The sequence below is a fragment of the Mytilus californianus genome, unplaced genomic scaffold (assembly GCF_021869535.1).
Source record: "Mytilus californianus isolate M0D057914Y unplaced genomic scaffold, xbMytCali1.0.p SCAF_4, whole genome shotgun sequence".
NCBI lineage: Eukaryota > Metazoa > Mollusca > Bivalvia > Mytilida > Mytilidae > Mytilus > Mytilus californianus.
This window is the reverse complement of record NW_026262690.1, coordinates 90,516,890-90,632,991: the sequence shown is the minus strand read 5'-3', so window position 1 is coordinate 90,632,991 and position 116,102 is coordinate 90,516,890. Positions and strand designations below refer to the sequence as shown.

The 116,102-nt window shown below is 32.6% G+C and overlaps 3 protein-coding genes across 4 annotated transcripts; 2 read left to right on the top strand and 1 right to left on the bottom strand.

The window, feature by feature from the left end:
- Positions 1–8,410: 8,410 nt before the first annotated feature.
- Positions 8,411–55,310, top strand: LOC127698788 (bromodomain adjacent to zinc finger domain protein 1A-like). Its single transcript, XM_052202453.1, has 24 exons — positions 8,411–8,839; positions 22,139–22,414; positions 23,248–23,340; positions 24,477–24,584; positions 24,776–24,863; positions 26,534–26,735; positions 27,450–27,604; positions 28,784–28,879; positions 30,272–30,410; positions 31,372–31,521; positions 34,664–34,753; positions 35,134–35,358; positions 35,951–36,116; positions 36,613–36,720; positions 38,098–39,061; positions 41,389–41,495; positions 42,262–42,389; positions 43,525–43,632; positions 44,679–44,923; positions 46,562–46,683; positions 47,481–47,749; positions 48,147–48,326; positions 51,194–51,342; positions 52,626–55,310. The coding sequence occupies exons 1-24, from the start codon at positions 8,727–8,729 to the stop codon at positions 52,896–52,898; spliced, it is 4,554 nt and encodes a 1,517-aa protein (XP_052058413.1). The 5' UTR covers positions 8,411–8,726; the 3' UTR covers positions 52,899–55,310.
- A 6,064-nt stretch (positions 55,311–61,374) lies between these two features.
- On the bottom strand, positions 61,375–65,435 carry LOC127698826 (CD209 antigen-like protein C). Its single transcript, XM_052202519.1, has 4 exons — positions 65,010–65,435; positions 63,693–63,781; positions 62,938–63,028; positions 61,375–61,659 (listed from the first exon to the last, which is right to left on the bottom strand). The coding sequence occupies exons 1-4, from the start codon at positions 65,386–65,388 to the stop codon at positions 61,400–61,402; spliced, it is 819 nt and encodes a 272-aa protein (XP_052058479.1). The 5' UTR covers positions 65,389–65,435; the 3' UTR covers positions 61,375–61,399.
- An 8,267-nt stretch (positions 65,436–73,702) lies between these two features.
- LOC127698787 (uncharacterized) lies at positions 73,703–90,766 on the top strand. 2 transcript variants are annotated; one of them, XM_052202451.1, is made up of 6 exons: positions 73,703–73,995; positions 75,170–75,311; positions 76,286–76,710; positions 78,918–79,080; positions 79,486–83,614; positions 88,344–90,766. In XM_052202451.1, the coding sequence occupies exons 2-6, from the start codon at positions 75,215–75,217 to the stop codon at positions 88,348–88,350; spliced, it is 4,821 nt and encodes a 1,606-aa protein (XP_052058411.1). In that variant the 5' UTR covers positions 73,703–73,995; positions 75,170–75,214; the 3' UTR covers positions 88,351–90,766. The 2 variants fall into 2 exon arrangements, with proteins under 2 accessions (XP_052058411.1, XP_052058412.1); XM_052202452.1 differs by lacking the exon at positions 88,344–90,766 and having other exon boundaries at positions 79,486–84,896.
- Positions 90,767–116,102: the final 25,336 nt, after the last annotated feature.

Sequence of the window (116,102 nt, the reverse complement as noted above, 5' to 3'; positions counted from 1 at the left end):
CAGTATATAACGTGACAGTATTTTTTTTTTCTTACCTTCCTTATGTCCAGCAGTGTAAAAAAAAAAAAAAAAAAAAAAAAAAAAAAGTATTAGTAATAAAGTTTGAACAAACTTAAATTATTATACAAAGGGACACAACTCTCACGACTTAACTACAAAACACATATATAACAGAAGACAAACAACAATCTACAAAACACTACATCACATCCAACGACTTAGCAACATGAACCCCACCAAAACCAGGGGTGATCTCAGGTGCTCCGGACGGGTCAGCAGATCCTGCTCCAACATGTGACACCCGTCTAATGTTTAATGTTCTCACTGTAAGATGGAATCATTTTTATTGTCCATAATTGATTATCTGGTGCTTCAGGGAAATCGACCTCAATAGGATATCTGACATAGCTGGTGCTTCGGGGAAATCGACCTCAATAGTATATCTGACATAGCTGGTGCTTCGGGGAAATCGATCTCAATAGTATATCTGACATAGCTGGTGCTTCGGGGAAACGATCTCAATAGTATATCAGACATAGCTGGTGCTTCGGGGAAATCGATCTCAATAGTATATCTGACATAGCTGGTGCTTCGGGGAAATCGATCTCAATAGTATATCTGACATAGCTGGTGCTTCGGGGAAATCGATCTCGGTAGTATATCTGACATAGCTGGTGCTTCGGGGAAATCGATCTCAATAGTATATCTGACATAGCTGGTGCTTCGGGGAAATCGATCTAGGTAGTATATCTGACATAGCTGGTGCTTCGGGGAAATCGATCTAGGTAGTATATCTGACATAGCTGGTGCTTCGGGGAAATCGATCTCAATAGTATATCTGACATGGCTGGTGCTTCGAGGAAATCGATCTCGGTAGTATATCTGACATAGCTGGTGCTTCGGGGAAATCGATCTCAATAGTATATCTGACATAGCTGGTGCTTCGGGGAAATCGATTTCGGTAGTATATCTGACATAGCTGGTGCTTCGAGGAAGTCGATCTCAATAGTATATCTGACATAGCTGGTGCTTCGAGGAAATCGATCTCAATAGTATATCTGACATAGCTGGTGCTTCGGGGAAATTGATTTCAATAGTATATCTGACATAGCTGGTGCTTCAGGGAAATCGACCGCTTTAATTTTATGGAGTGTACATTTCTCTGTTGGTTCGAAATACGCGTGTTTGCAGTGACGTCTTAGATTTCAATCAATATACATGTACATGTAGATCTTCTTTTGTCATTACTAAAAGTCATTAAATGGTTAGAAATTTCCAAATTTTTTTCACAAACGTGAATATTTCAACTTTCCAATTGTCAACGTTCCATTTTGCAGCAGTAACATACGTTCTGTCAATTAATTCGTATGGTGTTTACATATCTCAATTAATTACGTTACACTCGGGCATATTCACACTATACGGATTAATTATATGTGTTCTCCTTATGTAAAAACTGCCCTAACATAGTTATGAGGAAGAACGACTGAAATCTTCATTACATTTTAAGTTTAACGGTCACCATCACAAAAGGGTTGACCGATGCGATGTGTCCATGTCCCATCCCACTAGCGACAGTGTATGTTTGGCCATGAATGATCATGAAGTATAGTTTATAATACGGGTCTCAACCTTTGCAGTTCACAGATATGCACTGAACTCCTCTAAAAGCACTCACCGTCCACACATGATATCCAATCTGAATAAATATCAACAAGCATATTTAGTCCACGTAAGACCTTGATTTATAACAAAAACTTCATCCAACAACAGCATCAACAATCATAATAATATAGTAATAGAACGCAAAGTAACAACACTTGAACTTACCAGAAGAATGTTATCTTTGAATATTTACGTTAACAAATTCAATAGAACATTTTAAAAACTTTTTTTAAAGTCAAATAACACAGAAACGGACAAGGGAACAAATACAGAAACTTTACCAAATGTACATGAAGAACTAGACATTCCATTTACAGAAACTGAATTAGAAAAATGCTTTAGACGATTGAAATATGATAAAGCTACTGGGTTCGATAATGTCATGAATGAATATTTAATTGCTGGAAAAACTGTACTTATTTCCAATATTGTGTAAACTTTTTAATAATATTCTTAATTCGGGAAATTTCCCTGAAATATGCGTGAAAAGTATTATCGTACCTGTTTTTAAAAAAGGACATGCGAATGACCCTAACAACTACCATGGAATTTCTTTAGTATCTCATGTTGGGAAATTCTTCACCTCGTTGCTGAATACAAGGTTTCTACAATGGAGTGAAAAGAACAATGTGTTGACAGATGCACAATTTGGTTTCCGTCCTGGATTTGGAACAGTCGATGTTGGAACAGTCGATACCGTCTTTGCCCTTTATTCCCTTACCACTAATTCTCTAAGTGAAAGTAAACGTTTATACTGTTGCTTTGTAGATTACACCAGAGCTTTTGATACTGTCACGCATTACAAATTATGGCAAAGGTTAGTACTCAGATGTGGAATACCTGGAAGGCTATTAAATGTCGTTAAATCTATGCTATGCATAGCAAATTAAAAACCTGTGTAAAACATGATGGAAAACTTCCTGAATTTTTTTAATGTTCTGTTGGCCTAATGCAAGGGAATCCTTATCCCCTCTCCTGTATTCATTATATGTCAATGATATGGAGATAGAACTTATTACACAAAATTGTAAATCATATGAACTTAAAATGTTAATTAAATCTGTATTTGTTAATGTACGCTGACGATATGATCTTATTTAGTGAAAGTATAACTGATCTACAAAAGATGATCGATACTGTAAATGTTTATTCGAATGAGTATGATTTATACATAGATTTGTCAAAAACAAAAATTGTAGTTTTTAGAAACAGAGGTCAAATTAGACCAGAAGAGCAATGGTATATAAATGGAAAAGCTATTGATATATGTAACGAGTTTCAGTATTTAGGCATTTTGTTTTATTATACTGTTAATTTTGCAAATACCCAATAGAAACTATCAGAACAGGGTAAAAAGGCTGTTTTAGCATATTTAATAAAATGCATGACGATTACTATAATCATGAAACTTTGTTGTCATTATTTGATACTTATGTAGCAAGCATATTGAATTATTGCTCTGAAAGATGGGGATTTCATATGGCACCAAATATCGAATAAGTTCATTTGTATTTTTTAAAACGTATTCTTAAAGTCAATATTAGTGCTGTAACTAATATGATTTATTGTGAATCAGGTAGATTGTCTATATCCATTGAAAGGCAATATAGAATGGCCAAAAATTTTCAAAACTCAATAGTCGAAGAAAAAATGCCAATGCCACGGCAAAAGACAAAAATAACAAAAATACAGAACAAGTCAACTAAATACTACTTAAAAAATTAAAGATTTCACTAGAAACTGGGGGTGAACTTAGGTGCCGGGAGGGTAGGTAGTTCCTGCTCCACAACTGGCACTCGTAGTGTTGCTGTTTGCGAAGTACATGCGGTCAACATAGTCGTCAAACTTAGAATTATCTAGTGGGAGGAAATCATCTCTCTATACATGTTACAGGCATTTTCTAAATTTAAGCATTTTGTAAAATGCCTGAAAACTTTAGACATTTTCTAGAATGCCTGTAAGATTTAATTAGGCAATTTATGTATTGACTATTTTTTTCAGGCATTTCACATAACATGCATAATGCCTAGAAAAATTGAAAGGCATTTTACAAAATACCCGAATTATTTTATAGAATAAAATGTTCACAAAAACTGAGCGATTGAAAGTATAAAACAACACAGACATTTTATCTATGAAATATATAACTGAATTTTGACGCTTGCATTTAACGAGATTTAAACTGAATTATTTATAATTCACACACGTACTGAACTCGATAGTTATTTGTTATTTCATAAAATATGTGGATGGCAGGTTATATTGTACATTTGTCCTGATTTTTTGGCAACTACGTCGTTTGGCGTTAAATCTGGTCTTGGCACTACAACTTCATTTGGTGAAACCCAGACCAGTGACACTTCCAGCACTGTCAACATTTAAACGTTTGAAAAACATGGGGTTTCGAAAACAGAACACACATGCATATCTTCTTTTCATGTGTTTCCAAATAATTTGAAGTGACTAGATTAACTTGCATCTCTTGGGTTATCAGAGCATTAGCAAGGTTGACTCAGATATTCGCATAGTGGGTTATGCATGCATATATAGCAGGAGACGCTTAGCCTTTGGACGACCTTGAGTTGTCTCTTCTTGGTTCATTGTTTTATCATAGCATCAATATGCTACTGTCGCTTTAATTGATCAGATTATAAAGACATAAGAATGTCATTCAAGCTTGAGGCAGTAACGATGAAGATACTCATATCTTTACTATACAACCAAACACGACCTTGTATGGTGAAACCAATGCTTTAGAAGGGAATTCGTTTTGCTTTACAACATGTGTATAAATTTTCATTTTTTCGGAATGGGGACATTGAATATCATGCCTTGTGTTTGAAAAGTGCCACGCTCTCTGAACGTTAAGAACTCTTCCTCTAAGGTGGCCTGTTGTATTAAAGGTAACATCTGTTCCTATCCAACATACCTTCATTTTAAAGTGGCAGTTAAAATTCTTGTCCTTTATCCGATCAATCCATTGCAGGAATTACTTTTTGATTTATTATCAATTTGTTCTCGCCCTAAATAAGCATAAAACATTTGCCACTGAACGCAAACAAACAACAATCAGTCCATCAAACAACGGCCTTTTTTTCTCTACTTCATATATCACACTTATGTTTTGAATCTAGATTTTCTAAAACAATGTTTGTAAATTTGTTTTATAGTAAGAACAATTTGTCCTTCTGTACCCATGACAATAAAGTCAAAATTACTATCTAAAATACAAAGAAGTACAAACGTAAAGTAGTTTCACTTTACAAATACCTATGACATACATACAAAAGTTCCCAGTTGGTATCATTGGAGAATAAAATTAATTTCTCTGTACCATAAGCTATTTTCTTTGTAAGATATTGTGTATTTTTTCATATATCTCAATGATACACGTTTTGTACAAATTACTTGAAAATGAATGTAGGCAATTTGTTAAATTTTGTTTAAAAATTCCACGACTAGGTATTTTTAGTCATTTTATAATATAATATGTAATGCCTGTCAAGGTTAGGCATTAATGACCTATAGTTGCTTACGTGTTTTGGTCTCTGGTTGATATTTGTATCATTGACAATCATACCACATCTCCATATGTAAAATTGAGAATGGAAATGGGGAATATGTCAAAGAGACAACAACCCGACCAAAGAGCACACAACAGCCGAAGGCCACCAATGGGTCTTCAACGCAGCGAGGAAATCCCGCACCCGGAGGTGGTCATCAGCTGGTCCCTCGATAAAATTGTGTACTAGTTCAGTGAAAATGGACGTCACCCTAAACTCACTACAGATATAAATGAACTAAAATTTAAAAACAGACAAGACTAACAAAAGCCAGAGGCTCCTGACTTGGGTCAGGCGCAAAAATACGACGGGGTTAAACATGTTTTGTGAGATCTCAACCCTCCCCCCATACCTCTAGCCAATGTAGAATAAAGAAACACATAGCAATACGCACAGTAAAACTCAGTTTAAAAGAGGTCCGAGTCCGATGTCAGAATAGGTAACAAAAGAAACTTAAGCAAAATGACAATGGTACATAAATGAACAAAGGACTACTAGCAGTTACTGACATGCCAGCTCCAGACCTCAATTAAACTGATTGAAAGATTATAACTTCATCATATGAAAATCAAGTCCAATCCCTCCCTTTAGGGGTTTAGTATCATACCATCATAAAATATATAAAAAGAACATAACCCGTATCATGCCAACAACTGGTTTTAGAATAAATGTGTTTATTTCCGATACAAAGACCCTATGAGTGAATCAATATTAATACCAAAATATGTAATCCTTAATGAATTGACAACAATATCGTAACTATATCCTTTCCGAATAAGTCTGTTTAAAGGTTTGGTTAGCTTTTGAGGTGAATGCCGACATTTTTGTGCTTTGTAAAGAAAATTACCGTAAAATATTGGATGTGAAATACCTGAACGTATAAGATGTCTGCATGTTGATTTATATTTACGAATGATGTCCTTGTACCGATTATAAAATTTAGTAAATGTTTTGACCCGTTTGTGATATCGAAAACCCTGATGTAATAATTTTTCAGTAATACAGAGATTTCTTTCGTTGAAATCAAATACGTTGTTACATACTCGAGCGAATCGAACAAGTTGGGATATATAAACACCAAAGATGGCGACAAGGGAACGTCACCATCTAAAAATGGATAATTAACAAAAGGAAATGAAAAATCATCTCTTTTATCATAAATTTTGGTATTAAGCTTCCCGTTAAAGATAAATATATCAAGATCCAGGAAAGGGCGGTGTTCATTGTTAGTATTAGCTTTATTTAAAGTTAGTTCGGCAGGATAAATCTCTTTAGTGTACATACTGAGGTCGTCATTATTGAGAGCCAATATATCATCTAAATATCTAAAAGTGTTATTAAATTTTTGAATCAGATGTTGTTTCGATGGGCCTTTGCTGATTTTAGTCATAAATTGTTACTCATAACAATACAGAAATAGATCCGCAATAAGTGGTGCACAGTTAGTCCCCATGGGAATTCCGATAACCTGACGATATACGGAATCTCCATAGCGAACAAAAATGTTATCTAGTAAAAATTCAAGGGCAGTTATAGTATCAAAGCAGGTCCAATTGACATAGGTCTTTTGTTTGTTGTTACTAAAAAATGACCTAAAAGAGTTTGAACATATATATTCGCATTCCGACTTTTTAAATGCCCATTTAATTAGGTGTGTGAATTTTTCCTTAATAAGATTACGAGGCAACGTGGTATATAGGGTAGAAAAATCAAAACTTTGAACAGATTCGAAATCACCAATATAAGCATGCAATTTATACCTTAGTAAATACATCAAAATCATCTGGGTTAGATGGTATACCTGATAGTTGTCTCTTTGACAATCATACCACATCTCCATATGTGTATACCTTAGTTAATACATCAAATTCATCTGGGTTAGATAGTATACCAACAGAAAACATACACATGTTAACTTTAATTGGCTGAAAGACGAATCATTCGATTCTGTTGTATATTTTCATTTCGCATGAAAGCTACCCATGGTCTGGAAACAAGATTATGGAACTATTAGCTCCGCCCCTTATTAAACACTTTGTGAACACTGTTTTCGCGTGGTTTGTGTACTTCGTGCAAACGATAATGGTTTTAAAAAGACAATATACATTGCATTATGAAAATATGGATACTTTATATAAATATTTTACAATATGCATTATCTACATGTACATATAAAATATCATTTTCGAGGTATCCAGGAATTTGTAAATTCCATCAACGGATTACATATACCGCCGAGCAAGTGAGACGAAAAAATTTTTGGACGATTTTATGCGAAAACACCAAATAAATCGTGAAAAAATTATGATATAAAATATTTTGGGAGCGATGAAAAGTGGGGCGCACGCACTCTATATGCCCCTGAATCGGCCACCACTGGTATCTACGTTGAAATCTTTATTATGTCAATTTCAGCTTATAAGAGTGACGTATAATTAACTGCTCTCGTCTTACGAAACAATTTCTACCTATTTTTTTAGTATTTTAAGTTTTACCGTTTCAGATTTGAAATGTTATAAAAACATAATATATATAACGACTAATATACGACTAAATTGATTCGTATCTAGAAACTATGTAAATACAAAAATAACACGTTGTGTTTAAAAAAACCCAACATTTTACATGATTTAAAGGAATTGAAAAAACTTTGCAATTTTAAAAATGAATTAAGTCATAAACAATCGCTTTTTACACTGGATTGACATGTACACGAAGTCATATTCATATATTAAGGACCATGCTTTTTTTTGTATCAGAAATTATATTTGAAGAGTTTTATAATTCATTTGTAACTATATTTTCGAAATTTTTTTTAATTCATTTGTAACTATACTTTCGAAAGAATTTCTCGCCCCACCCCACCCCAACCCTCAGTCACCACCCCCCTCTTTTTGTCAAAAAATCAAAATGTTCTGTTGTTACTTCCCCTTGTAAACTTTCTGGCTTTAGAGGTTGATTTAGTGTGCAAACGGGAAATTTACATACCATGCCAATCACCAAATTCGTGGCCAATCAGATAGTTTGTTTCATTTATTGTCACCGCCCAAATTGTACTTTTTCCCTTCGAAATTTTCGAAGACTCTACGGTATTATCCTTATTTTTTTGCCTTATGTTATGTTTGAAGACATATTTTCACCATCATCAGTTAAATTAATTACTTAATTTTCATTGTCAAACAGATTTTCGGATTAAAGAAGTGATGAAGTGGTAGAAAAACGATCGTTTTCTCCCCCTCTCTCGGTCGGCGCGAAGTTCACATTGTGCTGTTTCACGCTACAATCAAATGACCTCGTTGTCAGACGGAGATCGAAGACATAGCAGTCTTGAGCATAATAATTAGTTTTCGAAGTTTACATGTGTTAATTTTAGCTGACATTTTATGACACATCGACTTAAGATTCTGTCACAGCATGAAGAAAGCTATTTTATGTCTTATTTGACAGTTTCAACAAAAATTTCTTTGTGATTCCCTCCAAAAATTTCAACAGTTCATTATGCCGCTATTACGAAAACAGCCATTTCACCGACAACCAGTACCAACTGCCCTTCAGCCTGATGACGATGTATTCCATTGTAAACTGACAAATGAAATCTTCAAAGATTATGAGTAAGTTTATTTTCTTTGCCCTGATTCTGTGAACGTTATTAATCTAATGTATGAAAATGTTATTTAGCTTTCTGTCGGCCATTTTGTATCCTTCCTTTCTGAATTTACACCAAATAACAGAAATATGCTCCACTATAAATTTTTGTTTGTTTGTTATGTAACTTAGAACATGATGAAATGGGGGATTGTCTTATTTAGATTAGTATTTAACTGATAAATGTGTATTTGGTCAATCTACTCTTTGATATTATGCATATAAGTTATAAACAAACTTGCATGAACCTGGAGTTGTGTCTTTATACTTAAGCATGTGTGAAGGATTCGTAGAATATTTTTGTGTGAGTTACTCCGTCTGAATTTAAGGCGTCCAATACTGCCTTTCCAGGTAATTGGCACGTATGCTCAGCTGTATGCTCGGAAATATCTATGGATGGACAAGTGCTATTTTATTTTTCATGATTGCTTCGTATCACGGTGCGGAGCTATTAGTTTCAGTCGATATACACGCCATCTTGAAATAATTACTCATCACATAAAGATTCTGATTGGATGCTTTATGGTTCGGCTGAGATACAGCAACAGCTATTGGCTTAAATGAGATAAAGAATTACAGACTTTTCTCGTCTCAGGATAAGACATCAAATGCCGGAAAATTAACTATGTGTATTTCAGTTCCGATCATTATTAATTCATGTTCGTTATATTATGCAAATATTGCACACTGAAATTCAATATTGAAATATCAATTTATTTTAACACCTGTTTATTTGCTTTGTTAATCTGTAATATTCATGATTGGTTTAGCTAAACAATGTTCCTATACATGGTTTACAAAAATGCATTATCTGTATTATTTTATAACTTCTGCCAATCTGGGCACACCTCCAGAGAGGCACACCTCCAGAGAGGCACACCTCGAGAGTCTTGTTTTGTAAATGTTTAAAATTTCAACAAGTAAATCGAAATTTTTTTTTAAAAGCATGGGTGTTTAATGTACAACATTGAACAGCCAGTTTAAAATTTTAGAAAAGTTCATCTTAATATACATGATATATTTACAAAAATTGATATTCCAAGTCTAAGACACCCATTTTATATCAGTCAATATCTAAGAAATACCACATTTCCAATACTAAATCAACAACCACATGCACATGTATTACCTTAAATTAGGATAGAGCGAAGCAGTCCACAGCTTTTTAAAAAGCTCAAACTTGTTTTATTATTAGTTTTCACAGGGGAAAGATAAAGAAGTTCGTGAGCATATCTGCCTATTACAATATAATGGTCAAATAGAATAAAACTTGCAGTCCCATCGTTATCAGTATTGAGACTCAAATTGTGTATCCTATACATTATGTACATAGTACTTTGTTAAAAATCTTTACATCAAGGTTAAGATTTAAAGGTGCGTTTGATTAATAACTCTTTGGAATGCTTAAGGCAAGGGTTTTTTATTTTGTTGGTTAGGAACCTGCCTGTCTACATGAATTTATAAATGAAAGATTTTCAGAGAAAACTGTTGTACACTTTTTTGTCAACAGTTTTTTGAAATATTTCAACTAAATGATAAAGTTTTTCAGACAAAAAATCCATGAACTAAGAAATGAAAAAAATGGCTTAATAATTATTTGAGATAGATTTCTTCGAAGCTTCCAAAAATGTTTTTTAAGACTGTTGGACAAGTCCTACAGTTATGTTGTCTGGTAGGAATATTGTCAACTCAACTGTCCAAATGTCTGTAAAAAAATAAAATATTGATCCCATATTTTATAGCCGACATCAAATTAGAATATGTTTAAATATCTTTTTTCTTGTCACCAACATTGTTATTTCACCTAAAATATTGAGTTTGAATGTCCCTCTGGTACGTTTGGCCTCTCTTTGTCGTAGAAAAAATGTAAGACTTATCGTAGATTAAGGTATTATTGCTAATTACATGTATATATATATATATACATTCTATGCAGATAAACATTGTCATTTTTTTGGATGAAATATTTTTTGTTTTAGTTTCTCTAATAATTCTATATTGGCAGAATACAAATTTACTCATTTTTTGGATACCTTGATAATTTACAAGCTTAAGTTAGAATCATTCCAATGTTTGAAAAAATGCCATTTAGTGTACATTTTTTTTTGTAGTTTTCAGAAGGAATTGTAAAATTGAAAAGTCGAAATCTGGATATGGTGTACTAATTTTTGCACCTTTTGTTTGCGGTATACCATCTTTTCCGCAAGTTTATTGTTTTCTGTTTGGTATTAAATTAATAATTTTAAAAGATCCATTTTGTAACATCTTGTGATCCGTTTATTTGGCAACCGCCAATGGCAGTCAGCAGGGTTTAAGAACATCAGGTCTGTTGTTCGACCTGTTAGTCAAATGCGTTTTGTGAAAATATACTTTTTCACTTTTTTGGTCTTTTGGAAAATGTTGTTTGTGCTGTATTTAGATCCCTCTATCAAGAAAATTGTTTAGCATGCACACGTATAAAAATTGCGGTTTTTATCCAACGCAATCATAGGTTTGAACGTTGCTTTCAATTTAGACTTGTATATATATATATATATAAACACCCTAAAACAGTCCTCACGCTTAACCACAGGCCCAGCAGCCAAAGGCTTGTAAATTTGCTTGCGGGTCTGTCAAAATCATCTCTACAGGCCCACAGAATCTAAATAAAATTTTCCAAAAATTGAACTTTGGGCCTGTAGATTTAAAAGTTTATCGTGAAGACTGCTAAAGGGTTAAAATGAACAAAGTTTTTATATATATATTCTGAATAATTAATTGCCACTGGACGTTAAGCAACCAACAATCAATCAATCTGAATAATTACTTTATTAATTAGTGATATAAATGCTAGAATTGTTTAAACACTTTTTAGCAATGAACTACATGATGCCAGTAAAACTGCATTAGCAAACATCAATTGACCAAGGCAACTCTTCTGAATACAGTACTGCTATTGTTTAAATATATATCTTTTTAGCTCACCTGGTTCAAAAGGCCAAGTGAGCTTTTCTCGTCTCTTGGCGTCTGTCGTAGTTGTCTGTTTACTTTTACAAAAATCTGCTCTGAAACAGCTTGGCCAAATTTAACCAAACTTGGCCACAATCATCATTGGGGTATTTAGATTAAAAAAATATGTCAGATGACCCCCGCCTGCCAACCAAGATGGCCGACATGGCTAAAAAAAGAACATAGGGGTAAAATGCAAGTTTGTCTTTTATTTTGAAAACCCTTATAAATAAAGAATATCTGACAGGAGCAAACATGTTTAGAATGTTGAGATATTGCCTATCTTCTTCAAAACTGTCAGACGACTTCTTATAGGAGTTATTGCCCTTAAAAGTTCAATGATAAATTTTACCTTTTTTTTTTCATTGTTGCCTATTATCTTAAAAAGCTATAAAAGATACAGAGAAACTTTATATTGCAAAAATGATCAGCAAGACAAGTTTTACAAATAAGTCTAACAAGGTAGGAATCGTCAGTCGACTCTTATTAAGAGTTATGCCCTTTGATGACGATTTTTACCAATTTTTTGCCTTGTATCTTAAAAATTATAATAGATAGATAGATAGGTAGAAATTTAAATAAGCAAAACTGATCAGCAAGACAAGATCTACAATTTAAACAGTACAGAGGAAATGGTCCAATGACTCCTTATTGGAATTCTTGCCCTTTAATGACGATTTTTTCCATTTTATTTGTGTTTTGCCCCATATGATTAAAATTATAATAGATAAATAGACACTTTAAATCACAAATATGATCAGCAAGGCAAGATCTACTAACAAGTCAAAGTGTGCCGATATAGTTAGTAGAATGTCACTTTATATAGGAGTGATTGCCCTTAAAATAGGATTTTTTTTAACCTCCTTTGTGTTAAGCAATGATACGCTGCCGCAATACAAGCAATACAAGATCAACAAAACAGATATTTTTGTCCTGAATTCTATTTTTGTCTACAATGTTGGAGAGTATCCTTTGTTGAATATGCACAAAGACCAAGGTGAGCGACACAGGCCCTTTAGAGCCTCTAGTTTGTGCTGTGGATTCATTATTATTAGTGGGATACCAATTTACGAGGATTTCGTAGAAACAACAATGACAGCCTTCACGATTAACTTTTGAATCTACAGGCCCATAGCTCAGATTTTTGAAAATTTTACTTAGATTGATTCTGTTGGCCTGTAGAAAAGATTTTTACAGGCCCAAAGCTAAGGCAATTTTACAAGCCTGGGCTGCTGGGCCTGTGGTTAAGCATGAAGACTGGTCAATGTACAGGTGAACGACAAATATAATTGTTCACCAAAGTACAAATTTCTATTGGCTTGTAAGCTTTTCAATGATCAAATTTGTGTTTGTCAAACTGCTATATATCCATTGAATTTTTTCCGATAAAGTGTGTGGTTCTTGAAAGCTTTTTGAAATTTTTATATTTTGTCAAAGGGTCAAAAGTAAATATTTTGTCAAAATTTTATGAAAATCAAACAACCTAAATTAATTTTAGTCAAGGTGTTTGGTACCACCTTAAGCTACCAAAAATTGGTACTCACGAAAATAAATGAGTCCAATGTATTGCATTTGTAATTTAGCACTAATTCCATCATAAAATTTTATGGAACTTTGGAAACCTTATCATCATTAAGAGATACATGACAAATGTACATGTAATGTTGGAGTCCAAATTTTGAAAATATAATTTTCATTTTTCCATATTTTATTGATTAGTGAACTTCGAATTTCTTTGCAATTAAAATTTAGCCAGTCAGGGATAACATTTTTGAGACATCAATAAATTTGTTAGACCTTCATGGAATGTTTTGAAACTTGAAAATAAGCTTATTCAAGATCAAGAAATAGCATCTGGTGAATTTTAATTTTCTAAAATTTTCCATGTATTTTACTGATAAAATGACATACTTTTTTGGAGATCAACATTACACTTTTACACTGACAGACAGCTATGGAAAGCCTCAGCTGTCATATATTAGAGATTTACAAAACGTTATGCTGAAGCTTAAAATGTAAAGTTAAGACAGCGTGATGTTGAATTGAGTCATCAAAATGCTAACTCTAAATTACAATATGCTAAGTTGAATCTGCGCAATGTTGACTTGCAATGACAAGTGCTTTAGTCGTGATAGTATAATGATAAGTCACGGTGTTGTGATGATATGCCAAACACACGTAACGTTGGGTTTAAAGTACATGATGTGAAGTTGACGTTGCATGGTGTTAGCTTGCAGATGGATACTGCTCAGTCATCCACATCGACAGCTATGATAACAAATAAAATGAATAGCTAAAATGTATGGTGCTGACTTGTTATTAATAAATGTTGAGCTGAGATAGTACGATGTTATATCATTGTGATATTACGATTGGTCTATCATGCAATCTGTTGATTTAAAACACCATGATGCACAGTTGAAAGTACATGATGTTAAGTTAAGATAACACGATGCTACACCATTATATTGAAACGAAAGGCTAACCATACAATTTGTTGACTTAAAACAACACGATGCAACGTGTTAATCTAAGATGCTCACTTGAAACTACAGGACGTACAGTTGAAATTTTGTAATGTTAAGCTGCGATAGCACGATGTTTTATCATAATAATATCACGATAGGCTTATTATACAATTTGCTCATTTAAAACTACACAACGTACAGTTGAAAGTACGTGATGTTAAGCTAAAATGGCACGTTGTTATATCATTAGAATGTCACGATAGGCTTATTATACAATTTGCTCATTTAAAACTACACAACGTATAGTTGAAAGTACGTGATGTTAAGCTTAGATGGCACGTTGTTATATCATTAGAATGTCACGATGGCTTACCACACGATATGCTCATTTAAAACTACACGACGTACAGTTGAAAGTACGTGATGTTAAGCTAAGATAGCACGATGTTATATCATTATAATGTCACGATAGGCTTATTATACAATTTGCTCATTTAAAATTACACCACGTACAGCTGAAAGTACGTGATGTTAAGCTAAGATAGCACGTTGTTATATCATTATAATGTCACGATAGGCTTACCACACGATATGCTCATTTAAAACTACATGATTTTCAGTTGAAACTAGGTGATGTTAAGCTAAGATAGCATGTTGCTATATCATTTGAATGTCACGATAGGCTTACCATACAATATGCTCATTTAAAACTACACAACGTACAGTTGAAAGTATGTGATGTTGAGCTATGATAGCACGATGTTATATCAAAATAATATCACGATAGGCTTGCCATACAATATGCTCAGTCAAAACTACACGACGTACAGTTGAAAGTATGTGTTGTTGAGCACAGATAGCACGATGTTATATCATTATGACGTCACGAGAGGCTTATCATACAATGTGTTGACTTGAAACTACACGATGTAAATTTGAAGTAGTTTGGTCTTGACTTGAAACAGTAAAATGTTAAGTTGAAAAAACAGAACGTAAAGTCAAAATAAAACAATGATAGGATGACATATACTTGTGCAGAATTGAAGATTTTTGGTGTTGACTTCGAATATAGTACAAATATTAGATCGTTTTATGTTAAATTGAAAGACAATAATGATGCGTAAAACATTACAGAATTATGTGAATTGAAACTGCAATTCTATGGAAAAGAATGGGGGACAAATCCCCAGGATTTTTTCTTCTTCATTTGCAAGTTCGGAGGCAAAATGATATACAAAGAAAGTTTTCCATAAATTCATAAAGCAAAAGAATTACCCATCGCTATATATTATTTTTACATGTTTTGTTTGGATTTTTTTTTATGATTAAAAACCAGACCTTTTTTTATGAACTATATTTAAGAAAATATTTATCTATGTTGTGTGTTAATATATACAATTAACATAATATTGTGCTTATAAGACTTCGGTTATGACTGTGAGGATGTCAAATTTTACTCATATAAAATCACATCTATGTAAGAGTTAGCGGAGAATTTGTATTTACCACTCCCGTTTTCCACGAAATAAAACATAAGAATCTGGAGTCTTAATCTTAAAAACAAAGATCAACTGATATGACAAATAATACGATTAGCGTTGGACTGAGATGGTCAGAGCTATATCAGAATGTGACCAAAGCAGGGTTTATTCATATTCATATCACACTTACATGTTCTCGTCCTGATATGCATGTAATATTTGCCACTGTACGTAAAACGCACCCCTTTTCTCCGAAATAAAACCAAAAAATCTGGACGTCCTCCCCTGAACAGTATAATAGATATATAAATGAAAACAGAAACCCTTTTCAACAAAAGGAGATCTACAAGTAACTCGACGTGACCGAAATTGTAAATTTCTTCCTCATTAGATATATTGCACTTAGGGTAGATCGGGTGTCTTCCGCCATCTTAGGGAGCTACCATTTGATTTTTATTGGGGGCTAGAATGAAATTTGAGAAAAAGGCAGGACAGGAGTTTTGAGTAAAAAAAAAAGGCAGGATGCGCAACTTGGCAAAAAAAGGCAGGATGACAATTTATGTAAAAAAAAGTCAGAATAAACTAATAAAAAAAAATTGCAGGACCGAATAGAGTGAAAAATAAAAAGGCAGGACAGAGATTACAACTAAAACAAGAGGCTCTCAAGAGCCTGAATCGCTCACCTGTTATTTTTTTTGCTTAAATCTTTCATCAATGATTATTTTTGCTTTTTACCCATATGTTCTATTTTAACCATAGTGTCTATGTTTCTTGCCTTTCAAGGAAATGAAATACAAAATTTATACTAGATTCATTTGAGAAGATTTTTAAAGTTAAAAAACATAAAACAACTTGTGTAAAATTGTCCTTAAAGGGTAATAACTCCTTAAGGGGTCAATTGACAATTTTGGTCATATTAACTTTTTTGTAGATCTTACTTTGCTGAACATTTTTGCTGTTTACAGTTTATCTTTATCTTTAATGATATTCAAGATAATAACCAAATACTGCAAAATGTCCTTAAAACAACCAATTTAGTGACAGCAACCCAACAATTTCAGGGCTGATAGATCTTGACCAATTGAACAATTTTCCAACATGTCAGATTTGCTCTAAATGCTTTAGTTTCTGAGATATAAGCCAAAAACTGCATTTCACCCCTATGTTCTATTTTTAGCCATGGCGGCCATGTTTGTCGATGGATCAAAACTTCGGATACAATTTATAAACAAGATACCCTAAGGAACATTTAATTAAAGTTTGAAGGTATTTGGCCCAGTAGTTTCAGAGGAGAAGATTTTTTAAATAGTTTACGACGACAGACGACGACGACGGACGACAACGACAGACGACGGACGCCAAGTGATGGCATAAGCTCACATGGGGTCCTTCGGGCCCCGGTGAGCTTAAAAGGCAGGACAAAATTTTTCGTCCAAGCCCACACCCCCCCCCCCCCCCTCCCCCTCCCCCTCTCCCCCATAAAAATCACATGGTAGCTCCCTTAGATTCTCATATAGCTCAACACAATCGGTCTAGATCTAAAAAAATATACACATTATGAGAGAGGAATGTTATTCATATGTAGTACTTTTCATCTTGATGAAGAAAATTATGAGATTTATCTGACTAAAACGACTATTTGTTTTTGAATACAGAACGTTTTTTACATATGTTTTTCAACTTTTCCATATAACTCGGATAACATTCTTTTTTTTTCGTTTTTTATTTTTTTGCCATGGCATTGTCATTCTGTTTTCGACCTTTGAGTTTGAAATCCTTTTGGCATATTTCGTCTCTAAAGATGGAATATGTAGGGACTTTATCTATTTCGTTTTGTAGACAGAAAACTAGTCTCGTGATCCCATTTTTTATTTTTATTTTTCTAACATTGAGTTTTCCATGTATAGTTTATACTAAATCTGACAATACTGCATAACCTGTAGCCTGCAAAATGCTCTGTGGCGCAAACATTTTATTATGTTTTTCAAAAAAGAATAAACTACATTTTGACAAATAATAAAAAAAAATATATCGATTTTAATTTAGACCACACTCATGAAAACTATATGAGAGAGAGAGAGAGAGAGAGAGAGAGAGACATAAAAAATATATCTGAAAATTAATCAAAGCAATACCAAAATAATTCATGGACTTTAACAATTTTTAAAGATTTTTGATTTTTTTCTTTTTCTTTGAAAACACATATAGATAGAGAGAAGCTGCAAAGAACCAAGCAAATCACTATGGACAAGAAAATAAGTGACGGAAATCATTAATTGCCTTCTTATTATAAGTTATAGGGGTCATTGTCCATTAATGACTTTACCAATTTAAAAAAAAAAAAAAATATTTTTCGAGTGGATATATACATAAACCTGGGCACTATCTTACTTGGTGCTGGAAGAAAGGTTGGCACTGCTGTAAATGATGTATTTCTTTTTTTGAAAGTTGACGATTAAGACTGGAGGCTCTATGTCAAATTTCATTAGGTTTCATATAGACTTCATGTATGAGCGAAAAGTATACAACAGAATCTACCATACTTTATATTTGGGTTGGCCCCCTAGCAGTAGAATTCTTCACCTATCAATTCTTTTTGTTTTATTTCGTGGAAAAGAAAATTCAAATTTTCAGATACCTCTAACAAGGCCGGGGGTGGGGGGGTGGGGAGGGGGGGGTCACATTCTCATATAGCTCTGACCCTCTCAGTCCAACGCTTTACCGTATTATTTGTCATATCAGTTGATCTTTGTTTTTTAAGATTAAGACTCCAGATTCTTATGTTTTATTTCGTGGAAAACGGGATTGGTAAATACAAATTCTCCGCTAACTCTTACATAGATGCGATTTTATATGAGTAAAATTTGACCCCCTCACAGTCATAACCGAAGTCTTATAAGCACAATATTATGTTAATTGTATATATTAACACACAACATAGATAAATATTTTCTTAAATATTGTTCATAAAAAAAGTCTGGTTTTTAATCATAAAAAAAAATCCAAAAAAAACATGTAAAATATACGGCAAAACTGTATTCAAGTGTAATATATAGCGATGGGTAATTCTTTTGCTTTATGAATTTATGGAAAACTTTCTTTGTATATCATTTTGCCTCCGAACTTGCAAATGCAGAAGAAAAAATCCTGGGGATTTGTCCCCCATTCTTTTCCATAGAATTGCAGTTTCAATTCACATAATTCTGTAATGTTTTACGCATCATTATTGTCTTTCAATTTAACATAAAACGATCTAATATTTGTACTATATTCGAAGTCAACACCAAAAATCTTCAATTCTGCACAAGTATATGTCATCCTATCATTGTTTTATTTTGACTTTACGTTCTGTTTTTTCAACTTAACATTTTACTGTTTCAAGTCAAGACCAAACTACTTCAAATTTACATCGTGTAGTTTCAAGTCAACACATTGTATGATAAGCCTCTCGTGACGTCATAATGATATAACATCGTGCTATCTGTGCTCAACAACACGTACTTTCAACTGTACGTCGTGTAGTTTTGACTGAGCATATTGTATGGCAAGCCTATCGTGATATTATTTTGATATAACATCGTGCTATCATAGCTCAACATCACATACTTTCAACTGTACGTTGTGTAGTTTTAAATGAGCATATTGTATGGTAAGCCTATCGTGACATTCAAATGATATAACAACATGCTATCTTAGCTTAACATCATCTAGTTTCAACTGAAAATCATGTAGTTTTAAATGAGCATATCGTGTGGTAAGCCTATCGTGACATTATAATGATATAACAACGTGCTATCTTAGCTTAACATCACGTACTTTCAGCTGTACGTGGTGTAATTTTAAATGAGCAAATTGTATAATAAGCCTATCGTGACATTATAATGATATAACATCGTGCTATCTTAGCTTAACATCACATACTTTCAACTGTACGTCGTGTAGTTTTAAATGAGCATATCGTGTGGTAAGCCATCGTGACATTCTAATGATATAACAACGTGCCATCTAAGCTTAACATCACGTACTTTCAACTGTACGTTGTGTAGTTTTAAATGAGCAAATTGTGTTATAAGCCTATCGTGACATTCTAATGATATAACAACGTGCCATTTTAGCTTAACATCACGTACTTTCAACTGTACGTTGTGTAGTTTTAAATGAGCAAATTGTATAATAAGCCTATCGTGATATTATAATGATAAAACATCGTGCTATCGCAGCTTAACATTACAAAATTTCAACTGTACGTCCTGTAGTTTCGAGTGAGCATCTTAGATTAACACGTTGCATCGTGTTGTTTTAAGTCAACAAATTGTATGGTTAGCCTTTCGTTTCAATATAATGGTGTAGCATCGTGTTATCTTAACTTAACATCATGTACTTTCAACTGTGCATCATGGTGTTTTAAATCAACAGATTGCATGATAGACCAATCGTAATATCACAATGATATAACATCGTACTATCTCAGCTCAACATTTATTAATAACAAGTCAGCACCATACATTTTAGCTATTCATTTTATTTGTTATCATAGCTGTCGATGTGGATGACTGAGCAGTATCCATCTGCAAGCTAACACCATGCAACGTCAACTTCACATCATGTACTTTAAACCCAACGTTACGTGTGTTTGGCATATCATCACAACACCGTGACTTATCATTATACTATCACGACTAAAGCACTTGTCATTGCAAGTCAACATTGCGCAGATTCAACTTAGCATATTGTAATTTAGAGTTAGCATTTTGATGACTCAATTCAACAGCACGCTGTCTTAACTTTACATTTTAAGCTCAGCATAACGTTTTGTGAATCTCTAATATATGACAGCTGAGGCTTTCCATAGACAGCAGTAATCAAAGGAAAGACACATGGGTCAGCGGAACCTTGTACAAATTATTAGTTGTTTTGATAAAAAAATATTAAAATTAAATGTAATTTAATTACTAATAATACCATATGCACATCCATTAATGATAATATTTCTGAAAATTGATTATAATTTTTTGTCTTATTGGCCAACATTACCACTTGGGTATTAAAGTCTTTATCCTAATTCGTGTTGGGAAGGATGATCCCATTAATTGCATCTTATGCTTTTCAAGGTCACAGATTATATTGTCAAGCTTAGATTGAGGATTATGTCAAACATTAATAGGATTGTTCAGACTTTAACTTTGTTCAAACTGTACATGCATCTAATCACCATGATAACTATTTGGGTCAGAGGTCAATTTGACTGTCAATGAATTCTGTGAAGTTACCAGTGTAACCCTTGGGTTTGAATGAATAAATGTAAAAAATCATTTCTTCATAAAGTTAGGTCAAAGATCCCAAGTCTAAACCTTGTTAACAGAAGATTGATTCAACAGCTTAGTTATCATGATTCCTTCTACATCAACTTTCCGTTTCTCCGATATATTTAAGTTACAATGTATAGGACTCATTTGCATGCTCATAGAAATGTAATACAGTTTTGTTAGTCACTTATAGAATTTGATATTATTAATGTATTGAAAATTTAACCTTGACAAAATGTCGCAATCAGCTGTTTACTTTCTTTTAAAAAATGATTATTTTTATCAGAATGATATTGGTTTACCTTAAACAATCAAGGACTTCACTACTTCTACAAACATTCAATTTTCCTACAATTTACAAAAGAATAAAATGACATTTGGAAAACTGAATTCTTACAATGGCATGTGTTAATGTTGTGGTACAACTTTTGATCTTACAAATTGATTGTGATTGCGTAATTTGTACTGCACCATTTTTGTCAATACATGTACTAAATTATGTAAGATTGGATTTGAACTTGACAGAATGGCTTCTTTAACATGATAACATTTGCATTTATGTATTTCAAAGATTTGTTCAGACAGAAGTTTTTGAAGAGTTACTGTTCTTGGTGACCAAAGGAAAATATCAATATGTCATTGATTTCATAATATTCAGGTTCCCCATGCCATCTACCTTGAAATATGCAAAAAACATGGAATTTTATTTCAGTCATAGACTTGACTTTTAGCAGTCTCGTTTTGTACTGAAACATCTAGCTCAGAAATATTTTCATCAATAAAAGGAAACAGTCGTGTGATTTATAAGTGCTTGGCCAAAATAGTCAGTGAAATGGATTCGGATTGGGACTAAAATTAGGACATTTTGGGACACCCTTAACATTTTTTTTTCTCCAAATATTTATATTTGTCAAACCTCAGTTGTTTTTTTGCTGTCTCATTGGCGTATAGGTTTATCAATGGTTATTTCTTGTAAATTTGATAAATGATTTACTCACTTACTTCAAATTTTTTTGTTGCAGGGAATTTTTCGAAAGAATAATCTTGTGCAATAGTTTGGTGTGGTCATGTTCCATCACAGGGAAAGCTAGTTTGACATTCCAGGAAGCATTGGAATCAGAGGAGAAAGCGCTGAAGCACATTGCTTCATTCCCAGCAGCTCTGCAGAAACCACTTCTGTTTTTAGCGCAGAGAACCAAGCGCAGTAGATTGGCTGATATGAATGATGATGTTTTCATGTTTGCAAAAGATCGATATTTCATTGGAGAAATCGTTGATGTTGTTGTTGGTGGAGAAAAGTAAGTAGAAGATTTCCAAGCCTTTGTTTATTACATAATAAGGTAACATCAAACATTTAGCTTTCAGAGAAGAAAGTCTGACAACTTGTCTGAAACTTTTCCAATTGATGATCATCTAAATCATGAATTCTCCAAATATTGTGATTTTATATTTTGTTGTTTTTATGCCCCACCTAGTGGCATTATGTTTTCGGTCTGTGCGTCCATCTGTCCTGCTTCAGGTTCAAGTTTTTGGTCAAGGTAGTTTTTGATGATGTTGAAGTCCAATCAACTTGAAACTTAGTCCCTAAGATATGATCTTTCTAATTTGAATGCCAAATTAGAGTTTTGACCCCAATTTCACGGTCCACTGAACATAGAAAATGATAGTGCGAGTGGGGCATATGTGTACTATGGACACATTCTTGTTTATGTTTGTAAAAAATTCACAAATTTTGAAACCACCTAAGGCTTGTGAAGTGGTTTGTACACACACTTTGGCTTATATCAACAAGGAATAAAAGTAATTGTTGAGAAACACATGAATTTTAATGTGATGTTGTGCAGACGTTGATAGGGAACTTATTTTGTAATGTCATTTTATTATGCAGTTGTTACTCTATACCTCAATATGACTAACGAAATACAAATATACATTTTACAACTTTTACTTCCTTCACAATAGTAATAATTATGAAGGAAGATTTTTTATTTATTTTAAAAAGTTAATTCCTTTTAGGGAAACAGCCATATTTCAGTTGAAAAATAAATCAAGGCGATTACTGGTTTGAATTATATTTGTGTTGTACTTTTGAATTATGGACAGCACATCAAGTTTTGTGTTTTCATTTCAGGAAATCTTGTAAAGTTTTAAGAGTGGTACCTCCTGTGAAGGAACAAGAAGAGGGATGTATTGTTATAGATTCAGATGATGAGGAATCCACCAGGTAAGATTTTGTCAGCTTAATTATGTGATTTTGTTATGGTTATGAACAGGGGAACAACCAAAACCCCTCTCTTCCAGGACGTTGATATCGTTAGTGTTTGAGGTATAAGGGCCCCGCTGAATGGCGGACGCCCTATAGTGATCAGTATGTCCGTCTGTCTGTCTGTCCGTCCGTCCTTAAATTGTGTCCGCTCTATATCTAGAGAACCGTTATGATTTCAAAGTTTATACTCGACATGTATATTAACCAACATGAGAGGGTGTGTCATAATGTATGTACAACTTCCTAGGTCAAAGGTCGAGGTCAAAAACTTTGGTTTTAGTTGACAACCCCATGTCCTGGTTTTAGTTGACAACCCCATGTCCTATGGTAAAGATCGTGTCCGCTCTATATCTTGAGAACCGTTATGATTTCAAAGTTTATACTTGATATGTATATAAACCAACACCAGAGGGTGTGTCATAATGTATGTACAACTTCCTAGGTCAAAGGTCAAGGTCAAAAACTTCGGTTTCAGTTGACAACCCCATGTCCTATGGTAAAGATCGTGTCCGCTCTATATCTTGAGAACCGTTATGATTTCAAAGTTTATACTTGATATGTATATAAACCAACACCAGAGGGTGTGTCATAATTTATGTACATCTTCTTAGGTCAAAGGTCAAGGTCAAAAACTTCGGTTTCAGTTGACAACCCCATGTCCAATGATAAAGATACAATTTTTTACCACACATTATTCACAGTGGGGCCCACAGAGATGGCTCCCATCTCAATGATATCTAGTTGCTAGTCTTACAATTGACTTATTAGTTTCTCAGGTAACCTGTCGTTTCCTTTATATATAGTAGAAGTTTACTTATCTACATTTCAAAAGGCATCTTTTCATTCTCTAAAGATGCATTACAGTTACTGTCCAATTTGGTATTGAAGAAAATACTGAATTAGAATCATTAATATTAACAATAAATTAAAATGTAAAAAAAAAAAAATGCAGATAAGCTATAAATTGGGACAAATGCCACTTATTCAGAAGATATTTGAGTAAGATTAAAATTGTTATTGCACAAAACTAGGCATCTTTGACAGCTGTTTAGAAAAAGATGAGGTTAAATTTGTACTTTACAATATAATTTTAGCGCAAAGAATAAAAATGTTACAGTACCAAAATCTGAAGAATATAGATATGTTGTTCAGGAGACAGGAAAGTCCAATATTACCATAACAGTACCAAGCAAACAAGTCAGGTAACTTAATTTGTTTTATTTTTGTTATGGTTAAATATTTCTTCTTAAGAATTTTTTTTTGCAAGGTTATTACTATTTTATAAGTGATAATTGATGAAAATGTCAAACATAAAAGCTTAAAATCTTCAAACATTATATTGTACTACTGCATAATATTAAACTTATATAAGAAACATTTTTATTTTTAACAGTCGAAGAAAAGGTTTATACACAAGAGACAAGAGTAAACTTTTCCTAAAGAACAACTCAGATATTGAAGATGGCTTATGGAAGATAAAGGTATGATGCAAATATTTGAATAAGGAGCTCTCATGTATAAGTAAAAAAAAAAACCAAATCAAGCAACTCAGCAGAAGTATTGTTTATAGTTTTAAAAAAAAGAAATACCATGGGGAAATTAAAAACCATTGCTTCATGTGGGGAGCGGGTATCATATTGAGCTTTGTCTAAAGAACATCAGTTAATATATAAAGTTTACCACATATGGCCATTTTACATTAACATCTTTGTATTTCTGTCAAACTAAAATCTTTGAAACTAATGAAGAATGTATTACCAGAATACTTTTTATACGCCCGTTTACCGGACATATTATGGTATACTGTTGACCATCTGTCCATCCGTCCTTCGTCAACATGTCGGACATTAATTCAAAAATGCTTTAACCAATATGCATGAAACTTTGGTGAATTGTTTATATCTATTGACGTGAGCTCCCTTTCGTTTTTTATAAATTTTGGATTTACCGTTTTTGAGTTTTGGGGTTTTATTCATTAAAAAAGAGTGGATTTTCCAGTTTTCGGACAATAATTCAAAAACAATTTCACCAATTTGCATGAAACTTTTGTGAATTGTTTATATCTATTGACGTGAGCTCCCTTTTGATTTTTACAAATTTTAGACTATACGTTTCTGATTATGGGTTTTATTCATTACAAAAAGAGGGATTTTCCAGTTTTCTGACAATAATTCAAAAATACTTTCAGCATTTTTTGTGAAACTTTAGTAAATTGTATATATCTATTTTTGTAAGCTCCCTGTTGATTTTTATAAATTTTCGATTTTATGTTTCCGAGTTATATTTGTTTATAGTCTGACAACAGATTTACTAAGTATTGCACAACAGCACAGTGTATTGCACAACAGCAAGAAATCTTTAATTGAATATAAATTCAATTCATATAACCAATTTCAATTTCTCTGACTACATTTATTCAGAAACCTATAATATGTCAAATATTTAATTACAATCCAAATTCAGACCTGTATCAAAACTGAATTATTGTCCTATATACTGTGAAAATTAAAGGTCTCTGGTAAAAATATGCAGATTTTCAGGAATAAAATCTTGTCCTGCAAAAAAAAATAAACTGACAAACAACAAGGGAAAAGCAGGAGTCCATGAAGAATTATGACAAAAAACGGCAAGGGCAAACCTTTCCTCTTTTGTGGGTGTATTTTTAAATCCCTTACTTATCCATCTTCATTAAAGACACTAGTAATAATGATAAATAACATGAAGATGATGATGAAGTCATGATCTAAAGGGGTCTTCAAAATAAGTCGAACACATTCTTAATATAGATATAGATGATTAAAATATGAAAATATTTTTTTTTGGGGGGTATTTTTTATTAGCAAACCAGTGAAATTTCATGAAACAAAACATGTTCAAAACCCTCTTGAAATGCTCCAGAACACAGGATTTAGCTTTATTTGTATCAAAATTTTCTTGGGGGGGGGGGGGGGGCATGCCCCCAGACCCTCCTAGAAAGAGTCATGCCGGTGGCACGACCATCTAAGTGCCTTCGGCACTTGGAGGACTAGTAAATTGACAAGAGGACTAGTAGAATAATAATTTCACTAGCCCTGCAGGCTAGTACATACATTTAGTTAGTGTCAAACCCTGTATTGTAACCATTGATAATTATAAATCATTATTCTTAAAGGTTAGTGTGCTTAAAAAAAGAGGTGTGGATACCATGCAGTTTGTTGACTTCTATGCTGGTGTTATGCCAGTTTTTGAAGTAACTGAATCGAAAAAAAAATCTTCCAAGAAAAAGAAGAGCATTGACACTACAGAGACTACAACATCATCTAAAAAGAAAAAGGATAAGAAAGATAAGGAAAAATCAGAAGAGAAAGAGAAAGGTACTTGAAACTGTTTGATGGGAAAATATAAATCTTTACAAATTTAAAGGACATGAGTCTTTAAGAGCTTTTTTTGTTTGTTCAAAATATGACTGAAGTTTTTAAATTTTGTTTAAAACATGAAACATTTTTTAATTTTCTGTTTTCATTATAAAAAAATATATACATTTTGCTGTGCATGTACTGATTTTGTGTCATGGATGGATACCCCATATCCTTTTTTTCTATTATATTTCACAGGTCCTTGAAAAAAAAATCGGTTTGAAATTTCACTATGTTTTATTTGTAATTTTTCTAGTTTAGGGTCTGACTACAAATTATTAGTGCATTTTGTTATGCCCTAGGCTATTACACTTCTTGTAATAAATATTTACCGGGAAGAGTGATTTATGAGGCAATTTCTCTACCAAAATTTGTAGAAAAGTACTCTCAACGATAATTACATGTTCCATGATCTGTTCGTTACAATACTGTTTACCAAGTACTTGTTTATTCTTGCACATATTTGCAATGTATGAAATTTGGAACCAAGCGTCATGTGAGCATGCTATACTGGTAGATGCTTTTTCACAACCAGTGCTCATCAACTTCCTTATAATGAGGAAATCATTTGTGAGCTATTATTGCCCCCAGTCTTGTGCATTTAGTTTTAGCTGAAAAATGGATGTTCATTTATGAGAAATTTGACAAAATTTTGAAAAACAATATTTATAGAAAAACCTAAACCTCAACCAGCAGAGGAAGATCTGACACCTGAAGAAAAAGCTGCTTTCAAAGAACAGCAGAAACAGGAGAAATTATTACAGAAGGAAGAGCTAAGAAGAAAGTGGGAAGAAGAAAAACTAAGAAGAAAGGAAGAGAAAGCAAAGGTAACTTTCTGATTTCCAGTTTTATACCATAAATTTGCAAATATTAAATGTAAAATTAAAAGGTCCAGTCCTGGAATTGAGCTTCCAAAAGAAACTATATGCACGAAGAAAGGGAAAATCTATTTTTTTCTGGTACATGTGGGTGAGCAAAGCTCTTTGAATGATAAAAAACTCCTTTTGATCTCATTTAATGAAAGTTTGGAATTATCCTTTAGCTTACCTGATCCATCGGGAAATTAATTAAGCTATTGCAATCACTGTTAAAAAAACAAAACATTGGCACTAGAGGCAATCTTTGAATTACTCATTTTCAAAAGCGTTTTTTCTTATTAAATTGCAGAACTTTGGGTTAATTGAATGCTAAATAGATACTTTCAAGCAATTTTTATGCCACAGCCGTAGCGGAGGGGGCATTAAGTTTTACCCTTGTCCGTCTGTACGTCCATCGGTACGTCCCAAAGTTGGTTTCTGTTCTCTAACTTTAGTTTGCCTCAAGCAAATGTTATGAAACTTATACACAATGCTTATTACCACAAAACATAGATCAAGTTTGAATTTTGGTGTTGTCACTTTAACTGTTCTAGAGTTATGCCCGTTTACAAATGGAAAAATTGCTGAATTTTCGTTTCCATTCGTTAGCCTCAACCAGATGTTATGAAACTTATACACAATGCTTATTACCACAAAACTCAGATCAAGTACAAATTTGGGTAGCATCACTTTTACGGTTCTTCAGTAAATGTCCCTTGATAACTTTATATGATGTGCAAGCAGGGCCATTTTCTATGAATTTAATGGGGATATAACTGGTACAAAATTTGCTTAACCAAAATGAATTGATGAACAGGGAAGAAACTTAAACTGAATGTATAATTTCTTATGACATGACTATTCACCAAATACTTAATTGATTCAAGCATTACAGATATAAATACAGAGTTAAAGCAATGACTATAGGTTTACTTGCGATCTTGTCTTTATACAATAAAAAAGTTATATTTTCACTTGAAAAAGTTGCACACATATCAAAATTGCTTAAATTTAGAAATAATAGAATTCAAGAAAATTTTGTAACATGCACATTATTAGAATATCATGTCCTTATGTTCATTTGTAGTTTTCATTATAACATGCATACTTTTCGAGTAAGTTATGATTGCTTTTCTATGTGTTTTGAAGGAAGTAGAAAAAAGACGAGAAGAAAAGAGAATACAGGCTGAACAGTTGAAAGAATGGAGTAGACACAGAGATGACATGGAGTGTGATGATCTTAAGGTATTTCTATTAGACTAACAACAAAAAATGTGTTCATTGAAACATCTGTGAAAAATAGGGTCAATTAGTTGTCATTTCAAAATTTTACTTATTTTTCATTTTATATTTTTGGGTACACAGTCATCACAAATTGCAAGGTCTACTCCCAGTTTCTGGACTAAAAAATTATCTAGAAGGAAGAGGTTTTGAAAATATTCATTAAAAGCACTTTTTGAATTCAAATCCATACAATTTACTTAAAATCTGATTTGTTTTGTCTTTTTTGTTCTCACCTATTATTTGGAACATTGCTATACTGTATGTTTATAAGTTCTGTATATTCCTCCTTTCATTAGGAGCACTGTCATGAGATCATTTTCATACCAAGAAAGATAACTCAATCCTTCACTTTCCAAAAATTGAAGAAGAAAAAATGACTCAGTGCTGGTGTTAAAACACATATTTTTGTTGTTTTTTTTTTTTGCCTCAGGATAGAAGTTTATATGTACAAGATTCCTTTTATGCAGGTTGCAGTAATAAATGGGGATAGTTCTCAACTAAATTTGAGATTTATTTTGAAAGCAGATGCATTAAATTTACAATTTAGAGACAGACTCTGTTTACTGGAAACCTCAAGATTAAAAGTAAAAAGTCTCATTTCTTGTAGGCAGTGATATTGTTGTCTTTTTTCAAAACTACCTCTACCCTTTTATTTTGGGAAAATTAAGGAAATTGGGAATTTTTTAAAACAGTTTTTTTAACGTAATATTTTGAATTGTGAGACATTTTCAACCGGAAAGGAACTTTTTGGGGAGGGGAAAGAAACGAAGAAATTGAAGGTACTTAATACATTGAAAACCATGTGTGTTACAAACACTGCAATGATTCTAATAAGAAACCCCAGATCTCAAAAGCGCTAATAATATAAAAAAATAACATGAATACCAAATTTACGTACATTACTACCGATGCCATCACGGTTTGGGGAAAATGTTTAACTTTTTGGGAGGAATTTTATGCCATTTATTTTAGTAATAGGGAATTTTCTCTAGGGGAAAAAGCCGTATTTCAGAGGTAATTTTAGGCAAACAACATCACTGGTAGGATTGCAATTGTGATGTCAAATACAACTTCTTTGAAAATACTTTTGAAAAAGAAACCAGATCATCATGTGGATTATTGTTTCTACATTCTCTCCATAAGTAAGCTGTGTAGGAATATCTATTAATTCATTCTTTTCAATTATATTTATGAGGGAAAACATGTTAATTATGTGGCCAATCAATGATCAAGAAAACAATGTGTCAGGACTAATAACATTTATTATATATTTAAGTGTACATTTTTTATGAAAACTGCAAGATTTTGTTCTATAGGCAATATCACTAAGCAACAATACTCTTTATTTTGCAGGTGTTGCCAGAACCTACACCAATCAAGACAAAAATTCCACAAGAACTGTTTGGTGACTGTGTTTTGGTACTGGAATTTGTAAATATCTTCAAGTCCTTGTTTGATCTAAGAGCTTATTTCCCCAGGGGTTTTACATTTGGTATGTTAATAGTTTTCAGTGCGTAGTAATTGATAATAATCAGGTTTTTTATTTCAATTTTGATTTAGTCTTGCATGTAATTGACAACAAAGCTAATTATCATTTAGAAAGCATGAAAGAAGATAGTGTAGCAACCATTCAGTATCTTTCAATGATAAATATAAAAGGTAGGGGGAGGTTTAATCAGGAAACCTAGTTTAACCTAGATAGTGGTTCAAAATCAAATTGCTTGAGTTTTCAAATAACATGCATGCTTTTTTACTTATTTTTACCTTTTTTATGCGAAGGGGGCATTAAGGTTTACCCTTGTCCGTTTTTATGTAAGTAGTCCTGAAATTAGTCTATACTCTCTAACTTATTTGGTCAACCAATTGTTTCGCAACTTATTGATAATGCTTTTTTTTTTTACCACCAAACGCAGATTAAGTTTGAAGTAGAGTGCATCATTTTTACTGTTCTCGAGTTATGTCCCTATATAAATGGAAAAATTGCTCAATTTGCCATTTCTAGACACTAACTTTACTTTGCTTCAACCAAATGTTATGAAACTTACACACTATGTTTGTTACCACCAAACACAGATCATGTTTGACCTAGGTAGCGTCACTTTCTCCGTTCTCAATTTATATCCCTACAAAAAATGGAACAATTGCTGAATTTGCCTCTCTAATAAATAATTCTTCATTTATCTTAAATAAAAATCACAATGGTATTTATATGTAAAGATGTTAGCAAAAACTGCGAATACTTATCAAACACATAAATTGTAAACGTTGAAAATGTTCTTACGAAATAATGCTTATTTTACAGAAAAAAGAGCCTGTTTCATAGTCATTATCACCAGTTAAAATATCCCTTCATGAAAACTGCATGCCTTTTGGCTTTCAGCTTGTGCATAATTTCAAATAAATTGCTTTAAAACTAAAATAGATAATAAATGCTATGTAAACACATTTTACAGATGTATTAGAAGAAGCTTTGTTAGAGACTGACCATAATGGAATATTAACTGATGTATTACTTATGATGATGACAGCTATATTCAGTCTACAAGAACAAGAAGAGGCTGAGGAGGAAGAACTGTCAAAACAAGATGAAGCTGTAACTGGAGGTAATTCATTTTTATACGACCGCAAAAAAATTTTTGTGGTCATATATTGGTATGACGTTGGCGTCGTCGTCGTCGTCGTCGTCGTCCGAATACACATTAGTTTTCGCACTCTAACTTTAGTTTAAGTGAATGGATCTCATTGAAATTTTACCATAAGGTTCAATACCACAAAAGGAAGGTGGGGATAGATTTTGGGGGTTATGGTACTAACAGTTAAGGAATTAGGGGCCAAAAGGGGCCAAAAATAAGCATTTTTGTAACTTCCAGACATAACTTGTGTGTAAGTGTATGGATCTCTCTGACATTGTACCACAAGGTTCCATATCACAAAGGGAATGCTGGGATTGATTTTGGGGGTAATTGTCTCCAAATTTTAGGAATTAGGGGCCAAAAAGGGGCAAAAAACAAGCATTTTTCTAGTTTCATGACAATAACTTGTTTGTAAGTGTATGGATCTTTATGAAATTGTACTACAAGGTTCCATATCACAAAGGGAATACTGGGATTGATTTTTGGGGTAATTTCCTCCAAATATTAGGAATTAGGGGCCAAAAAGGGGCAAAAAACAAGCATTTTTCTAGTTTCATGACAATAACTTGTTTGTAAGTGTATGGATCTTTATGAAATTGTACTACAAGGTTCCATATCACAAAGGGAAGGCTGGGATTGATTTTGGGGGTTTTCCCTCAAAATTTTAGTAATTAGGGGCCATAAAAGGGCAAAAAAAACATGCATTTTTCTAGTTTCAGGACAATAACTTGTGTGTAAGTGTATGGATCTTTATGAAATTGTACTGCAAGGTTCCATATCACAAAGGGAAAGATGGAATTGAGTTTGGGGGTAATTGCCCTAAACGTTTAGGAATTTGGGGCCAAAAAGGGGCCAAAAAACAAGCATTTTTCTAGTTTCCAGACAATAACTTGTGTTCAAGTGTATGAATCTCTCTGAAATTGTACTGCAAGGTACCATACCACAAAGGGAAAGCTGGGATTGAGTTTGGGGGCGATGAATCATAAGGGGGTTCAAAAAATTGGGGGGGGGGGGGATTTTTTTTTTCCTTTTTTTTCTTTAACATTTTCCATTTTAAATTGGTTATTTCTGATTTATATATAAAAGCAAATAATAATGATATGGTTTGAATAGGCATACATGTGAACCTCCCGACGGGAGTACAATAATCCCGTTTTCAGGGGTCTCCTCCCCCCCTCCCGTTGAAAAAATCCCGTGTATGAAATTTTTCATGAATGAAAAATTTCTGCCCAACATAACATCTCAGGCATCTGGTGTAACTGACATTACCTGAAGTTATATTTTACCTGTAAATCAATTAACATGCATAATTATATGGCTTCACTTGTCAGCTTGGGTGTCAAACATACTGGTAAGCAACGATTTTTACCTCAGGCTAACCTCCGTTGTGTAACAAAAACTGTGTATTTATTGGGTTACTTCCCTTGATTTATCCTGTTTTAAGTTACTTTCCTTTTAATAATGAAAATTTTTAAAAGAATATAAATAAAATATAAATTGAACAAATAATCATAAAAGGATGGTTATTGAATGATTTTAAATGTCTTAGGACAAATAAAAAAATAATAATTTGAAAATTATTTGAGGATTCTATACTTCCTTTTAAGGCTTAAATTGAAATTTATATAATAACTATAACCCTAACTTTACAGATAGAATGAATTTCTGAGTTTGCAAATAAAAACTATTTGCAAGAGAAAAAAAAAAAAAAATAAAAACTATTTGCAGACAGCTAAACAAATGTTCTGGTTGCAATGATTGTTTTATAGAATATGAAGTAAAAAATTTAAAGAACATACTGGAAAAAAACAATGTTAGATTGAACATGTAGAATATAAAGATGGAGAAACTTTATAAGTACAAGGGTACTATAAACATAATAAATTGGTTGGAAAGTTGAAGAAAACACACTTTAAAAGACCATTTTTACAGCACACGGTTACATTTACAACAAAATTAATGTCGATTAAAAACCTCCTGATCTGAGTCCTAATCTCCTGACCAAAATTTCCCAATCTCCTGATCTGAGTTTCACAGTCCATCACATGTATGAATAGGTAAATTGAAAATTTTTAAGTTCTTAGACCACTTTCATTCTGTGTCAGAAACCTATGCTGTGTCAAATATTTAATTACAATCCAAATTCAGTGCTGTATCAAGCTTGAATGTTGTGTCCATACTTGCCCCAACTGTTCAGGGTTCGACCTCTGCGGTCGTATCAAGCTGCGCCCCAGCGGAGCATTTTATTGTGTATATTCTTAAAACTGATGCCTGATTTTATAATTGTATATTGAAAATGAAATATATTAGCCTTTTATCACTGTTAAACAGGGATATCTGAAATACCATCTTGTTTCTAGAAATTATAGCATCACATTCATAACATAATCTATAAGAAATTATTTCTGATAGCACCTTAAACAAGCTATCACATTAAGATGGTGCTGAAATTCTATGGAGGAGAACACTGCTTATATACAAAAATGAACAGATAAGGAATAGATGGTACACAAGACAATATCCCAAATCTACAAATCAAATCAAACAATTTTATTATTCCCCTACGGACGAAGTCGAAGGGGACTTTAGGTTTGCACTCCGTCCGTCCGTCAGTCTGTCTCGTGCTTGAAGATATTGATTTGATATTTGGTATATTATTTTATCATGACAAGTTACAGATTAATTTCGAATTTTGTTCCGGTCTGATAATTTTGTGCAGAGTTAGGGTCCTTGGACTTAGAAAATTCACTTAAATAATCAAGTTTTCCACACTTTTTGTCATCATTTTTGAAGATATTGACTTGATATTTGTTATATATTGTTCCAGTACAATTGATTTTTAACCGGTAGGGGACTATGTATTGCCTTGCAATACTCTCAGAATGCTTTTTGATATGGAAGTCCAATTAAAAAATATATGTAATCAACACAAAATAAAGAAAATACATGTGAAGAGTAAAATCAAACTTTTGAAACTCATTGCATATGTAGGTTTTAAACCTTTGGCATAAACTTATGCCATGATGGCCACGCACAATTGAATGGGCATAGATCAACTGTAAAAAGGAATGCATTTGGAACTATTATTGACATGTCCTCCTCTCTATTTCAGTTCTAGATAATAATGAGACAGATGTACAAGATACAGACCAGTTGATGGAACTTGCCACTGTGTGTTCATTAACACCAATGTTAACTCATGGTAGGACCATTTAGATGTGTAGAGAATTCAGCTTTTTGTACTCTTTTTAACTTTGAGTGACTCGTTACTTTTAAGTCTATTGATCAGATATTAGAGTTAGGGTTTAATTTTGGTTAATATTAGAGTTGAAGGAAGATCAGACTAGAGCTGGAATTAGGGAAGACAAAGAGTATGGTATAATACTGCAATCCAGATACTTTGGATTCACTATTATTTGTGAGATACCAATTTTTGTGGATTTTGGATAATATTGGGCATGTATGCAGACTTGTAAAACCACAAAATCAAATATCCACAAATATACAATTTTTCAATAATTCATGAAATTTATAAAGATATGTAGAAAGTTTTTTTTATGGATATTTTAATGTTTTTTTCAGGATTACTTTTAAAGAAACTCCCACTTGACTCATTCACTTTATCTGAGATTGTTCGTCTTCATTTGCTGTCATCTGGAGCTAAAGTCAGTGACAAGAATGTCAAATACCGTTTCCAAGAACGTGGTGGTTACACATCCTTGGATGATCCAGGATTGGAGTTCCGTCGACGAGAAACAGCATTGTTGAAAAATCTTTCATTACAATCAATTTTTGATCTTCCACCAGGTAAGCTAGGAATACATGCTGAAGGATTAGTCTTCAATTGGACATAAAATGCATTGAAATGATGCAATACAGACTAAAGTATAGTTGCTGCCATGCTTTTAGAATTTGTCTTTGTAAAATGTGTAGCTGAAATATAGTAAATTTGGTAGAATTTAACATGAAATACAAATAGTGGTTTAGTAGTAAATATATTGAGATGAGAGCCTGTCATTGGTTTTTAAGGGGAAAGAAATTAAAGGAAGAAAATGTTGTGTATTTTTCAAAAAAAATACTTGTAAGAAAGACTAATAAATCGGCTTATTTTATGATAGCAGAAACAATAAAATTAAAGGGACAGATATACAAACAAGCTAATGTAAGTTTAATTCTAATATTCAAAATAACAACATTTTCTGTGTGATTGATTGATGTCTTTTCTAAAGAAATTGTATAGAAATTATGGGAAAATGATATTTCGTGTGCTTTTTTGAGATTCAAGCATCTCAAAACTATATTTTGGGTGGGAAAAAAAAATGTTTCTGGTTTTTTAGAACAAATGAATATTTAATTGTATAGAAATATAATTTTATGTTGTTTTTTTTAACTCTTTCAGCTGACCGTCTGAAAATAATTACTGTTTTGATACAACAATTTATGACCTATGCAGCCTCCAGGGATACAATTGAAGATGGTAGTGAAAGGTTAAGACTGTTGAGATATGACCTAAAACAGATGCAATGGGCAGAACAAAGAAGGGAACGAGAAGAAGCAGGGGCAAAGTAAATATCGTAAAAATGAAATTCCTATTTAACAAACAACATTGCAAGAAATGTTTCTTGTAAAGGCCTTAGTTTAAAAGTAAATACTTTAAAATGTAATACACAAGAAAACTACAAATTAAAAACCCTTGAACTTTAAAATATCATCTATGGGTTGGTGTAAAATATATTTTTTCGCAGTTGAATTATTTAAATTGTCTCTATAGAGGGTTACCCCATTTTCAAAGCACTTTTACTGGACATGCATGTTTTTAAGGAACAACCCTAAGATACATTTTGAACAGTCAAAATTTGAAATAGGACACAAGCCTAAGAATTTACTTCAATAAGTTTGTGTGGGGAAGTCCAGAACAAGGTAAAGAGTTGTTGGGAAGTCCAGAACTAGGTAAAGAGTTGTGTGGGGAAGTCCAGAACAAGGTAAAAGAGTATTAAATTGTTGGTTTTATATTGCCTTCTACGCTTTTATTTCATGATTTCATTCTGTTTTAAATGATAGGTACAAGAAAAAAATGGAAGAAAAGGCTAGAGAAAGGGATAAAAGGGAAGAGTGGAGACAGAACTGTTTGAAAGAGCAAGAGCAAAGAAATAAAAGAAAGGAGGCGGGGTAAGTTTTTCTTAAATGAGAGCATATTGTTTAGCTTAAAAACTGTTAATAAGTTTGTTTATTTGAAGATGGTGTCCCGACCGCCCACAATGTGAGAATTAAAAAATTCTATGTCATTTTGAAAGATTTCTTAAGGACAACATATATCGTTCTAAACATGTATGAAATATTTGCAACTGAACGTTTAGCAACAAAAAATCAATCAATCGGGACAATATAGCCAACTCCTTTGACATCGGCTTTGGTAACTTTATTTGTAATGCCGCCATAAATGTGAGTTCTCAATGCTTTGACTCTTTCTTTTTAACAATTTACTTGTTACATATACTAAACTAAGTATGTGATGTAGCTGAATGATGTCCACCTGGGATACAATGGTGAATCACAACGTAACAAATCAGACTTTTAACATGATAGCTTACAAGGTAATGGTCAGCAAGAAGACATATCACCCTACTTGGAAACATTATTTTGACTCCTTGCTGATTAATCTATGCTGTTACTCTTGAATGTTATACAGTTTGCCGAGAACTAGTAAATACATGTATATTTTGTTTTGTCTTTGATTTGACTTGACTTCGGAAACATACCCAGACTTGAGGAGGCAAGCACACTTCAACAAGACCGGAGGAAGTAGGAAAATACAGGAAGTAGTATAAAACCATATTAAACAAGCAATATATTCAAATGATGGATAGTTACATGTATTAGGGGAAGAAATTGTGCAAAATTAATTATATTTGCTAATTGTAAGTTTGTTTTTTTTATGCCCCCAGGGTAGCGGAGGGGGCATTAAGTTTTACCCTTGTCCATCTGTACGTTTGAATTTACGTCCCATAGTTGGTTTCCGTTCTCTAACTTTAGTTTAAGTCAACCAAATGTTATGAAACTTATACGAAATGCTAATTGCCACAAAACACAGTTCAAGTTTGAATTTTGGTGGCAACACTTTAACCATTCTAGAGTTATGCCCCTTTACAAATGGAAAAATTGCTGAATTTTTCGTTCCTGTTCTCTTAACTTTAGTTTGCTTCAACCAAATGTAATGAAACTTATACACAATGCTTGTTACCACAAAATAAAGATCAAGTTTGAATTTTGGTGGTGTCACTTTAATCGTTCTAGAGTTATGCCCTTTACATTTTTCGTTTCCGTTCTCTTACTTAAGTTTGCCTCAACCAAATTTTATGAAACTTATACACAATACTTAGTACTACAAATCTCAGATCAAGTACAAATTTTGGTAGCGTCACTTTTACTGTTTATCAGTTATGTCTTTATAACTTAATATGATATGCAAGGGGGGGCATCATCTGTGTCCCATGGACACATTTCTCATTTATATCATTTTGGCATAATCTTAATTGTTAATTTCAGTGAGGATGTTTCAAAATTGCCTCCTATTGATTGGCAGTACAAGAGTGATGAAGTTGAACCAACACCTGAAGAAAAAGAAGAAGTAAGGCATCAAGAAGAAGAGGAAGAAGCAAATAAAAAGGCAGAGTTTGCCTTGAAAGAGAAGAAAGTGCTTGACGATCTTTCCAAATTACAACAAAATTGTTCTATTGTTCCTGTAGGAAGAGACAGAATGTATAGGAGATATTGGATTTTCAATTCTATTCAGGGACTTTTTGTAGAAGATGACGAAAAACACGTAGATACGAAACAGCTACAACCATCAGATGTTAAATTCTTAACTGGAAACACAGAAAAACCAAAAGATGAAAATGGTAGTGATAAAGAAAATGATTCTATAAATACTCCTAACAAAAGTAACAATAATACAAGTATTAATGGACCAAAAAGTATTTCTAATGAACAGAATGCTGTTACGAAGAATGGTGATGTTGTTTGTATAAGTGACGAGGAAAACTCACGAAATGCAAACAGTGTTGTAAAAATGGAAGTTGACATAGGTAATGAAGAAAAATCTCATCCCATCTTACCAGAAAATGAAGTGATAAGACAAATAGTCAGTAGGCAGAAAAATCAATGGGCTTTTATTTCAACTGAGGAGGAATTTGAACATTTACTGAATTCACTGAACTGTCGTGGATACAGAGAGTCTGCTCTGAGAGCAGCATTATTAGAAAATAGATCTCGTATTGAAGACAGTATTGATAAGTGTCCAGTAGATGCAATATTTAAAGACACAGATGATACTGAATCCGTTAATGAGGACAATAATGATTCTACTAAAAAGTCAAAGTCCACTATCAAAAAGACATCAAAAGGTCTTATTAAGTCTGACTCAGCTCAGGAAGTGCTAGAAATTAATCTACGGGAACTTTTATTGGATCTGGAGGAGAGAATTTATGTTGGAGCATTGGGAACTCTGAAGGTAATGTTAAAGCTTAAACCATTCTGTGTTAAACAATTTTCTGTTCAATACACCACTGTCAAGTTGGCAGAAATAGAAGGAAATAAAACGTTTTCTCGTAATTTTTTTGCATCGCCACAGAAAACTTTTGACGTTATAAACCAAAAGTAATTGTTTTGCAAACGTGGTAAGGTCAACTAATTGAAGACAATCATTTTGAAGTTTGCAGCTAAAAGAGCTAAAATTTATAATAGCCTTTTCTAAAAAATTGTAAGAATTGAAAACAATATTACTTATGTAAAACAGCTTGAATAAAAAAAAAGGGACAGGGGTTCAAATTAGCGGTGGTCCGAGGTCCGCGACCTTCCATTTTTGAAGTCGGACTCTCGTTTTGGTTACAAGCTACGCCCGACGGACCTTCGGTTTGAAAGAAAATAAAAATAAACTTTGCCGACCTTTTTAAACAAAAATTTCCAAACAATCTCAAAATTTATGTTCATCATTATTATTCATGACAGCGATGTTCATTTTGTTCAACCGCTAGCTTTATACCGAAAATTGCCAACTAGTAATGTGTAAATCCGAGTAAAATCGTATCTGACTGACAAAACAACATTGAAAAACATTGGATGCCATAAACCGGAAATGAAGAAAATAACAAAAAACGGATCCGATTCCGGAGCGGATAAGGGTAATTCCGGGTTTGCCGATCAAATACAATGAAAAAATAATAATTCCAGGCAGTTGACAAAATGCATCTATGATGATAAAATATAAACACTAGAATTGAAAACCAAAAGATATATTGAAAAGACAGAAAAAGTAGGAAATATTTTTTTTACAGAAACTCAAAATTACTTTTAGTTCATAAATTTTCATCTCAAAATCCAAAAAAATGTGACAATAATTTTCCTTAATTACATGTAGATTTTTGTATAGTGTAAACGTATTACTACAATTCCAAGAGGTAATGTCTTCTCAATTTTAAAGGACCAGTACAAATCTGGAAGTTTCTTATCTTATTTTCACAGAGGAACTAATGCATTATAATAGTGCAACTAGATATGATACACTTGAACCAGAGATATATATACACATGTATATACGTCTCTGCTTAAACAGCTTTGAATTTGAACTGTTTTATAAAATGGTATAAGTAGTAATAAATTACCAATAGTTGAGACAACACACCCACCCATGGTTACACCCTCCTCAATAACAAAAAAAAAGATTATCTGAATTTATAATTAATATACAGGACAATTACAATTGTTATTAAATATTTTATACAACAGTGACTTTGACAATGAAACAAGTTGACCTAACACCAACAGCACATTAATTTTGTTACTTGTATCTTACTATGTTAGGAAATATTTCAAGTAAAAGTAGGACCTGGAATTTAGGTTGTGGACCTTTCAGTTTGGAGTGTCAAAGGTCCTGGACCTTCCAGTACCAAATGTTAATTTGAACCCCTGAGGGAAAAAAGATGTATACTATAGTGTATGCTGTGCTCTATCATGAGTATTTAACAGTGTTGATGAAATATTATTGGAAAGTTTAATATTATTTAGGACTGTTTATTTTTCTCTTAATTCTATATGACTCTGAAGGCTGCTTTAAAAAAAAATACAACCTGTCATCAAATTATTGAACGTACGCACTTAGAAACACAGGAAAAATAAAAATATTTTCAAAAAGTGTAACTCATTGATGTTTATTTTCTAAAGCAGACGACACAAAAAACAATTATCACTTTTATGATGTTACAGTCTTATGACGTGATCAAACCACAGCCATAGCTTTATTTTTAGGTATTTAAAAAAGTTGTCAACAATTTGTTTTATACAATTTTTTGTTTATGTTAAATTCAAAAGGATCAATAAGAACCTTAAATTTACCTATCTTTTCAATTATCTACCAATGAATTACAAATTTTTCTTTCGAAAATCATGCATGCAAAATATTTGCCATTTCTTGCCTTTAACATTAACAAAAATAGTATTACAGTTGAAATAATATAGCATGCAAGTCAAGAGTTTAAATGCCTTGCTTTCAAACTTTGTTTGGTTGTTTAATCAGACATTGTAATTAAGATTGACACCTAAATTCAATGGGTGGGCGGAGTAATAGTCTGTTTACTATAGCTCACCATACAAATCATTGGTCTACCCATTTGATTTAGGTGTCAATCTTAATCACAATGTCTGAGCAAATAACCAAACAAAGTAAGGCATTTAAACTCTTGATTTGCATGCTTTGTTATTTCAAGTGTAAAAGTTGCTCACTCACTTGTTTTTTGTCCACCTAAAATTGAATCAAAAATGAAATACTTTTGTTTTTTACAGATTAAAGATAGACTTGCATGGAGAGATGCTCTTGAAAAAGGGAGTTTTGATCCTCAATCTGATGATCCCTTGTATGCCAAGTTTGAAGTTAAGAAAAATGAAGAAAAGTAAGTTTCAATACAAAATTTTTTGCATACTTGTAGCAAAATTTACACAATAAAAGTACATGATCTTATCTCAAAAAGTTATGTGTGCTGATAATTTGCTAATGAAGACATTTTTAATACCTGAAACCAACTTTAGTTAGGAGCCTGTAATTCAGTGGTTGTGGTGTGTTTCTGTTTGTTTTTCGTTTATTATTTTGTACATAAATTAGGCCGTTAGTTTTCTCGTTTGAATTGTTTGACGTTTGTCATTTCAGTGCCCTTTATAGCTGACTATGCGGTATGGGTTTTGCTCATTTTTGAAGGCCGTACAGTGACCTATAGTTGTTAATTTCTGTGTCATTTGGTCTCTTGTGGAGAGTTGTCTCGTTGGCAATTATACCACATCATCTTATTTTTATATCTAACTGTTCCTATATATATGATATATATTAATTCTGAAATTGTCAGTTACACAAGGTTGTGACATGACTGTCTGACTGTCACCTCTTCATGGTTTAGGGTGTAATGCATCTACTTTTTGAAAATTGTACCCCGTATAAAATTATTTCATGATTGAACCTACCTTAGTTGTTGCCTCTGCCCTAAAGATGTGTTAAACTGTAACTAAAAATCTTTAAAAAGTGTGACGGACACCATTGATAGGTCCTTCAGATTGGTGTCATGCATATTTTTTTCACCAGGATATATGCTTTGAAACTGTGAAAAATGCTGGAATGGTTGAATTTCATTAGATTACTCTTAATTTTTTCTGTGTTTTTTTTTTCAGTGGTGAATGTGATGATGCGTCATCTGTAAGTTCAGGAGATACCACAGAGTCAATAGTTAAAGATTTATCAAAGGCATTACTGCAAATACAACATGGCATAGAATCAAAATACTTGGTAACACCATTAGGTAAGTGTCTTAGAAAAAAAATCAAGATGATACCTTTGGGGCATTCACACACTATAAATTGACAACACAATGGCTAAAAGAAAAAAAGAATAAAAGATAAGCAACAGTCCACAAAACACTACACAGAAAATTGACCCTTTCAGAATCTAAAGGACTATGGGTAATTTCAATGTTCGTACACTAAAATGAAAATAACGTCACACCATCGGTTGAATGTCCATTGTTAAGGATGTTTTTATCCAATCACGACGTTTTGGTGTACACTTTTGAAGATATTACCCAGAATGCGTTAGATTCTGAAATTACAAATTAAGGATTGAGCAACACAAATCCCACCAAAAATTATGGTGAATGAAGATGGTCTGGAAGGGTAAGCACTTCCTGTTTCACTAGTAGCCTTGGTAGATGTAATGATGGTTCTTGAAGGCAAATAATAGTTATGTTGACTTATATAGTTATAAGGTCTGTAGAAGTGCTTGTCTAAGGTAATTAACTATTTTGGGATAACATTTTTACCAACATCTATATAATTCTTGGCATCCTCAGATAAATCCCTATGTTAAATCTTTATTTGAAGGAAAAAATGCAAGATAATGCCGGTTGTAAGTCCATGAAGGACATCATGATTAAGAGAAGAAAATAGAGAGAAGTGCACAATGCACTACACAAAAAAACAAAAAGTTTGATCCTGTGTTGTCACAGGTAGCTTTCAAAACACAGGAGAAAAACAAAATTTTGAATTCAGGATACCAGTTTTTCAGCAGTTCAGATATATTGTAAAATATCAGCCACTGGTTAAGTCACCATATGAGACTGTTAGTTTGCCTTGCTCACTTTTAAAAAAGGTTGCATATTGAACATGAGAGTGTCTGTTTACTTTTTGATGATTTCCATTTTTGTTATTCCAGAGTTATTACTTTAACTCAAGTATTCGATATATTATTAAATATATATTATTAAAGCAACTTTTCATGAAACCACAATGAATGTGATGCAGAAAATATCCTGGTATTTTGTATTTTATATGACACTTTAAAAAGGACATTTGAAATAATTAATGTGTTTCCTTTTGCATCAAATAATCCTCTCAACTGAATTCCAGTATATCATTTACATAATATTTTTTTATATACAGGTGAAGTAGATGAAAAACAGAAAAAGTCTATAGCAGAACTGAAGAAAGAAAAGCTTGAAAGAGAGAAAGAAGAACAGATGAAGAAAAAAGAAGAAGAGGACAGTGATGGTATGATATTGTTTTCATATCTATATTTGCAATTTGTTTGATTGATACTTTAGTCTGGAGTGCATGATTTATATATTAGTTGTTTTGGCTTTCAAGTAGTGGGGTTGATCGCTCATATTGATGCTTAACACCGCCACATTTTGTGTCTGTTCTTAGTCAGTGGCCTATTGTCAGTGGTTGTCATTGGTCATATTTGTTTTTTGTCAACTGTTTCATTATAAATCAGACTTGGTTTGTCATTGAATGTAAAAATTTACTGAAAAATACTCCTGATTCAATTATATGGTTTGCTGTCCATTACATTTATGTTTTATAGGGAGATCACTAAAGGAAATGATATGTAATAAATGTACATGTATTTATCAGACAAGATAACTTAAAATTATAAAGCTTTTGCTTAACCTCATAAGAGGTTGTGTTGCTAGAGCTTCCAATTTGCTTCCATTGCTTCTCTGAAACATTTCTGTTGATAGAGTATAAAACAGTAGAAGATTTTCGATTTTGGTAAAAAAAGAAACTTTTCAACTATGTATAGCTGATGTTCAGTGGTTGTTGTTTGTTGATGTGGTTCATAAGTGTTTCTCGTTTCTTGATTTTTATATAGATTAGACCATTGGTTTTCCTGTTTAAATGGTTTTACACTAGTCATGTTTGGGGCCCTTTATAGCTTACTACTTATGTACTTTGACCTATAATGGTTTACTTTTACAAATTGTGACTTGGATGGAGAGTTGTCTCATTGGCACTCATACCACATCTATTATCTATATACCAGTGTACAAGTAAGGGAAACACAGTTTCACCAATTTTTTTCTATCCTTCCTAATATTAAAGTTTCTGGAATTTACTGGATTTCTGTATTTTGACATATTTGTGTTCCTATATTTTCGATTATAAAGTATTGGATTTTTTTTTTTTTTATATTTTTGGAATTGGGCACCTCTTGTACATTCACTCATGTTTGTACTGTAATCAGAGGTAGAATGTGTCATACTGTTAACCAAATGTGGAGACTACAATAATTCATTTTATGTTTCTATTAATAGCTGAGGAAGAAAAAGTGCCACAGAAGACAACATTAGAAAGATGGCAGGATTCTTTATTACACTGTACAAGTCTGTCACAAATCTTCCTATATCTTGGAACATTAGAGAAAAGTATCGCATGGTCAAAGTCTGCACTTAATGCCAGGTGTAGAGTATGTAGGAGAAAAGGAAATGCAGATCAGATGTTACTGTGTGATCTATGTGATCGTGGTCATCATATTTATTGTCTGAAGCCACCCCTTAAGGTAGGTTTACAGTTTTGTGGAATTTTGTTAAATTAAGGCAGAGAAATGGGACTGGAGGTACAAGAGACAGAAATATTTCCATATAAATTACTTGGAGATATCAATTTCTCAAAGGCATATGGACATTGATATTTGGATTTTACTAATTCTTTCAGATTTAGTTTTTCCCTTACCTGTTGATTATATTTTATAAGGGAAAAAACCACCACCTACTTCAAAAACACAGAACAGTTAGATTTAGAACAGAACATTGCATCTTTTACTGTTTAAAAGTTATACCCCTTACAATGTAAGGGAATCATTTCATGGTCAGTTTCATTAAAGTGAAAGCTTTATTACTTTAAATTGTCTTGTCTGATATATAGTATATGTGGTTTTCTCGAGTTATCTCCCAATAAAATGTGAACCTGTGCAATTTTTCCGACTAAGAGCTCTTATATTTATACATACAATTTCTCGGTTGAATTGTTTTACATTTTTAATTTCGGGGCCTTTTATAGTTGACTATGCGGTATGTGCTTTGCTCATTGTTGGAAACTTCTATGTCATTTGGTCTCTGGTGGAGAGGTGTCTCATTGGCAATCATACCACATCTTCCTATTTTTGTTGAGCCTGCGACTTTTGTCGCAAAAGCAAGACATAGCGATCCTACATTCCGTCGGCGTCAGCGGTGTCGTCTTCGTCTGCGGCGTCTACAAATATTCACTCTGTGTTTTTCAAATTTTAATAACTTACTTAAACTACCCTGGATTTCTACCAAACTTTGACAGAAGCTTGTTTATGATCATAAGATAGTATCCAGAGGTAAATTTTGGTAAAAAAAAAAATCCTGTTTATCCGTATTTTACTGATAAATTTAAAAAAAAAATTTCCTGTTTTTCCGTATATTACATATAAATGGACTTAGTTTTTCTTCCAGTTAACATTACATACAGTCTGCAGTTAAAGTTTTTAAAACATTAATTAGATTCATAAACCAACCTGGATACTTACCAAACTTGAACAGAAGCTTCTTACATTCAAAAGATAGTATCTAGAAGAAAATTTTTAATAATTATTTCCCCATTTTTGTTGAGCCTGCGACTAACAGCAAAAGTAGGCAAGACACTGGGTTCTGCGAAACCCATACGAATTTTTAAATGGTACCCAGGGATTGGTTTCAAAATGAGATAACCACATAAAGAGGCAATTTACAGAATTTCATGTGCATCTTAATTGTTCTTGACACCCACTCATACTGTGGATTCGTTATTATTCGTTAGATACCAATTTTTGGATTTCGTGGATACAGGGTAACAACAAAGTACAAGTGTTTTATAGGAATATATGCCGACTATGGCTAAACCACTAAATCAAATATCCAGGAAAATGCAAGTTTTCCTCAATCCATGAAAATTGGTACCTACAAAATACACGAATCTACAGTAGTTTAGAATTTGAAGTGCCTCCCCTAGGTCTCATGAACAGTCCTAAAAAATTTAGGTCATATTTACGAATTGGGAATAAGATAACGGGTAACTGTTTTAGTTGACAGTGATAATTACATTTTTATTATGGCCGTAATTGGAAATGAATTGTACATTAAAATTGTACATAAAATTTGGAAATGAATTATATATATGAACATTTTTTGTTTAGATTGTTCCGACTGGAGATTGGTTTTGTCCTGATTGTAGACCAAAAGAAATAAAGCGTAGTCCGTTAAAAGGAAGAAGAAAAACATTTGTTGAAGAATCGGAGAATGAAGAGAAATCATCAAGGTAATTCATGCTTTAAAAAGAGGGAAAAAAAGTGACTAACCAGTTTTATGCTACACTGCTAGTCCTTGATCCAACTTTTTTTGTCAATTTTGGAACAGCCCTTTTTCAAGTGTATCTTGCCCTTTTACGAAAAATACTAGACATCAACTTCTATTGTGTTTTTAGGCTTCAGTAATCTGACCAGATGGGTACTAAATGCTTTTCTATCCAAAGCAGTCATTTTAGTGATGAAATGGTTAGTAAACCCAACAAAACCCATGGAAGAAGACTACATTGTCTTGGTAATTACACAGTTGTATTTTTTAGGATACTTTTTTTCGTGGATTTAGGAAAATTGGTACTTTTTGGTAGAAATTCGAATTCATGGTTTTACTTGCGTCTGCATACAAGCCTATAGAAAATTTGAATATCGTTTGAACATTTAAAATTGTGGTTTACCTTCACCCACCAAATCCATGATAATTGTTATCCCATGAATAATAATGAATTCAAAGTAAAAAGGGGGCCTCTGAAGCCAAGTGGTCTAAGTAGTTCTACTACTGTAATCACTAGCCAGTCAACACTGAGGTTGTGAGTTCGAATCCCGCTCGAGCGGGTGCACTCGACTCCAATCTTAATTGACTAGGATTGTCAGTTTTCCTATCGAAGGTCGGTGGTTTTCTCAGGGCACTCCGGCTTACTCCACCAATAAAAACTGGCCGCGACGAAATAGCCCAAATGTGGCGCTTAAAAGTGGCGTTAAAACACCAACAATCAATCAATCCAAAGTAAAAATATATTATGATGGTCTGTTTCAGTGAGGAAGAAGATGACTCATCGGATGAAGAGGAGGTGGAAGGAGAAGAGGAAGATTCAGAAGAGGAGCAGGAGAGTGACGAGGAGGATGTGGAATGTGCTGTGTGTAATAAGGGAGGAACTCTAATTTGTTGTGACGCTTGTCCACTGTTCTATCATCTCGGATGTGCCAATCCACAGCTGAAAAAAGTACCAAGAGGCAAATGGTTATGTCAGATATGTTTGGGTACTGGAACATCTGGGAAAATCAAATTACCAAAACATACTAAAGGTGCGTTTGATTGACGAGTTATATAATTTATTTAGAGAGGCTAGAAAGTAAAAAATGTTTGATTAAAAATTATACAGTACATAGGGTAATATTTGGATACACAATAACCTTTCTCTTCCATATTAATGTTTACTTTCTTTCTTGGACGAAAGGTGTCATGATTGAGTGTGAAGATCTGAAAAGCGAAATTCAGTTATTTAAAGTCAAAATATTTGCATTGAAATAACATTTAACAGCTTCCATAATTAGCATAACACGACACACTTGCTCCTACTTTCTGTGGTTCAGAAAGGTCCCTAATAATAGAAACTATAACAGAACACGGTCTCTGATCCTTGTCAGCAAACATGGACACAGGATCTTCATTTTAATCAGGTAACATGCAATATCTTAACAGGAAAGCTGAAATGTACACCTAAGTCAACACCAAGTAATAGCAGAAAAGGTAGTCCTAGAGAAAGTCCAATAACAGTTCCAAAAGGATCCAGGAAACGTCCATTGGCTGAACTAGAAGATAATGGTCCGAAACTAAAGAAAGGTGGCCGTTCAGCATCTAAGCTTCCCCATGTAAATGGAGGTATGTAGCGTTAGTGATGGTAAAATTTATTTTTTGGTGGTACAATGTATAACAAAATATTTAGCCATGTTCTTAAATGCCAATCTGTTACAAGAACAGTTTAAAAAAAACTAACAAATTGGCAAAGATGGTCTTTAATTTTATGACATTATTGCAGTGGTTTTAAAACATCAAGAGAAATACATTGCGTATAATGACATTGTGATGTTTGTTGACTCTAATTGTAGAAATGAATGCAAACTTTTAAAGATTTATACAAGATGAAAAGTGATCTTTACATTTAGCATAAAACTAAAAGCGCTTTTTGCTAAAAGTATTGAGGCTTATTCTTGCTTTCATTGCGTAAATTTTCAAAAACATTCACAGCTTTTTGAAAAAAAAATTATGTTAACACTTTTATTAATTTAAACACAAAACTTTGAGAGAAATTGTCTAGTGAGATGAAAGCAGTATCTTTCTACCTGAAATCAATTATACATCATATAGCAGAAATTGGCATAATAAGATGACGATTAAAAAGTAGATAGCTCCTAAAATATTTATCAAATTTCAATCATTATATCATACATGTACATTGTAGGATATTAATTTTGTTGTTGTATATTTGTATTTATTATATACTTAGTTGTAAATACAGGTAAATTGTATGTATAATACAACTGATGACAGTTGTGCTGTATCAGCCATCGGTGATGAAATTAATATCAGTCACGGTTGCAAAGGCTTTATCAAACCCCTAATCTGTATGACATCGGGTAATCGATATCAGTCACGGTTACAAAAAGCTTTATCAAACCCCTAATATCTATTACATGTCTCGTGAAAAATATATGAGAGATTAGTTTGACTTGAGGTAAATATATATAATAAAGTGTATATGATAAGGTTTTTGTCGAGCCTGCGACTTTTGTCGCAGAAAGCTCGACATAGGGATAGCGATCCGGCGGCGGCGGCGGCGTTAGCTAACTTCTTAAAAGCTTAATATTTTAGAAGATGGAAGACCTGGATGCTTCATACTTTGTATATGGATGCCTCATGTTACGAAGTTTCCGTCAGTCACATGTCCAATGTCCTTGACCTCATTTTCATGGTTCAGTGACTACTTGAAAAAAAAGTTCAGATTTTTTGTAATGTTAAATTCTCTCTTATTATAAGTAATAGGATAACTATATTTGGTATGTGCGTACCTTGCAAGGTCCTCATGGCCGTCAGACAGTTTTCACTTGACCTCGACCTCATTTCATGGATCAGTGAACAAGGTTAAGTTTTCGTGGTCAAGTCCATATCTCAGATACTATAAGCAATAGGTCTAGTATATTCGGTGTATGGAAGGACTGTAAGGTGTACATGTCCAACTGGCAGGTGTCATCTGACCTTGACCTCATTTTCATGGTTCAGTGGTTATAGTTAAGTTTTTGTGTTTTGGTCTGTTTTTCTTATACTGTATGCAATAGGTCTACTATATTTGGTGTATGGAATGATTGTAAGGTGTACATGTCTAGCTGGCAGGTGTCATCTGACCTTGACCTCATTTTCATGGTTCAGTGGTCAAAGTTAAGTTTTTAAGTTTTGGTCTTTTTTTCTAATACTGCATGCAATAGGTCAGCTATATTTGGTGTATGGAATGATTGTAAGGTGTACATGTCTAGCTGGCAGGTGTCATCTTACCTTGACCTCATTTTCATGGTTCAGTGGTCAAAGTTAAAATTTTGAGTTTTGGTCTTTTTTTCTAATACTATATGCAATAGTTCAACTATATTTGGTGTATGGAAATATTTTATGATCTATATGTCAGTCACGCAGGTTTTATTTGACCTTGACCTCATTTTCAAGGTTCATTGCTCAGTGTTCAGTTTTTGTGTTTTCGTCTGTTTTTCTTAAACTATAAGCAATAGGTCAACTATATTTGTTGTATGGAAGAATTGTTAGCTGTACATGCCTGCCTAGCATGGTTCATCTGACCTTGACCTCATTTTCATGGTTCATTGGTCAATGTTTAGTTTACTTGGTTAATGTTAAGTTTATGTGACAGTTGTAATAAAGCTTTATATTTAGGACTATCAACATAATATCAATGATTAGTAAAGAAGGCGAGACATTTCAGCGTGTGCACTCTTGTTTCAATATTGACTGTATCAACCCTCAACCAATATAATTCCTCGAGCAGAGCTCTTGGGATTATATTGGTGTCTTGGGTTGATACAGGTGTGATATTGAAAAAGCCATATGATATTCTCTATTAATTATCCATATATAAAAAATATGAAAACAACACGCTATAAATTTAATGTGTCCGAAGCGCTTTTCTGGATTTACCTTCATCAGGAACTATTGAAAGCCAAGGATGTATAAAACTGAAACAGTTAAAGAGATATTTAATCAAAGATGACCTAAAATAATAGCCAAATCCTTTTAAGGCCAACTTTGCCTGAAGGAGTTGAAACCTTAGTTTCTTTATAATTTCAGATTTTATAGACTGGCATAATTTAGAAAGGTTTGTTATTAATCATGTCAGTACTGAAGAACTGACTACTGCGCCGATGATACCCTCGGGGACTGACATTCCACTTGCAGGGGTATCAACCCAGTGCTGTAAAAAATGAAAACAACATGTTATAAATTTAATGTGTCCGAAGTGCATTTCTGGATTTACCTTCATCAGGAACGCTCAAAGCTGAATATTTGAAAGCCAAGGATTCATAAAACCAGAACAGTTGAAGAGCTATATAATCAAAAATGACAAGATATATTGTCAATTACTCACTACTTCTATTTTTTTTAAGCATTTCATGGTTTTGCACGAAGTACACGAACAATCCAAAAAAGTTTGGAAGCTCATTCAACATTTTGTATGTTGTATTTTTCAGATATGGATCTTGGTGCAGCCAAAAGTATAGCAAGTAGTTCTAGAGGAACACCTAAAGTACACCTATTGAGAAACTGTGAAGAGATCGTCCATGACCTAGTCAAACATGAAGATTGTTGGCCTTTCTTAAAACCTGTTAGTAAAAAACTGGTATGTAATTACAAAATATTCTTAAAGATTCTCAGAACTAATATTTATTATTATACCCCCACTTTAAAAAAGTGGGGGTATACTGTTTTACCTCTGTCTGTCCGTCAGTCCATCCATCCGTCCATCCATCCGTCCATCCATCCGTCAGTCCAATGAATATTTTCGTTTTTCAGGAACAACAATACAAGGATTTCTGAAATTTGGTTTCAGGGTTTTATATAAGTCAGCTATACCTTGTGATGTGTTTTCAGATTCATCACTCAACAACTTCCTGTTTACTGAACTCTTGTATCATTTTACACATGATAGCCAAGTTGAAAATTTTCGTCAGTTTTCTCAGGAACTACAATACAAGGATTTCTGAAATTTGGTTTCAGTGTTTATATAAGTCATCTATACCGTGTGATGCGTTTTCAGATTCATCACTCAACAACTTCCTGTTTTCCGAAATATTTGGGCGGGGGTATCATCAGTGAGCAGTAGCTCGCAGTTTCACATGTTGTTTTGGCTGTAAATAGTTTGTGATTTTCATTGACTTGAACTGCATAAAGAATTGTGAAATGGCATATTCTTATATATACAATATTTTATATAAAATCATTACATTAAGATAGGTATTAACATTAGATTAGTTATTGTTTCATATAACATTCAGAAGGCTTCAGTAAGGAACTTGTTTTTGTACCCTGCATTTTTGTGTTGACAGCATTAGTTATTAGAGGAACTAGTTTAATTTAAACATTTTATTATATGCTAAAGCAACAAATTGGATCATATGTGATTTCATCTTACTAATGAAGTCTTCTCAGAACAACACATTAACTCTTGAATGATTGTCTGGTACCACAGAAAAATTCTGTCATCCAAATAAATGCTAATATGCACTTGACCAATGTAACAAATGAAATATAATCCTGATGAATATTATAACACTGTAAATATTATAATAGCAATCAAGGCCTACAGAAAATTACCCAAAAGAATAAAATAAAAAAAAAATTTACATTCTAATATATTTTTCCTATAAGATAAAATTCCATATTGATAAGCCAGTTTTGGTAACTACTTATTAAATTCTTAAATAAAAGTTATTGGAGAGGCATGCAATAAATGTACATGTTGAGAAGAAAATATAAAACTTTACCAAAATTAACAGTGCCGTACAATTTTTGTTCCTTTGTTTATTGATTGATAATCATTTTGACAAACAACCCAATACGGAAAAAAAAATGTATTTTGTAGGCGTTAAAAGTTTAATTATAATTTGTTTTTCTATATTACAGGTTCCAGATTACCATCTGATTATAAGCAGACCAATGGATTTTGCCACTATTAGAAACAAAATAAATAATTACGGTTATTCCAATTTGATTGACCTTGTAACAGACGTCCGCCAAGTGTTCTCCAACTGCTTTGAATACAATAAAAAGACAAGTGTAGAATTCAAAGCGGGACTATCATTATCAAAATTGTTTGAGAAACGTTTAAAAGATTTAAATATAGATGTACCAGAATCATCTGCACCACCAAGCAAACGGTCAAGAAGGACATTATGATAAAATGAAGCATTTTTCTTATTTATGACACATTTCATATAAAATTTTTCAAATATTTTTATCAATATTTTGCCAAACTGCCATCCATTTATAGGAACACCTTGAACAAAGGGAGAAATGCCTTTTTTTACAACAAAAAAGAATGTGTACAAGTGCATTTAATTTGAGTTGTTCAACTTGATAATTAGGTGAACCTTGGTTTCTCTGTTTACTATTGTAAATGTAGAAAGAAAGTGGACAAACAGGTTTTCCGGTCATTTTGTTAACCTTGATTTGATTTGTTGGTGGGTTACTCTTTTGATGAATGGAAAACAATTGAATTATTGATTTTATGGCAAAGCAAACTTGACGTCTGCTGTAACAATGAAATAGCTGATAAGCTGGGTACCTGAATTTGCTAGTCATTCTTCCCCAGAGTTGGGATGTAGAGCTATACTTTCAAAAACCTGTACAAGACGAGTACTCTTCTGAAAAAATAATGCATAATATACTATAAATGTACTAACGTGTACTGAATGATTGTACTCTGGTCATATTTATGTTGGAGAAATATTATTTTTTGAAGCATTTTGATGTGAAAATGTTTTGCTATGGTTTAATTTATGAATGTTATTTATATTTCTGGTTTTAAAGAAAATAAAAGAATAACATTGAGACATATATTTTACCAAATTTCCATGTGATATCTGCCCTGAATATTTCAAATATGGATTACATTTCATTTCTTTCAAGCTTCATTCTTATATGGTGTATTTCAATTTCTTGCATGATCTATGGTAGAATTTTAAGTGTGACCCTATAAAATAAAATAAAATCTTGAATTTATATTTGCCAGTTAAAGAAATCCATTTGACATAGAAAAAAATAAGTGGGTATTAAATATGAAAATCAAAACTGCTTTCGTACAATATATGTATTTTAAGGTAATTAGATACATGTAGTATATGTTCAAATAAAATGTCCATTGTAAGGAACTTGCATATACATTGATATTTTGGGTAAGGCATTATGATTGAGTGGATATTTTTTGTAAAATATCTTAAATTATACCTGTGTCTTTGACAAATATACAATCATTAAAATGTGATCTTGTACACAGTTGAACAAAATGTCAAGGTGTATCAAACCTGTACTAGTTAAAACTTTTGAATTTTTAATAAATCTGAAATAAATATATTTTGCAAAATTATATAAGTATTAAAATACACCAAAGAATTTTAACTGAAAAAATGAAACTAGGACTAAAAATTGAACAGAATATGCATGAAATAGTTGTGACTGGACATTAGGCATTCTTGTTGGAGGCCATCCCATTTAAATGTACCTCATACCTTTGGAATGTACAGAATTTGGCTTATCATCCATAGATATTTTTGTAGGTGTGATAAGAAAAGAGAAAACAAATATAAGCTATTCTGAAGTGTTATTTTTGTAACCATATATGTCCAAAGTAACTGTTAGAGAGAAAACAGCTTGGGTCCATATTGATTAAGATATTTTTACCTCTAAAATCAGGGATCACCTTATCGGCTCATCCAAGACCATGTACCGCACCCTTGAATATCTTCAATCACCAGAATTGACTTATTCTCTGTTTCACCTTAGAATTATGTAGTAAACTTAAATATCAAGGTATGCACTATTTGAACAAGATTCTAATGACATTAAGCAAGCAACATTTAGATTTTTAAAGTTTCTTATATTGAAGGTTACTATTGGATAAAGCTCCTGCTGAATTTTCATGTTGGATATTTATCTTGAGATAACCCACAAAATGATCTGTGAAAGATGTCTAGGAATAAGATTTTGATAAGTTTAAATACAATTATTACATTGGTTGCAATGAATTACATTGATTTCCCAGTGAAATAAAAACCGATAATTTCACATGTGAAATAAACGTGGTTATTTCACTCCTCTGACGTCATACAACAATAGGCGTTGTCAAGACGTCGATAATGTCGGATCAAAACAAATTGTGAATGTGTAGAAAAAGATATAGTTCCTTACATTTTCTACTTTAATTTCATAAAAAAAGCCATTTGCCAATGTAATAAAAAGAATAACTAATCAAAGAATTCAAATATCGAAAAATATTCAACTTGTGACCGAACAACACTGATAATTAACTCATGCGCTACACGCATTCGTGAATTAATGTGTTGTTCGGTCACTCTTTGAATATTTTTCTCTATTTGAATTCTTCGATTAGTTATTCTATAAGTATGAACATTTTTTACCATACATCAACTATATCCAATGGTGATTCCTGTATTTAGTGTACAAGTATTGATCAAAGTTGATAATATTCATACAAGTCGTCCACATTATTATCGTTCATTAAACAATATGTATGATGTTATTTATTGACATTGTACTACTATATTTAATAAATTATTGAGTTTTGTACAAGTTATTGTTTTGTCAATAATTGATGGCACAAGTAGTAGAATGTGTTCCATATTGCACAAGTGTCAAGTTTAAATTGATATCACCAGCTACCAGTGAACCCATACAGAGAAAGCTTGAACACCTTAGTGTTATTAGTCCCCTACCGACGAAGTCGAAGTGGACTTTAGGTTTGAACTCCGTCCGTCTGTCTGTCTGTCCTTCTGTCAGTCCGGCAAATCAGCTGTTCACACTTTTTTTCTTCGTTCTTGAAGATATTGATTTGATATTTGGTATATAGTTTTATCATGACAAGTTATAGATCAAGTTCAAATTTTGTTCTGGTCTGATGATTTAATCCAGAGTTATGGACCATAACTCTGGACCATATCTAATAGTGTTAGAGTACTATGTTAAACCATATTTCTGTACAAAGGGAGATAACTAATTTTTTAAAAGACATTCTTAGTTCAATTATTTGAAGAATTTTTTAGCAGGTTTGTTAGTTATTTAGTATAAACTAATTTTCTGAATGCTATATATATAAAAAAAAATTATGAAGAGAAATCCTTTAATTAGATAATAATCTATTTTTATTATGTATATATTTCAATACATTACATTGTGTAGATAAAAGTTGTTGACATTTTATAGATAAGTTACAAATCTTTATTAGTTTGTGACAAATGAAAGAAAAAATATTTGGAACTATTAATTATATTTGATTATAATTTGAAAATAGATATACACTGTATTACATCATATTTAATTTTAGAGAACTATTAATCATATCTAATGTTTTTTTCATCATGCTTATACAATATTGATTGATAATTGGTATATAGTTTTATCATGGCAAGTTACAGATCAAGTTAATTTTTTTGTTTCGGTCTAATAATTTTGTGCAGAGTTATGGTCCTTGGACTTGAAAAATTCACTCATATAATCAGTTTTCCACACTGTTTTTAGTCGTGCTTGAAGATATTGACATGATATTTACTTTTTGTGTACTCCATGGTAAGTTATATAACAAGTTAGCATTTTGTTCCAGTATAATGAATTTTAACCGGTAGGGGACTATGTATTGCCATGCAAAACCCTCAGAATGCCTGTTAAAGTTGGGATTATATAATTTGCATAATTCTCCAGAGAGTACTTTTTGTTAAGTGCCATCTTTTGGTGTTTGTTATCCTTAAAAAAAAATAAAATATGTTGATAAAGAACGTCCTGTAAATGGAAATACTAGTATCATAAATTCAGTGCATCTAAAAGGCCTCTCATCAAGATGACTAACCAAAAAAATCTAAGGCCAAGAATATATCAATGCTTTGATACTTCAGGAGCTATATAACCAAAAGGGTTCTGAAAAGAATAAAGAAACCACCTCCGGTCAACTTTTCCTGAGCAAGTTTGAACCTTTGTTATATAAGAATTTCTAAATTTATCAAAAATGCCAGTTCTGGAGTACTTCCAACGGAACTTATGGGAATACTAATCTGGTGGTGGCAGTTATAGATCCAGAGTATATAGTTTCATAGTTCTTTAGGTAGACCAACTATATAAAACCCACAGATGCTTTGTTGTCTTTGGCTTCCATCCAGCACTTGTCCATTGTTTTTGACCTCAGTTTCATTGTTTATTGGTAAAAAGTAATTTTTATGTTTATATCATTGTCTCAAATACAATTTGTTTGGTCATGTATATTGGGTGTATTGAACGGCTGTAAGGTGTACATGTGTCGGGACAGAATTTCCTCTACCTTGATCTCATATTCATGGTTCGTATGTCAACTTAGTTTCATGATTAGATATTTTTCAGGTACTGTAAGCATGAGGTCATTCATGTTCAACGGCAAAAATATTTGTAAATTATAGATATCTACCTGACGGGGGTCATCTGACTTTGACAACATATTCATGGTTATTGGTTAAGGTTTTGTGATGAAGTCCATTTTTGCTCAACTGGCGGAAATGGCACTTTGCTATCGCTTGGCTTTCGTCCTCGTGAACTTTAACAAAAATCATCTCTGAAACCACTGGGCTAAATTTAATAAAGCTCGGCCACAATCATCCTTGGGGTATTTAGTTAAAAAGTGTCCAATGATTCTGCCTGCCAAGACTTAAAATAGAACATTTTGTGGAGGGGGGGGGGGGGGAATTTAAGTTTTGTCTATTTTCAGATGACTCTTTATATGAGTTTTTGCGCTGAAAAGATGTTTTCCATTTTTATGCCCCTGAGCGACAATGGCTATTTAAAGCCTCTAATTGGTAAATTGTTTTTATACGACCGCCAAAAATTTCGAGGTCGTATATTGGTATCACGTCGTCGTCGTCAGAAGACATTTGGTTTCCGGACAATAACTTTAGTATAAGTAAATAGAAATCTATGAAATTTAAACACAAGGTTGATAACCAAATAAGGAAGGTTGGGATTGATTTTGGCGGTTATGGTTCAAACTGTTTAAGAATTAGGGGGAAAAACAAAGGTTTCCTGGTTAATGGACAATTTAAAAGCAGTGTAAGGGAGGTAATCCAAACACATTTAAAGTACAATGTTGTGTATGTTTGAATTACATCCCTTAAACTGCTTTTAAATTATGTATAAAGAAATTTTGTATTGTCTTGAGTTGATTAGCTGTCAATTTATTCTTAGAAGTTACTATTAAAGGAATATTAATTTTAGCAATGATTATGTGTGTCATTTTCTATTATAAGACTTAATTATGATGTATTTTGAATTGGTAATTATAGTTGCAAACTCCATTGAAAATTTGAATTGAGATTATGACCATATCTTGAGGGAAAGATTTTTTTTTTGGAAAAGAGGGGGGGGGGGATGAAAAAAAATTAGGGGGGGAGGGGGTTAAAAAATATTGTGGGGGGCAATTTTTTTTTTCATTTCAGATTTCAGAAATTAAAAAGAAAATTTCTTCAAATATAAAAAGGGGGGGGGGGGGGGGGGGGGAGTTGAAAAAAATTTTGGTGGGAGGGGGGGGGCAATACGCAACAGCCTAGTGTATTTCACAAAAGCAAAAAAATGGGGGGTAATTTTTTTTGGGGGGGAGGGTGTTAATTCGCAACAGCATAGTGTATTGCACAAAAGCAAACAATTGAATATAAATTCAAATCATATAACCAATTCTAAGTTCTTTGACTACAGTTATTCTGTGTCAGAAACCTATTATGTGTCAAATATTTAATTACAATCTAAATTCAGACCTGTATCAAGCGCGAATATTGTGTCCATTTTTGCCCCAACTGTTCAGGGTTGGACATCTGCGGTCGTATCCAGCTGCGCTCAGCGAAACATTTTATTTGTTTATGGATTAATTTTGAGGTTATCTCAACTTGACCACTTTTCATGGATGATATACATATCTATTACAATTCATAACTTTATTAAGACCTTGATCTTTCTACATAAAATTCAGGGCGTGCACTCATGAGAATCTGTCTTTCGTCATAAACGTAGCTCTATTTAAATTTGAGGCATATGGGATTGCTAACTCTGAACTCAATCTTTAATTGTCAAGTCTTATCAAGAGTTTATTTTCTTAAAACACGTGCACATTGTTAATGTTCTTGCCCAAAGTCCGAAGCCTTTAATTCAGTGGTTGTTGATAACTGTTTATCTGCTTTTTTGTTTATTTTGTCATATATTAGGTCGTTGGTTTTCGCGTTTGAATTGTTTTATATTATGTCATGTCCTGACCTTTTATAGCTAACTACATGGTATTGGGTTTTTCTCATTATTGACAGCCGTGTGGTGGTGACCTATATGTACTGACATCCAACTCATTTGGACTCTGATAGATAATAAATGTTGTCTCATTAGCAATCACAACATTTATTTATTTTTATATTGAGCACAGCTTTGTCAAAATAATACAGCACATATTTAACTCATCTTGCATTTTTCAACTTTAAAAACCAAGGATGAAAGGTTTATGATCACATTTATTTTTACATTTTCTATGAAATTTCTTCGACTAACACATCAAATAATTGAATTCAATCCAGGTTAGGGGAGGGTTGGGTGCCAGCAAACATGTTTTACCCCGCCACATTATATATGTGCCTGTCCCAAGTCATGAGCCTGTAATTTAGTGGTTATCGTTTATTGCTGATTCTTATATTTGTTTTTCATTGATTGTTTTGTATAGTTTGTTCTTGTGTTGTGCAGTAACACCACTGTCCCAGGTTAGGGGAGGGTTGGCCCCTTCAAGCATGTTTAGTCCCGTCACATTCTGTATGTGCCTGTCCCAAGTCAGGAGCCTGTAATTCAGTGGTTGTCGATTGTTGCTGTATATCATACTTGTTTTTCGTTTATTTTTTTGTACATATATTAGGCCGTTAGATTTCTCGTTTGAATTGTTTTACATTTTTCATTTCGGGGCCTTTTATAGCTTACTATATGCGGTAAGGGGTTTGCTAGTTGTTGAAGGCCGTGCGGTGACCTATAGTTGTTAAATTCTACGTTATGTGGTCTCTAGTATAGAGTTGTCTCATTGATAATCATACCAAATCTTTTTATTTTTCTATGTACACGAAAACATACAAATCTACCCCGAAATGAGTAATAATGGATACTTAATATATCTTTTACCCTTTTTCATCAAAATGGACTAGGACCCCTACGGTCTTTCTAACAGATATTCGATTGAGTATGACATTGGTGTTGGTTTCAAGTCGATATCGTTAACTGTTTCAAATTAAATGCCCATTTGATTACGGAATTTCGATGAAAGAATTTAAAACTCTGAAACTGCAAACATTTCCGAAAATTAAAAGAGTTTTGTAACATGAGCTTAACACACTAAGCTGCGGCTCCTTGTTCAATGTATTTTTTTCTGGGTTGCGTACCAAGACGGGTTTAAATATTTTTTGGGGGCTCAAGTTGTTCCTTCATTCACTTGTTATATATTCATGTTTAATTTGTTCAGCAGTTTACTATATAAGGATAAGGTGTGAGTAAAAACAATATGGGGCATATGTCGATGAAAACCACCAAAATGACAAAATCAACTAAGAGACATCTAAGAGGGCAACATACAGTCTTCAACAATATGCAGCTGTGTTTACAATACGTCAAGCTTTTTAAAAATCTTTCCGGGTCTATAAAAGTTGTGAATAAATGAAACAGATCTGCTATGAACACACGATTCTCTAAATAACGGGGTAAACATTAAGCTATGACACACGACAACTACTGACGAGGTCTGTTTACACGATCAAAGCTTTCAACCAAACACGATATCAATGTTTATGAACAATTTGCCATATGGAACTTTGTAAAAGAGTCCTGTTTTCACGACCAAATGTTTATATTAAAAGAGTTTCACCAATTGGCAGTAAACACTAAGTAAAAAAATATATTAGATATAAGAAGATGTGATATGAGTGCCAATGAGACAACTCTCCATCCATGTCACAATTTGTAAAAGTAAACCATTATAGGTCAAAGTACGGCCTTCAACACGGAGCCTTGGCTCACACAGAACAGCAAGCTATAAAGGGCACAAAAATGACTAGTGTAAAACCATTGTTTACTTTTATGTACATGAAACTTTATAACTTCTGGTGGTTTTAATTTTTACAGCAACGATTCGTTGTTCATGTCAAAATAACTATGACTTTTTATGTTATTTCAACCTTGTCAACCAGTTTTACTTTTGCAATTCTGTTCGAACTTGCTGTTTTGCTGTTCTAATTCATATCTGGCATGTGCATTAGTTAACCTTGTTTTCTAAAATCATTTCTGATTTGTCAGATACCGTCAAAGGATGGAGTTCTATGTTATCAACGTCTGTCAACGTTAAGTGTCCAAGTTTTTGATGTAGGTTTTCATGATAAAAACCATGATCGTGCAAACGCTTTAAACGCTTTACCCAGATGCAATGGTTGATGTTTTCTACTTAAGATAGGGACGAGTGAGTATTACTAGTTTTTCATTTTTTTCCTGATATTACTTCCAAGAATATGCTCAAGTCAATATATACCCTTTACATCACATCATAATTAAATAAAAAAATGTAAGACATCCTTTTCCTCATCTTATCTTAATAATTGTAATAAGACTATAAAAGACATTTCTTTCTTTGAAAATGTATTGCTTTATCTAATCGTGTCATGTCTTTTGCCAGTGGTGATATCAATCTGTGCTTGTTTCTCACATATAAAGCTATATGACATTGAACAGTCTACATCATTCCAGTTGGATCCACGTATTTCACAACAGTCCTCAATCCCATGAGAATTGTCCGGATTTCCAGAAAGCCAGTCGGTGTATGTAACAGTTGAGTAATCAGATATCCAGGTGTACCATCCTTCTCTGGTTAAGTCGTTCAAACCTATCCAAAAATCTTTGTTTCCCCCTGAAAAAATAGCTTGGCATATTAAACTTTTCATTACAGAGGGAAATCAGAAAATCCTAACATGACATAGTTGTGAAACTGTAGAGGTAACTGTTATAAATAGGTTAGTTTTTTTGAAGTTCTCACATTCTTTATTCAATTTTGAATTTCACACAACACTTGTGCACATCCCCTTGATGCATCGACTCCCCCTTTTCTTTTCCTTTTTTTCCCTGATGTTCGATTTTTTTTAGTAATTATCACAGGCGCTTGGATACAGGATTTGGATAAAAAAAAATTCGTTGTTTGCAATAAATATTCAATATTCTGTCATGCTTGTTTTGGGTGAACGTGTCAACTCTGATACTATCCTTTATCTTACTATCCATACTAAAACATAATGGATATTATTATAGATATCATAATTAACAGTACACCAATTGCAATAACAGGTTTACCCTCGAGGATCCACAATGAGGTCTGTTTGTACACAGAGTATTTTGTATGGTGTAAACACAGCCATATTTGTCAATACCTTATCATTAAACCTACCAACAGTCTACTAAAGGTTCTTGACGTTAAATATCTGCCGTCTTACATTTAATATTGGTTTCTGTATATCATAGAAAGTTTCATAGAGCAACGTTGTTAGCAGCACAGTATGATACACAGACATGATATACAGAGCGGATGAAGATGGACTCCCGCTTGGGGAAATACATTTGATTAATGATAAGACATTTTGTCATTTACAAATTTTAGTTTTCGCTATTACTGTTGAAAAGAGCTACCAGGGTATTCTCGACAATTAAAAAAAAAGACTTTTATCTTCATGCTACTGTGGACGTTCCCTACTTTGATTTTCGAGACCTGTGTTATCATACAGATACTACATACCTCTGTATCTTTGTATTTAATACTTTTGAAATTGTTTTCAAAGTAAGAATTTATTTACATTCAATCTATGCTAAGTCAGGAATCTGATTACAGTAGTTGTCGTCTGTTTATGTAGTTCATACGTGTTTCTCGTTTCTCGTTTTTATATAGATTAGACCGTTGGTTTTTCCGTTTGAATGGTTTTACACTAGCAATTTTTCGGGGCCCTTTATAGCTTGCTGTTCGGTGTGAGCCAATGCTCCGTGTTGAAGGCCGTACATTGACCTATAATGGTTTACTTTTATAAATTGTAACTTGGATGGAGAGTTGTCTCATTGGCACTCATACCACATCTTCCTATATCTATTTCTAACAAAACAACATAAAAATAACCCATTGCTGTCGTATAAACACTTTTCTTACTTCCATATGCCGTTACCATTGATGTCAAAAATGAATTCTCCACCGAAGTTTCAATCTTTACTAAATGGCCCAGTCTACGCTCACATTCTTTCTACAACGATAATAAGTACATTAAATGAATTTTTAACATTTTCAGTGGCAATAGCAGAAACAATGGCAGTCGAAATTCAAGCTCTTCATCCCCGTCGATCTTCTACGGGACCTATCTATTTTGTTGTCCTGAAAAGGCATGAAATGTTTTCCATTGGACTTTAAGCAAACAACTAAAATCTATGATAGATGTTTCATAACTTGCATCTATTTTATTCTGTTGTATATTATGGTTATTATGACCATGTTGGTATGGCCACAAGTGGTCACAAAGTGCAATTCTCGGAACAAAAAAAAGTTTTTTTCTTCACTTTTATCATAAAAAAAATATTACCCTAACATAAAAACAAAAAAAAAATGCTGTAAAAATCAATGTTGATTTTATATTTTTTACTAAGTTACATTTGCAATAGAGTTCTTTTTTTCGCTTCCTTTCCGAAACAAATATTTCTGTTTTTCTTTTACTAAATTCAGATTAAAATAATTTGTTTACAATACAGCATGTTACATCCCCCACTAATAAACACAAAAGGTGAATAGTCTATGCCTTATGAAATAAAAGAAATCATAATTGTTTCGCTGAAATTGGTGAGACAACGAATTGAAAGATGTGTCCAGCTTACCACTTTCGATTTCGAAGATTAAGTATGCATTATAGAACATACCTTTGCCGCGTGCCAAGACACTTTCGAAAGTTCAAACATGTAGCAATGATTTCCGAACAATGTCCATCCAGATTCGCATGGCTTCTTGACTACAAAAGTCATATACAAATCAACATGCTTAAGAAGTAAATTTATCAATTTACTTATATGCAAATATAAAAGATAACACTTGTATAAACGACGCAGCGAGATTCGACAAAGGCCACCTTTAAGATGCAAGACCATACTAATTTTTTTTATTGCTCCTATTTTTATTACAACTAGAACATTAGTAGGTCCATTTAACCATGCAAGTATCACATTGACAATATAATACTTCGACGATTTAACGTATATTGGACCAGGATAACGGGTCACTTATTATATTACACTGATGTGATGAATATTTATAGAGAACGTTTGAAGAAAAAAATATATTTTGCTTTAGTAAAAGAATGATAGAATATTTTAAGATAATACATTCATCCATTTTGTTCGTGTAATATAGAATAGAGCCGTTACACTTAAGTATTTTAAAGTGTTTGTGCTGTTTGGTTAATTATTGATTCATAAATACGATTTAAAAATATAATTCTTATCACGGTAATATTTCTTTTAAAGGCCATGAACGATTTGTTAAATAGTAACTAACCGAAAATAAGTAATTCTCATTATATCCTATATGTGTTTTGTCTTAATGATTGATTGATTGTTGGCGTTTATCGCCACTTTCAGCACTCTTTGCTTGTCGTGGCGGCCAATTTATATTGGTTGAGAAAGCTGGACTGCCCGGAGAGATTAACCGACATTCGGTAAGAAAAATAAAAGTCCTAGTCAGTTAAGTTCGGAGTCGGACCATACCTGCCACGTGCGGAAAAGTATTATCATCTTGCAATTTTTCATAATTTTCAAGCAATTTTAACGGAAACAAATTTTTGAATACTTTTTTTCAAAACACTCATCATGCCACAGTTCAATATAAACATTTGACCACTGTCCCAGTCCAATATACGATATAAGACCCAGCTCATGTTCATTTGAAAAATACTTCCTAGAGGCAATATAAGTTTTATAATTGCAAATTTCTTTAGTTTTTCAGAGTTTAAATTATGTGCAAATTTTATGCATTTTTCTTTTACTGTGATCGTAAAATAGCTATATTTACCTACGAAACATTTGTACGAGTAAACTTAAAATACGTGTTGGCTGACTTTGAATTCAGGTTGTTAATATGTCTTAGCTATTTTTAAATAAGTGGAACTTTAGCTCGAGTTTTTTTATTCATACTTTAAAAAAGTGTTATTGAAAATACATACATTTTCTCAGGTAAATCCTTACCTTTGAGTTTTAATTTGTTAACGTCTCCCGTCAGTTTAAGAATTTGTTTTGTTCTTCCATCATCATTGGTATGTTTTTTTTGAAGATTCTTAATCTCTGTTTTAATTTTTGAAATAACTTTAACATAGACACTGCTAACTTGGTGATTTAATTCTGAAATCTGTTTATTCATTTGCTCGTCCTTATCTTGCAACTTAGTAATTTTTGAATCAATTCCTGATATTTGATTAATAATCATCCAGAGAAGAGGATTACTTTTTCCATCATTTGAGGAGTTAATAAAACGTTTCTCATTCGCTGAGGCAAATGCGATGACGAAAACACTCATTAATAATATCCTCTTCATATAAGATTTGGAAAAAGAAAGTTGCAGTGGCATGGTATTTCATGAAAATGCTAGATTCATAGAAATGTCGTGTGTGACATATTGATTTAGAATAAACTTTAGCCATGGAGAATAAAAATATATAATATTACACTGGAAAAAACATATAACATTACATTGAAAAAAAAACATATGTAGGAATGATGAACACGCAAATTTACACTGTAATTAGAAATGTTTGTGTAGTCTTAAAATTTTATCTTTGGCTTTATTGGTGATGTAATTTCTTGTTTAACACATAATAGAAATTATGCGTTGACCTTACAAATTCCTATCACAACTCCTTGTATGATTGAAATATGTATCAAAAATCGAAATTTTGCAACGAGAAACACCCAAAATCATTGCATTAAAAATAAAACAAAATACGAGATGTTTTTGATAGAGTTGCATTGAGATCAATTCCATTTTTTCGGCGGAGATGCTGATACCATTGATTGATTGATTGTTGGTTGCTTAACGTCCAGATACCATATGAACAAACTAATATAAAAAGCATCTGTATACATATGACAGAAATATTCTATATTTCATCAATCTCAATAAGCTAGAATTTGAAAACATCATATAAACAACATGCTATGCTGCATTCCTGGAAATAATTAAACATGCCAAAGCACACCAAAAGGACGCTTGAACACAAACTATTGGTACCAATCAGAATGCCAATCTATTGCAAAATCTGCATATCCATTGTATTAAAGGAAGACGATATCGATTAGGATACTTTTTTCTTTGTATTTTATGTGTTTTCATTGAACTGAAAGGTTTTTTTTTGCCTTCTTTCATTCTTATATACAATGCAGACCCTATGTTTTTATTATCATTTTAATGAATCATTCAATACAAATTGGATTGAAAAGTGTAGAACTTTAAGAAAAGGATTTTTTTTAGCTGCAAAGCATTTTTCATTAATCATTTCTAAATATGAGAATCCATATCACTATGTTGAGACATCTTTTATTCTAATCTTTTTAATTGCGTTTAATTTACCACATTCATAATAATGTCCTTCAGGTAAAAAAAGACCTTCGTTGATTCGATCATTATTATGAATTCAATTTTAATTAGATTTTTTTAAATATATATTTCTATATCTCAATTTAATAAGCCTGAGCCTTGCAGACAATTTTTCTTTCGATTTCGACAAAAATATCTACTTCGACATCACCTGTATAACTCAATTTTACAGAACTTTTACTGTGACTGTGCTCAATTTTGCACCTGCTTACATTGATAATTAAAAAAAAGGGTTCAAAACCTTAGGAAAAGTTGAACTTAGATGAATTTGTCTATTCTTTTAGGCCCCGTGGTCATATAGCACCTCACGTTTGCATGTCTTATACATCTTTGGTTTTATAGGTTATGAGTGTTGAACGTTCTTGGTGATGGTTAATCAAGAAAAGCGTTTCGAACACACGAAATCTGATCAAATGCTTTCTTCTTTGACCTTATAACATTTAATTAGCAAATCAATCTGGGTTGTAAAATGTTTTGTGTGTAAACATTACGCTTGAATAATTCATTTCCATCAATTGAGGACAAACCCGATTAAAGTTTAGAACGTTTTTTCCAAGTTTTAAAGCCGTTGGTTTGTTATCTTCTATTTTGTTATTTTATAGTAGGGATGTCAACTCGGTAAAGATATACTAATCGAGTACTCGTTGGATTTACCGAGCGATACTCGAGTACTCGCTCGGAAAAACATCAACAAAATGGAAACACAAAATTATATCAACAAAGAGGTGATGATTAGAACTTACTGATGCCTTTAATCATGTTTGGAGGGTCGACATAGGGTGTAACGAATTTGTTCTTATTTAGAAATATTATCTTGTCACCTTTTTCTGGGACGAGGCGATTTATCAACTTTGTAACGTAATTAACAGTCCTGCTGATGAAAATATTTGCTCTGATGGTACAGAGGTGGAGGAATGACTAAGATTAGCTAAAAGTGTAAGCCTTGGAAAGGTGCTCTTGTTCATAGCATACCTCTGTTCGGAGGGATTTTAAATTACAATTTAACGCAAACATTCGAAACGTATTTTCGTTTTGATCAATTGTGATTAATATTTAATTTCGCGGAAGGCGCTCTCAATAAGAATAATTTTTGTTAAAGCTTAAGAAAGCAACAACATTCTAACAGGAAACCGATTAGTCGAGTATCATTTTGGTATTCGATACTCGGTACTACCGAGCGATACTCGAGTACTCGAGTACTCGTTGACATCCCTATTTTATAGACTTATACTTTTTATATACTGTACCAACCATGGAGCCCCGATTGGAGCATTACAATCATGGATAAATTGGGTTTTCACTTTAAAAAAAATAAAAACTTTGAAATAAACGAATGAAAAACAGCTGCCATATTTCCGACACCATGTGTTGAGTTTCCATTTCAAAATGTTAATTAAGGCGACAGTAGTTTACCCATGTACTAATCTCGTTTATCGATAAATGAGAGAATAATTAAGCTATAGTTTCAATTTGAATAAAAGATGTCTCAACATTTTAATGTTGTGTTTCTGTTGTGTCGTAATTCTCCTCTTATATTTGATGTGTTTCCCTCAGTTTTAGTTTGTAACCCGGATTTGTTTTTTTCTCAATCGATTTATGAATTTTGAACAGCCGTATACCACTGTTGCCTTTATTTATTCAACATAGTGATATGGATTCTCATATTTAGAAACGATTAATGGAAAATGCTTTGCAGCTACAAAAAACCCTTTTCTTAATGTTTTACACTTTTCAATCCCATTTGTATTCATACATACGTTAATATTTTACAATAGAATTATGAAACTTTTGGAACAAATAATATTTTTAGTTTTAATTATACACAAGATATTACGATGTTGTATGTAAAAGTGTGGCAGGACTTCTAACAATTCTATATATTACTATATACTTGTAAACTGGAAATACAATGCAAATTTTCGTCTTTTTGTCTGTCCTTAGGGCAAAAGTTCTCATGAATCGTGTGATAATAGTTCTGTTTCAATAAAATTTTTAGTTTCTCGACCTCTAGAGACTACGCCTTCACGGGTCATATTAAATTTTCAACACTACACTTTTTATCAAGTTCCTTTAAACCATCACCTTCTTGCATCAATTACCTAACAATATTACACTAGTTGCTGGATAACTCGAAAAGCATATCTCCTTTTATACTTGTCTCAGTGCAAACATCAAAAGTCCCAAACCTTCAGCGTAGTCAATTCCTACATTGCTATTTATATACCAACTTTTATGATCTTATCCGAAAAGGTGTAAGGAGTTTACAGATAAAAATAATTTCGCTTTCTTTGACCACTCAGGATCATGCTTCAGATTAGAGAAATTCAATCCTTTTTGAAGTGTGAGGATTCTTCAACTTCAATTGGTGTTTTTCTTGGTGTGCCTATTATATTTCATTTGATGTCTCGCTTCTAACTGCCTTTTATCTGACAAGAAATAATCGATGAGTCGGTTTTCAATGTCATGTAGCTATCTATGGAATCATCTATTTTCTATCAAGGGGTTTGTTCTATCTTTCGTTACCATTTCCTCCGATTAAACATACATTGATGAGAAATATGACAAATGTCTTGATATTATCTTTCAAGAATTCGATGGATTCACCAAAATGAAGATAAGAACGATCTGAATAAAAAAGATGAAACGATGACCTAAATTCAGTTGACTGTGTTGTCTTTCCACATCTCTTCATCACAAAACCAAATTTCTTCTTCAAAGGCAACAATTGGTCATATCTGCCCACAAATACAGGTACTTTATCTGTTGAAAGAAGCGTACTTTCTCGATGGCCTATGAATTTTTCATTACCTTAATGCAATACTTGTATTTTATCTCTTGGAAATATTTAATGTAAGAAGTACTAACACTTCCGTTCAAGTGAAGAAAAACGAAAATAACCCTTATTAAATGTCGTGCGTCTGAATCGCCTTTATGGATTAACTGCTGATTTTTTTTGTCATACCCTTTATATCTCTGGTTAGGGATACAAGTTCCTTCTCAAAATCAGATAACTTATGTCTAAATGTTTGAAAATCTTCCAGTTTGTCTTGAGCCAACTCTGCATAAGCTTTATTTTTATCATGATTATATAAACTGAATCTGCCTGTCGAACCATTTACTTTTTTTGTCATTCAGCTAATGTTTCAAGTCGAACAGTTAGTGTTTCTGCTTCGTGAATAGATTTAGGGTTAAATTACCCAAGTCTTAGCCTCAGATCATCGTCTTGTATAGCATATATAAATTGCTGTAGTGTTAATACACTTTTTATTGAAGATGGGAAACTTAGATAAGACTGTCTTGTCAATTCTTTCATTGACTGAACCGAAGTCAAATCCGTTACCCTTTTGTTGAGTTGTTGAGATAGTGCTCCATTCTAACATTCCCTCTTTTCGCCATGTAATTCGACATTTTTCGTCCCAGACCCGAACGACTTACTTTGCAGTGCCTATTTTGTATTCCGGAGCGGATCCGGGACAGGTGGCTTAATGTGGTCATTGTATAGTCCTTTGTTATGGCAAAGAATTTATGATTTGAGTACTTTTTCTCTTTTTCTACTATCTGGTCCCCATTTTTTTTATATTTTTGATCCCCAAATTGTACAGTTTCATATGACATTGATCATGCTTGCACATACTTGCCAATGGACGTTAGGCAAACGACAATCGATTAATAAATTAACAGGCTTGAAGTAGATAAGTTTTAGGTACAATAACGTATATCTGAATGCTTACATAGAAGTTATTTGGGTACTAGCGCGTATTGAACATTGTCAAGAAGACTTGTAACAGTTCAGACAGTTTTGACGAGTCTCATCATTTTCTGAGAGTTTACATTGACAGGTTTTTGATCAAACATATATCATAATTATAAAGGATACATACATACAATATATATAAAAAAAGCAATATATAAGACACACTGTTCTATGAATAAAAGCAACGAATTTTTAATATGTCTATATAACCCATTATTATAGTTCGACATTAGTTCAATGACAAATGTTTAGTCTACTCTTCCAGAACGAGCCAAGTTTAATTTTATTGTATTTGTGTATTGCACATTGCGATGTAGTCGTGTTTTGATGAATAGATTTAAATGCCTTAAGTAATTCTGAATATACTTGATGTATTCATATTTGCCATTTAACTGTTTAAAATAGAAAATGACGTACATAGTTGTATAAACGTCCTTGACGTAAAATCATTAACAAATTAAATATTCAATTTGAATTTGAATTGCTTTTATCTTTTTAAATTATAATTTGTAATAAATAATTTAGTAACTTAATGTTTTTAATTATCAGTGTATATAAAGTGCGAATCCAGTTTGTTCATGTTCACTGTTGTATGCGAGTATGTCTATTGTAGAATAAAGGATGATGGGAAAAACTGCGTTTGTTTACTTTTTGAAAATACAAAATAATAGATTTGAATGTATGTTTTAACAGAATTTCATTAGAATATAACTTTTTAATGTATAATAAAAGGATTAAAGTAAAAAAAAAGTGTAATTTAAGCAGCAGAATCCATAATATTGATTACTGAATGCGATTTTATTTTAACTATAGATGCGATGAATTATCACTGTAAGTGCAATCATTTCTGATGTGGAATTTTTGGAAGTGCGATGAATTTTCATTGTCGTTTTATATGATTATTCGACATACAACAACTGAAAATAGTTTTTAAATGACTTTAATATTGATGATATTTACAATTTGAAATGCAAGCTAATCGTAGATGCTTACTTGAATAAACACGGGCATAACCACGTTCATATCATGAATATTCAAATATTGTTGGTTACTATTAGCTTGTCATGGATCCGAAAATTTACTAGAGCAGAACATCCATACATATAACGTTTTTCTACGACGAATTTTCCTTGAAAAGTTTTATTACTCGGTTAAAAAAAGCTTTGAACATTTGTAAAGCCGTGTCATACATATTTCTACCGTATTGATAGGCTTTTGCACAACGAACGGTACTAAAGAAAGAAAACAAACTACAAAGAGAATGAATCGTACAGTGTCAAAATTCTGAGGTCAGTTTTGCAAGTAAATGTCTTCAAATAGAATTAAAACAACGGGTTTCTCATTCGTATTATGTATTTAAACAACAACAAAGCACAAAATACACGGTCGCATTTAATGAAAGAGCCAACCAACTATGCTCTATTTGTAGTTTAATCAAGTTTGAGTTACACATAGTGTTTGTTTTGCGATGTTTACAAGTAATTCACTGACCTGTCTATTTAAAATTGTCACATGGTGTTCATGTAACATAAATGATATAAATGATATACAATGCTGTCATGAGCAGTAAACTTTGTTTTTCATAAACATTGAATACTTCACTGAACAGTTAGTCAATTAGTCTTTGGTGTAAATATAAGAACGGTATAACTTCCAACATTGCTTCGCGATGTAGCGATTATCGTCCCGAATCAACTGTTCGGCGATTATACCCCGTGGTATAGAACCATTTAAACATGTTACAATAAACTGTTTTCAATATTGCTTTGTATTCTCACAATTCCGTATTGGCTTATTTGTAACACCGACTTATAAGAAATTCAAGCATATTTAAGGTGACTCGACTGTTGATCGAACTTTCTTTACTGTATAAGATTTATACACAATGGCATGATAAATATCAATTATCCAGTCATCCAAGCGTCAATTGTTTGTGCAAGATGAAAACGTTTCCACTCATTGAATCGGGAAATGAAGATCGTTTGTGAATGCTCTTTGTTGTCTCAAATGCATCCATTAGAGCTATTTTCCTAATGCTTGTAGTTTAAAGGTTTGGTTGGCTTGTTTGCTTTGTTTGTATAAACGTTTGCTCAATCTTAATTACAATGCTTAAGCAATAAATACACAATCAAGGCCAACCACACATTTTAACTACAAGCATTAGGAAATTAGCTTTATTATATACTCGGAATTCAATTGCAAGATAAAGACAAGATAAATTGTATGTGTAATACAATCATTGGCAAGGATGCTGTATCAGCCACCCGTGATGATATCGATATCAGCACGGTTGCAAAGGCTTTATCACACCTTTAATCTGTATGACGTCACGTCATCGATTGCAGTTAGTCACTGTTGCAAAGGCTTTATCAAACCCCTAATCTTTATGATGTCATGTCAAACCTATAATATGTATGACGCTATTTCAAACCTCCTTATCTGTATGACCTCATGTCACATAAAGAACATCTACGTGAGGTATATGTATATAATAAAGTGTATATGATATGGCTTTTCCAATATCACACACCGTATCAACCCTCAACCAATATAATCCCTCGAGCAGAGCTCTTGGGATTATATTGGTGTCACGGGTTGATACGGATGTGAGATTGAAAAAGCCATATGATATTCTATATCTAAATGACGTTTAATATATTAGTATGCGATGTAGATTTTGACCGAAACAGAAACTTTGCTTTTCCGGTGACGTGGATTGGATTAACTGTCCAAGATATATGTATTAAATGATGACGTGTCATAGGAAAGAATAAATTTTATCCTACATATAGATCATGACAAATTATTTGAGAAAATAAAATTGATTATATTAGCAATAAATACCATGTGTAAGGAATTTATTGATATATTACCTCAGACTTTCACTCACTAAGTATGCAAATATAATCAATCCTTCTGACTTCATAAAATTTGTTAGAGAGTCGGCTGAATTAAGACTTTCTATAATAAAGATTAATTGATTTCCTTCTGTGAAAATGCATCGCATATACCATAGAAATGAATCGCCCTACAGTGAAAATGAAAGTCTAGTATCATTATTCGACATTTAACATGAATTGCATAACGAAAACAGCATAGTGGAATTTGATTCAATATCAACAAGCTGAATAACAAAACCTGTTTTAAGTTAAACAACATTAATAATTATGTTTAAAGGTACATTTTTCTGCAAATGAAACTTAACTGCTACTTTTAAATCTCTTGCACGCTATGTTTGTGAACTATTCTTAATATTTATCTATTTGTGTATCAATTTTGCACCTGGATGGCTGTAGGCGCGATGAAAACCCGTCCGCATCTCATACCTATATCATGAATTTATAAAAACAGTACACAATTATATAATTTCTTATTTTATTCAAAAATCTTGAATTTGTCGTCTGTTTATTTAGCATTCTACAACAGAAATTCATCACGGATACAGTAAAAATGACATTTTAGAATTCGCTCATTACATACACTGATTATGCAAATGTAAATATGATTCCTTCTTTAAACACAGGTAATCTCTAATGATTAAGTTGTGTTTCGAAAGTAGTCACTCGGTAAATAGGGTGTGAATCGTTATTTCAATGAAATTTCTGTCACCTATCGTCATAATGAGAAGCTCATCATTGACATTTACCAGCCAGTTTACTTAACATTTTGCTATATACATACTAAAGTAAATGTGATGTTTGTATAATGGATGAAGAAAGCCTAAAATGTTTAACAGAACGTTTAAAAAAAAGTTGCTATAAATAAAAATGGAATACCAACTAGGATACATAAATGGAAGTTAGAATATCAGAAGAAAGAAGCAACATGTGAGTCCATTTTTGAAATACTTTTTATGCTTTCTTGTTTTTGTAGCGGGCATGTCCACAAAGTCCGAGTTACAAATAAAATTATTTGAAAACCCGTCAAGACTGAAAGACATATCTTAAATTAATGCTTGGAATATATGACATGTTCGGTAAAGTCATTACCTGCTTGGGTCTAAGAGTGGTATATACATTAAGAGATGGTGTGTGCACGTCAATCTGACAACATCCTACCACACAAATAACCAAAAGACCACTTGAGTTCAACAAACAATCTTTACAATAAACAGGCGTATACATAATAATTTAACAATAATTTTAAATTAAGATCTGTCAGGAACACAAAATCCCCCAATATATGAACATAACAAAAAAACATCTTCTGTTATGATTCCTGACTTGTGACAAGCACATGGATAGTTTATTTTAGTCTCAGTCCTCTCTTTATAATCTCAATTAATGGAATAAATGATACATAGAAACGTCAAATAAAAATCAGCACAGAAGGAGCAGTAACACCTACAATAACGGTGTACGAATAACAAAAACAAACAAAAGCTAAAACGTACAAACACAACCATTATAAATAATACTGTATCAACAAATGGTTTCAGATAGTGACCTTAACTACTTAACTTACTGATATATATATTCGAAGAAGGAAGATGTATAGTGAAAGACAATAACGATTTGAATTTGAAAAAAAAACAATGAATTTGAATTAGATAAAAGTATTCACCGGCCTTGAAATTTGTGCATGTCATTTATACAAATGAAAGACACGATGGCTATATTATTCAACATTTTAATCTTTTGTACCTTATGAAACTAAATCTTAATCAAATAAAAAAAAAAGAATTGATTTTTCCCGAATTTATTTTACAAAAGAAATGATTGATAAAGATGGAATCAAGAAGTACAAATTTTCAGTTAGTCAGTTCATACAATTTCAACGCGTGTCACAATGAATAGATTAAATCTACTCGAAAAGGAAATTATCCAAACAGCTTATTTGGTAGCTCCATGTGAACAGACAGTCACAACCATAAGCCTATGTGAGATGAAAAAAGACATCAAACTTATAATTATTACATATTATATTAAGAAGAATGACCTATAGAAGAATCATTTATTCAAAATGTATATGTATACATTATTTAAAAAAAAATCCTTTCAGCTTTTTGACATGAAGATATGTAAAACCTGATTCATCAATCATAAGATGGCAGGTTATATAGCACTAAATACGCCACAAGTAGACGTATCTCTAGATCTTGAACCTATCGTGGTAGAAATAGCAACTAGAACAAAACCACAAGGTTTGTGTATTTTTTTAATATATGTTCTGTTAGATTTTTATATGCAGTCGTATGATCGTTACACATTAAAAACATAAGAACTGGAACACAATTTAATTGTTTTGCAGTATGTTGTGTTTTTGTTGACAATACATAAACAAAATTTATAATTCTAGGTTAAAGGTCAAAGCACCTTGCGGTTTCTATCTATATATCATATACTAGGAGATATGCAATGAAGGAAGTCCCCAACCATTGTTTTTTGTTCTCACAGTACTAATATTGGATAAGAGTGATTCCAATTTGATTAAAATAACATTAATGGTACAAAAAATATTTGGCACCAGACGCTCATTTCGACAATCAATGTACATCTTAAGTGATGCTCGAGGCCAAAATATTTGAAATCCAACTCTTTGCTCCGTTAGATTTGATTGTCGTGGTGTTCAAGGTCTGAAGCCAACCCATAAGGGCCATGTTTAGATGACCATGATGAAAACTTTGATCGAACAATCATTTCGAATGATACGCTGGCATTTTTACCTGCAAACATTGATGCACACAATTAAAATTTTACCGTTATATTGATTATATCAATATTATTATAATCAAAAACAATAAATGATGAAAATTTGTCTGCTTTGATTAGTTCAAATTTTTTTAAAATAAAGTCATTACATGAATACGGAATAATGTTAAGGGGCTAGAATGCTAGAGGAAATATTTTGCAATTTATCCGTTTATGTTTTTGATAGCAAATTGTAAAAAATCTTTTTGAATTTTGAAAATGAATATTTCATTTGACCTTGAAAGGTCACTCAACATTTCCCCTGATGGGATGTTTTACAGACCCATGCAACAATAAATAAATCAAACCTCAAGATCGGATTTTTATAAGATTGAGGTGAACCAGAAGGAATTTATAACACCATTTTGTGTTTGATAACTTTAGTCTTAAATAATCATAATCAGAACATAATTGATTTTCATTGCAGCGATTAAACCTGATTTAGAGGACAACCAAAAAAGATGGCTAGTTGTTGGAATATGTCTTCATAATGTAGTTTCACCAGCACTTAGAAAATATGTCGCGTCGTCAATGACAAGACTGTTTAACACATTAAAACGATCTCATAAAATCGATGTGCAAATGTACCCAAATATCCTACAAAAATATCCGGTAGCAAGATTACTAAATTACGAAGCGGTTAATAATAACAGAAGCATTCCATTTCGGGGAAAGAAGGATTACCCGAACTTTGATTATAAAATTCAAAATGCAGTCGACTTGTCAAAATTATTCCTTAATACGCAAATGGCGCAATATGCAGGTTTTGATGAAACATGCGACTCTTCAGCACTTCTGAATATTATCATGTATTCTGATGTAACATCTATTGTTGGCCACCTTGCAAACAAAGTGAGTACTTTCATGACAGAGTGTTGGATCACTCAACACTTTTAATGGTAAGAACAATTTGAATCTCGTGGACACGTTTGCAACATTTTATGAAAATATTTTGCGTACTGTAAGATCTTGCAATTTCTATTCATGCATCTCGATCATTGTTCGAATTTGGGTGTTTAGCAGCGGAAATTGTACCAATTCAAAATTAAAATCAACATTTTGTTTGAAGTAATTACAGTAAAATATAGTGATCCTTTTATGCGTGTAAAATTCGAAACAACAATAATTAACATCGTAATAATACAAAACATCGGCACCTAAAACGACGGCATGTTTTGCCCCATCTATATAATATCGCCAATATATGTAATACACAGTACACCTTTAATCTTCATTTGAAATATGTTTTTTTATTATTTCATTATGGAACTTATGTTTAATTAAATGAATATTTTTGATTTAGTACTGAGGGAATTATAAAATGAAAAGTGCTTTTGCTGTTATTTATTTAAAGATCGTTTAAAGTATCTATCACCAAACAGCGTACCGCATCACTGTAAATAAGGGGAGCTGATTTAAACTCAATAAAGTGTCAAATTCAGTCAACTCACCTTTTTCTTTACGTCCAAATATAGTTTAAGCGATGTCAGGTTCAAATTCGGCTTTGAGCGTTCCTGGTGAATGTAAATCCAGAAAAGCGCTTCGGACGCATGAAATTTATAACGTGTTGTTTTCATTTTTTACAGCACTGGGTCGATACTTCTGCTAGTGGACTATCAGTTCCCGAGGGTATCATCAGCCCAGTAGTCAGAACTTCGGTAGTGACATGATTTATAACAAACCTTTCTAAAATTGGCCGTAAATAAATTTTGAGATTGTTAGAAACTAAGGTTTCAACTCCCTCAGGCACAGTTGACCTTAGATGGATTTGGCTATTTTTTTAAGATCCGTTTTGGTTATATAGCTCTTCAACTATTTTGGTTCTTATACATCCTTGGCTTTCAAATATTCGGCTTTGAGCGTTCCTGATGAAGGTAAATCTAGAAAAGTGCTAAGGACGCATGAAATTTACAACGCATTGTGTTCATTTTTTTCTAAACAAACTTTTCGTAGTTTCCAAATACCGCAATGATGACTAGTGGCATAAAAAAAGGCATTAAAATTGGAAGCTTGTAACCACTTCCATTGTCCATCTTTCGACGTTATGGTAGTTTTACTCGTCATTGAATTTACACTTAAATTTCTATTATGACAGCTTCACAAATGTTCTTTTAAATTTAAAACCATGATTTATTTCTAAAGAATTAATCATATTTGAGTGTCTTATAGATATTTGCAACGTTTATACAGTTTTTAAAAATTGTACTTAAAAACGAAAAAAAAAACAACCCAAACCCTTACCCTAACCCTAACTCTTCGAGTCATTCCAACAAAATCCAACAGTCTTTGAAAAACAAGGGCTATTTTTTGTTTAAACAATAGAAATAGATTTATTTTAGTGCTAAATATCCGTCAAAAACAATTAAGCAGTTTCATGTAACATTCGTAATGTTTATGTAAAGACTCTTCAAATGCAGTATTAAGAGCTGAATATCATTAATTTTTTTCTATATTTGCAAAGTTGAAGCATGTTTTCTATTTTATTTCCTTGATATATACATTCTATTAGATCAAATGACCATTGAGTAAAAGGAAAGCAACCTTATCTCTTTAAGGATTATTTTTTTTTCAATTATAGTCTGAGAAGTAATCCTTTTATTACTTTGCTTTATTGCATATTAATCAATTCCAAAGAAGTAACATAGTCGCTTTTGAAATTTCAAATTCCTTTTGTATTCGTGGTAGTTACGGCAAATTTGATTTTCATTATCTACTTTCATTCCTTTGTGATATTATTTGAAAGAATCGAAAATACAGGTAAAAAATCAGCTAACTTAATTTTCTTTCTTTCTTATTTCTATTTGCTTGTCGTTTCCTTCATTATTATCATTATTATCATCATAATCATATTATAATTATTGTTAAAAGAGTGTTATCTATGTTTTTAATTTAAGGATTACATTTTTAATGCTGCTTAATTAAGTAATAAAAGCACTGCTCGTCTTCAAATATGTACTGAAAATGGAATTTATCCATTCAAAATGTCACACTCACTTTTAGCATTACTTCATTTAATACGATTCCTTTTTTATATTCTACCGTTACTCATTTTCTTACAGCTTCGTTCAAATGTAAGGAATCCTTGGGCTCATTGCAATTTTGATGAATGGTGCTCTGTAAAATACTTGTCCTCTCTACAGTTGATGCAACAGCTAATACGAAACTTGAAATTGTCATCAGAAGCCACAATACTAGCAGACTTGTCACGTTGGGAAGTAAACGGTACCACTCTATCAATTTTTAGACTCGATGTCACTTTCAATTAATAAGAGTTGTAAATGTAGTCGTCCTAAACTTTGATACTTTTGTTAAGTTTTATGCTTATGAGTTTAGACCTATATTAAAAGTATTTTTCTACCATTTTGTTTTCAATTTAAACTGTCGTCTGTGGGAAATTTATATTTAGTTGAAATCTGAAATTTGCATTAAGTACAATCGTATCAAATAAAATTCAAAAATAAAGGATTACACATGTATTTATTAGGCATATTGTGGACGCTGGGTTTTGTTGAGAGATTAATAACGGTTTATAGTAGATGAATATTAACTCAAAGGAGAAATAATGTTAATAATGTACTTTGATCTTCATGTATCTTGCTGTATTATACTCAATATCTGCATTTTCAGGACTCCATTTTCTACAAGGAACGACTTTAGGATTGGAAATAGTAGAAGAAATAAGTCATGAAGTCAGCAGCCTAGCAAAATATGTCCTAAAGATAAATTCGGGCACAACTTCTGCGTTTAGTGTGGTCCATAACGCGTTAGTAATGATCTCAAATGAAATAAAAGAAGCATGCAAACGAGTAGACCAAAGTGATCATACATTAGAAATCATCAAAGACGACGTCGAAACATTGAAGGTACAAGCAAAACAAACTATAAGGATTCATGGTGAACTATCCAGCTTAATTCAAACGGAAATTTCAGCCGTTAAAAATGACATCAAAGAGATACAAAAAGATATTGAGGATATAAAAACATATACTTTCCATCATAGGCCACCAGGAAAAGTATTCTTTTATCCTCCAGATAGAGTACCTGTTTTCGTGGGTAGAGTTGACCAATTATTTTTATTGAAAAACAAATTTATAGGCAGTAAGGTTGTTCAGTACACATACGTTTTATGTGGTTTGGGGGGCTGTGGTAAAACGTCTTTGTCAACTGAATTTGCGTGGGCATTTCATCATTGTTATCCAGGTGGTGTGTTTTGGATTTCTGCCGAATCCATCGAATCCTTGGAAGATACAATTACGACACTTGCCGTCGATTTAAACTTGATTGGAGGAAATAGCAAAGAAACATTAAAAAAAACTCTGAGTTGGTTATCAAGATTAACGAAAAAATGGCTTCTGATCATTGATAACGCAGACACACCAATAATTTCAGGTCAGATAAAGGAATTGCTGCTAGGTAGTTGGAAGCGAAACACCAATGGTCACATAATAGTAACAACAAGAAGAGAACCGAGTGAAGCTGCAGAATCCTTTCGTTTAAAAATAGACAATTGCATTCATCTACAAACATTAAGTAATGAAGAAGGGGGACAGTTTCTTATTAAGCGAACGGAACGTTATGTTCAACACCAAAAAGAAAAAGACAGCATCTTAAGATTAGCAGACGACTTAGGTGGTCTTCCCTTAGCTTTGGAACAAGCTGCAGCTCACATCAAGGTTCTTAAATGTTCATTTGCAGACTATTTAGCTCGATTCGAGAAAAAGCGTTTGAACTTGTTGACAAAGACTGCAACAACATCATTTGAGACCAATACGGATAGGCTTACCGTGCTTACTACATGGCTATTAAACATGGATTATATAAGAGAACAGTCAAAAGAAGAGGGTCTCGGGATATCTGCTGTAATTATTATGAATGTGGCGTCTTTCCTTTTTGCCGATGATATACCAATAGAACTTTTCAACAATGGGGAACCCAATATAGAGGTGTTGGATACACATGAAACTCTATCAGATCCAGTTGGTGTTAAACAAGTTGTTGAAATTTTAACTAGATTTTCATTGTTCCAAAGATGTCGGACAAACAGTTTGTCAGTTCATAGATTAGTTCAAGAAATAATAAGAAACAACATTTGCATTGATAAAAGGCAGCGAGTTATTCAAAGCGCTATTCGAATGGTGAACAAAGCACTTTTAAACACATGTACACCTATAATTGCTATAAATGAAAACAAAGAAAACAAGCATGTGGTAAGAGGAAAGCTCTATTTGTGGAATAAAATAGCAGCCAATGCAAATGCGCTGAAAAGCTATCTATGCGCCAGTAAGGAAATCGAAATAAATCCTGATGTGTATGCTGGCTTGGACACGATACGAATAATGCAAACAGCAGCAATATTCAATAGTCTTCATCAAAGACAAGATGTTGCTTTAGATGACCAAAATCAGATGTTGAACATCATGGCGTCCTTAGAACTAGATGAAAATACATACAGAGCAATTACAGCTATAAAAATACCACTGCTAGAATGGGATCTATTATGTATTCAAAACAGCATTGCAACTGTATTGCAAGGAGATGAAAATCAAAACCAAAATACACCAGTAGTTCCCCTTTCGACTGATAGGTTACGATTGATGGGAAATAATGCTTTCAAAAAAAGGAGGTATGAAGACGCGTTACAATATTATTCGGAAGCATTGCGGGCTTGTCCAAAGGACAAATATGACAACAGAATACTTTTAAATAGGAGTTTGGTCTTTCTGAAACTAAATGACTATTCTAAAGCTCTTCAAGATGCAAACTCGTGTATCGAAATAGATCCATATAACTGGAAAGGTCATATGTGGAAGTCATATGCAATCGCCGAACTTATAAATGCAAGAGAATTGCTGGAAGAAATGGAAGGTTCTGGTTTAGGAAGTGCTTGCATTGCAGCAAAATTAAATGAAGAATGCCTTCTAAGATATAAAATGAAAATACATTACCCCATAATAAGTTACAAAATGGTGGACAATCAGTTGCCTTTATCTAAATACATAATGTGTATAGCAGACAGACCAGGTACAACGTATATGTTAAAGAAAGGACATTACATATTTGACGAACTAGTTGCAACAACTAAAAGTTGTCAAATCATAGGAGTTGAGGTTGGAGTAGAAGTTGATATAGGTCCTGGAATTTGCATTTGTAAGCTTCCAGATTCAGCTTTTGCAATCGAGTTTGAACATGAACCAGAGATCACTTTACATTTTGAGAACATTGCTTTCATTGCTAAACATGGCCAATTAGACATCAAGGAAAACTGTGTTGCTACATTTTATAGATGTAATTTTAAAAACAAAATTCCCATTGACGAAAATCGATATAAGAACATGCAAAATACTGACTATTTTTATTCAATGTTTTTAAACCGCTTCGGTAATGTTAACAAAAGTACTCCTTCTTTTATCGCCTCGACATATGGAGGTAGAGTTATTTTGAACTCGTGTGACATAAGCAATTCGAGTGGTTGTGGTGTTGTCATCTGTGGTGAAAAGTCCTTTCTTAATATTAATAACTGCAATGTACACAATTCATCTTTAACAGGAATTGTTATTGTGCAAGGGGGATCCATGAAAGCCATCAACAATAGGATAGCTGATAATAAATTGCATGGAATAGTCATTGGTCCCAAGGCGGAAGCTTATTTGCAACATAACAGTATCATACAAAATAAAGCCGAAGGTTTATGGTGTCGTGGAGTAAGCTATGAAAAAGGAAAGAGTTCATATGAATGCGATAATGGCTCAATCGTTACAGCAATTGACAACAACATTTCCCAAAATGGATTATCAGGCATTTTCCTTGATGGTGGGTGCTTCAGTTTAAAAGATAACACGGTTGCCAACAATTGGACTTGGGGTATGTATTTTCAAAACAATTCATCTGCAACGGTTGAAAACAATGAAATATCTAACAATAGGTGTGGGGGGATAAGGATAGGAGTAAACTATTCTGCTTCAATAATTATTGATGGTAATACTATACAAGACCATAGTGGACCGGATATTTTAGCGATCAAAATAGATCAAAACTACAAAGACTATAAAAACCATATTTTGTCTAAAACTCATACTATTAATTTTTCAATGAATAAAATGGAAGCTTCAGATATGGGAGAAGTGAATGAATATTCAACACCTCCAATCATTACGGACAGAAACTACAGAAGGAACAATAATAAATCAGTCCAAACTCCAAGAGATACAGTGAAACCATTAACTTGTTGTTATTGTAGGAAACTGTCAAAAATTCTGAAAGCTTGCACGAAATGTAGAATCGCAAAATACTGTTCAAAAGAATGTCAGAAGGGACATTGGATACAACATAAACATATGTGTCCGCTTTTCAGTAAATCATATACAATTGAACTTCCGATGAAGGAAGCTAAAAGCAATAAATTTGAAATAACCGAAAGTGGTATTGTATTTTGCGAACGCATGTTTCATGCTTCTCTGAAAGGAATAGGCGAAGGACCAGTACTTGATTTTCAGTCCACAAAGCGTTTCATTGTGAAAATTCAGTCTGATATACTTTATGGACCATACAATCCACAAAACTCTTTGACTCTATATGATCAAAGCGTTGCTCTTGATGTCAGCATAAGAAACCCAGAACTTTACCATTTGTGCAGTGAGTGCGGAAGGCTCGGTGGCAATAAGTTTACATCTAAAAAAATATTTTGTTGGGCTTCGTTAAAAAACAATGGAGAAATACTCTGCATCCATATCGATGACTTCCCTCCTTTTCAAAAATGGTAAGAAATGATTCTCTGGACATTTGCATAATTAATGCATAGATATTGGGCAGTTTTGTAGAATTGATTGAAATAGTAAAACATATTATATCGTGTTTTTCACCTGAAAACTTTTAATTTAATTTCATACTATTTTATTGCAATAAATCATTGGATTCGACACACTATTAAATCTTCTACATACTTATACAATGCCCATATATGGTAAAAGCAACACATAGGCATAAGGAATAAAAGTAAAGGAAAGAGAAAAAGATTTGTGCAAACACATAAAAAACAAAAATACCAGAATTTATTTCACCGTTTAATGAAACAACGAATTTCTTCTGATTTTTGAAATGTGTTAACCAAAGGGCCGAAATACCATACAAATACATACGAATCCTTATAAACAAAGGCATACTGCTGAGTCTGCCAAGTGCCCCAAGAAACGTCTTTCAATCCTATTAACATCAATTTTGTTTTTTTCCTCTAGCAATAGTATAAAACCATGTGACTTCTTTACCATTTACACTAGTATTATTCATTTTAAACTTTAAGACATTTCAACTACTCATACTTTGTTTCATAAACTAGAATAGCCAACATAGATACGAATATCTTGTTTTAGGGAGCGATACATCATATTAATATTTCGAAATCTGATTTTAATAGGTACAAGTCCCACACATTGAAGAGTTAAATTAAAACATCCTTTTTAAATTTTTACAAAAAAAGTATGGGCAGCTAAAGACATAAGTTGATAATGTAAAAAGGTAAACTACGCATATACTTAAAATTCAAATTTTCATTTGAACGTGAGAAATATTTGGATTTTATTCAAGACTTAAAACAAAATAAAAAAGAATATAAAGAAATCAGAATAAGTAACCATAAGTTAAAGGTTGAAACTAGGCGATACACTTAACAATGTGTGCCTTATCAAGAAAGAATATATGACAAATGTTTCTCTGGTGATGTTGAGGATGAAATTCATTTCTTTTACAATGTTCATTTTTTAATCAGCAAAGCCAAGTTTTTTCTTGATAATGTTACAAAAGAATGTTTATATTTTGCTACCTTGTCCTGTCTTAACAGATTTATATGGTTAATGACTATGAAAGATATGAATGAAAATTATTAAAATAAGCGAATTTATTATAGAAATCTTCAAATTTAATTATATGCTAATACTGACTGTGTAGTGTTCCATGATACATATACTACAATATATTGTTTGCCTCTTTGTACAATTATTTGTTCACTCTCAATGTATTTTTTTTTATAATTTGTTATGCTGTAATCATTGTGACATTGTTATACTTTTAGTGTATGTCCATTTTGGATCCATAATTGGTCAATATAAATCTTGAATCTTTAATAATATTGTGTAAAAAAACACTCTAGTACTAAGGATTTTCTACCCCAGGAAGATATTACTTCAGTTGTATTTGGCAAAACCTTTCGGAATGTTGAGTCATCATTGATCTTCAACTTCGTTCTTTGTTTTGCCTTTTAAAATTATTTTGATTCGAGCGTCAGTGATGATAATAAAATTGAGAATGGAAATGGGGAATGTGTCAAAGGGACAACAACCCGACCATAGAGCAGACAACAGCCGAAGGCCAACAATGGATCTTCAATGAGGCGAGAAACTCCCGCACCCGGAGGCGTCCTTCAGATGGCCCCTAAACAAATATGTATACTAGTTCAGTGATAATGGACGTCATACTAAACTCCAAATTATACACAGGAAACTAAAATTAAGAATGATACAAGACTAACAAAGGCCAGAGGCTCCTGACTTGGGACAGGCGCAAAAATGCGGCGGGGTTAAACATGTTTTTTGAGATCTCAACCCCCCCCCCCCTTTACCTCTAGTCAATGCAGAAAAAACAAACGCACAACAGTACGCACAGTAAAACTCAGTAAAAGAGAACTCCGAGTCCGATGTCAAATTAGGAAACAAAAGAAAATAAACAAAATGACAATAATACATAAATAACAACAGACTACTAGCAGTTACTGACATGCCAGCTCCAGACCTCAATTAAACTGATTGAAAGATTATGTCTTCATCATATGAATATCACTCACAATCCCTCCTGTTAGGGGTTTAGTATTATACCGTCATAAAATATATGAGAAGAACATAACCCGTGTCATGCCAACAACTGGTTTTAGAAATGAGTATATTGTAGACGAAACGCGCATCTGGCGTACAATCTATGATGAATTTATTCTCAGAAACAGCGATCAAGACGCTTGATTTTTTGTTGACTACACATTTTTTACGTTTGAAGGACGTTTTTTTTCAACAAACAATCGCATTCCTAAAGGTACCCAGTGTGCCCCTATTCTTGCCGATTTGTTCCTTTATTCATACAAAAACAATTCATACAAGAGCTTCTTAGGAAAAATGAAAAGAAGCTAGCACATCTTTTAACTTCACTTTCCGCATTTAGATTATATCCTCTTACCAAAAAAATCAAAACTTTGGAGACTATGTTGGACGCATATATCCAATCGAAAAAAGGTTTACAACATATACAGCTAAATCTGCCTCATATCTTGACTTACATCTAGAAATTGACAATAAGGGTCGGTTGAAAACAAAGTTACACGTTTTTTTGTTGCCGTCTTTGTCTGATTTATTTGTACGTTTGTTTAAGTCAGTTTTGTTTGTTTGTCTGTGATGTATGTTTACACAATGGATCCCAATTATTATAATGTTTACCAATCATGTCTGTTTGGGTTGCTCACACTATTTTTTCAATATAACACCACTATAAACAACTGTCATAAAAGTGGGATATTTAGCTAGCCATAAAACCAGGTTTAATCATCCATTTTCTTCAGAAAATGCCCGTACCAGGTCAGTAATATGAAAATTGCTTTCCATTTGTTCCGTTGGTTGATATAGTCGAGAGTTTGATTTTGTCAGGTTTTATGGACTATCCCTTTTTCAAATTTGCATTGTAGTTAGGTATTTGTGTTAATACTTCTTTACGACAACAGGGGTGATTTTAGCTTCCTTATTGTGAACTTTCCATTTCTATGTGGCAACATTCCAGCAGAGCATGCACATGGAGTATATATCTCCTAGTTTGCATATGGAGTATATATCTCCCAGTTAATACGATAGTCCAGAGCTTGCGTTTTCTATCATGGCTTCGTTAAAAGAGGGTTGCTGCTTACAAGAAAGCTATTGAACCAAGGGTTCCCAATGGTGAATTTAAAGTCATTCCTTCGAAAGTTTTACGGACGCCACCATGAGTTGATTGAACGCTATGGAATATCATTCGTGATTTGTTGGTTACAATTTCTATCTTATCAATCTCAACAGCTTTTCAAAAACATACTCTATTACCCATTTCTGGAAAAAAATCAATGTTGATTCCTCAAAGTATATGAAAATATAACTATGTATGATACCGATAAAAGTATTCACGGTAGGTTTCTCTTGAATCTTTCATGAAGAACGCCCACAGCAAAATATATCAAATATATGTTTTAAAAACAGATCATCTGCCATGGTTGTGTGTTTTCGCCAAAATGATGTGATGTTCAGGCTTACAAGACAGTATATAAGCTTCGCTGCATACAATAAAAACTAACTTAGCATATTTACGTCAAAACAAAATTATAATCTAGAATAAAACAATGCTATCAAATTTGCATTCTCAGCCTTCTTCAAGCCTCATTTTTTCATTTATATTCAAATAGAATTTTACAACTTGAAGTACAGGAAATGTGACGGTTGATATCACTATGCAGTAATGAAAAATGGTTTTAACCAAAAATGTGTTAGGGGCCAGCTGAAGGACGCCTCCGGGTGCGGGAGTTTCTCGCTGCATTGAAGACCCATTGGTGGCCTTCGGCTGTTGCCTGCTCTATTGTCGGGTTGTTGTCTCTTTGACACATTCCCCATTTCCATTCTCAATTTTATCTACGTTGACATTAACGTCTCTGAATAAGATATCCTATGTACTGAAATGATTTATAACAAACCATTCTTGAAATGTCGGTTTATAAAATAAGAAATTAACAAGAAACTAGGCAAAGTTAATCTTAGATGAAGTTGGCTATTATTTTTAGGTCACAATATAAATCACTCATATAGAACTTCAACTGCTTCGGTTCTTATACATCTTGGCTTTCAAATATTCGGCTTTGGGCGTTTCTGATGAAATTAAATCCAGAAAAGCGCTTCGGGTGAAAAGTGTTGTTTTCATTTTTTTTTTAACAAATTATGTTTAGGGGGAAGCTTTTGCTCATATCTAAATAGTAATGAAACTGTCTAGTAGTGAATTTTTTTTGTGTTGCAATTTCGCAGTTTTTGAATTGCATGCAAACATGATAGTATTTTAGTCAAACTTTTGTTATCTTAACATCTTAGAGATGCTATATGAAAGATTTATAGTACCATTTTAAATTTAAAAAAAAAACGTTAAAAGATAGCAGTTTTGACATATTTGTTTAAGAAGATGGACATCCTCAACCATAACCATAATTATGTTGGAAATAAATCAAATATATTTATTGTCTTTCAGATACATTATAATCATTATAGAAAGATAATATCCTAATGGCAAATTTTACTAAAACCTTTAAAAAATTGATTTCTTTTTACCTTTATGCCAGCAACATGTAGAGATTAATCATATTTTTAATTATATGGAAATACATAAAATTGTTGACAATAATTTAAGTATATACTATAGACTTAATAATATTCAAATTCAAGCAGGTTTTGACAACTTGTATACCAACTCTTATACAAAAATAAGGATATAATGAATAATTGCCAACAAGACAACTAGCCACCTGAAACAAAAGAACGAGGGCGAAAGCGGAGGTGTATAGACAATAAACAAAACAAAAACCAATATTGAAGACATTGAAGAAAACAACGACAACAACTGAATTACAGGTACCTTATTAAATATAAAATTTCAAGGAAGCAGAATTTGTGCATCTGCACCTTTTTAGTCACAAAAGTATAACAAAAATACTGAACTTCAAGGTTAATTCAAAAGGGAAAGTCCCTAAAAACTGAAAAATCAAGCGTTATCAACCAACGTTACGAGTAGAAAACAACTGACATATTCCTGACTTGGTACAGACATTTTCCGAAGAAAATGGTGGGTTAAACCTGGTTTTATAACTAGATAAGCCTTCCACTTGTATGACAGTTGTTTATAGTTCCGTTGTATATACAAAATTGGGCGAGCAACCCAAACATATATAATAGGTTAATGTGACTATAATTTGGATCCAGCATCCAAACCTGTGTAAATAAATATACAACACAACTGACTAAAAAATTCAAACAAACATACAAAAATAAATAAAAAAAAGTTGTAGTTGGTAGTATTTTGACATGGACGTCAACAAAACATTTTTGTAGTCAAAGTGATTATGAATTAAGACGTCTTGGAAGGTTATTTTAAATTTTATCATGACTCCTTCCTTTGAATGCGGGATATATAAAAATCAAAATCGAAAATAGCCTTTTCATTATCCTGGAATAAGATCTTTTGGTCTTTATTAGATAGTTTAATATGAGTCAGAAATGTGAAAGCCTGTATGTATCTGTTCTACTTGCAATTTGTTTTTTTTTATCTCATATGTCGTCGATATCTAATAAAAGCCATCTGTGCCTTTACCATCCCTTTTCGTCCGCCGTCCGGTGTAAACTCTTCTCTGAGACCACTAAACCAAATTCAACCAAACTTATGCGGAATGGTACATATAGTATCTAGTATAAAGTTTTTTCTTTATTTATTCCAGTCTGTCAACAAACATGGCCGTCATGGATAAACATTATAGCATAGGGGTGAAATGCAGTTTTGGCTTATATCTCAAATTCTAAAGTGGCTAGAGCAACACTAACCAGGGTAAAAATGAATAGGTAAAGACCGATATTCCAGGAAAACAGACGAATCGGACAACCTCATTTAGAGTAATTGCCCATGAAATAATAATTTTTATAAAATTCCTCAATTTTTGGTTATCATCTTGAGACCTATTATAGATATAGAAAAATTTTAAACACCCAACAAATTTTCAGCGAAGTAAGATCTACCAATAAGTCTAAGAACCGATTACAAATAAGTCAACATGACCAAAATCTTCAACTGACCTCTAATGGGAAATGATTTCAATCTTAATTATAACATTTTTTTTAAAAAAACTTTGCAGAAACTTTGATAAAGAAACTTTAAATTGCAAACATGTTCATTAAAGTAAGACTACAAATAAGTAAAACATGACGAAAATCGTCAGTAAATTCATATAGGAGTTATTGATCTTGAAAGACTATTTTTACTAAAACAAATGTGTTTTTGCATAAATAAAATATTCAGAAAAGGAAGACTTACAAAAAAGTCAAACATGACCGAAATCGTCATTTAAACCCGTCCATGAGTTATTACCATTGAAATACAACTTTCTTAATTTTTTTATTTCTTTGTAGGAACAATGACAGATAGAAAGAAACTTCAAACAGCAAAAATGTTCTGCAAAGTAAATCCTAGAAATAAATCAACCGAAACCGTCAATTACACCCTTAACCGAGTTGTTATCCTTGAAAGACAATAATTTTTTTCGTTTTTTTAGTTCTTTGTATGAACTATAATAGATAGAAATAAACTTTAAACAGCAAAACAGTTCAGCAAAGTAAGACCTACAAATAAATGAAATGACCGAAATGTTAGTTGTTCCATTTTAGGAACTAAAGTCCTTGACAGTCTATTTTTACCATTGTGTTTTAATTTTTTGTAGAATCTGTGATAGATAGAGAGAAACTTTGAATAACAAAAATGTAAAAATTAAAGACATACAAATAAGTCAACGGGACCAAAATTGTCAATTGATCCCTTATAGGAGTTATTGCCCTTGAAAGATGATTTTTTTTCTAGTTTTTTTTGCAGTAACTATGTTAGATGGAGAAAATCTTTAAAAGACAAAATCTTCAGTAGAATAAAACCTACAAATAAGTAAAATAAACAAAAATTGTCGAATAAACCCGTATGTTAAAGAGTTATTGCCATGATAAGATATTTTTTTGGAGTTTTTTGCAAAAACTATGATAGATAGAGAGAAACTTTAAAGGCATGTTTGAACACGCATTAATATACACTAAACAGCAAAATAAATATTGATGCAAGATCTACAAAAAATATCCAGGTGAGCGATTCAGTTTCTTAGGAAACTCTTGTTCTTTTATGTATCATAGTATTATATTTACAATTATATTCCCTAATGCCCTATTTGTGAGAGAAAAAAATAACTATCCGAATTAAGCGGTTTAAATAGCATTTCTCTTTATAAAAAAATTATCTACAACCGGTCGTGCATGTCATTAAAAAATCATTTTAATGTGGTATGTATAACCTTGCTGACATTCTAGAATAGGTATCCCATGCTGGTAAACACGGAAGCTGTTTTTGCTCTGCAGTTACTCCTTTATTGAAATATTCCGTCGCTTGTTTAATGTTTTCTCTCTTTAGATGAATAAGTCCCAGTGTATAATAAGCATCATAATATCTCCTATCACATTCCGGTGCCAATTGTAAATACTTCTTTAGCAGACTTTCGGCCTTGTCAGAGTTTCTAAAAAAGTGATAGAAAGCAACGCCATACAATGAATCCAAATTACTGTTGTCAAGATCGTAAGACTTCTGGAATGAATCGAGTGCGCGGACTTCTTGGTCGGTAATAGAATACAAAGAACCTAGGCGAAAATATATATCAATAAGTATGTCGCGTTGAATTTCAGACTGTGGTTTCTTTTTGCTTACTTTTAAGGCAAATTGTTCGTTCATTTTGATAAGTTTCTTTAAATGTTTGCCACTAGAATAACCTCTTTGACTTTTATAATCAGATGGTTGTTCATTATTAATGATAGTTGTTTTGAAATATTCTGTTAAAATGTCATTTGGTCGCAATTTCAGATATTGATCAATAAGATCAGCAGTTTTTTTGGTTGGCTTAAATGTGTCACATAAATGACATTCACACAAGTTTGCCTTAGCATATCCATGGAAAGCTGGCTGAAGACATTCACAATCCTCAATGGTTTCTACTTTTGTTATTGTACATTGCATTAATACCTCTTCTGCAACACAAAACAGTTCAAATGCTTTTTTGTATCTTTTGGCGGTTGGAGAGTCTGGGAAATCCGTAAACATTGAATATTCAAAAATAGCAGGACCACTGCTATTATTAAAGTACATTCTATGTGAATCGTGAGTTCGCTTTAAATTGTTTTCCATTATATATTCAAAATCTTTTAAATATGCTTCCATTTTGAAAGTTTACGCTTCTGCTACTAGTACTTGAATATCTTACTTCCTGGCACTTTTGTTGCTGAAATGAAATATGAACAAAATCAATATGTAAATAAAACATTACCATTATACTGTAGTGTATAATTGGATAATTATAAAGATTGAATGTTTATTGCAAAAATAACATTTTATAAATTTGATGCGTCCTAAGCTTTTTTCTGGATTAACCCTCATCAAAAACGTTCAAAACTACAAATTTGAAACAACACTAGTGATTTATAAATACTTTATTAGCTATATGACCAAAAGAAGGGCCTTAACCGAATATTTCAAACCATCTTAGTCAACGTTGCCTGAGGGAGAGAGTAGGAACCTTATGAATGGAAAATGATGAAATGTATGCCATAAATCATGAAAAATTGACAAGTAATTATTTGTCCCACGATGACCACCAATCTGTGTTTGCAAAATTGTTGATTTGTTTATAAAATTGGAATCATCCATACAATTTTTAATAACTTTCGATCAGTGGATCAAGGCTCAGAAATGTCCCTAGCGAGTTATTTGTTTACAGTGGAAATTTTTTTCTGGCTTAATCACAGACAGAGTCCGAATTTTACTTATTGTTTACTCATTTGTAATGGTAAAATCTAATATTTTTTAAATGTAACTGTAATTTGATATAATGATATAAGTTAAATGACGATTTCTTCAACATGCAAGAAAAAATTCAGACAGTGCATATTTTTTAAAGCATAGAAGGACAACATTGCATACCTTGATTCACTGTGCGTCAAGTTATGCTGTAGAATACTGATATCAGTTGGAATATCAATAGTCAAAATAGTAACAGAAAAACATAGGAGTCAAAATAGCAGGAATTCAAACGAAAAAGAGCCAGATGGGTGAGGGGTTTAGCCTACCATGCTATGTCATATAGTTCAAAAGTCATATCAGCAGCACGTATTGGAGCAAGGAACATGAACAAAATAGTCAAACAACAAACAAACGAAAATTTGTTATGTCAGGTGGACAGCAGTGCCTAAGTAGAATCTGTGACACGACTATATGACTAAAAGAGAGGCGAAGGATAACAAATGGACATTCGAACTCACAAGTCGAAAACAAACTGACATCGCCATGGCCAAAAAAAAGAAAAAGACCAACAGACAAACAACAGTACACAAAACACAACATGGAAAACTAAAGACTGAGCAACACGAACCCCACCAAAATCTGGGGGAGATCTCAGGTGCTCCGGAAGGGTAAGTAGATCCTGCTCCACATGTGGCACCCGTTGTGTTGCTCATGTAAGTACAAACGCGGTGAGAGGTAGTGTGATATGATAAATTCGGTAGGTCACATTCGGGGGGGAGGGGGGGGGGGGGTGACGAGATTGTAGTTACGACAATTGGAATTGACTTACTTGTATTAAAACAATTGAAAGAAAGGGATTTTAAATGTCGAGCAAACATGCATTCAAATTAGGGGAACTGATCCCCCCCCCCAAAAAAAAAAATTCAACTGGTTATGTATTGCAATCCCTAATATCTCCATTAATGCGCATAAAGAAATTCAGAATAAAATATATTACCTTTACTGTACAAGCTTTCAGTTTCAATTGGTAATCTGCAAGCGGTGAATATTTAAAATATTCACACAGAGGTAGGGCAAATGTCCCCTAAATTTGTTTTAAAACTCCTATGATCAAAATCTTAGAGTATTCAAATCCTACTGGAAATTAGATATCAGTTTTGTTTTAATCATATAATTTAAATCATTTTCAACAAATATTCGTATTTCAATAAAATCAACATGTTATTCAGCACTACATGTTGCTGTTGAAGGCATTTTGGTATAAATTTGATATAAGTTATATACCAACGGTATATTGCTGGGCCTTCCAAGTGCTCTAAGAAACTTCTTTCTAAATTATTAACACCTATTTTATCAGCAATCAAAACCGGGCTCCAAAGTTATTGTGAAACTGCCTATTCTAGAGGTGGCGTGAATTAGATACAAAGACAAATTGAAAGAGTTGATATTGCTTTGTTTCATTAAAAAGAATGATGAACGTAGATGCAAGTATCTTGTCTTGGGGATGGATAAATCCTACTTTGTAAAGAATCACTCTGATTCAAACAAAAAATTCTCTGAAACTGACATTATCAAGATGCTTGATTTCTTGATTGACAACATATTTGTTACGTTTGGAGAATGTGTTTTTAAACAGACTGTCGGAATTCCAATGGGAACCAATTATGCCCCTCTTCTTGCCGACTTGTTTCTTTATTATTATGAGGTTGACTTCATACAGGAACTTCCTAGGAAGAAAGATAAGAAGTTAGCAATATCCATTAACTTAACGTTCCGCTATATAGATGATGTTCTTTCACTAAATAATACAAAATTTAGTGACTATGTTGAACGAATCTATCCACTCGAACTAGAGATAAAGGATACTACAGATACAGTTAAGTCTGCCTCATATCTTGACTTACATCTAGAAATTGACAATGGGGGTCGGTTGAAAAAAAACCTTTACGACAAAAGAGATGAGTTCAGCTTCCCAAATGTGAACTTTTCATTTCTATGTAGCAACATTCCAGCAGCGCCTGCATACGGAGTATATATCTCACAATTGATACGATATTCCCGGGCTTGTATTTCCTATCATGATTTCCTTGATAGAGGATTGCTGCTCACAAGGAAGCTATTAAACCAAGAGTTTCAAATGGTGAAGCTGGAATCATCTCTTCGTAAATTTTACGGACGCCATCACGAGTTGGTTGACCGTTATGGAATAACCGGTTCACAGATGATATCGGATATGTTCCTTATGTCGTAACTACAATACCCTTCCCTTTTCATGAATGTGATCTACCGAATTAGACTATTTACCGGATTTGTAATAACATAAGCAACACGACGGGTTCCACATGTGGAGCAGGATCTGCTTACCCTTCCGGAGCACATGAGATCACCCCCAGTTTTTGGTGGGGTTCGTGTTGTTAGTCTTTAGTTTTTTTATGTTCTGTCATCTGTACTATTTTTTGTCTGTTAATCTGTTTATTTTTTGGCCATGGCGTTGTCAGTTTGTTTTCAATCTATGAGTTTGACTGTCCCTCTGGTATCTTTCGTCCCTCTTTTGCAAATTTTACATGGTTTTTGTAAAATTTTGCATCGAAGAACGTCGCTTACCAAAATGAATTAATTTGTTTTCGAAAGACATAGTTTACTTCCTACATAGTTTTCGTTCTAATTAACGATGCCCTTACATTTTCTATGGTAATAGATGCCCCAGTTTTCGATTGTCTTCTAGCGTTATTATATAGAAATAAGCTGAATAATTAAGTTACACATAAAGCCTAAAATATTGTGAATTTGAGTAAAGATTGGATCATTTCAGGTATTGTTTTTCCGGATCTTTGATCAGCTAATAATTATCTAGTGTATTAAATCTTTAATCTTTTGCGGGTGTTGTTATATTTAGTATTTTTTCAAGTACAGAGAACTTTGTTCAATTCTCTTTTGGATGAAGCCATATTTTTTTTGCGTTTACTGTTGTTTTTTTTCGGCAAGCAAAAGTAATAATTAAAATGTTGTAATTTAACCACGTTTTTCTCGTGTCCCAATTATTCAGTGTGAAATTGTTCCTTATTCGCTTTTGTTTGCTTTTCTTGCCGAGGTTAAATTTGTGTTTCGTTTCTAAATTTCAATTCACGTTATTAATGTTCGTCATAAGGAATTGACATATACAGCCGTGTTTAACACCAAAAGGTTTACTCTAAGTACAAACAAACCTGTGCACCCGATAACGATTTAAGGTTCATCATAACAAATTGACAAACATGGCTGTATTTACACCTCAAAAACTACTCTGAGTACAGACTAACCTGTACAGTTAATGTTTTAAGGACTAGCATCCACTAGATATATACAATTTAAGTGCATATTGTGTTTCAGAAATAAAGATAAAATCTTTTTGGGATTTTGATGGGCATTGTAAATGAGTAGACCTTGTCAACTGAAATTCAGGTGTTTTGGCACCTAAGCTTCTTCTATGTTTGAAATGTATGAATTAAACTCAATCATATACCAAATTAAGATGAAATGCTATACTCTGTCTAATAACATTACGATAATCAGTCACTCATCGATATGTGAAATATTTCTGTTACTATATAGTGTTTACATGTAATTATTGACATACAGTTAATTGAACTAAAATTAAATAGAGAAACACAAACAATACAGTAAACTAAAAATACATTTAAAACACCGAGGCGATCTTACCATGTATATGGTACAAAGGTTCATTTCCTTTTATGGTAACATCACTAGATCATCGACATATATTCTGATCTAGTACAAAATATAAACACAACACACAATGTCAGTATATATTCCGAAAAACTCATCAGACCAATACAAAGTAGAAAACATCTAACAAAAACACAGAAGGGCGTGGCAAGGTATTTACACATCCCAACAACCAAAAAGGCACGAAGTACTGATCTGAGAGTACTTGCAGTTACCGACAGCTAGTTCAAAGCCAATAACAAATAATAAAAATATCATGCATCTAAGACTTAAATAACAACCAATCAATCGTAGAATGTAAGGGACTCTCAAAGAATAACAAAAATTATGAGTTTTGAAGGAATGGTAGTTTCTAAATCAAAATCACGCTATTTACAAACCAAATAATAAATTAATACCTGAAAGTATTATTATACAGTATTGCATCACGAGGAAATTATTTTCACTGCAAATTACAAAATGTTTCCCGTATGCGAGAAAAATATGAAATTGGATTTATCAATATTTCTGGTGGTCAAAATATATAAAACAAATCACTTACCTACAAACCGTTTATATAAAAGGTAAACACTTTATTGCAAAACTATTTTTAATCCACCATCTTCTACACAAGGAAATGTCTGTACTAAGTCAGGAATATGACAGCTGTTTTTATTCGTTTGATGTGTTTGAGCTTTTGTTTTGCCATTTGATAAGGGACTTTACGTTTTGAATTTTCCTTGGAGTTAAGGTTCATGTGGACCCTTTGGCTAAAATGGCTGCGTTTTCACCTCAAAATTTGCTCTGAGCACAGACTAATCTGTGTATCTGGAAAAGTTTTAAGGCATAGCATGCCCTAGATAAAATAAAACTCAAATGCATTTTATGTTTAAGAAAATTTAAAACTTTACTGGATTTTGCTGTGCACTTTTTTTTTGTCCCTTCAGAAGATGATAAAATTAACAAGTAGTTGAGTTTCACTTGATGTGGTCCACTCAAGCACACCGTTAAATCACTAATTATGTAGTAGAGAATTGATAAGAAGTAGTGGATTCGTAAACAATAATCAACGAGCGACTTTAGTCGCAAGTTGATTATCGTTTCCGAATCCACTACTTCTTATCAAATCTCTAGCTTAACCCATTTCTAGTAAAACGACTGTCTGTTTTACGTTTTGACAATGAATCAACGATATTTCATAAAAATAGTTTCGTATTTTGTTTTTGTTTATTCTATAATAGCTGGAAAAGATTATACACGGTTCGCATCTATATTTAGACATTTTTTCATTGAAATTTTTTTTTCTGGGCTAAAATATTGTCTTAATCCTAGAACATGTAGAAGTATTATATATTTCATTTTCATATAATGGCGACTTGAATACCAAGAGTAGAAGTTCGACAAGTTACCGCTCAAGCTAGGTGCCAATCAGTACACATAAAAACAAAAAAAAAAAAAAAAAAAATGGTGGTATAGTCTGCCTCTGGTCCGATGATTAGCAAATCGTTCCATCTGAAAGAAGTCGTTTCCTGAAAATCGGAAAGCATTCTTTTCCCAGAACGACACTGAAACTAACCAATCTGAAAGACAGCGTTTTCTGTATTATTTGTCAACGGGCATTAACAGTTAGATAAAGAGAATATTTAGATAACGATCAGTATTAATGAAAGAAAAGCCAATAGAGGGTTTGATAATTGGCTAATACTGATTGATATTTTAGTCTTAGATAGTCTTAGATACATGATTTTTTTGTTAGTTGTTATAAGCTCTGAACTAGCAGTCAGTAACTGCGAGTACTCTCAGATCTTTATTTAGTGTCTTATTTGGTATGGGATGTATATAGATACGCTGCCACGTCCGATTCGTGTTTTCGTTAGATGCTTTATGCTTTGTATATGGAATCGATGAGTTAAGTCCTTTTTAACTAATTTTTATATTCTGTTCTTATGTTGTACTGTAACACCACTGTCTCAAATTAAGGGGGGAGGGTTTGGCGCCTGCAAACTAGTTTAACCCCGTCACATTCTATATGTGCCTGTAAAAAGTCAGGAGCCTGTAGTTCAGTGGTTGTCGTTGGTTCATGTCTGTCATATTTGTTTTTCTTATATTGTTTTGTTATAACTTAGGCCGTAAGTTTTCTCAATTGAATTCTTTCATATCTTTCATGTCGGGCCCTTTTATACCCGACTATACGGTATGGTTTTTCTCATTGTTGAAGGCCGTTCGGTTGCCTATAATTGCTTACATCCACTTCACTTGAACTTTGGTGGATAGTTGTCTCATTGGCAATCATACCACATCTCCTTATTTTTATATTTATTTAAAACGTTTTATACAGTTTCATTCATAATAAATGCATTCTTGTGTTCAACCGTTTACAGAGCTGCGTTTGTGGGATCGTATCAAAAACATTCATAATGACATGTAGTAAGAAAATCCTTCCGATAGTAAAATCACAACTATGAGAAAATAAAATGCTCTGATGTATCGTATCAAACACAATTACCTTGGGATGCTGGTGTGTTACGTTTCATTAATTGGAAACACTGAAATCATCGCGTCTCTTAACCCACCTATTATATAGCATCAATTTAAACATAAATCTATAGAAAATCTCTTCGAAGATACCAGGCTTATGATTTGGTATGCTATACGCGCGTTTTGTCTGCAAACGACCCACAACGGGCGCTCGAATCGTTCTTGTCTTTTTACATCGAAATTTCAAGATTTTTTGAAAATGTGAGAAGCAAGTAATCCTCGAAAACTGGATTAATCATAAAAACCCAAATATTTGATATATCTCAAAATTAATCCATCGTACTCGATGACAACTCAAGCAATATCACGGTAGGTATAGTGTCCGGCTAGGATCGTGGTTTTTCGAGTGAATTTGTCCATTTTTTTTCGAGTGTAGATCGGGCTTTTTCGAGTGATAAAACATGCGATCAGGTCAATTAACTACTAATTCGTAATTATAATAGTTTTTTACGTGACTACCCATCTTATTGTGAATACTATACATGTTTTGAGTAACAAAGAAGCACAATTTCCTTGTATTTAACCATTAAATTCAGTGTTTGTTATTGTCCGGGCTTTTTCGAGAGGAACTGTGAAACCGTCCGGGTTTTTAAACAAATGGTCCGGGTTTTTTAACGAAAATTTTAAAGTTATTTCTGACTTTAAAAAATGACTTTTCTAGTATATAAATGTAATTTAATGAATGAAAATATAATTTTTTCTCAATAAATCACCAAAACATATTACTACGTTGATCAAAATTAACCTTTTTCAATTAAATGCAAATTTTCTGTTCGGAAAACGTTCTACCACAACTTTCCAGTATTAAATTAGAAATCATTGGATCCTTTATAAAAAGGTCTTTTGAACACAGTGCAGGAGACTCATAATTTTATGGTATTTTTGTTGTCACAGTTAATAATATTTTTCGTGGTGAACCCCGGAGTTTTTATACGGTACGTATTATGGTATACTGTTGTCCGTCCGTCGTCAGCATGTCGGACAAAACTCAAAAACGCTGTAACCAGTTTACATGAAACTTCGTTGAATTTTTTTTATCTATTGAGGTATCCTCCCTTTCGAATTTTATAAATTTTAGATTTTACGTTTTCGAGTTATAGGATTTTATTAAACAAACTAGAGGCTCTAAAGAGCATGTGTCGCTCACCTTGGTCTTTGTGCTGCAGTGCATATTAAACAATGGACACTCTTCTACATTAAAGACAAGAATATAATTCATGACAAAATTCTCTGTTTTGGTGATGATGACTTGTTTGTAGATCTTACTTTACTGAACATTCTTGCTGTTTACAGTTATCTCTATCTATAAATAACTTGTTCCATAAGTATTAGAGGAGAATATTTCTGTAAAAAAAAATGTTTGCTTTGCACATGATCCGCTATCCTTAACATTAAAATACAGTTATTAGGCTGCTCAGATTGTGATCTGTTCGACAGCAATTAAAACTCTAGACGTATATATCTGAGCACGACACACGTATTGTTTATTTAACTGATGAATGCATTGGTTTCGTGCCTTAAAAAATACATAATTTGAACCCTTTTTTATTGTTTTTAAACGTAAATACACTGACACACAACATTCTAAACTACAGGAAATTTGTATAATCACTCGATAAAACACGGACGCACTCGAAAAAGCCCGGACTGCTCTCGAAAAAACCCGAACACATAGAAATGAATTTAGTCTCAAAATATCGTTTTTCAATGCAACAACAAATATTTTTGTAAAGTGTCTGTATATCTAAGGAAATATGGAATCCATGCATTTCCATCGACGTTTGCATTGGTATGTGTATAAAAAATGGCTTTATTCTGTTTTTTGGAATAAAAGCATTGTAAGGCTAAATTCAACTTTTTGAACGAAAAATAATGTCGGATTGATAATATCTTTTTATCTCAAATACTAACACACCTTGTATATCCTTGTATATTAAACTCAAGCTTCTATATCACGTCTTTTCAGAAAGTAAGTCTGTTTGTTTACATTTTTGATCATATTCACTCGAAAAAAAGTGGTCACACTCGAAAAAACCCGATCAAATCACTCGAAAAACCACGATCCTAGCCGGACACTATACCTACCGTGAATATGATAATTAGTACTTCGATTTATCGATTGTTTGTTAGTTGAATCAGTGTGTTTATTAACAAAGAAGATTTATATGTGACACTGCAATTGTTTTTTTAGTGTGCTTTATTGGTCAATACAAATTACTCACATTTGAAATATTCAGCCTATCAACAAGTTTTTGGCAATGAGACATTTAGAAAATCATTCATGTGCATCTGAAGATTTCATAACATTCAAAGACATTCGATATTTGGAAAGAATAAATTATTAAATACTAGTAATATTAACATTATGTTCGTTTTAAAATGTTGTTTAATTAAGGAAAGACTGTAATATTTTTTCTGTCTATGAAGAAATATAAACATAAAAAATGTGGCGCACACTGAATAAACCGCGTAGCGAGTTATTTATAAGTGTGCACCACATTTTTTAGGTTATTTTGAATAGACAGAAAAAATATTACAGTCATTCCTTATAATTTAATTCTAAAAAGGAGTAAATCGTGATGAAAACGTTGATGACGTCACGGTCAAATGACAAAATTGTGTGTATGAGCTGATAGACAAAACACTTTCAGCCAATCAGAAGACGTGTTATATCCAAAATTAAATTATTTAATGATAATTAAAGAAAATAATTTATTAGCAAGCAAAAGAGGACAAAGAGCAGCATGACATCAACAATAAACCAAACAATAAAAACTACTTTGACCTGGAGTTGTGTGTATCCATGTTCTCTATTCTAAAGAGTGTAGTTGTCCTATATGCAATCATACCACATCTCACAGGCACTTGTTTCTATCCATGGGAATAAACAAGTGCCTGTGCCACATCTCCTTATTTTCATTAAATAAAAAGAATAAAAATAATTACCTGTTTGAAAATAGATTAACAAAAATATCAGCACAATCATCATCTCCGTTTAAAGCAATTTCTCTTTAACGGAATACTATCAAAATCGTCTAATATTAATGCAAATACATTGTATTCAAAGATTTACTTACGGATGGAATTGTCCTTCCTTTTCAATATCTCACAATTTCATATCAGGTATTTTTAAAAGCCAGCTTACTGAACCGTATTCGTATTATATATGTGTATTCTGTATACAAATAATCGATATTCAAACAATGTAAACCATGCATGTTACTAGACTCAACAGATACGGCCTTGTATAAATATTGCCGAACGATAAATCAAATTTTAAAGTCTAAAAGTTTCTCGCCCTTTGAGGACTTGCAGATAATAAATATCCTTGCTTATTATGGATATTTTGGGAGCGTTATTGTGTTGTTGGTTTGTAGCAGCGTTTACAATTTACCCACATGTTTATCATATTTTATATCCCAATCCGTTTTTGTTGTTGTTTTGTTTGCTTTTTTGTCCGTCCGTCTGTCCGTTCGTCTGTCCATCCGTCAGTTTTCCTGTCTGTCATACCGTCCATACGTTCGTCTGTCCATCCGTCTGTTCGCCTGCCTGTCAGTTATGTATCATGTTTAAGCTTTTGGTTAGTGTAAACAATATTCAAAAGTGAAAATAGTACCATAAACATTACATATATGAAAGTTTTATTAGGATTGGGTTAAGGTAGTTAAACTGAGGTGGAGTCGAATCAACTTGAAGAATCTTAGTACAGATATTCATTATGATATGAAAAATTCTGCGCTTCACTGATCAGGTAGAAGTTTTGGATAAAGGTAAATTGAAGTTTTGGTTTCAGGTCGTTTATAGGGGGTCTCATTTGGGGGTTCTGATCCCGGATCCCGCTTACTGTTTTGTCAGATTCCCGTATCCCGCTTACACTATGCACGTAAGAAATTCTCATTTTTTTCACGGCACAATAATTTGACTTTCACGTGTCACGCTTACAAAAAAACGGCAATCCCGGGTCACCCTAAGACCCCAATGAGACCCACTTTATAATGAAGTAAAGGTGACAACAATATATTACGCTTAGTACACATACCCATTAAGATGTGCACTTTTAATAAAAGGGTTATAACCAAACAACTTCCTGTTTCAATGACCAGTTTAAAAGTTTGGTTTTCGATAGATCATTTTTTTTGTGGTTTAATGTAGTCTACCACATCAACTTGAACACTATAATGCGCAGTTTTTGAAATATACGCAAACTTTGGGTAATCACTCAGATTTCGTGGTTCACTGGACTGGAAATTGCGATTAATGCATGGTGTCTACAATATATATGTATATTATATATAATAATTTTATTTCATTTAAAAGAAAAGCAAGTCGAGCCTTTTGTTAAGGTTTTAAAGAAGATAAAAGCAATAATAGGTCAACGTACGTAGGCAGCTATAAAAGTCTCCGACATGAAAAATGTGGAAACAAATCGAACGAGAAAACTGACGGCCTAATTTATACAATACAATATACGAAAAGCAAATATGACAGATATGAAGCATCGACAACCAATGAAGTACAGGCTCTTGACTTGAGACAGACACATAGAGAATGTGTATGTTTACACAACTTTGGCTGCTGGATCCCAATTATTGTCACGTTAACCATTTATAAAAATGAGAACGGAAACGGGAAATGAGCCAAAGAGACAACAGACCAAGGCCATCAATGTGTCTTCAACACAGCGAAAAATCCCGCACCAATCCCGCACCCGGAGGCGGGTTTCAGCTGGGCACTAAAAAATAAAGTATACTAGTGTCTATTTGGGTTAGTCACACAATTTTATCAATTTAACAGAACTATAAACAACTGTGATAGTAGAGGGAGGTTTAGCTATCTATAAAACCAGGTTTAACCCATCATTATTCTCGGAAAATGCCTGTTCCAAGTCGGGAATTCGTCAGTTGATTTCCATTCGTTGGTTGATATAGTCGAGCGTTTGGTTTTGTCAGGTTTTATGGACTTCTCACTTTTAGAATTCACCGTTGAGTTCGGTATTTTTGTTCTACATTTTCGTTCGTGATTTTTCAAAAACGTTTTAGCAGAAATCCGATCAAAATCCGTCTTCAAGCTTTTCATTTGAGATCTTTTTGTTGTTGCTAGTTTAAAAAAAAAAAAAAAATGTTTTCTTATATTAATACAAATCTTGCTCTTACATATTTTTAATTTTTCTATTACCAAAGACTAAATCTGTTACCTCTTCGGGAAGCCATAGAAATACTGAATAAAAATACATTAGAATGCAAAATGTATTCGGTATAAGACTGGTGCTTGGAAGAAAATATTTGAACAATGAAATAGAAATCCTTAAAATAAATTGAGTCAGAATAGTTTTCTTGCAACAATATGTGAGAAAAAATACATACTTACGCTTAAGCGTTTTTCATGACTTTTACAAGAAGTTTCTATTTTCGTTAGTTCTTTTGGCCAGTATGACATATTCTTTCAACTTAGTTTATAAAATCTTAACTTTGATTCATCTTAATGAATTTTTTTCTGTATTTGTTTACATCGTTTTTTTCTAATTTTACACCCGAAGTTCGGTTGTTCCCTTCGGGTACACCGGCTTCCTCAACCAATAAAATCTAGCCGCCATTGAATAGCCAAGAGTACTGGAAGTATCTAGCCGCCATGAAATAGACCAGAGTACTGGAAGTATCTAGCCGCCATTAAATAGCCAAGAGTATAGGGAAGTTGCAATAAAATCATAAACCAATCTCGTTTGTTTCCTAATGGTAATAATATAGAAAATACCGCCCAGTAATGTCGGTGATGAGGGACATTCGTTTTGCTGTGCTGTGTGTACAAATACATAGCCACATACGTAGACATAAGTACGGTAGTGTCATTTTAAAACATAACCTATTTTGCCAGTGGCACTTCATATTCCCCGTTCTTTTCTGATCGATCCGCCCTACTTTGTGGTGCCTTTTTATTTGATGTATATAAAAAATCATTTTCTATGGTCCTGACAATACACGAAAATCATTTTTCAACTGACGTATTAAGCAAACAGCAATCAATTAACCAATCTTCAGTGGAAATTATTTAAAAAAACGAACATACCTAGTGACTTATTTCAAATTATGAAAATACCTAGTAACTTATTTCAAATTATAAAAATATCTAGTGACTTATTTCAAATTATAAAAATACCTAGTGACTTATTTCAAATTATAAACATACCTAGTGACTTATTTCAAATTATGAACATACCAAGTGACTTATTTCAAATTATGACCATACCTAGTGACTTATTTCAAATTATAAAAATAACTAGTGTGATTTATTTCAAATTGTGAACATACCTAGTGACTTATTTCAAATTATGAACATACTTAGTGACAAAAAAATCATAAACATACCTAGTGACAAAAAAATCATAAACATACCTAGTGACTTATTTCAAATTATAAACATACCTAGTGACTTATTTCAAATTATAAACATACATAGTGACTTATTTCAAATTATGAACATACATAGTGACTTATTTCAAATCATAAACATACATAGTGACTTATTTCAAATTATAAACATACCTAGTGACTTATTTCAAATTATGAACATACATAGTGACTTATTTCAAATTATGAAAATACCTAGAGACTTATTTCAAATCATAAACATACATAGTGACTTATTTCAAATAACAAACATACCTAGTAACTTATTTCAAATTATAAACATACATAGTGACTTATTTCAAATTATGAACATACCTAGTGACTTATTTCAAATTATGAACACACCTAGTGACTTATTTCAAATCATAAACATACCTAGTGACTTATTTCAAATTATGAACATACCTAGTGACTTATTTCAAATTATAAACATACCTAGTGACTTATTTCAAATTAGGAACATACCTAGTGACTAATTTCAAATTATAAACATACCTAGTGACTTATTTCAAATTATGAAAATACATAGTGACTTATTTCAAATCATAAACATACCTAGTGACTTATTTCAAATTATGAACATACATAGTGACTTATTTCAAATCATAAACATACCTAGTGACTTATTTCAAATTATGAACATACATAGTGACTTATTTCAAATCATAAACATACCTAGTGACTTATTTCAAATTATGAACATACATTGTGACTTATTTCAAATCATAAACATACCTAGTGACTTATTTCAAATTATAAACATACCTAGTGACTTATTTCAAATTATGAAAATACATAGTATCTTATTTCAAATCATAAACATACCTAGTGACTTATTTCAAATCATAAACATACATAGTGACTTATTTCAAATTATGAAAATACCTAGTGACTTATTTCAAATTATGAACATACATAGTGACTTATTTCAAATCATAAACATACCTAGTGACTTATTTCAAATTATGAACATACATAGTGACTTATTTCAAATCATAAACATACCTAGTGACTTATTTCAAATTATGAACATACATAGTGACTTATTTCAAATTATAAACATACATAGTGACTTATTTCAAATCATAAACATACCTAGTGACTTATTTCAAATCATAAACATACCTAGTGACTTATTTCAAATCATAAACATACCTAGTGACTTATTTCAAATCATAAACATACATAGTGACTTATTTCAAATTATGAAAATACCTAGTGACTTATTTCAAATTATGAACATACCTAGTGACTTATTTCAAATCATAAACATACCTAGTGACTAATTTCAAATCATAAACATACCTAGTGACTGATTTCAAATCATAAACATACATAGTGACTTATTTCAAATCATAAACATACATAGTGACTTATTTCAAATTATGAAAATACCTAGTGACTTATTTCAAATTATGAACATACATAGTGACTTATTTCAAATCATAAACATACCTAGTGACTTATTTCAAATCATAAACATACCTAGTGACTTATTTCAAATCATAAACATACATAGTGACTTATTTCAAATCATAAACATACATAGTGACTTATTTCAAATTATGAAAATACCTAGTGACTTATTTCAAATTATGAACATACATAGTGACTTATTTCAAATCATAAACATACCTAGTGACTTATTTCAAATTATGAAAATACCTAGTGACTTATTTCAAATTATAAACATACATAGTGACTTATTTCAAATTATGAAAATACATAGTGACTTATTTCAAATTATGAAAATACCTAGTGACTTATTTGAAATTATGAACATACCTAGTGACTTATTTCAAATTATAAACATACATAGTGACTTATTTCAAATTATGAAAATACCTAGTGACTTATTTCAAATTATGAACATACATAGTGACTTATTTCAATTATGAAAATACCTAGTGACTTATTTCAAATTATGAACATACCTAGTGACTTATTTCAAATCATAAACATACATAGTGACTTATTTCAAATCATAAACATACCTAGTGACTTATTTCTAATTATAAACATACCTAGTGACTTATTTCAAATCATAAACATACATAGTGACTTATTTCAAATTATAACATACAAAGTGACTTTTTTCAAATTATAAACATACCTAGTGACTTATTTCAAATTATGAAAATACCTAGTGACTTATTTCAAATCATAAACATACCTAGTGACTTATTTCAAATTATAAACATACCTAGTGACTTATTTCAAATTATAAACATACTTAGTGACTTATTTCAAATTATGAACATACCTAGTGACTAATTTCAAATTATGAACATACCTAGTGACTTATTTCAAATCATAAACATACATAGTGACTTATTTCAAATTATAAACATACCTAGTGACTTATTTCAAATTATGAACATACCTAGTGACTTATTTCAAATTATGAAAATACCAAGTGATTTATTTCAAATTATGAAAATACCTAGTGACTTATTTCAAATTATGAAAATACCTAGTGTCTTATTTCAAATTATGATCACAACATGCACATTTTGCAGGTTTGAAATGGATACGGCTAGGTTGCAGTTAAGTAAAGTAAAGTGTAACATCAATTTTTATATCGAAACAAATATTTTATTTTAGAATCTTGAAAAAAACTATAATACAGATAAATATTTCAGCTTCAGTGATTTTATTTCAATTTTTCTAATGTTTTACAGAGACTATTGTAAAACAGAAAATTTTTCGACGAAGAAAAAGTAATTATACAAAGGGGGAACATAAACAGGTAGAACCACAGGCACTTGTCTCTGAGAAAAAAATGGCCTATGTACTTTAATATAACTCTAGGTACCTAACTCGTATAGTTGAGAAATGTCACCCGGTCTCGAACTTCCGCTATATTTCGATTCTGTGGTTGTCGATTCCACTGAAAATTGTTATGTCGTAAATATATATTAAATTACCTACAAAATGGTGTATAACACACATATTTCTATTGTTGGAATCATTCGTAACAGGCTTTCCAAGTATTCAACCGTAATTATTTCGTCTTCTCACAGCCAAATGGAAATGTCTTTTTTGTTCATTCTTGATGACAGGTCCATAAATTCCTGGAATAGAAATTGCGGCTTTCCTTCGTTACAGGCAGGTAGACTGGTAGACAGGTAAACAGATAATTTTACGCTGTTATGGCCTTATCAAATCAGATTAAAGAATTTTAAATGATTGCCTTAGAATAAAGATTCTTATCATGTTAAAATAAGAAAATCCTACAACCTGTTATAATTTGCATTGCCTCTGTTGGGAAAATGTGCAAACATGAGATCAATTCGTAAGATGGGTTTTATGAATAGGAAGAACGATGACACAGAGTCGACTCGCAAACTTTTTAGTTTTAGCCGCTCGTACAGTGACATGTATATGAAGTCTCCTGACGAGTTAACCCAATTGTATTTTTTTCACATGTATACATTTGCAAGATACCTTTCACCGTCATGCTCATGGAATCTTTCAATCGAACAAACGTTCTTTTTCCTTCTAATAAATCCATAACTTATTGATATAATGTCCGTTTTTTTGTTGGATCTGCAGTTCTAAGAAGAACGATGTTGCATACGACAGTCTTAGGTCAAAAGTGTTTCACCTATCGGAAATTCCCCTATCATTTCATAAAAAAACACATTTTCAATAAAACTCTACTAAAGATATTTCTTGCCCAAATTGATTTTTAACAACATTCAAATTCAATATTTGAATACAAATAAGGATTACTCAATTATGACATGTCATAAAAATATTTCATAACAACCATTAAAAACTTTACACATTTGTGAGTTTAACATTAAAACAATTCATCAAAATCGGACTTCAATTTACATTTTAAAAAAAACCTGTGTTTTTATATGAAATAATAGAGGGATTTGGAATAGGTGGAACAATTTTGACTTATAAATTACTTATAAATTGAATGCGTTAGATTACCCAGTCTATTGTTTGTCGCTCGTTAATTGATTAAAGGTAAATTTATAATGAGTCAATGAGTAGACCTTTTAAGCTTGATCAAGGTTTTCCTGCATTGAATAACAGGCAGCAATCATCTCACATTTAATTATAAATTCACGTTAAGACAAAACTATGAGGAAAAATCACAAATTCAGTTTAAAACGTTTATTCATATTTTAGTAGCATAAAAAGGTAACTCAAACCGTTAGTTTTACATTTGTCATTTCGGGACCTTTTATAGCTGACTGTGCGATATGGGTTTTGCTCATTGTTGAAGGTAGTTGTTAACTTCTACGTCATTTGGTCTCTGGTGGAGAGTTGTCTCATTGGCAATCATACCACATCTTCGTATAAACTTTATTCATACTTAATTAACATCTAAAAAATTTTCCGTTTCAGATTCATGTTGAACTGGATAAATGTTCTAAAAGTGTGCAGTCTGAAGAATTTTATAATATACAATGTAATTTGCGTACAACTAAGGCACATAAAACTTCAAAAAGATAAAAAAAACGATGCCGTATTAAATTTTTTATAAGCATTTTGGTACAACTAAAATGGAGGTATGTCCAAGGTACGATGTGGCACGTTGATGACAACAACAGATTGCATTTATCTCTTACTTTCCGAATAAGAGTTGAGTGAACATTTATGATAAATCGAATAATAGATGCACATTTGCGCGGAAAGCTTGTAGAATATCTTAAAAGATCACATAATTTACTTGACATAATCATTTCCCATAAACAATTTTTATAAAAGATGGGTAATGAAAAATTCGATTAAATGGCAAACAAATAATTTAAGAGTTAAAGAATTACGCATTGCAAGCAATCTTTGTATAATTATTTTCGCATTGAAAAGCGACGAAATCGTATAACAGCTTTGTGGTATGTCAATTTGAAATTAGTTTCGACCTTTAGAATTTTTGTTATCTTCAAAATCTCTATCTTCTTGAACATGCATGAAATATAATAACTGTTCTTTCCTAGATTTAGATATTTCAGTGTTACACCAGAAACTCTACACAAGAATTTACGACAAAAACGATGATTTTTTTCCCCTATTGTTAATATTCCTTTTTTGAACGGTGATGTTGCTTTAGCACCGTCTTACGGTGTTTATATATCCGAACTCGTTCGCTATGCCTGTGTCTGAAGTGACGTTTTGGATTTCAATAAGCGTAATCTATGTATTACTAGTATATCATTAAGTCAGGGATTTCGTTAAAATAAATTACTTAAAACCTCCACTAAATTATTCCATAGATACAAAAATTTGGTTTGCAAGTTTGGCTGTACCTTTATTTCAAACGGAATAGCACATTCTAAATTTTACGATGATGTTGTTAACCGAGTCCGGAATTTAGATACGGTCCGGGTAAACTTAACAATCCTTTAAATAAACTTATTCTAAAAGGTTAACAATTCAACACTGTTATTAAATCTTGAATATTGCTTTTATTGGTATAAATATTGATTTTTTTATCAGTAAATGAAAACCATACTAAATACTACTGTTAAACACATATGTACTTTCACGGCAGGGCCGTAACTAGGCCTCGTAAACAGACGAGGCAGGGGTTTGGGGGCCACCGAGTAAGGCACCTGGTAATGGGGGAACCAAGAGGGGGGGGGGGGCGAAGCTCCCCTGCCGAAAATTGTAATATAATGGTTATAAATATATCTGGTAACATCCGTTTTTTGTATCATATTTTTCGTTTTTGTTTCATATTGACCGTATTAAGAGCTGCATTAGGCTATCAGAGCCGGCTGACAGATACTTGCCTCGATTTTTGTGCTTGATAGTAGAAAATGCGGGACAAGTGTGTGTGGTCAACGCTTCATTAAAAATAACACACATTTTCAATAACCCTTTAATAAAGCACAAAGATGGAACCTAGTCACTGTCTGTGAATGCTAGTTTGACCATTCTTGTGCCACTAAGATCCCATTGTTTAACTACTTTTTTGAAATTGAATAATTAATTTTTTTTTGCTAATTTTATAAATGCATAACATCCGAATCAATAATGATACAAATTAAATACTCTCGAGTCACTTTTACCATGGTTAACAATTGTGCGACCGTCATTATTTTGCAAGCCAGAAGTGATTCCACAACACACCATGAAAATTAAAAGTATCAAGCAATCAAATTGTCAGTCTGACAAGGTCTTGTTCTGTCCATTCGAATGATTACATAACCTGCTCTCCATTATATAGCTGAAATAAAACCCACTTGCCTTTTAACCAAACAAATCCTCCATCCATCCGAAATACATGTTTTGTTTTCGAATAGCAGCCTGGTTTGTAGCAAAACATTTGAAAATGCCTCAAATCTTCACTTTATTTAAAAGAGAACTACACACAAATTGTGGGGTGTGTTGGTAGTCATGTGGGATCTGTGAATGCTTTTTTAATAATATTGACCAAGTAGGTTGAAGAATTCGAACTATTTATATTGTAATTTACTTTGCGCACTGATAATGTGGGAAAAATCCATTATCAGTAATTCATTTTCGCGGGAAATAAATAATTACAGAACCAAATGCCGGTTTACTTGCGATGGTAATCAGACAGAGAGTTCGATATCTTACATTGAATTAAAAGTACAGAAGCTGCACGTCAACATAAACTACTATTCGAAGTATGCATTACTTAATTCTTGATATGAAAATGCAAGGATGTGTTCTACCCTCTGCATGCCTAACTTTTTTTTATTTTCTTTTTTTTCCCTTATTATTTTTTTTTTGGCCAGAAATTCAGACGAGACGATTGCCTCGTCTGCCTCATCGGTAGTTACGGCCCTGTCCCTCTGCATGCCTAACTTTCTCTATTTTCCTTTTTTTTTTCCTTATTAATTTTTTTTTGGGCCAGAAATTCAGTCTGCAATCTGTCGATACCTATATTTTAACATTGCACAAGGTCATTTTTTTCTCTGACTGTTTATGACGTTTTTACACTAAATCCATTGGATGTTGGATATGTACTGATTGATATTTTATTCTAAGATACATGATTTTTTTATTAGTTGTTATTGGCTTTGAACTAGCTGACAGTAACTGCGAGTACTCTCAGATCTGTACTTATTGTCTTTTTTGTTGTTAGGGATGATGAATGGATAAATAGCCTGCCACGTCCGGTCTGTGTTTTTTGTTTGACGTTTTTCTGCTTTGTATCGATCTGATGAGTTAAGCCTTTTTAAACTGATTTTTATAGTTTTTTCTTATATGATGTGCTGTTACACCACTGTTTCAGGTTAGGGGAAGGGTTGAGCGCTTACAAACAAGTTTAACCCCGCCACATTCTTTATGTGCCTGTCCGAAGTCAGGAGCCTGCAGTTCAGTGGTTGTCGTTGCTTCATGTATGTCATATTTGTTTTTCGTAAATTGTTTTGTTATAAATTAGGCCGTTACCTTTCTAAGTTGAATTGTTTTATATTTTTCATGTCGGTGCCTTTTATAACCGACTATACGGTATGGGGTTTTCTCATTGTCTGAGGCCGTACGGTTGCCTATAGTTGCTTACATCCACTTCATTTGAACTTTGGTGGATAGTTGTCTCATCGGCAGTCATACCACATCTCGTTATTTGTATATTTAATAGCTGACTATACGAGATGGGTTGTGCTCATTGTTGAAAGCCGTACAGTAACCTTTAATTGCTTAAATTGACCTTATTCGAACCCCCTTTGATAGTTGTCTCATTGGCAATCATACCACATCTCCTTTTTTGTTTTTTGGTTATCGTTGATACACACAGTGAGGTGACCATACATAAAGTTCAAAACTCCACGGCATTTACAACTCTGATCCGGATGCTTACCTTCACTAATATAGTAAAATAATAGCTCAATAACGGAATCGATCACTGTACAAAGTTTGATATAGTTCCAGGAAGTAGGTTCTGTACTTGCGACGAAGCAACAGAAACGGAAATCTTCCGCATTGACTCAATTGCTTGCTTAATGTCATCTTAAATTTTAACTCTCTTTTACAACACTTTAAAAGAGTTCCGAAATATTTTTCAAAAGAAATGTTAAGCTGTTGTAATCTTAAAAGAATCCAACTATTTGTTGATTGGGAAATAGGTTAAATATTAATCATTTATCACACTAAAAGACTGTGCAAAGTGTGTCAATCAAAAAGATTAAAAAAGGAATAAACAAATGAGAAAATATTGTTTCCAATTTTTAACCACTGAATTTAATTGCTATATTTGTAGTATCATTTAGATGTTCTGTGGTATAGTTTGGTGTGACAGCATCCCAGTGACACAAATAATCAAAAGACATCTCGAGGCCAACCAGCGCTCTTAAAACACAAAGAGAGGCGAAAGATGAAAGATACGAAAGGTCAAACTCAATCGTCCTGAGTCTTTAAATGTTTGAATAAATTAGATATTAACTAATCAAAGATCTGACATCAACATCAACTTCTTCAAACAAACAAAAAAGATGTAAAATAAATCACCCACTTAAAAGGTGCCAAAAAGTAACTGACACACATCTAAGAAAAGTAAATCCCAAAACGGAAAATATTTGTTTTCGTGTAAATTGAAAAGGAATAAAAAATGTTTCAAAAGACTCAATAATCATGCTTTCTGCGACTTTAAATATTTTTCTGTTAGACTATAAAGAAAACGAAAAAAGTAGCGTTTCACAGTAAGAAACATGTACATGTATATCAAAACGTAAAGAAAAGGAGACGTGGGATAAACGTCAATAAGACGGCGAACGAAAAAAAAAAAAAAAAAAAAAAAAAGAAAAAAGAAAAAAAACAGCGGCTTAAATTTCCAATTAAAACAATCAATCCTCTTAATCCCGTCCTATTTTCCTTTAATTTGACCTACCAAATTAGACATATAATCGGATTTGTACTTACACGAGCAACACGATGGACGCCACATGTGGAGCAGAATCTGATTACCTTTTAGGAGCACCTAAGATCAACCAACGTTTTTTGGTGGGGTTCGTGTTGTTCAGTCTTTATTGAACTTTGTTCTGTTGTGTTTACTGTTGTTTGTCTTTGTGAAGTCTATTTATATATGCAGACATTTTATTCTTTACATTTATGCTCAATGATTGTTAAAATGGTTATAAACTAAAATATACTGGTAATCAAAGCGCGGGAGAGCTTGAAAAAGCCATTCATGTTAATATCATTATGTTATGCTTCATTTCAAATTTCTTCTCAAAACGTTACTTTGTGTCTAGATAACAATCTGATTAATCAAGCCCCATCCAGCTGATATTTACTTATTGTTCTTATGTTGTGATGTTACACATCTATCCCAGCTTTAGGAGAGGGTTGAAACTATGTCTTTGTGACTTCTAGGTTTTATCCTGATGCAATACTATATGCCTAACAGGAGACATTATTGTGTAAACTATTACGATTTACCTAATCATTTCCAACAAAAGATATCGACAACTGAGATTTAGAAATTAAAATATTTTATTCAATGACGCAGAAAATAGGTTTTTACCAAAAAGGCATACAATAGATAACCAAACACAAACACCTCCGAAAAAATTACAGACATACAACCAAAGACAGACATCAACGAACACCTTATGATACAGATCTCCTAACATTGTAAAGACACACACATTTGTTGGGTTAAACCATATGTACGTGCTCCTTTACCATTGTAGACTGTAAGTCGAAACTTTAAACATGTCGAACGTTTGTTTTTATTTCCTGCACAATACGCATGTGCGCAAGTATTCCCCCTTTCCACAAGTACATTATAAGACCCTAAATCACAAGTCAGGAAATAATTTCATAACAAATAACACAAAGGAAACGATTCTTAATCATTCTTAAACACTTTATATGAAATAAAAAAAAATATGACTGCATTTGATACTCAGTCAGAGGATACCTGGTATCGTCAATCCGATTTTGGGAACAGTTTTTCTTTACGAATGTTAAAAAAAAAATGAGGGTGTAAATATTCTATCAAGTCCCAGATGTGGTGATATCAACAAGTTATAATCATTTAACAAATCTGTTAGACGCAATAGGGGTCACTGTCATCGAAAATATACACAACCTGAATTTAATACCGTGTCCAGGAATGGTCTGTTATCCTTTGTTAAAAAAACATTTATTCAATATATTTGTACCTAACTATTTCTAAAGCCATTCTTGCAGCTCAATTCACTATTCATTTAGGTGTGTATTTATATGAGCAACACGACGGGTGCCACATGTAGAGCAGGATCTGCTCACACTCCGGTTTTTTTATGGGGTTCGTGTTGCTCAGTCTTTGGTTTTCTATTTGTGTTCTTTAGACTGTTGTCTGTCTTTTGATCTTTTTTCGTATTTTTGCCATAGCATTGTCAGTTCGTTTTCGACTTACAAGTTTGACTATCCTTTTGATATCTTTTGTCTCTCTCTTCCGGAGGCAAATACATTTCCGTATTTGATACAAATTCGACTCAGTACAGACTGGTTGCAATTATTATGAACATCATTATTCACAAGGTATTTAGATCCGTGACAAGAAGTCGCAAAGATGAAGAAAAAACGTAGAGTTAATAAGAGTCAATATTAGCAATATATTCCCCCAAAAACGTCTGTGCAGAAAACCATACCTGATAACTCGAAATATGAAGCTACGCCTGTCATTTACACCAAACCAATTGCATCTAACATGTTCAACCACAAGAGGATATAAGAGATCTTGACCTTGAAGATGTTGAATCAAACCTGCACTTGTTCTTGTTCAACGTCCCCCCCCCCCCCAAAAAAAAATGTCCTCTTGATCATGTTATAACCGGTGCTCTTAACATCATTAACAATGAAAGACTTTTGAAAATTAATAGCCAAATACATGTACCCGAATTATCGAATTACCCAGCCAGTAAACTGGAAGAACTTCAGGTTACTGATGGATGTACAGAAGACAACATCATCAAAATTCTTGTGTTTTTGATCGACAACATATTTGTTGAGTTTGGTGGATCAATATTTCAACAATGCTCGTGTATTCCAATG

Excerpts from the sequence above, each read along its gene's own strand:
- LOC127698787 (XM_052202451.1), top strand. The coding sequence starts at position 75,215 with ATGGCAGGTTATATAGCACTAAATACGCCACAAGTAGACGTATCTCTA. Across the intron at positions 76,711-78,917 it reads TTGGCCACCTTGCAAACAAA|CTTCGTTCAAATGTAAGGAA; the intron begins GTGAGTACTTTC and ends ATTTTCTTACAG. Across the intron at positions 79,081-79,485 it reads GTCACGTTGGGAAGTAAACG|GACTCCATTTTCTACAAGGA; the intron begins GTACCACTCTAT and ends CTGCATTTTCAG.
- LOC127698788 (XM_052202453.1), top strand. The coding sequence starts at position 8,727 with ATGCCGCTATTACGAAAACAGCCATTTCACCGACAACCAGTACCAACT. Across the intron at positions 23,341-24,476 it reads GATGATGAGGAATCCACCAG|CGCAAAGAATAAAAATGTTA; the intron begins GTAAGATTTTGT and ends ATATAATTTTAG. Across the intron at positions 42,390-43,524 it reads ATACTTGGTAACACCATTAG|GTGAAGTAGATGAAAAACAG; the intron begins GTAAGTGTCTTA and ends TTTTATATACAG.
- LOC127698826 (XM_052202519.1), bottom strand. The coding sequence starts at position 65,388 with ATGCCACTGCAACTTTCTTTTTCCAAATCTTATATGAAGAGGATATTA. Across the intron at positions 63,782-65,009 it reads TAACAAATTAAAACTCAAAG|TCAAGAAGCCATGCGAATCT; the intron begins GTAAGGATTTAC and ends TGACTTTTGTAG. Across the intron at positions 63,029-63,692 it reads TGTCTTGGCACGCGGCAAAG|AAAGAATGTGAGCGTAGACT; the intron begins GTATGTTCTATA and ends TTATCGTTGTAG.